This window comes from Watersipora subatra, chromosome 10 (assembly GCF_963576615.1).
Source record: "Watersipora subatra chromosome 10, tzWatSuba1.1, whole genome shotgun sequence".
Taxonomy (NCBI): Eukaryota; Metazoa; Bryozoa; class Gymnolaemata; order Cheilostomatida; family Watersiporidae; genus Watersipora; species Watersipora subatra.
Window position 1 is genome coordinate 41660266 of NC_088717.1, and position 144179 is coordinate 41804444.

A 144179-nucleotide genomic window follows, 5' to 3' on the forward strand; every position below is an offset into this window, starting at 1 on the left:
CGCGAGATCTTTAAGCTCACCACTAGGTTCTGTTAGTTTTTTAGTTTCACACGATTCGGATTCTCATTTTCCTTTTATTGATGCTTTATTTTGCAACTTTTGATAGTCTACATGAGTAGCCGTATTCAAAGCCAATGTAAGAGGCGCTAAAATACTCCCCATTTAATGTACAACAGAAAGAATGTTTCTTTTATGGCTATATTATAAACGCGTCTTCGTTCAGAGAGTCTTCCAGACTAGTTTTATCCGTTATTGGAAGCACTTTTGAAACAAAATTTGTGTACTTTTTGAAATTAATCTAGTCCACTGTCTAGACATACTATCTATAATACTTTGTTTGTGCTTGAGATAGAGCTTTTAAATTTCTTGATCTCTCATCTTGTTTAGATCGTCTTCAGTCTTTATTCGAGCGACTACCAGTCGTTCTTTGTACATGTCTATGCTCGATGTAGTATCTACAGTTTCTTCAGGGGTAATGTTACATTCATCATCTGCCATTTTATTATACAAAAAAGTACGAGTCTGTAGCCTTTGAATAAAATGTAACTTGATGTTAAAAGGAAGATTATTCTGAACAGATGAAATATTACATCGATCATTTATTTAGCCACCGATACTCTCTGGAATTGACATTGATAAACAACATGATGTCGTTGACCAAACCTTGTTTTATTTAGTTTTGCAATTCTCGATGTATCACTTCTTTGTCGCTCATTATCAATTCAATAAATTGTTTGCAAGTATTTTTAGTCACCAGAATCCAATGTACTGTATATTTTCTCTAAAATCTTTGGGCGCTGATATGTAACGCTACGTTATAAACCAGGTTGTCAGATTGGCATGTCAACCAGAAAATGCAATCTTGCTGAGTAATGTATGATATTTGTTTAAATCTTTTTCGGCGCTAATATCAATAATATTTAAAGACTTTTTGCCACTGAGATTTCCGCCTCTCAAATGTCCTTTGATCAAGTTTTCTAGGTTTTGGAGAAGACTACCATCAGTGATGACCCTACATGTGCTCAACCAAGGATGGCGATTAGAGTCATAAGTTTTGTTGTCTTTAAAGGTGGGACAGATGATTTATATGTATTCTAAATTGAATAAATAAAGTTATTTTACAATGTTAAGAACGTGGTACGTTTTGCCAGTATTTTTTTCTACTGCATATTACTGCGTTGTGAAAATGATTTGGTAGCAGTTGATTCATTTATTAAATTTGGGAATTTAATAAATTTATTGATCGATTTGACTTAGTTGATTGTTGACGAATGTTATTCTTTTGTCGCGAACCAAAAACACAAAGGTTTTGCAATCAGCGGTCATGACCTTTTGGCTAGTCTTTACCTTGATGTAATCTTTAATTTCACGGCCGACCCTGCTGGATCGTTTGTCATCGATAGTTCTTAGGTCTATTAATAAACAATATTTGCCATCGTAAAAGGACTCTTGGTTTATTTGACTCTCAACACGACTGTCAGTGATCTTAAAATACTTGTTGGCATACTGATACGAATAAAGAGCTAGAAAATTGGAAGTAAACAGCTGATTAGTCGCGCCGTCAATATCTATTTTGAATTGCTTTATATTCGGATACTGATAATTGACGCTAGGAATGTTACCGGCTTCAAAAAACACAAGTATCGCTCTCAGATTCTCAAATGTAGCGACTACATGAATCTCAAATTCTGACTTTTCTTTCCCGACATCTTTAGTCGTATGCGCTTCATAGTCGTTTATAATATGCCAGTAGTTTATATATTTTTGCGTGATACTCACGGTTATACTAGACTCAAAAGTGTAGTCATATTCTAATCAAATGTATTTAAGCTTGTATTTTTCACTAGCAAGCTTGAGGTGAAACTCTACCGTTATGAATAGCTTATGGAGTAAAAGCCGTATTAGTCAAGAAAGATCGAGTTGACACGCGTACCTCTCACCATGAATTGATCCAAGATTATCAGCACCAGCCCCGGTAATACTATGTATGTCTCTTCTTTTTACTGGCTACCGATTGGATACCTTTAATAGTCAACTCTTTGCTGTACTCGTTTTTAGGGTACCAAAACTTACGATCTATAATATATCCAAACTATTATATTTACCAGTGCCCGTAATAGTGGTTTCATTTATGATCATTTTATAGTTTTCTATTATAGCTGATGTAAGATGATTGAGGACGCTAGTTCCATCTTCACCATCATCAAAATTGAAATTATAAGTCAGGCTTAGCGATTGGGAATAAATGATGCTGTTCTGCGTTAGTTTTGGCATTTTAACAACCAGCTTATCACCGAGACTCGCTTCTGATGGATTATGGTTTACTCTCCCGTGTACTTTATGCTCTTTTATACCTTGTCTATTTCTCATAGACACTTTGTGTTTTAATTCTCCTTCATACATTTATTATATAATAAATATAAAAGTTGAAGGCAGAGATTTTGATAAGGAAGACATACCGATACGGGTGTCACAGAACAGAAGTTTAATAAACCGGCATTCGAACGGCACGTAAACTTAGTAAACGATCCGAAAAATAATACCAATTTTATTTTAAAACAAGCCAGATTGCCAGAAATAGACACAATTATTCAAGCAAAATCTAATAGAAAAGTGAGCTCAGAATTTAAGCATTTGCTTTCGAATATAATCGTCGATGAAAAACCCAAAACAGAGGATAAATTAAATCAAGCCATACAGCGAGCCGTTTTTGATGCGAGATTAGAACTCTCATCTCTTTTTAGATACAATCCTGCCAAAGATATGACTGAAAATCAGAGACTAGATTTAACGGTATAAGATTATTATAAATCGCAAGGATTTGATCGTGTACCGTGTGAGGTTAGTTACAAAAAATGGAAGATGGTCATCTAAAATACTTGAACAGCAATGGCAACTGGAAAGATCTAACCAACAAGCATGACCTTTAAAAGTTTGTTACACGTAACACGTCTAAACTTAAGACTCAAGACAAACGCGATTTAGGATTGTTTAAACCAGTGACTAGTCAAACAGAGAGCATTGAAATAGCCATTCTAAAAGGAGATTCTCTGCAATAACTGCCTCTAATCACGGAAACAAATGTTGATGATCTTACAACGAGATTAGACGATCAATCTAATACCATAGCAAACCTCCACCAATCAGGAATTTAGGAGCGTGAAATACGAGGACTAGATCGAGCGGCGCAAACTCTCTGTGGAAACATCGTGATTCAGGCGTCAAAACTCCTAACGGTAGAGCTAGGCACTGAAGTGGAAAAACAATAACTCGAACAAGATCCTGCAAATTGTGACACTCAAGCTACGATCGAAAGGTTGTAGGGAGAAAAAACAGCAATTTTAGATAGTTCAAATTCCCTACAAGAGCAGGCCAATTGTCAAATCAAATCCGTCAAAGAAACTACTAATAAACTCAAAGATGATAGATTAGATTGTTTTCAGAGCAAGAACTAACTATTGGCATGTTACTATCAGCTATAGGTTTATTGATTAGATTAATAGTTAAATGTGGAGGCAGTTTTGGTAGTGGTGGAGATAGTGGTGGAAATAGTGGTGGTAGAAATGACAACGTAGTAAAAGATAATTTTAATAAACTGGCATCTTTCTTAAAGGGGTTGGAGGAAAAAGTGGCAGCAGCGTTACCTGGTATGATAGGGTCATCAGTATCAACTTTACTAAAAAGTTGAGCGGAGTTAGTCTCATTCTTTGCTAAACACCTTTGGGCTCTGAGAATGGGTATAGGATTAATAGCTTATCAAACATATATTAACCAGTCTTAAGTATGTAAAAATGTATTTACATATAATTTAAAACTAGCAATTGCGCCAGCAACGCTAGCCATTGTTCCCACTCCAATAAAAGTCGCTTCATATTTTTGCTGTTCATCGTTAGGTGTATAGTCTAATGTCGGCTCTTTTAAATTCAGATGCGGAAGTTCTGTAGGTTTTCGTCCTTATAATTTTTGATATAGATCAAAATCCGAGTTTACCGAATATATCTCATTGTTAGCCTTTTGCTTTCTAGATATTTGGGTATTTAACCAATCCTGATTTTTACTTCTTTTGATGTTGTAATCGGCTTGTTCTTCATTAAGCTTTTCTATAAAAGCGTTGTGCCTTTTTGCTTCTTTTTGGGCACCCTTACTATCAATCTGGGAAAATGAGTAGTTGCCACCTGTAAAAGCCACAACATTTATAATCGCTTCACCTATCATCATAACTACAGTTGCCATTTATATTATTGCATAAAATATAATGAGTTTAGACAAATATGAACTCCCCACATAGCAAGGCGTCATCCCTGAAACCATTAACACGATAGAGTGTAGCTTGTTTGTCATTAATCCAGTTCGCTTGAGCATAAGATTAGAATCTGAATAAAAAAAACAATTCCAAGGCTTTAAACCTTTTGATACGATCTATAAAATATCACATATTTTATCAGGGTGTTTTTGGGAAAAACGGGAATAAACAAACTTTTACCAGATTGAACTCTATACCTATTGGTCTCCATTTTATACAAAAGTTTGTCGTTACAATCGTGATGTCCATCTATTTATAATATCGGAGTAGTTGCAATACTGAGAATAAATGTAGGGTCTTTTTTATAAGGCTGACCAATTATACCAAGTTCAATTTTTATTACATCATTAGGGCGTATTATTATAGGCCAAAATCCGTAAGTCAGATTATCTATAACGTACAATATTAAGGGCTCTGTGGCTCCTATAGTAACTTTTATATCAGACCCCAACAAAGGATTAGTCTGTACATTTCTTTTTTAATCTTTCCAACAATGTGGCATGTGCCACAATGGACTTTACATATTTGATTGTTCCCGCTATGGTACCGGAATTATCCACAAAGATACCATCAGTTTCAATAATATTGAATGTTTTTAGATCTTTTTTAAAAGTTTCCGTTATCGCTGCTAGCTTACTGTCTCAATTAGAATCATGATGTCCATCCATTTATTTGAAAAAAATTTCCGCTACAAACCTTCCGAGATAATCATGATAATAAATATATCTATTCATCTTTTATAGAGATATTTAGATGAGTTATTGCATCGTTGTACATAATTTTGGTAGTGCTAACAGGTTGGTATTTGAATATTTTAGCCGAAATCGTTTTGCCTACGGGAATTATCGATAACAAATTACTCTGCTTTTCATCCAGTAGGTTTTTTGAAGTATCGATTCTATCTACGTACATATTTAAAGTCAATTGAGTTGGATAAATAAAGCCATTTTTGATCAAGTTGGTCAACCCACCAGTCAGGGCTCCCTCATACGTAACCTTCAAAGTGTTTGGATCAATTTTAAATTTACCGGCCATAAGTCCTCTGCAATTTTAATAAGGATAATATCCAGGTAGTATCGTAATTTTGTTTCCGCGAACAGGTTCAAATTCTGCAGTCTTCATAATATTGTAGACATTTTGAAACAAGGTAATGCATCTTAAACTTATTTCACGCGCATTCATAGGGACATCAAACTCTAGTAAACCAGTTTTATGTAAGTTTAGTGTAGTCATTTATTAAATAAATGAGACAGCTATCTAGCAATTATCCTATTCATGTGTACAATTTAAATATTGTCAAAGTGGTTGATAAAACAATAAAATATCTTAAAGCTTTAAAAGAAAATTTGTAGACATTACTCCGAGGCCTATGAAAAGTTTGATGATGTTGATAGATGGTACAGCGATAACATGTTATACTACTTTCAACAATACAAGTTTGCATTATAATGCACTACAGCTTTGTGTGGAGTGAGCAAAGATCAATTAACTAGAAGTTTAGATATAACCAAAGCTTTCATGAACTTTTACGTCGCGTATCAGACTAAATAAATAATCACTCAGATGGAAGCTAGAGAACCCGGTGACAATGATTTTGATCCTTATAACAATCCTTATAATAAAACGGAATATCAAAAGTTATTAAACGAGTTTAATGTTAGAACTCAAGATATTCCCGAGATTAATCAACCCGCCAGAGGTCTCAGATTTATCTTTTTAGATAGTGGTATTAAACTAGGTTCGCTACAAAAGCAGTGGGCTGATCTAGGCCGGAGCCACAAACCGTATCCAAAATATCTATCAAGCAGTAAAGATAAGACAGATATGGATGCGCAGTGAAGTGGGGGTGCATGGGGGCAATTTTATCAGTTTATAGAGTGGAATTCGAGTGTGGGTACTAAAATGGTTTTGGTAACTCAACACCCGTTTGACTGCAAGAGGGTAGTGCCCGACCATAGTAAGTCATTCACATCACCCGAAATAGTTAGACTATATAATAGTATTAGAGCTTACGTTTGTTGTTTATTAGGCGGGCAGGTACAAGCTAGACTAGCCAGTTCAGATCTGGAATCATAGAAAGAATTTTTAACATTAGTCAACAATCTCATTTACAAAAAGCAGTCATTGAAAGATTCAATAAAAAACTTTGAAGACGCGTTGAGTAAAACGAGAGAAAAAATTAATTACGGATATGGATTTAAATGCGCTTGGCAACAGCGTAGCGGGTTTTAGTGATAAATTAAAATAGCCAAAGATTTTGATGGTATTAGTAGTAAACCTGATCCTCCGGCTCCAAAAATGTAAGTTGTGGCTCCAAAACCTCAAGTTGTGGCTCCAAAATTCTAAGTTGTAGCTCCAAAACCCTAAGTTATAGCTCCAAAACCTCAAGTTGTAGCTCCTCAAATAATAGCTGTACCACATGTCCATAAAAATAAAAAGTTATTACTCACTAGAGAAATTATGGCGACTGGTATCGCCTACTCGATGTTAGCATAGTTTTATAATTAAAATTATGAAACTACATTTCACTTACAGCTCTTAAAAGTTCTTCCTTTTTTTCTTTGAAATATCCAGTTTCTTGAGGTAATGCATTTGTTATAGCTTCTCTAATTAACTGCTGTACCGGATCTATATCTTTCATAATCTCCGTAAATTCTTTTTCACCTATAACACCATCATTTATAGCGCTAGAAACCCTAGAAAACACTGAGTTATATATAACACTCGTTCCTTGATAGATGGCTGAGTGTTTGTCTCGTTTTTTTTCTAACCTCCTTTTTGGGACTATGTCTGCTGTTCCAGCCAGACATATAGCCGCTACAATACCTAAGGGTATAGCGGACAACATCCCTATACCTGTACTGGCTAAAACAACACCAGCTGTTGAACTACCTCCAGATATTATACTAGATACAGCTGTAATTCCTTTACACGTGTTAACCGGTTTGGTATATTTTTTGTATAAAGACCTTCTCTCACTCACTATAGTTTTTCATTCTCTTCAAAATTCTCTTCGACTATTTCATCCAGTCTAAAGACAAGTGAATCCGGAGGAGCCGTTCCTTTAAGAGTAGGATATAATATATTTATTGCTTCTGCCATTTATTTATACACAAATGTCATTCATTTATTATACGTTTGCATCCACTCGCAACGCACTCGCAAGGTTCGTCCCAAGTTTCTTCTTTACGCATTATCAGATGCATTGTTATTAGCGTGAGTATCATCATTTATTATATTCTGCAATGTCGTTGAGCCCAATTCTTTATCGAGTCTGTATAATATATTTTATCATCAAAGACTGACACAGTCTTTTTCGTTATAGTTTTGGTAGCAATAGAATGTAGTTTTTGTTGTATTAAAGTTATTCGACAGGGGCTACCAGGTGTTCCAAAAACTAGGCAGTATTTATATTTGTTAAAATTCCAATTTTTGGCAGTGTACTTTTGTACTCCTTTATGCATTTTTATGTCTTGATCCTCATATTTTAAAGATGTAGTTGCGTCAAAATTTAAGTTGATCTTAAAAGAAAGCATTTTTTTTTCTCTATCAGTTGATATGTTGTTTGTTGTGTTACGCGAACGCATTGCCAAGATATTTGAAGATTAAAACCGAAAAAATCTGATCACCGTAAAAACGCTCAGGCCACAAAAACATGTCCAGCCTCGCAAAAAATGATGTCACGCGTTTGGCAACCTCTCTCTATCTCTCGTATTCACATCGGCTATTTGCGATAAAAGTCTAGTCTTACGCGGCTCTATTGGCATATATCTTATTTTGTATTTGCTCGTGTTGGCTAGAATAAAATTTTAAATCCTGCTACAGATGCATTTTTATGAATGTTTAAAAGGCCTCAAATAACGAAAATTGAAAGTTTGTTCTACTCACTTTCTCCAAATGTTGTGTAAACATTTGGGTACCGACTACCAATTCTACCGGTCTACGGTAATTCTGTCTAGTCACTTTATGTAGAACGCGGTCTTTGTATCAGCACAGTTCTGCAGCTACCCATATAAACGATATACAGCCTCCCATAAGCCCCGCCCACATTATGTCGCCTTTTACCTATTGCCTATGTACTAGTTTCTTACTACTAGCAAGCCACCTCTTTGAAAAGAATATAGACAGGGATAGAGTTTTAAGGATGAGAAGTCTGCTGCAAACTGGATTTGAACTCACATTCTCCAGTTCTGCAGACACCCATATACCATATCCAATTCACTACAATATTCTGCAAATCATGTTTTGCATTATCTTCAACAATATTATTTTATTATATAATTTTTACAAGCAAAAATATTTTCATCTCGGCATAAAGCTTTTATTAAAAATATTCATCAAGTCGTGGCCACTCACATAGTATTAGCTGATACAATAAGACAAATTCATCTACTGCAACAAACTCAAACAAAACATCATCCAGCATGCATTCAAGTCTTGCTTTCTCCTTTATAGCAGTTTCCACACTGACAAAGCTTCTTCGGCTGGTGGGACGACATAAACATTCTGTAATCAGTAAAACAAGTAAATGTAAACAAAGTAGATGCAATAAATATGTCATTCATAGATATGTCATTCTAAAGCGTATCTATTGACAGCTTCCAAATTGGGAGTTAAATAGATTGCGAGTGTAATTTTAAAAACGAATAAACATTTAATAAAGGCACAAGTACGCCAAGCCAACGATTCGAAGCTTTGGTTCTGGAAATTAAAGATTTGCAATGATCAATCGATTTTATCCACTTCCTACGTGTGAAAATAATTTGTAATCATGACTCTAATTTACCAAAGAAAATTCGAAAAAAAATATTATAGCTAGGTAAAACGGCAGATAAGCTATGAAACGATGATTGGAGATAGCAAAGAATTATCATTTTATTAATTAGTATATGTATTTATGACTATAAAAAATATTACATTTACTAAGGTATAGAAGACTATGTTAATTTACCTCCATTCTGTCTTCTTCTGCAGCAAAACGCTGCTGACGCCTGTCAGCTTTGGCCATAGGCTGTCTACTCTAATCTTTTACTAAACGTTGCTCAGATAACTCTGAGTAGCGGTCGCTCGAACTTGAAGCCATTTTAAAACTATGTATAACTTAGTAATTGTTGAAACGCGTTGAATCAGTAACGATGAGCATGAATTCTCTAGCGATGAGAATCTTCGAGATCACAGACAACGCGTTTTACGAGTGATAACATTTATTACGGTCTATATAAAAATTTCGCGATCGTGATTGGCTAACGAAGCGACCTCATATTTATCGCTCGTGGTTTCGTTTCAGAAAACAAGCTAGTTACGTCACGAAATTGGCACCCGCTGGAACGTGAGCTTTTTAAAAGAGGGCCTCATTCAAACGCATATATCTCTGGACAGGGTTGGTCTACAAAGACAAAAATAGCATCAAATTGTAGCTGATGTTTTAGCCTTTTATGGGTCCTAATTTCATTTTTGACGCAACTACATCTTTAACCAATACGATTTAGACCTTAAAGCTACAAACTCTGAAGTTGGTTTACCACCTCCCTCGTTTTTTGGCAGACCTATCACCTTTTTATTTTTCAAACTATATTGAGGGTGATCGCTCGGATAATTGCTCGTATCGTATTCAGTCAAGTTTAGTTTCTGATAAAAGTCTTTTGTCTGTACGAATATTACAAAACTATCGGTATCCGTACACAACAAGCTCGCTTTTGAATATTACTTTCGAATATTGTTTTAAAAATAATCGTACATTAGCATTTTTGAAATGTCTAAGATTGCCTGACCAACGTATACGAGCTTGTGTAATACTACAACAGACTTGTTGAGTAGTACAGATGATAGTTTTTTATTAAACTCTTTGGTGCATTTGAACGGAGGGTTTTTAATCCACTTTTCTTTTTGTTTCGTATCAGTCTCCAACTTTACCTCTATTCTATTTCTAATATTTTCCATAGATTTGCCAAATACCGAATTATTCATCAAAGGTCGAGTTTATAATTGTCTAATGCTAGCTTTCAAAAGCTTTCAAACACATCCGTTGGCAACAACACATCAGTTTTTAAATACAAATCGTGATACTCACCCAAATCTTTAACATTTAATTGTTGCCATACTTTTTGAGCATGTATACAATCGAATTGCTTAACCTCAGCATATCTGTTGAGAGAAGATTTAAAAGCTTTTTCGGGAGGTTGAGATGTTTCTTTAAATCTATCAAAAGAGTTCATAATCATACTTGTATGGATAAACAACTTTTCTAGATGAAAGCTCATGATCATCGAGATAAATTGCTCTCAAATGGGGCAAGTCTTTGAGATTAGCTACCAATATTTCGAGACTATTGTTTAAAAATTGTAACGAGTCGATAAACCTAAACCTCTTGGCAATGGTCATAAACATACTTTTCATCCATATTGGCTATGACATCTACAGCCGCTGTTCCATTATAAACTTTGGTTATGAGATGAAAATCATAGCCTCTAAAATTGTGAAATACAACTACAATTTTATCTAAAACTCTAAGTTTCAGATAACATATGAAGTGAGCCGATCCTCGGTACAGAACAGACACACGATCATGGTCTCTAACTTTATCATCGAATAAAGATGTTCTACATATCCAACAATGAGCAGCTTTTTTGAAATTCTTATTCTTGCTGCAGAGTTATTATAATATGGTTTTTTTGGTATGAGTTTTCTTTGACGATCAATTTCATTTAGTTCTTTATAAAATTGTTTTATACAGTCTTTTCCTATGTAATTTTGAAATCTCAAAAAATTACCTTGTGAGTTTACCCAGTGAGTCGCAAACCGTAAGGTACTTGAGCATTATCTTGTATAATAAACTGAAAATCTGAATATTCTACATAGAGAACTTTTCCATGTTTGTAAAATTTGAAAATTTTAATACGGAACCTATTGGTGGCAATTTATTTTTGCATTTACCGTCGTGTAACTTTAAATATTTCGTTATATGACCTTGTAATGTTCTGCCACAAGTAAACTGGTTCAAACATCTCAAACTGTAATATTGTTTTGCTTTGCGATTAGCTTGTTTATAAAACAATGCTGATACACTTTTAATCTACATGTAATGCTCTCTATGCCATAAAAGATTTACCACTGGTAATTCTACTTTATAAAGCTATCACTATGCAAAACATTCAGTTCATTATTTTCAGTCCACTCGAAGACATTTATAACTAAACCATTTTCGTCTGCAAATTTTTGTATTTTATTAATTTTCACTGGATATTCCAACTCTGAGAGATTTAAACTAGTTTCACAAGGTTTATATTTACTCACCCGCTGAGGATTGTCTTGCATTTTATCGTGATACAAAAAGGATATTACAGCCCGCACAAAATCACTTATTATCATCATTTTGTGCATTAAATATCGCCTTTTTATTACCTAATGCTTAGGGTGTCGGAACATACGAAGCACCTTTGAGATGTTGATAATTATAAAATTCCATATGGATTCTCAAAATCTTTACGATAGTCCAACCAGAGCCATTATTATCATAATCGAGTCTAATTGATGATTTATAAGTATATCAATATCTACAGACTTTGGTAAGATTACTTTGGAGCCTCCATTTATACCCCAAAAGTTACTAACCGCTATATGAACATTTTATCAAATAAATTTGATTTCTATACTCATTATAAACTTTTTGCCTATACCTATCCGATCTATAATAGTCGTGATTAGTTGTCTGCGTATCGATTGTATTAATACCTCAATGTCACTCGTAAGAAAAGATCTCACATCTACATGTAGTTTTAAAGAATAGAGAAAGCATAATATTATTATGCTTTATTATTCATCTTGAGGTGTTGACTGATGTTCTAAAAAAAGAATCAAGGAGATTGACCAACCAGAAGCTGAGATATAGCCAGCCAAACACAGGTCTACCAAAAAACAAAAGTGTTTTGGTAATCATCAATATATGACGTATAAAATCGACTTGTGTGCCATTGGTCAATTAAGCCAACTAATGTGCTCTCCTATAACAATCACGGCGTTTTAATTGGTTTAATCCCTGGGAGTATAGAACAATCAAATTGGGCCTAACAATCATCGCTCCTAGAATTCCGAACCAGTCCCTCCGACGTGTAGATTAGTTTTAGCATAAAATAATTACACGCATCTATTATTTCGCAACATTTCGCTATCTTGCTAGTTCAGCTCAGTTTTGTTGTTCTCCTACTTAGCTTCCCTATTCAGACTCATCTTTAGCGTTGTTCAGATTTTTTTAATTATAGCTAATAAATGGAATCAATTAAATCAATCATCAATCTCGGTTATCATTTGGAATTTTCTACAAATTATATTAGTTACATCATTTACTCTATACGCAGTTATATTATTATTTTGTATAATATGCATTATGAATATTATATAAATCATAAAAAAATAATCATAGATAAGATAATAGATCAATAGAAAAATCAAAGCAAAAGTTATCGTTTTCTTTTCTTATAGCAAGAGCAGCACGGTCGTTAGTCTTTTTAAGATTATGGCTGTAGTGAACTTCTAGTCTGTTAATAGTGACGATAATCATGAAAATCAACTGAATGCTGCAGTAGATACACAGTAGAAACATGATGAAGGAACAAAAAGTCCCATTCCTATTTCTTATTCTAAACAAACTGCAACTCGCGGATATCGCATATAGACTATACACGCGCCGTTCGTTGAACAGATGATCTTCGGAGCATATCCGTGGAGATCGAGTTAAAATTTGAAGCTCAATAGTCAAAATATGCTCTTCTGTTTTGAAAAATCATGGCGAGGGGTTGTGGGCAAATGCCTTTACCACACAATGTTTGGTTGATTTTTCTGAGAACCCAGAGCTAGTATGTAAATTATTTACTATCGCGAGAAGCGTTTCACGTCTCGTAGCCAAAACAATCATTATACATAACGGCGGTAAGGGTGCGCAACTCCGGCACATGACCATTAAGTCGATTTTATACGTCACAGTTTTCGGGATTTTCGAAGGGTTTTCCTCTGATTCTTTATTAGGTAGACCTGTGTTTGGCTGGCTATATCTCAGCTTCTAGAGGGTCAATCTCCTTGATTTTTTTTTTAGAACATCATTCAACACCTCAAGATAACTAATAAAGCATAATAATATTATGCTTTCTCTATTCTTTAACTTTGTACCGATATCTAATAACGTTTCATTAATAACTACTCACTGTGGGCCTTGATAAAAACTATCAGTTGCTTGTATAATAGCGTTTATGAACTACGAGGTTTGATATCAAAATCGCTAGCTACCAATTTTAATTCATGGACTGTTTTCCTTTCTGAGGTCAGAGGTAGCGTTGCAAAACTATTGTTTACAATATGTTGTAGTTCAGCTTTTGTTAAACTACTGTATTCGCCAATGCCCAAACTTTTCACCCTTTGTAGTAAATCTCTTTTGTACCTTTAGATTGGATGCTACCATTTATATAAAATTTATTTTAGACATTGTAAATATGTACCTCATTTCGAAGATTTGCGGTGAGAAAGGTAGCTAGTTTACGAGTGAGTAACAAAAACATTAATCACAACACTCTAAACTGACCATCTCAGTTCACCACTCTATCAAGTCATCACCAGAGTTTGTAAAACCATTTTAAAAAGTCATTACAAAATCTCGTTTGCATTAAGTCTAAATCTCGTTTTGCGAGATTTTCAACAAATCTAAATCTTATTTCGCAAGATTTCTAACATAAATATAACGTATCTATGTTATATCTATGGTTTACAACCAAGAAAACTCCGGTTATAGCCTATCTATATTTAGTAACATTATTTAAAAATGACATATTTAATTACAAAAGTTACCCAACAATCGATATCGAGTATTTAGCTAGCAATAATGATAAAATAGACAACGATACAACATAACCTCAATTTAAAAAACAATCGCAGGTGTTCTATCTCATGAAGCTTTAGCTACATCAACATCATCCAGACTTTCCATTCACCTGAGTCCATTGATATAAATTCAGGCATTGATGAAATCTTTATCATCTACTGTAACATATTCATCTTGAGCTCACAATACCGAGTAACAAGTGTGTCCGCTGGTATCACATTTTTGTTGCAAGCCGTTGTATACAAATCTCTTGCCAGGCGTAGCATTATCAGCTATATACTTTGGCATAAAAACTTTTAGTTTTTCAATAGTCTCTTCATTACAAATTGTGACTATATACAAGTTGTATTTGGTTGGCTCGGGGTTGACTGATACGATGGTATAAGAAGTTGTTTGATTTAATGTAGCTAGTTTGCTTATTGACTCGGTGGTTGCTTTAAATTCTGTAACATTTACAGTCTTGTTATCCATGCTTATATGTTACAGGTTTTGTTTAATATAAAATTGGCTAGAGTAGTATGCTAGAGGAGGTTGGCTTACATCACGATTAGACCTACATCTCGATATGCTATATTTTATTTTTTTAAACTTGAGATAAAAATTGGGGTAATTGAGTGCAAAGGTCATTGAGGGCTAAGTGAGCCAGAACCCCCTTGTAGCATACTACTGTCTGCTATTAGCCATGCAATCAACAATTGAAAGAGTTTGAAATTACATCTGAATGCGACAAAGGCAGAAATACACTTTCATGTGCTAACTACAATGATAGAGTTATCTGCTCTTGCAGAGAATTACTAATATTCAAAGTTTATTAGTAAGTTAGTGATCGAGCTATATGATGTGAAAAATAAATCGCTTGTACTTGCAGTCACATTTTATTACAACATAGAGTGAAATATAATGTGTATTTATATGTATAATTCTATATTTATGTGTATGAATTAGGTATTTAAGTGATTGTCCAAAATGTATTATAATTTCATTTTTTGTAGTGGGAACATTTTGTTAGGTTTCTACTGTAATTGTCATGTGGAGCATCCTTAGTAGAATAACTCAATTTTGTTCGAATATTAAACTGATAGATCAATTCTCTTTACGCATGACTTGTATATTTTCCAATAAGATACACGATAATGTACAGATTAATCTTCTGACAACAAAAACACGTCGGAGAGTATGTCCTTGCGTATTCGATATTTCTAGAGTCCCAGGAGACGGCTCCCAGTGAGCGTAGATACTACCAATCTCACCAATCCAAACATTTACTAATGTTAATTTTTTTGCATTAATTCATTATTTCTTGTTTCAGGTGATCAAAATACCAATTGAACACACCCATTGACCCTGATAGAATTCTGGCAATTACAAAGGATAACGCGGAGGAGATAGCCAACTACGGAGTTGAGATTATTGTTGAGTTGAAGTAGATTGCAGACTGTTCGCTTGACTGCTTTTGAAATATAATAGACCCTGGTGAGGCCTTTAACATTTTATTTACAAGTACCCTACAACCTAACATCGTTAAATATAGACAGTCAATTATGACAGATTTCTGTTTTGTTGCGGAGTGTTTTAAATGTCGCAGCCAAAACTTGTTTTTGGATTCTTTATTGTAGTAAGCAACTGTTATCTTTTACAATATGTTTTCCACAAGTTACCACAGCAAGTAAGCTAATTAAAAGTCAGTCTACAAAATGAAAAAAACTAATGAAAGGTCTAATTATTATAACAACGTTGAAACTGAAAGCATAAAATATGTAAAAAACAAGTTTGAGGATTAATATGAGTATTGTTTAAACAAAAAGTAGGCAAATAAAAGCTGTGTGAAAATAGTTATGCGTATCTATGACAACTAATTTCTAGTTATGAAAATAACGTATAATGTAGAAATTTTAAAATAGGTGAGGCTAGATGGTGAATGGTATTATTAGTCAAATCATAGTAGGTGTAGCTTGAATTTTGTTTTAATAAATTGCAGAATAAAATAGGTAAGGCTACTCAATCCATATATAATTAAAACTTATCAGAAAATTTCACCAGACAAATTCTTGCAAGCTTCGATAAATTTCCTGTTTTTTTTCAGTTTATATATATTTGGAATCATAACTGGTTCTTTATATAACCTCCGTTCATTGTAAGGCCTTCAGGTTATGTTCCATCATAACCTGATAGCCTTTTATACATATAAGTTTTTTTTACATATAGATTTTAAACATATAAGTTATGGTAAGTTGAAATTCCTTTTTTAGGAAAAAAGTTTAGGGTTATAGCCCAATTAGGAAACATTCACTTATTGTTCTCACAATGATATAAAGTGTATTTTCAGCACTGCGGAGTGACCAGAGATGGGAGATGTTTTAATTTCAAATGCAAATTATGCCAGTGAGCGTCATCGACTCAAGACATTTGTCAATTCTGGTCGTGATTCTGAAATACCAGCCATACGATATAGCAGTGCAGGATTTGCTCTAGCAGCCATCGATGGATCACAGAAGTACCACTGCCATTTTTGCAAACTGGAAGTGACGAATTTGCACTCTACCCATGATCCTTTGGCTTGGCACCGAGTATATTCAAAAACCTGCCCATTTTTAAAAAATCACTCGCAGACAAACCGACAAGATATTGGTATTCCATTTCCTGATAACTCGCTGTCTACTGTCGAGTTTGGTCCAGTGATTCTTCGAGCTCCTCAAAATGAAAGCCAAATGGATGAAGGTGAAGCGCAGCTATTCTCAAATGAACATCATAGCGATCAACACATCACCCTTGTAATGGGTGCTGGGGAGAATACAGATGCTGAGGAGGTTCCTATCAGTCCAGAAGAGTTGAATAAATTGTATCGCACACAATGTCAGCTCAGGTATTTTTTAATCTCTAAATTTGTGTAATTTCATTACATTTATAGAATCTGCCTGTTAGTATCTATAGCTTCCCATGAGAATTTTTGCTGTCAATCAAGTACCACTAATCATAATGTAGACAGCACAAGTATAATTTATGAAGATCAAGTAAGTGTGCAGCAGCTCATTATAAAAATAATGATCATATTTCTGCTGGAAGCAATAAAAAGTATTTTCTATGTAGTATTCACTAAAGACAGATTTTGCCACATGACTTTGTAAGTCATTTGTGTGATTATAAAGTTTACAATTAGCATTACTTCTAGTCACTACTCAAGGATGGTTGCCACACTCAGTTGTCAACAACTTTTCACGTATCGCTCATGATCAATAGAAAAAGTTTGCTTTAAAACACAAAAAAGCGCAAACAGTAAATAAAAACTATGAATGGCATGTCTGCTAACCTTTGGCATTGGCAGTATATATGTGTCTAAAAATACCCTAGAAGTTGGAAGATGGGGTCAGAAGGCGGGATGTTGTGATGTTGTTTTGTTTTTGTTTTGCTCAGAATAAATTTTCTCAAAAACGCAAATGGAAACATTTATTTACATTGGCTATGTGAAAAACTGTCACAATACGGGAAAGACAGAACTTTCATTGTTAGAATTGAAGGTTATCTTCTCCTGCACATGATAGATGATAACTCTAAATTGAAAAACCGCATGCTCTTTAGCGACTTATGTTAGCAAAGCAAACTGAGTAAGGTGCATCCTTATTCAGCCCATCGGGAAGCAAATGGACCAAAGTACGAAAGCCTTTTAACTTCCGCATCTAGAAGTGTCTACCCAAAGATATTCCGTAACTTGAAAATTTTGTATGTAGAGTCTTTCATAAATAGAGCTTCCGCTGTATATATATGAGTGCGTTTAACACCAAATTAACCATTACTTATCAGGTCAATCCTACCCAAGCAGTCCATAGAAGTCATCAGGAAGCCTTTTCCAAATATTGAGCAAATTCTCTCCACATTCAATTATGAAACACAAAGAAGAAAGACATTCAATGTTTGGCCCAAATCAACAATTGTATCACCAAGAGAACTGGCAGCCTCAGGGTTCACATATATTCATGGTAAGTACTTACTTTCACCAAGTCAAAGGCTAATTAATGGCTGACAGTAGTTTTGCTTAAGATTTCACATCTACTCATACTTAGTAATTGTTGCGTGTAGTTATGAGTGCAAAGTGCAGGACAGTGCAAAGCAGAGTTAATTACTAGTCAAGTAATGTGAACTAAACTTATATTAATCAAACGACATTAATAGTCACACTTACCCGAGTGCCTGATAGTACCTTGTTCGTCTTCAGTTGTGGTAAAAAGTCTCTTTAGTTTAGCCAGGATGTGACTAGACTTGCAGATGAATCAGTTAGAATTCTAAACACATTACTACATGTGCTCTCCTCACAATGCACACGGTACAAGTGAACATACCAGACCAAATAATAATGTTATAATCAATCATTACGATTGGGTATTTCCAAGTTGTGTTGGATATTTCTAGATCGCATTGGAAAATATAGGCTAATTGCTAACTGCGTCTTGTCATATGATAACTTGTTGGAGACTTGTTAATAATGATTATGATAACTTGTTGAATTGCTAGACTCCCTTTAACTTCTGTGAATAACTATGCAGCCAGCATTTCAATTAATTTATATGATGACTCATCAGTGTCTGATAAACTGATCATTCTGAGTATGTGTAACCTTTATTGGCGGTTCATGAACTGTTATATCCTCTTGTTTTAAAAGGGTTCAGCCGCTGCAATTTATAGTTTGCAGTCACACAGAGAGAAGAGTTCATATCTATAACCTTGTTGAATGCAATAAGACTTGATTGAACAAAGTGTAACATATAATGTTAGAAACTTTTTGTGAAGGATTATCATATACGATGTTACCACAACTTGCTGGAAGTGACATATACTGCTTTTTAACTCGGGAAAGTTAACTTTTATCATAAAGACATCACACTTCAAATTTTCTGTTTTTATTTAAGCGGGTTTCACCAGTTCAATCAACCAATGTGATTATGATGCATATCTCACTCAGAATGAGGTGTCTTGCCACACAACTCGAAATGTGGTATCCTTATCAATTTCAGATAAGCAATGGAAGTGTGTAGGAAAGCGTTGCTGCATTTTCCATCCAACTTTGTAAATGCTTGATTTAATATTTATGTGCATATTTGAATTTAATGGACATGTTTATTTGGAATGCTTTGACTTGGAAACAAGCCAGAGCATTTTAAATAGTCAGACCTCGACTTACAATCAACACCGACCTACTTGTCTATTTTTGGTGAAGTGTGAATTTTGTTTTCATTGCCAAGCTATGCCAGCCTCTATGAGTTCAGTGTCTCGACTAGCCGCAGTGCCACTGCGCATGTGGGTCTCATCATGCCTTACTACACTGTATGTATAAATTTGGCTTTCATTTATTTTTTCTCATTTAATCGATATTGTAGCTATGTTTCTTTTTGCTTAATGGTGTATTTTTGCTAATTGATGAAATAAAATGCGCACACTCACCTCCACATTGAAATTGCTTGAAATGTTCAATTAAATGTGTACAAATAATTGCCTCAACACATGAAGCCATATTCAACATATGACTTCTGAAATCTTGGAAGCGTCAGAATTTTTATAAGTAAAAGTAGAGAAAATGAGTAAAAAAATTGTAAATCAAGTTAATTTAAATGATATGTCGTGTAAGTTAGATTAAGTTATATCATGTCTTTCTATCACTCACCCTACCATCTGACGCAAACACTGCTTGAGCTCGCATTTCATTTCACGTGTCTCTCCGTTTAAATAAAAATGATAACCTTTAAAGATTATCATTTTGGTAATTTGTTTTTAGCATATCATTTAAATTTTAGCTCTGAATTTTTGCACAGTATTACATAATCCATTTCTTTTAGTGCTCCATGTGATTATCGTAAATATTTGTTTTGTAGTTTTTAGTTTTGGGTCAAACTAAACAAGTTTTTATAAGAACATTTGGTCTTACATTGGTTTTAACATATAAACCAAATATGGAAACTAGTTAATACGCTGAGGTTTAACTGTATGGTGTTTTTTATTTTACTATTTAATTTGTGGATATATAATAGTTCATTGTCACAATTGATGGTAAACCATAACTTTACAAGTGCTGTACAGCCACTTTAAAGTAGTTTTAATGATTGTAATTTCAATTCAATTTATAGAAAGATGATTTCAAAAATGTGTTTTCATTCAATCATAGCTGTGAAGGCACTAGCTTTGTGCTATGTAAATCTATTAAAAAACTTCAATGCGGCAAAAACATTCTCTGCAACCTTTATAATTCAGAGATGTGGATGAAGCTTGTGTATGCTTGGGCAAGTATAAAAAGATTCATCAGTTTTTTTACGTGTTAGCTGTAGCTTTAGAAATATATTTTTAACGATTTCGATATGTTAGCCTATAGAAGGGCTTTTGCACCAGCAAGACGGCTAAAAAAGTTAGTAAATGTACATTTTCATAATAAAATATTATAAATCTTTTGAATTTTATCATTTTATTCACTTTCTAACTAGTATTAGGTATTTGTGATAACAAAATATACCACAATGAACAATACAAACTTTTATCAGCAGCTAAACTGCAAACGTAATGCCTGTCTTTATGTCAAGGTCATCTGTTACAAATATAAAGTGATCTATAAAAAGAGTTTACTCGTGTTACTGAGGCATGAGCTGTTAATTACCAATGAGCTGACAATGTAAAACTCACTTCCTGTTCTTATCACTTATATCAGAGTTTTTTATGACTTTTTTCTTTCTTATAAAACTGAACTCTAGTTTTGACTTGATTTCAGAACGCAACCTACTAAACCTATCAGGTAGCAGTGTGATCAATCATTAATGTCTCTTACTACTTTATCAATTGCTACTGGTCTGTAGTCACTAGTTAATCTGAAATTGTATTTGTTACTTGACTGGTTTTAGCGCTGAAAGGTGAGAGTCATAACATGAGCTGAAATACCATGATATATTGTATCTTTTTAATTCCGCTAAACAAAGCTCCAAAGTTGTTCCTTGCTCTTCCATACTGCTACGCATTAATATTTCTTTCTAAGTCCTCTAAAAATGTTACAGTTTGAGAGTTCCGTTGACAGTTGAGTTAAAGAGTTTAATTAAATGGAAAAGACCAGAAGCAAACAAGCTTTCACAAGATGCTAAAAGCTTCCAATCTTAAATATGTGATATATTCCTGATTTTGTGACTACAAGTCTTTTGTTTATCTGTTATAAATCTAACATTGTAGCATTGTTTATTTTATTTGTTACAAATCTGCTGTCCTTATTATGTTTTCAATTTTCATGGCATAGTTGAGTCATCCTTGGTGAGGCAAGTAAATAGCACAACCGTATTCCCAATTGTATTTTTGTATGAATTAATTCGGATGAGTAAATTTATTTTAACATCGCTGCTGCCCCTGATCATTGCCTGTAAGCACACATTACAGAGTTGTCTTGTCTTGTAGGTACCGATGATACAGTGGAGTGTTTCTACTGCAAACTGCGAATCAGTGACTGGACTAACAGCATGGTACCTGATGTGGTTCATCGTAAGAAATCAATGAACTGTCAGTTTATGCAAGGTGGGTTATCAAAGCTTCATAGTTTGTCTTATGGTGTTTTCATTAGTATAATCATTTATGTCTATCACTACATTTAACCAATACATTGCCCTTTGTTCCTCAGATATTCAAATGCATTTTTACAGAGTTTTCTTGTTGTTATCTTCTCCTGGCACTGATTTGTACTTGAAAAATGGTGAGTTACTGTTTTCACAATAACTTCATTTTTAGAATTACAATTTTTGTTTTAAATCGGAACCTAAATTCACGTTGTGTAGATTACGGTTGCACCCACATAACAGCTGCATGGACATGATTATACAATATATGATGACAAGGACAAGTTTTTTGCGTACATCTGTGATATCTACATGAGTATTTTTGTATCAGAAGCACCATCTTTTTTGAAGTATTTGGGCTTGAAGCTGTTTTCTTATTCTGTTGAGTCTGAGCATGATATAAAATATAAGAAAAATGAACTATAAATATATTTCAAATGTTGGAATTCATTGCAACTGGTAAATACAATATAGCTTTATCAGCAGATAGAGCTTATTCAGTATCATTTTGTGATGGTTTACATTGGTTAAAGAGGCGGAAAAACTTTTTTTTCTGAAGAAGCAGCTCTTCTTTTGAAACCAATTAACTTGGTTTGGAAAATGTTTGGTTTTTGAAACCAAACATTTTCATATCTACTGTCGATCAATTAAACTAATGCTCACAACAAATTTGGGTCAATTTTCATTCAAATCACACTCAGTGTGCACCAGTGTTAGGGGACTGCGAATACTTGATCCGTTACATTGCATTACAGTGTCTGAAAGAGTGGCAAAACGTGTTAGATATCATTATAATAGCACAGCATGTTGTCTCATGCAGGCGTGAAAACTGTGAGAAATACACCTGATGTACTTGCTGACATCTTCAATGATGATGCACTTCCTTTACCATCAACTGAGACAGAATTGGGAATTATCACCGAGTCTACGAAACACCCTGAGTTTGTTGTTGATTCGAGACGTAAAGATACATTCCTCACATGGCCTTCTGGTAATAGCAAGCTGGCTTCTGAGATGATTGAGCATCAACTTTTCTACACAGGTACTTGGTCAAAGGATCCTCAAGGATTTATCATTCACCATGCTCACTCTCTCATATGATGGGCTTTCAACTAGGTTATATGGGTGAATGTGTTGTACTAGGTGAATACTAGGTTATATGTGTAAATTGTTTAAAACTTGTGAAAAATGTTCAGAATTGCCTCTGCATTTTTTTACCAACTTTAATTTAGAGAATTAAAACTGAAACCAAACCATAAAAAAACAAAAAAGGAAAGAAATTACAATTGGATCAGCTAAAATAGTTGAAGGTTTGTGACCTTTACACTAATTTAAGTTTGAGTAGGTGTCGCTGTACATCTCTATATCTATCTAGACTATGGGTGGGAAACCTTTTTGGGCATAAGGCCAATTTCAGATGGTAATTTGATAAAAGGCTACCATCACCTATGTTCCATAACTTTTAACTACCCATGCAGGCAATATAATGTTCACCCCCATATCACCGTTTTTCAAAATGTCGATGTTCATAGCATGAATCTTCAGATAGTAATTGAGCATTATAAAATTTTAGAAGTTTATGGAAATTGGAAGAAACTCAACTTCGTCCAGTTATTGCAATGACTGTATTATTATTATTTGCTTTCATTTTATAAAATCTTTGCTGCACTTGCCATTGCTGCACCTGAACTCACTGCCGCAGAGTCGTTGAATATTTTGTTGTGAAAAGGAACTGTTAGAGGGGATTCTCCATGCAAAATAACTTTTTTATTCTTCTGCAGGACCAGCACATTGATAACTCATTATGACTGCGTTATTCCATCAATAAGAGAAGCAAATTCTTTATGATGCCACACTGACAATCTAATTTTGCAGTATTCAGATTGAAAAAATACATTTAATTTTGTTCTCTTTAGCCAGCAACAAAACGGTCACATTGAAGCGGGAAAAGGCCGCAGTGACCTGAAGGCTGCACGTTGCCCATGTCTGATCTAGACACTGTTCTATCTTTTGCAACATCAAGGTCCAACTTGAGTTCACTTGTTTTTAAACAGTAAAAAAACCGTTTTCTAATTATTTTTAATGAAATTTATACTTTTGTCTCTTCTGTGGAATATGCGCTCTATTGCGGTTTGTAATTGTGAAGAGTATTTGTTAATAAATTAATGTATACCACTTTGGCTGCAAAACTATTTAAAGGAATTATGATGTATTCTTATGGGAATTGTATGTAGAGGTTTTGCTGTATGTTTTTATAACCTATATAATCTAATACTTACACAAGCTGATCTTACGATGAAGAAGTGTTCTACATACACTCAGTTTGTTTATATCAACTTGGTGCCACCTGCCATCTGCATGTCAGTGTTTTACATGTTTATGGTACAGAACTAATTAGTTAAACTAGAGGAAGTTACCTCTATGAAATATCTAGATTTATGGTAATCATATTTGTGTTTAATTTTTATGACTTCTGGTTAAAAGTTTGGCTAAGTAGAGGGAGCATTATATAATACATTTACCTTTGTGATCATCTTTAAAGAGTCTAAACATTTATATATTGATCAGCACCAAATGTCAGGCTGAATAGTTCTTCTACATTGCTCTGACTAGTAAAAATGGCCATATTCATTGATAAATTACAAATTTTTATGTTGTGCCTGTTTTTGATGTCACCTGTTTAATAGCATTGATTGTGGAGTTGTGTCCCTTGGGCCGAGTTGCTTTTTGACTAGTTTCTGAAAAAAGCGTAATTATACTGTTGCATTTATACAGATTGAGCAGTAATTGATTTTAAGTGTGTCTTACTCTGGAAATGCATACATTTACATTTGTGATCATCTTCAAGAAGTTTAAATATTTATATATTGATCAGCACCATAAATCACGTTGAATAGTTTTCCGCCATTGCTTTGTGTAGTTAGATTAGCAATATTCACCTATAGTTTTAAGCCATTTATTAAAAGGCTGTTGCAAATGATGGTTGCTCAATAACTGTGATTGTGAAGTTGTCACCCTCGAGTCTAAGCGCTCACCGACTCTAGTTGCTGAACAAAGCATATTCTATAACATTTTTTTTGCAAACTTGGCAATCAATTATTCCAAGTGTGACTTCTCTTGAATATCAATGTTATCCTATTCATTCATTCCTACTTGTCACTATATTTTAACTTATTCAGGACGAGAGGATGTGGTCTGCTGCTTCTCTTGTGGTGTTGAAATGGCTGGCTGGGCACCAACAGACAATGTTTGGAGGAGACATGCTAGGCAGTCACCAGAATGTCAGTTGGTTATACAAGAGAAGGGAGCAGAGTGGGTAGCAGCCACATTACAAGAGCACGGTAGATACGTAGAGCCAGCGAAGGAGCCAGTCATTTATGTGAGTAATTCACTCTGTTGTTCCGGTCTTATTAAGTGCATTAAAGTCTGTAACAGTTTTTTTATCACTATTATTACCTGGCTATCCACTGCTGTTATGTTTTTTAAACTGCAAAGAGTCAAAGTTCATCTATCAGCTAGCTAGTCAGAAGTAAACTACATCCTGCCAATGCTGTTCAAGCTTCTGGCATTTGCATGTGATTTTCTCAATGTTTTTGCTTTTTGGCCTTCTGGCTGCAAATATTTATAAATATATATACATGTATTTGTTTTAAATATATATATATATATATTTGTTTATACTTATATAATTATATAGGTATATACATGTATATATATTTATAAATATATATATAAATATCGGTATTTTATATTGATATATATACATATATATATATATATATATATATATATATATATATATATATATATATATATATATATATATATATATATATATACTTCAACACTTTCTTTTGTGGTTCAAACGTGCATCAAAGTCTGCTGCAATGACTATGATGTCATCTAACTAGAGTAACAGCGTTTACCAATGCAGGGCATGCAACATTTGCCCCATCACCCTCTGCAAAACGGCTGGCACAGAAGTTAGTCTACATGGCTGAAACTTCTACTACAACAAACCGGAGCAGGTTGCAAATGCTTGCTTTTTCAGGGCCCCGGAATCTAGCGGGATTTGCCAGTAGCCACTGACCAGATCCAGAGTGCTAAAACATTTGCCCCTAGAGAGCATCAAGGCTGATATCGATTCAAGGAAGGGTCATCCCAGTGATATCTCTGAGCTGTCTCCTCTCACTCCTAAGCATGTCGACCTGCCGCCACATTCATTCATAACCATTGAAATCATCGAAAAATATTTTAGTTCTCTTGAACGCTTAATATTATCTAGTTGGAACTTTTCTTTTAGAGTGTTACAGCAGAAATGCTGCGTTCAATGATGGACAATACAGCCACTCAGAATGTCCTTCAGATGTTCTCTTCAGAGTACTCACTAGAGGAAGTGAAAGCGGTGCTTATTCAGAACATTGAGGTATAGTATTTCAAATTTGTTAGATGAATGTCAGTTAGTCTGTATTTATTAGCCCAATTCTCCTTTGACTTACTGTTTATAAAGACGTGTTCTATATGTAAATCAGACTTCTGTGATCAGAAGCTACTTTACCTTAAACTGACACTTAACTTATTAAATATGAAATATAAAAATACAGTAATGATGCTCATTGCTTGTTTTATTTGTGCACCTCCTGCTTGTGATTCTGAAATGTATCTGCACAAGTTGCATACTCGCTGTCAAAGCTACTTGGCCGCTAGAAATGAACAGCATCTAGACTTACTGAACAGAGGTGTCTTACTCACAATTATGGCAGCGTCATGTCAAGTGACATCGAAAAATGAAACTATAAATTTTGCTACAAAGTTATCAACTAGTAAAATGTGATCAGTTCTCACAACAAACATATATCAGGTCTGTGCTGGAGAACTCAAATTGCATTTCAAGCGGACTAGCTTCTGCTTGCTATCTGCAATATAGAGGTGCATTTACTGTTGGGCAGCATTTGCTTAACTCTGTTACTTGTTTGATGACTTACTGTTTGATGTTACTGATGACTTGTTTGACAAGGTTGAAATTATATTAGTATCAGCCCTATTTAGTTGGATGTCAAAAAGCACAGTTTGCAAAGTTTTTGATTAAAGGGTTCATCTGTTTGCCTCATCATACTTTGTGTTTTTAAAGTACGGTGGACCTGATTTTGTGGATCGAGCATCTATCATACGAGCCATGCTGAAGCGTAGAGAAGATGCGAGGCAGCTTGATGCAGTGCAGACAGCTATAGCCAGCGAGCCTGCACCACCAGAGGTTGTAACTCCACCTCATAGACCTGGAGATCAAGAAGAGGCTGCCACTCGGTCAACAGTCCAACCACCACCAGCAACCACTGAAGATCCCGGCACACCGTATCAGATATCACAACCATTAGAGGAGGAGCATGATGAACTTGCTGAGCCTGAAACTCTTCCATTAGGCTCAAGTAAATAGATTTACTAAAAATAATTCCATCCTGACTTATATTGTTATCTAAACTATTACGAAGCTTTATTACTATTACTAATCTTATACTATTTTCAGCTTTTGCATGCTTTTGTTCAATTTTAGATTCAGCTACACTAGTTGTGAATTCACAGCAGATCCAAGGGTTACAGCTAAGCTGTATAATTTGCAAACACATGCAAAGAGGTGTGGCACTCTTACCATGTGGACATATTGGTAAGACATTATCTTTACTCGCATGAATCTGGTACTGATTGTGCACAGTATGTTGATGTCTTTGAGAGTTTATCATCATGTAACCGTTCATCCATGCCTTGATTACATTTATTCATTCCTTTGTTATATTATCTTTCTAAAAAACATTGAATGTTGAATTTGAACAAGCTTTGGATATTGTTGTCTATGTGCGTATTGGAGACATAACAAAGTCAATGAATTCTATACATTTTGAAGCTAATGTTGCATTACCACAAAAATCTGCTAAATATTTCATTTGTAAAGCCATTGTTGCGTTTAGCATAAACCTTCTGGTTTATTGGATGAAACAAACTTTCAAACACTTTCTAAATAAGACCCTTTTACTACATAACATCACTAAAAAGCTAGTATAATGCACTAAATATTTTGTTAATAACAAAATAGCACATTAATCCTTAAGCTGTAGGCTTTGCTACAAAGTTATATCAATATTTCTCATATTGGATAAAAAGCTGGTAATGCTCCATCTCCCTGCTAGATCGAAAATCTGCATCAGTGATATCTTATGACTGATTTGGATTTTTTTGAGCATATAGGTTTTTTCTCGGGTATAATTCTCTTCAAGGAAAGTTCCTTGATTGTATTGTATCATAAAGAATTGTTTACTCCTGAAACTGTGTGAGGGCAATCTCCTCGAAGATCAAGTATGGCGTCTGCCTAGCTTACTGCAAATAGAGGCTGTGTGTTTTTACTACATTGTTGCTAAGGAAGTATATATATAACTAAATAAGATGAAAGTTTAAGTCAAGTTTAAAACAATTTTATTACTATTATAGTTTCATATTGCAAAGTAGTTATCACCAGATTATATATATATATCTAGTAATTATTACTTTTCAATATGTATGTATATGTATAAAGATATATACGGGACAGATAGTGCAGTTGGTAAGGTATTGGGATAATGATCATTAGGTCCTAGGTTCAAACCCCAACAACTGCACCCTTCCCGCAGGTGCAGTTGGACAAGACCCTTGCTTGTATATTGTCTACAACCTTTAGGATGAGTGCAATAAATAGAGCCATGCTGACTGGAATGTCGCACGGTCAAAAAGGCCTGCGTTGCTTGTAGCTGAACCAGAACAAGGCAGTGAAAAATGCACTACTGGTTCAAAAATGGTTGAGTGCTCAAACTCCTAGCTCTCTGGTAGGAGACCCGAGTTAGGGCAGAAATTACCTCCCATATGGGTTAACCGGGGTAAAAAAACAATTTATATATATAAATATGTATGTATATATAGAAACTTATCTATATTCGCCAGTGATCTATTTTGCTTCGCAGTTTTGCGAACAGATGCCGACTGTCATATATTTCCTGGATAAGACCTTTAGATACCCCATCATACATATCATCACAAAAATGTTTTTATAAAGTACTGAATATTTTGCTAATAACAAAATAGCACATTCATGTTTAAACTGTAAACTTAGCTAAACAGCTTTATCTAACTTTTTAAACTAGATGGAAAGCTAGTTGTGTAACAGCGATAATCTTACAAAACTCTTAAAAAAGGTCAGACAACTCCTATTTTTTTGTTTCATCAATTTTCATCTACATGTAAATTCTAATTCATCATTGCTTTGTTTTAGTCAGCTGTACATATTGTGCTCTAGCCAGAACACAGTGTCCTTCGTGCAGAAAGGATATTTCTGGCACTGTAACGGTCCACTCTGATAATGTGAATGGACCCAGAAACAAAAAGGAGGCTGCCGTTCGGTCTAATAGACAGCCTACCAACCCAGAGACACCCAAAAAGTCCTGCATTATTCAGAAGGACCCAGCAGAAGCTGCCTAATTTTGAACGTGTGCATGTATAGCTAATGAATTAAGCTTTAGTTCTTACTCAGTACGTTGAAGAACACAACTCCTATTGCTACCAACTAGCGTATTTATTTTATCATCAGCTAGTGTACTTTTGTTGTCATCAGTTAGTGTACTTTTGTTGTCATCAGCTAGTTTACTTCTATTGTCATTGCCTAGCGTACTTCTATTGTCATCAGTTAGTGTACTTCTATTGTCATCAGCTAGTGTACTTCTATTTTCATCAGCTAGTGTACTTTTCTTTTTATACCAACATGAAACTATCTCTTAAAGTTGCCAGAATTGATACTAATAACTCTAGCATGATTGGGTCTTTCAATAAGCATATTCCTATCTAGCTTGTTATGTATTCAACGATGGTTGGAGTTGATCTATTTGGAACTTTTCATTCACAAGCTAAAATGTCTTGAATTATACTTACACAACTATTTTTAGTTCTAGTAGTGATAAGTATGCAGTTTATAAATCTTGCAATTTGCTGCCTCTTGGCGCCGTAAATTTGAAATGGTGCCCTCTGTGCAGAGGCGATTTTCGTGCAGTCAGTTTATAGTGATTACCTTTTGCCTAAACCAATATTATAATATACTTGTTGTGTGAAATATTGCAAAGGACTTTGCCAGCCTTTACTTGGCACGATGTAGACTATTTCATGAAGAAATAAAATGTGTGTGATTTCATTCCAGTTTTTATTATAGAAGGAAGTCAAATTAGCCTAGGACCGTACTGCTATCTGCTCTGCTCAACTGAGTAAGCGCGCTCATTTATATAATAATATCACCCGTTCCGGCTAATGGCTATCGGTAAGAATACTGGCTAACAAGGTGAATAAATAGGATCGCTAGTGTGTTGGTATGACAACAATTTAAGTGACAATAAGTGATAGCATAATAAGTAAAACAACAATATAATGAAAAGGACATACAATAAAATAAGACAACAATATGAGTGAGGATAAGTGATAGCATAACGAGTAAAACAGTGATATAATAAAAAGAACAACACAGCATGCAAGATATAACATATAAAAATATATACACGAGTTACAATGTCATGGCCCGGCATCCACCGCAATAATATATTGTGGTGGATGTATTTTAGATGATTCTATAACCCAATTCCTACCCTGATTAGTACTTTGTTCAAGTGTTATGTGTGGTCACTTGTCATACGCTAGTTTTTGTTCTGCTGTTACCTTTGTTTAGCTGTGTCATGTATTACATAACATTTGGTTTACTTATATTTTTAATCACCCATTATGTGTTTAATTTTGATGCCGTGTTTGTGTAAACTTGAGTTAATGTGAGTTTAAGTTTCATAAAATCTAATTGCGCTAAATGCTGTGGAAGTCAACCTTAACTATAGCTGTGTGCTTGTTGTCTTATACCAAATAAGTATACTAGAAATTCCACTGTCATACAGCCCACGACCAAAGAGATGGCCAGAGATATTGGCAAAAAATAAAGGGTACTAATGGTTGAGAAATGCAATATTAGCAATCAAATGGCTCTGCAGTGCAATAGGATAACTGCAATGGTAGCTGTAATGTACTGGGTGTGGGTGTTATTACATACAACAATAAGCAATAATGAATAAAAAAGATGTTTATATTTTCCCCCTGCAACAGGAGAAATGCAATATTGGCCAATATTAGAAGTAAAATGCACTGATATTCTTAGAATAATCAATTTTATTAATATAGTAATAATAGAAAACCAATACACAATTTTGTTTACATTTCAAAACGTCATAGGTAGCAATATCGAGAAGTTGTGGTATTTATATAGGTTTTTAGAAAATTTATTTAAAAAGTGTTTGGTCATGACAAACAACAATGAAAGGAAAATATTACACGTTTATATCTCTCCCTTGCAATAGGAGAAATGCAATGTTGGCCAATATTATAAGTAAAATGCACTGATATTATTAAAATAACCAATATTGTTAATATAGTAATACAGCAATAATAGAAAACCTATGAGCGTTCATGCGTCTCGAAGATTTCTGCAAACTGCAGCAAAATAAAAGCTGTTATAAAAGTGTTATAAAGCTGTAGGCCTAATTTACTGTAATGTATGTAATTCAACAACAATAAAGAAATATGTTTATTATAACTCTGAAATGCAAAATTAGAAGTAAAATGGCAAGCTACTGTGTACTATACACAGTTTGAAAGTTGGTTGCGTTGAATGTAGAATGGTTTTGATAAGCGATCTTTAACAGAAAGCACGTAGGAGCATTCACGCGTATAAAAATGTAGCAAAATAAAAAATGTTCTCGTCATGAAAGGGCGTTGTTCGGCCCTAGCTTGTACATTAGTTGTAAAGAATTTCGGCTAACGTTTCAAATAATGAAACCTTCGGTGATTGGACAAAAAACACAGGCTGATAAACTGTGTACCACAATTCCGTACCTGTAAATCGGTCTACGCCTCAAACGGTCCACGTTTATTACAGAAATCTTCGAATAAATTCGAATACAAGTAAAAATGGCCATAGACTGATGAAATGAGCACGGTTTTCTCGTGAAATGTGCACGGCTAAATAGTTCTACAATCGGTCGCACGGCTTTATTGGCGTTTCAATTTTCGGTCTTAACTTTTATTAAACCGAGCTTTTCAAGCTTTTTGTGGCAATTTTCGTTCAAATTAATCTATCTATTTGTGTGTAATCCGATCAGATGGGTAAGTTTTAAAATAATACCGACGGTTTACAAAGACTTGGTAACATATTTAAATAGGTTTAAATGTGTTTTGTATCGTTATTATACTTTAACGACTTTACATTCCGATGCTTAAATTTTTTGATGAAATTTCTTGACGAGGGTTCGTCTCATTGTTGATGGATAATTTTCGTAAGTTGTGTGCACATGCATTTATCATAAAAACTCCCACACTTCCGCTCCGCTCGTGTGTTCGTGGGAATATACCAAATAGCTCACTTGCACAACTTTGATTGCTGTTAGCAGTGTGACTGGATCATTAATGCGTATTTCAATATTTAAGCTCTGTAAGCATGAAAAGGCCAAAAGCTATCAAGTAAAGTTCAAGGCAATCAACTGTAATGCTGATATAAATTTCCAATAATAAGTATCCAAACAGTTGCACTTGTGAATACAAAAATTTAAATGATGTATTTATAGACCAAGCTGTGCAGAGGTTAATCAATGCTAGTCTTCTGTTCTTTACGATGATGTAAAAAGCCGTTCTTCGCTTTCTAGTTCTTTGCGTTGTCATTCGCTGTTCTTCGTGAATGACAAAGTTCAATAAGAATTTTGTCATTCTTAACGAGTTCTGCTAGTTCCTCAGCTCCACAAGGCTCCTCTCTTTGACCGCATTCTTTTCCCTCCCGTACAGCAGTACGTATTACAGCCGCCTATATTATAAATTGAGTGATAGCTCATTGGTTTTTCATGCTAACTTCCACGCTGATGTCATGTTTTTCCATGCGAACGAACAATGCTAACCAACGCTTGTGCAGAATATGGCATTGCAGACCATCTTTGTGAAAAGTGTGAGAAACAAATGAACAAATAAATAGACAATGGGTAGCTACTGCTGTGTCAAGAAGATGTCAATAGAACAGTAGCAAATCCGATTCCTTATTAGTAGCAGAGCAGACAAACACAAAAACCAAAGTAAGACCTGCATGTAATGTCCTATGGCAGGGAGCTAAATTAATATATTGATCACCATCCTGGATTAGATTCTGAAGTGGGCAAAAGATGCCTGAATAGCATAGGTTAGGTGATAATGCTTCTGTACTAGATTTGAAGATGGCATATCTGCTCAGTTTCTCGCATGTAATTTGTATATTTTATGCCTGTTGGACCTGAAATTGTTCCATTGGGCCCAGTAAGTGAAAAATATTAACTCAGAATAATTCCATACTGACTTATATTTTTTATCTATACTATTACTCATATCTTTCAGCCTTTTCATGTTTTTGTTCAAATTTTAGCTACAACAGAGATAGTTGTGAATTTACAGCAGATCCGAGAGTCTCAGCTGAACTGTATGATCTTTTGTTTGTTTCTTTCTTTCTTTCTTTTCATCTATAATATAACTACACAAAATAATATGAAGAGTGTTTCTCACAGTATAAAAGGACAAGAGAAATAGATAAAAATGTCACGCCAGGGAAGGTGATGATGAGGTCCCTGTGCGCAATAACAAGGCTAATCAAGGGGCGGAACCTGAAATTAGAGTCAGCAGAAGTCTGTCTAGTTGGTTTAGTCTAGTCTGGTTGTCTGAGAGAGCGCTTCAGTTCATTTTTGAAAGAATTAGCATTTACAATTTTACGCAATGTAACCGGTAGTAGATTCCATAGCAATGACTCTAGATAATCCAAACAACATTGACCAGCTTTTGATTTAAACAATGGTATTTTTAGGTTTATGTGTGTTTGACGAGTAGTTAAATGTGTTATCGTCCTGTTTTTGTTTGTTTCATAAAATGTGTTGATGATCTGCAAACATACTTAAGGTGTGGCATTCTGAACATGTAGACATATGTGTATGAGGTTATATTTACTTGCATGAATCTGATAGTGAGTGGATGCAGTATGTTAATGTTTTTGTGAGTTTATTGCACAGAGTATAGTGCACTGAGAGGGTACTCCTTGATAATAAGCTTAAACCTAAAGACTTGGAGAAAGCTGTCAATCAGTTTTTAGACAGCCTACTGAGGTATTTAATTGCCTAAATCAGATGGAAACTGAGCAAGCACTTGTTATAGCTGACCCAATTAGTAAGCTGTATTTAAACAAATATTTTTACGCCTGTCTGTATCACGCTGTATATACTACAAATAGAGACATCTAGTGTTTTGCATGTCTATTTTACAACTTGTAAAGTTACAGCTGATGGGCACAAACTGCATGATATGTGAGAAGGCTGTAGTGACTGCTGAATTCCTAACATATTCGCATATAGGTAAAGAATTAACTTCAGTTTTTGACCTCATTGTATAGAGAACACAACTTCCATTGTCAGCAGCTTGTGTACTTTTACTTTCATCAGCTAGTGTCCGTCTCTTCACATGAAGTTCCCTCATGAAGTTGCTTGAGTTGATACTAATAACTTTACTGCAACCATGACTTTAGATAGGCAGACTCCAATTTAGTTTGTCAGGTATTCAACTATGGCATTGTTATTGTACCTGGAAGTTGTTTATTTGGTGTTGTCTGCTCACAAGCTTAAACATGCTTTATTTAGTTACACAAATGAGTATATTTAGTACTTTTATTGACAAGTATATGGTTCGTTATTGTTAATCATTAGTTGCTGCCTCTCATGTGCTTTTGATATGGTACAGTTTTCTATGTGCAGAATGGGTGTTTATGGTGATCGACATTTCTAAAGAGATAGACATTTGCCTATATTCTCGGGTAAGCTGTTGCAGATTTGCAGCAAGAGTTTGTATGTTTGTGTAACAAGGTTTATTTGTGATAAATACTTTCTTGATTTTACGATGCACTACTGTGGTGTTTGACACTCATATTTTACTGATTGATGAATATCATGCACTACTTTCTACACCCTACGAGAGTTTTGGAAGTTATATTTAGTTTATTAGTTTAAATAAATAAAGGTTTTCTACCAGAGGTCTCAGGTTTTTAGAGAAGTCATAGATACCATAAAAACTGTATATTCACATTAAGATGTTTAAGGTTTTAAGTATGACATTGGTAGTCGTTATGATCATAGGAAAGACAGGAACTTTGCATGTGAAGTAGAATTTAGGATAGTAACTAGTTGTTTTTGTTATCCCTTTTCCAATAAGTGAGCTAGAAGCCATGGCAAGGGTTTACCATGAAAATTTGATGGTAAACTTAATACTATATCAGCATACAGAGCTACAGTGCTTGCAACTAGTTCCTCGTCTAGTAACCTGATGCTCAGTTGAGCTAATCCATCATTCTTGGGAATTCCAAATGCAAGTGAAGTAGAATACTAACAGTATGAAAAAATGAATTAGAAAGTAATCGAAAAGCTAAAACTAAATGAGACAAAAAATAAAAGTTTTGAGTTGCTTTAATTAGAATCTGGTCAATTAGTTTATGTCGAAGCTCACATGATATTAGTTCTGAGGTAATTATTAAAAAGGGAAATCCACCTGAGAAGTATCAGGTACAACTAAATATAAGTAACTTGAGCAGCAATAATAAATTTCTGCTTGTGCTGATGAAAACAGCACAGAAATGGTGTGAAAAATATTTCAAATTAGGAGTTGTTCTCTATCAAAATGCTGTTAGTCAGGAAAAGACGATTTCTTAATTGGTAGAAACTGTGCTTCATAAAAATGGTAGTACATTGTATTGCTGATGATGATATTGTTAATGATGATTTTTACTTCCTGTATAGGATGAATGTATTAGTAATAGAAATGTTACTCCTGAGAATTTCTGTCACGATAATGAGCATATCCGTTTGAACATTTTAATCCAGTTGATAAAAAAGCTACTGTTACAAGGATTATTGAGTAAGCAACCTAACAAGAACGAAAGATATGGTCTATAATCACCCTAGTTTTTAGTTTTAGATATACTGCTAGGCAAGGCACCAGTTAGAAGAGACAATAAAGTTGAAGAAAAAGTACTAGGCAGTTCCGGATAACGCCTGAGTTTATTGTAGCTATAGTTCTACCCTCTCATACAGCTAGTGCTACCTCTTAGGAGCCACGCATAGTCCAAAGTGCATGCAGCATTAGTCTGAGTATCTTGTTTGCAAGGGACATGTATCAAGCCAACGGGAGTGATCCTGAGTAGTCTGATAAAACCCATACCGAGAGTGTGTCTTAATGTAATTGAGTAACTTAATATTTTATGCTGGGTTATCTTACTACCTACTATAGCACATGCTGATGACAGGCCTGAGCAGCAGCTACGTTTTTCTACCCTTGCAGAGGTTAGAATAACAAATAAAAACATAAAATATCAGGCGCTGATAACTATTGCAGGTTTGAATGTGTAAGTAAAACAGAGAAACTACTGGGATTTTATATGATTTTCCAAGATTTCATCAGATCAATGCAATGTTATAAAATTTCTTGCAAGTGCTTGACTTTATATGTGTTTATATAACCCATGGGATGTGTGTGAAATCTAAGGACATGTGGAGCAACTAGCTATAGTGTTCTTGAAATTTGAAGTGAAATAATTGACTGGTTTGCATATGATTGATGCATGTATACGTCTTTGAAAACCATTCATGTGCACAGTCACCAAATACAACAAATAGATACAACAGCAGCTACAAAATTTACTTAGTATGACTTCTTAATAAAAAGCCAATGTGGGGAGAAGCTCCACTGTTCGACCATTGCAAGTCACACAGCACTAAAGGTATTGCTACTTAGATGTTCTAGTAAACTGGTTAGAGAAGCTGCCCCTCTTAATGTTTGCTATTTTACAAGCATTTATCAGTCAGTGTTAAACTTGCCATATATTTATCAAGGAGCAGAAACTGAGTATGCTACTGGTTTTATGAAATAGAAAATTGGAACATAGCCAACTTTTTAAAACCTTACTAAAATGAAGCATCCATATTGCTAATGTCAACCCTATCAGCATTTATCAACATATTTAAGCAAAATAACAAACTTGATTATACAATGTATACTAATTACTACAGTTATGTTAGTAGTCATAACAACAGGAAATATATACTAATGGCTGCACAATATAACATGGTGTAGAGGCTGAGTGGTATACAGATGTTTAGAGAGGAAACAACCCCAAACATTTGTCTGCGTACAATGTATATCAAATAGGAGGTTTTAGTAAGAAGTAGTAAAATATTCCGTTATGATAAGAGTTGTATTTGAGCAGATGTTTGAACCCATCCTAATAGCCAATTGTTTGCAATTTGTGGCTGTGTAGGTAAGGCTATGTAATTACTTATTGTAACCTTGGTTGGCTCATAAGACTTACATACAATTGTGAATCCTATTATTCCATTGCACAATAGTCAGAAATTCTCTGACTGGCCTTTAGTTTACTAGCACATGCTCTCACAATACAAATAAAATACCAGTTTTTGACATTCAAAGTGAGAGGTTATTTGTATGACATGAGAAGAAATGAAATGTATGCAGTGCATACAGTCTGGCTGCTAGTATACAAGCAAGGTTGCTGTAGATTGTCAACTGATGAACTATGTTTGCAGATTTGTTTCTCGCTGTTGCCACAGGAGTAGAGAGAAAGAACAAAACATCTAAGTTTTCTTCGTCTGTTAAACAGTAACCAGAGGTTCGGACATAATATTTTATGTTTGCATGAATTGGGCTCCTTCTGGAAAGCTCTCCTTTCAGCAGCGCTCGATTAACAGCAGTGTAAAAATCTTGTTGCGGTACGACTCTAGCATTGTTGATTATTGGTGCTCTGTGAAAAATTATTTTGCTTTCTCCATTCTTCTTTTTTACGTAAGTGATGTTTGAGATCCCATCTGATTTTGACTCAAAGCTGTTCAGAATAACTCATTCAAAAACTTTCCTCATATCATAAAAATTTGGAAAGGGCCGGCTTCTAGATGGCTTCTATAATTAAGTCCTCTTTGATGGCTAACTTATCTACAACTTCTTAGTTTGACCTCTTCAAACACCTTCAGTATTGATAGCCTATACATGTGTCCCTGAGCTTCTCTTAAATTCTCCTCGACAAAGCTAAAACAAGTAGAACATACTTGTATACGTCAAGGAGCCCACAGCCCTAGAGTTATGTATATAAACATGACACAATCAATACATGTACATGTATGTTTGAATCTATCTACAATATGATATTGAGGTAAACTGCCAGAGACTGAAGGTGTAGACCTTAACCTTGAGCATTCAATTTGAATACACCAAATTCTGTAAGTTGAATTGATTGTGTCTGACTCACTACTAGTGCAGTGGAGACTGAAAACACTAAATAATATTATTATTACGCAGACTCAGAACAGCCACGCTGTCAAGTGAGATTATTAAACAGGTACTTGATTGATTGAAAGAGGGCCAGCGTGTGCAGACACTATGAAAAACTACAAAAATCAAAATAGTCACCCCCAATGACTTTAAAATTTTACTGCTCATAAGTAATTACCTTATTTCAGCTAAGGTAAATTGTGACAAATCAAAGCATAATATTACAGACATTGCTAAAAAATAGGAGTAAGGGGTAGGGTGTAATGTGTGCAATCCTGAACTGTCAATAAAGCAAATAAGATGTGCTTCACACGTCATTAAACGTCCCATGTAGAGAATAGCTAACAAATGTTTATTACACCCATTAAACAAAGATATTTTTCTCATGCAATATCAAGTATAAAACTCAAAACAATACTATGCAATGCCATACAAATGCGCTATCTTAATACCAACAATGCTGTATATAACAATGCTAAAGGAGCAATTTTGAGTAGTTGATGACTGGTCTACAAGTGTTTATGAGTTGTTGATGGCTTATATATGTGCGTTTAGGTGCAGCATCAATTGATACCAACTTGTTCAGCCCCAGTAGATGTTTTAATGAAATCCGTATTCGCTAAGAACACAGTTTTGTCCCTCTCATTCATTGGCTCATTATGTTTGTGCTGAAAACACATTAGCTTTTTGAAAACTTACCAGAGATGATTAGACTAACACTAAGGTAATTTTATTGCAGCTAATAACAGTTGAAAGAAACCTATGAAGATAGCCTGGAATGCTGAAACTTTACTTAACTAGCCCGTGAGTATTATAAAAAGTAGCAAGAACCCATAAAACATCATAAAGCATTTACATGGTGCTCATGCTACACATACAATTCTGATCCTGCAGTCCTAATGCATGCAATTGTGTCATAACTTTGGCAACACTGTAGTAATAGATTAGTATTAGTCTTAGATACTACATAATAGCGAATTCAAAAACAATGACTCTATTTGAAGCTAGTTTTCAACAGAAGCAAGCTGTGTTTTCTAGGCAGTGGAACAACGCATTAGTTGTGTTTCTGAATAACAATGATATAAAATGCGATAACCATCATAATCTCTGTTTTAGTTAGTGACCATGTACTTATCTCTAGCGTCATAGTCAGCAGAGCAAGTACTTACTCAAACATAAGAGATTAAAATCCTTAGGCTGTAAGTGACATACCAATATAGTGAAGGCTACTTAACTGCACTTAAGGCACTTAACTGATACTTAGTATTGATATATGCAATTCTAGAGACTAAAGTGCTGTAAAGCCAAAAGGTAAGCATAGGCTCTAGACAATATGTATGTATAGGGGACACAGACTTGCTGTACATGTAAGTACTGAACTAAAGACTCACATTCAGATACTGCGTCATATACTTACATGTATATACTGAGTCATATACTTACATGTAGATACTGAGTCATAGACTTTTGTATAAATACAGAGTTATATACTTACATGTAGATACTGAGTCATAGACTTACATGTACGTGTAGATACTGAGTTATATACTTACATGTAGATGCTGAGTCATAGACTTGCATGTAGATACTGAATTATAGACTTACATGTAAATACTGAGTCATATACTTACATGTAGATACTGAATCATATACTTACATGTAGATACTGAATTATAGACTTACATGTAGATACTGAATTATATACTTACATGTAGATACTGAATCATAGACTCACATGTAGATGCTGAATCATATACTTACATGTAGATACTGAATCATAGACTTACATGTAGATACTGAATCGTAAACTTACATGTAGATACTGAATCATAGACTTACATGTAGATACTGAATCATATACTCACATGTAGATACTGAATCATATACTTACATGTAGATACTGAATCATATACTTACATGTAGATACTAAGTCATAGACTTACATTACATACTTACTAACCTCTCATACAACTAGTGGTATCTCTCACGAGCCACGCATATTTCAAAGTGCATGTAGCATTAGTCAGAGTATCTCGTCTGCATGGGACATGTATCAAGCCAACGGGAATGATCCTGAGTGTTCTGATGTAAACCATACCAAGAGTGTGATGTAATTTAATACAGTAATTGGTTCATTCATGTTAAGTGGGAGTGACCCATGATATGTTCTAAACTACAGCCGATTACCTACTATAGTACTTGCTGATGATCTTGCTTGTGCAATAATTCTGCATTACATATTCCTACAGAATTGATTTCTGTTTGCTTATTTACAATTTGGCTTTAATTTTAGAATCTAAATGTAACTGAATAAGGTTATTGTAGGTCACATGTGCCGCTTCTTGTAAAAGCTAAATCCTACCTATATTGATACATTGTAAAGGCCTGACTCTGGTAGCTGAGTCTACTTTACCACACTAACAAGTGGACGTAACCTAAACTCCTGGTACACCTTATCTGAGACCTGCCTGACATGCCCAAAGGGTCAGGCCAGTCCACGACAAGTATCCAGCAGTCAGGCTTACTCAAAACCCAAATTGGCCAGCCCTCTGCATCTCTAGAATCGACTAGTCTAGGTCTACTAGCAGCTCAGTCTAGGGCCTGATCTCTTATGCCATGGCATATCCGATCAGGTCTAGTTGAAGCGTAGACCAATCCCTTGCCTTATAAATCCACCCCGGCAGTTCTGTCTTGTGTTGAATTGAAGCCTGCTTTCTACAACCTCTAAGCCACCCATGCAGGCGTCAACACGATAAGTTCTTTTAAGTATAGTTTGTCTGTTTGTTATGATAATCTTGAGTAGGCCTACCTACATGTGTATAACAGCATAAAATGGTACCAAGCGCGCCAGTGCAAGTCGTGCACTGGCTTATACAGCAGCGTTGACTCCACCCACGGTTCCAGGTATAAACATTGGGTGGATGTTCCATAAAAGGAACATCTATTGATACATGCGTGGCCTAAGTAATGGATAATACACAAAGATTACATAAGTGCATGCAGGCAATTTCTGAAGTCTACAAGAGTCTAACTATTATAATGGATACAATATATGAGTAGTAAATAACGAGTACATAATACACCAGTCCTCCACAATACTTCGGGTGCATGTTTTTTATTTTCACATCTGGTATGCAAGACATACAGAATGTACAAGAAATATAAAACGCCCATATATGAAATATATGAAAAAACTGGGTGTCTTACAAAAGTAAACAAGAGTCGCACTATACATACCTTAAGCTTGTACACAAGTATGTACAAGTATGTACGACTACGTACAAGTATGTACGAGTATGTACCAGTATGTACACTACACGAGTATATAGAGCATACACCTGTTTGTAGAGGAACTCACTACAGAGCTGACTAAAGGACATTATGGCGATGTTATTGTAAGAAGAAATGGCAGTTCATCATATATGTGTCTAAACTTCAATCCTATATGCGCTACTCATCCTTTTGAGAGGAGTGATATACCAGACTCAAGACTTGTTGATAGAGTCTGCTTTAGCCAGGGCTATAAAGTAGGCTATGCCATACCTTGAAGCAGCGAGTTTAGGGACACTCTACCACAGGTGGTGTTCGGTCAGAGCTGCACAGAATCTGGGTAAACAGCATTTAGATTTGTAGAAATTAAAGAACTGCTTATATATGTACATGTACACGCTAAGTTGGGTTAAAAGTAACGGCTCGCTTAAAATTTGTTTAACAAAAACCACTGTGGGAAGCTACAAAGAATTTTCTAGGGAAAATAATTAAATGCTTGTTTCAATTAACACAAGTTGGACAGGCAAACGTTTTACCACAAAGTAAAACTAGTCCGTGGTACCGTAGGAGGTGTGGACGACGTGACAATTATCATTAAACTGTGATCTGCGGTGATCTGTGATCTTTAAAAATAAACTTACACAAAATTTTAGTAGATTTTATTTGAAATTATTGATGTCTTTCCATCTTTTGCAATTGTGTTTGATGTTTGAGGTGATCTGACTGCCAGGATGTTTCAAGGTTTAAATCGAAAAAAGTTGATCGTGGTTAGAATGATCAAAACGAAAGTCTGAGCTCAAATGATATCATTAGTTGCTATGGTTCCTGTAGTTGACATCGGCTATTGCGTTGAAGTTTCAGCGTCTCCCTATTCTGTTGGTTTCTTTGTAGCTATAGATGCCATAATCACACTGTCGCTTGATCTGAGCAGTAGAACCACAATCAAGTTTTGTCAATTTCAATCTTGAAATATCCCGGCAGTCAGATGACCTCAAACATCAAAAATAATTAAAAAAGATCGAAAAACAGCGACAATTTCTTATAAAATCTACTAAAATTTTGTAAGTTCATTTTTAAGCTTATATCAAACCATAATACAATAACCTTAGCTCAGCTAAAGGTCAATTACCATTGTATTAATTGTAAGAGTATCATATTCTCTAATCTAAACAGGTGTATCAGAATGACAGTATTGACACCAGCTATTTGTATTGGCTTTCAATGTATTTCAAAACACTTACTCTAGGAAGCCTGTAGAAGCACACTATGAACCTTTCAGTTATACATAACTAGGGTTTCACTGCAGCTAAATTCTGGTTAAAAGTTCATTAACTTCATGAGCTAAAAGCTAAAAGGGAGTCTGCAGAAGATACTTGAGACTTTTATATCGTTCTTGCACTTGCTTTGTCATTTGCGTGTCCGAATCTCTGTTTTTATGATGCATCAATATGACAGCTTTCTCATCACTATTAGCTCCAGTACACAAATACCTGCTGTTTCCTTTACACAAGTTGTGTGAACGGAGAGAACGTGTATGTGATCTGAACAATGGAGACCACATACTAGGGTAGCTGGATGTTGCTTAGATGCATACGATGCCTGTGACAATGATCAGAACACCTTCTTTTGGAATGTCTGTGCATTGATCTGCCCGTAGGGCAACATAGCTTGAGCCAGTGTCCACCAGGCTATGAGGGAGAGGGACATACATGTACAGGTTAGGGTTTCTTCTACCATTAGTTGCGTATTATTATCAACTGTCCACAGTGCCATACACTTGTATTTTATTTTTTCAGTTGTATGTTAGTTTCTCTATAAAAGACAGTAGATTTTGTATTAGAAACCTGGCATTTACAGATTTGATTGTATATGAATAGCCCAACTGTACTGCAGCATAGAAATTAGAAGTAAGCAAAATGTACTATCAAGTTAGTTTTCTGAATTAGTTAAATATTAGAAAGTCATTTTCATCAGTTGTCATATTTTTTTTATTTCCACTCAAACAAATTGTAACAAACAGCTTTATTTATTAATATTACGTTTTTACCTCGTATTTGAGAATTATTTATGTAAAATGGCGTTCCACAACGGTTCGCATATATAATTATCAGTATTTTAATCAATGCGGTACTTAAACAGCTAGCAACACATCATGACTGCTTCAAACTTACACATCAAAACTGGGAGTCAAATGGAGTAATTTATTGGCATATCTTTTGCTTACTAAACTCTTACATTATTTTCAATAAGGCGTATCAAGGTTAACCTTTAGATTTATACTGTCAAACTTGCAAGAGATTCGTAGCAGAGGTTCTGTTGATCAAGTCTTGACCAAACAATGCTGGTGCTCAGCGGTTTTAAGTTGCCTTACCCTAAAGGATTTGCTAGCCGTCTCTAACAATGTCGTTGGTGTTCTGTTGAAGCTTACACTCACATAAGAAAAGTAGAGATTTTTCCAAAATTCTACCTAGTCTGTTTTCTAAGATAACTGTGATTTGAAGCTTAACCAGCAACTAAATGCAATGTTTGGATGTATGATGCAGCTTTTCCACATTATTTGTAGATATTGATGAATGCGAAGACAATGTCAATCCTTGCGATGACCATGCATCCTGTGTTCCTGCACCAGCACCAAGTAACTTAGCTAAAAGTAGGTCATGTTGTGAACAGAAGATATGTGATATTACCTGATGTAGTTTTTTGAAAATTTTTATGGAGTTTCAAGTTATGAAATGATTGAGTTATACAAGGCATTTAAAAAATTGTAACAAATTCCTTTTACAATGTGTTTGTAGAAATAGATGGATGCTCTGTCAACAGGTGCTATGCCCGTGTTGAGTGTTTTGACATTCCGTGGTTAGAACTACTACCGACACAGCTTGCAGATCATTATAAGTGTGGAGAATGCCCAGGAGAGCTGCAGGGTAATGGAAAGTCATGTACAGGTATGTTAACCAGTTAACCGCATCAGGGTTGCCTTCTCCTGCTTGCATTCGCCTTTAATTCAAATGCTTTAGTTTCAAGCTTCTGTTTTGAATTTTGTTAAATTTTGATTTTTTTTAAACACACCAAGCACTTTTACACCTTTTGTGAGTTCTAAACTTTAATAATCAAAAGATAAAAATACTAAATAAATAAGATAGGTTAAGCATTTGTTTGCTGAACAAGGTGGTTGCGACTTCGACACTGATAGATGTGGTGGAGAGATCACTGGCTCATGGTACCGAGAAGTTGGCTTACTTAGCATGAGGTCTACAGCTGACATTAATAAAAATCCAATGCAGGGAGGTGCTCCACTGTTCGACCATAGCAAGCCATACATCACTAAAGGTATGACTACCTCTATGTTCTATTAAACTGGTTGGAGAAGCTGCTCATCTCAATGTCTGCTATTTTACAAGTGTTTGTCAGTTGCTAAACTTAACGTGTACTTATCAAGGAGCAGAAACTGAGTATGTTACTGGTTTTATGTACTAACAATTGGAATATAGCCAACTTTTTAAAACCTTAACAAATTGAAGCATCCATGTTGCTAATGTCAACCCTATCAGTGTTTACCAGTATACTATAATATTTGAGCAAGAACGCAAGGCTGATTAGATACTAATAACTACAGTCAGGCTATTAATATAAACAAAGGTTAAATATACTAATGGCTGCTGGATATAAACGAAATGGTGTAGAGGCTGAGTGATATAAGGAACTTGAAAAGAGGAAACAACTGCAAACATTAGTCTGGAATGTTTTATTATTGATAGCTGCTACCTCTTGGCTATGAATATATTATATTGTCAGATAGGATGTGGCTTCTTACAGTAGACTGTGTACACTGTAGGCTAAACATCAAATAGGAGGCTTTAATAACAAGTAATAAAATACTTAATTCAGTTGACATAAAAGATCTAATCGATCACATGTCTGAAACCCTGTTAATAGCTGACTGTTTGCATAGGTAAGGCAAACAGTCAGCTTTATTACTTGTTGTAATCTTTGTTGGCACAAATGACGTACATACAATTGAGAATCATGTTCATTCCATTGCACAATAGTCAAAAATTCTCTAACTGGCCTTAATTTACTAGCACATGTTTTTACAATACAAATAAAATACCACTGTTTTTAACATTCCAAGTTAGAAATCATCTGTATGAGTTGAGAGGAAATGAGATGTATAAAATGCATACTGCTTGGCTGGTAGGATATAATCAAAGTTACTGTAGATTGTCAACTGAGTGACTCTGTTTGCAGGTTGGTCTCTCGCCATTGTCACTGGAATAGAGAAGAAGGACAGATCATCTAGATTTTCTTTGCCCGTCATAACAGAAACTGGAGGGTTCAACATAATATTTTATAAGTACATCAATGGTGTTTTTTCTGGAAAGCTCTCCCTTCAGCAGCATGTTATTGATGGCAGTGTAAAAACTCTGTGGCAGCACGACTCCAGCATTGGTGATTATTGGCAGGCTGTGGAGAATGTTTTTGCTTTTTCCATTCTTCCATTTTACGTAAGTTATTTTTGAGATCCTAATTGATTTCAACTGGACGCTGTTTAGAGAGACTCATTAGAAAAACTTTTTAATCTCATAACAGTTAGGAGAGTGTCAGCTCATTAATAGCTTCAATAAGTAAGCCTTCTTTGACAGCTAACTTATATGCAACTAATTAATTTAGTTTGACCTCTACAAACACCTTCAGTATTGATAACATATATGGGTCCATGAGCTTCTCCTAAACTCTCCTCAGCACAGCTAAAACAATGATAACATATTCTTATATGCCAAGGAGCGTACAGCCCTAGGTTTGTTTATATAAAGCATGACACACTCACCAATACCTGTGTTTGAATCTATTTACTAGAAAAATTTGAGGTAAAACTGTTGAAGACTGAACTTGTAGACCTTGACCTTGATGATCCACTCTCAATACATAAGATGCTGAAAACTCTAAATAATATTATTAATAAACAGACTTAAGATAGCTATGCTATCAAGTGACATCATTAAACAGGTACTTGACCGATGGACAAGAAGGCCAGTGTGCAGACACTATGGAGAACTACAACCTGTATCAATATAGTCGTATCCAATAACTTTGAAGTGTTACTATTCATAAGTAACTACCTTAATTGAGTTTAAATAAATTGTGACAAATCAAAGCATGATATGACAAACATTGCTAAAAATAGGTGAAAGGTAAGGTGTAGGATGTTCATTCCAAATCGTCAATAAAGCAAGTACATGTATAATTTGGTTCACACATCATTAAACGTGGCATGTAGAGAATAGCTAATAGAGGTGGGTGTAGCTAACAAATGTTTATCTCTGCCATTATACAATAAGTATTTTTGTCAAGTAGTCTTTCGCAAGAAACTGAAACAGTGCCCACAATTGCTCAGAGATGGCACTATTTCAATACCAACAAGGATATTATCAGCAACCAGCAATTTATTGGTTGGTGTACCAGGTGTTGCACCAATTGATATCAATCCGTTTGTATCTGTTAAGAACACAGTTTTGTCCCTCTTATTGATTGGCTCATTCTGTTTGTGCTGAAAACGCATTTGTTTTATTGGAAACTTACCAGAAATGACAGGACTAACACTAAGGTATTGTTATTGCAACTAACAACATTTGAAACTGACAAGAAAATAGCCGTGAATCTTTACTTCATTGCTTGCACGCAACTAGATTGAGCGTTATAAAACTAGCAAGAGCCCATAAAACATCCTAAAGTAATAACATGGTAGCCTACTCCACACTTTAAGACACCAGAACCTTAATACATTCAGGTGTGCCATAACTTTGGTAATACTGTCTAAAGCCTTATTCTTAGATACGACATATTGACGAATTCAAAATAAATGACAATATTTGAAGCTAGTTTTCAAAAAAGCAAGCTGTTTTCCAAGCGAACAACACATCAGGTGTGTTTCTCAATAACAATGATATGAAACGTGATAATCATGATCTCTGTTCTATTTAGTGACCTTTTACTTATCTCTAGCACCATAGTTAGCAGAGTAAGTACTTACTCAAACATAAAAGATAACCTTACTAAGGTATTAAGTGGTATACCAATGTAGTGAAAGCTTCGTAACTGCACTTAAGGCACTTAAGTGATACCTAGTATTTATATATGTAGTTCTAGCGACTAGAGTGCTGCAAAGCCTAAAAGTAAGAATAGGCTCTGGACAATATGTATGTATAGGAAACACATACTTACTGTACATGTAGCTACTGAGCCATAGACATGCATGTAGGTATTGAGTTATAGATTTACATGTAGGTACTGCCTCGTAGATTTAAGTGCATGTACTGAACCATAGATTTACAGGTAAGTTCTGAACCATAAATTTACAGGTAAGCTCTGAACCATATATTTACATGTAGATACTGAATCATAAACTTACATGTAGATACTAAGTCATAGATGCTAATGTAGGTCCTGAGGTATTCACTTACATAAGAGTACTGAGCGAGAGATTTGCCTGTAGGTGTGTCATTATAGTTTACATATGGTTTTACTAGTCCTTGCACAGCTGAATTTGTTGCCAATCGTCAAACTCCCCAAGTGGCCAATATATGTGAAATATAATCAGCTGTGCGCAAACTAATATATATTGCTAGTACATGTAGTTATGTGTTACTTCAACAGCTTTCAGTAACCTATTAGCAATATCAGTTGTGTTTAGGGTTGCCAAAAGACGGTTGGTGTAGACTAGACAAAGTTTGCTAACTGAAATATGGTCAAATTTTTATAAAAAAAATATTTCCCTCTCTTCCTGTGTTAAAGTATTGAATTCTAAATAGCATCAGAGTCGGCTTTAGTTTCCTTTTTTCTTCTGAACATTTTAGAGACATCAAGTTGAATAACTGAGTAACTTTGGTTCAAACACCATTATGTTAGCTGGGTAGTGATAGATTGCTTGTATAATTTAGATTGATAATATCTAGGATAGTATCTCTCGTGCATATAGATATAGTATAATTCTTATCCCGGTTCAAAATCTATTACTGTAGCTTCACGCTGATGGTTCACATGTATATCTTAATAACTTATTGATTTTGTGATAAAATTATACTGAAGCAAACATCTGAGAAAGTTTTCTGTGTCCCCGAGCAATGAGTTTTATTTAACCAATAGCAGAAGTAACTGCTGGCCATAACAGAAGACATAGTTCTTTTGTTCTTTTTAGATATCATTTGAGTTTACAGAATATATTTCTACAGAATCCAATCTTCCTTTTTACATAGCTATTGATGATATATATATAGACAAACTTGAGGATACGCATTGTGATACCAACCAAGTCTGCTCTACTCATGGTATGAGTTTCATTCCATTCTATTGCTAGACTTCTGATGAGTAATAAAAAATGAGTGTTTCTATCTATGAATATGTTATCTACTAACAGATAAGTTTAGCTTAGCCATAGCTAAGAGCTTAACTCTATAGAAAATCATCTTATCTAAATACTGTCCATATTGACAATGTTCCAGCTTGTCATGTGCCATTTGTCATGTGACCATGTTATCTTTGTCACATAGCAAGGTAACTCTAATGATTGCAGCATCCTTTATTGGTTCTTAGCTACTCCAGGACATTGTAGAGTTATCCTGGCACCCAGTATATTTCTACTGCTATAATCTTCTATTATAGTCAGTCTAATAAAATCCTTGAAATGACTTGGAAATCTGAGAAAGACAGCTCTAAATTAGTCATTGTTTAACATATGCGTTTTATGTACTTTACATACATAATACTGTATGTATCAATTTTTGATATCAATAATATTTCAATATGCATGTGGTAATCAATAACAATTCAATATGCATGTAGTAATAAATAATATTTCAATATGCATATAGTAATAAATAATATTTCAATATGCATGTAGTAATAAATAATATTTCAATATGCATGTAGTAATAAATAATATTTCAATATGCATGTAGTAATAAATAATATTTCAATATGCATGTATTAGTCAATAATATTTCAATATGCATGTAGTAATAAATAATATTTCAATATGCATGTAGTAATCAATAATAATTCAATATGCATGTAGTAATAAATAATATTTCAATATGCAGTTTGTCTAATAAATTATTTTGCAGCTTGTCATTTATGACTTTTCTCACTTCTATAGCCATTGAGTGTATGAAGCACCCCAAAATTACTCTAGCGGAAAAGGTGGCTACACCTGCTTCTGTCCTCCAAGTTATACTGGCAGGTTTTGTGAAAGCTTTGTTGACGTCTGCACTAGTAATCTTTGCAGTGATAGTTCTAGCTGTCTGTCTACTGATGGAGGCTATAAGTGCTCTTGTCTACCAACTCTGACAGGTGAGTCATATTGTATATTTCAGAAATGTGTTAATAAGAGACAAACTGAGCCAAAGGCACTTCTTAACTGATCACAGCCTCACAGCATTCTTCTACTTTCAACATAATAATATTATTGGTTTTGCTAATTGTGAGTTTGATGCTTTAGGGAAGACCTGCAGCTTAGATGTCAACGAGTGTGAGAAAACGCCAGCCGTCTGCACTTATAACTCGACATGTATCAACTCTAATGCTGGCTATCAGTGTATCTGCCAAGAAGGGTTCACCGGCAGCTCATGTCAAACCAATATTAACAACTGTAATTTGGTGGATTGTGGCCATGGAATCTGCTATGATCTACATAACAGTTATAGTTGTGTCTGCGAGGAAGGGTGGACAGGTGAGCTAAGTTTTATGATAAAATAGTCTCAAAGAAACCAATTCAAATCCTAATTAATGTGAGTTGCTAGTATGATAGCTATATGCTATACTTTGATTTTGATTTCAGCATTGTCTAGTCATAATCTATCGATATTCGCTCTATCACTCTGTGAATTCTCAATAAGTCACTGTTAATAGAAAATTGGAAGAAATTATTTATAGATTTAAAGCTTAATAAGAATATAGCTATCAATGCCCATCACACCAATAAGTTTGATAAATAAAATTTCTATAGATTTTAAGGTCAATAAAAATATCCATCAACAGCTATCCACAAAATCAAATAAACAGTTTTGAATATTGATTTTGTTCCAATGATATTGCTCATGGACAAAACCCAACCACAAAATAATATTGACTTAGTGGTGCATTAGATAAAACTGTAACCTTACAGAATAATATGTCTGACAATTTGTGGGCATATGATACTGAGTCATTTGTTGTTGCTACTGATTTGGGCCGGCTGTTTGCGTGATGACATCAGCTAAACCTGTAAGATCAATGAAACGTTGGTTATGCACAGCTCTCTTGTGTTTATGCGCTGATAAGAGGGAAATCAACAGCCTTATTTTTGGTGTACTTTTGTATGTGTTGACTCATCCAAGAATTCAATCCTTTCTCGTTCTATTTTCAAGACCGCGAATTTATCCTTGCTTCTTTTTTAGCCTTTTAACAACCGTATTAGTATTTTAAGCAAAGTTGAACTATCTTCAACTCGATAGTTACTTGGTTTTTTAAGTTAATAGTGGTTGTTAAATGATTTCAGGTACTCTTTTTTATTATACATTATACACTTCATTATATATTACTATAATATTAATGTATTTTACTATTATCAGAGAGTACTTGCACGGTTTTCTCAGTTTGTTTATTGAGTTAAAATAGAAAAAGTAATGGTTCACCTCGCAATGAGTGTTTAGCATATTATTGTTTGTCTATTTTATGTTTAAGTATTGTATTCAATTTTGTGTTTAAGTTAAAGAGCTTAAAAACAAAACTGACTCAAGATCATTGGTAAAAAAACTAAATAAACTACTCATGTGTAAAATAAACCCTTAGCAGGCAGCTCTGAAATCTAAATTGGGCGTGACATGGCGAGCAATATTTACATTAGCCGTGTCAGTTTCAGACTTATCCAAAGTTTTATCAGTTATTCGTATCACAAGCTCAACTTTATTTTTCGTATCAGTTCAGTTGAATCAGCTAAAGTTGATTCAACTTCACTAAAGTATTAGTAACAGTAGGTGGTATAAATAAGCAAAGTTTCCAGAACTTTAAATTATTGATCTCATGCAGTTAGAATATTCTACTACAATATTCTACTACGAAGGTCTTGTTTCTTTTGTTTAATTGTTAAATCCTGCATGTCTCTATACATTGCATTTGTGATAACATATAATTTTCCAACGTTAATTTTAGGTGCTGGCTGTCACACTAAATTGAACATGTGTGACCCTAATCCTTGCTTACACAGTTCAACATGTGTTGATGACCTTGGACCTTTTGTGTGCCTATGTTCAGCTGGTTATGAAGGGCTGACATGTGGAACAGACATAGATGACTGTGAAGGTACTCTCATGGCAAGCTTCGTCTTGCTCTGTTACAAATCACTTAGCTGAGCAACACAATGAAGCTAACTTCAGCGTTTCTTCTTAGTGCACTTAGATAAGACTACCAGAAGTTTTTCTACCATTGCAGCCACAGACTTTAAACAATAACTGCCGCGCACAGCTTTTATCGTTTTCCTAGGTAAATCCGACACGCTGATTCCAACTTTTTATTGTTCACAATGCCAAGTACCAATTACACATCAGCTTTGACTATAGCGATTTGAATATTTTTACCAGTGCTTCAATATGAAGCGTGGTAACTTGTCCCACATCCCCTTACATTTAAGATTTCTTTTGCTCTGATAAAATTTTGTCTAGTTGTCTGTAATAATGGTTGTTTGATATAATTTTCACTTACAAATTTGGCAAAAAGCATTGATGTTTTATTAAATTCGAAAGCCAAGTTTAGGAATATATTATTAGTAGAAATGAGAATGTTTATGCATCAAGTGACTGGTCGAAACCGCAGCTGTGTTTGAGCTGTGGCCAAATAAGCAGTTTAGCAATCACAAAAAAAACTGACCAGAACTTTGGTAATTTTACATAAGACTCCGCCGAACAACGTAGTGTTAACAAACGTTTTTAGCATGCCTCAACTGACAAAGCGAAAACATTTAAAATGAGCTGCATGAATGATATAGAGCTATTTGTATTGTTAACGTTAACTAGTGTGGAATGATTTGTTCCATCATAACAATCTTACGTCTATATGATACCTGCATTTCCAACTCCCCAGCAATTTAGTTCTTTGGTTACAACTGTGAACAAGGACATACAGCAGTCTACAAAACTGCTTTAAAAAGTGTCCTGCACATGAAGCGGGCTACTAGTGATGCACCCACTCTGGGAAAAGCCATTGGCAGCTCGGGTAAAGAGCTGCCAATGGCTTTTTATGGCCATATGGCTTTCTAAATGGCCAGGAGCTCCTCTAAAAAAATGCCCTTCTTACAATGCACACTCAGTGTATTATACCAACCTGGTATTTTTAGTATTATCTTTAGTACGCTAGCCGTCTGCTGGACTGGGAGAGTTTGTTGAGTGTAATAGTTGTCTGCATAATTATTTCTCAAAGGGGCAAGTTGGTAAAGTGGTGCAGTTGTTAGTGTGCCTGGCTTCTAACCAAAATATCCAGGTTTGATTTTTATAACCTTTTAGTATGGGAACGGACATACACAGCTCCTATTATAGTAAAGATTGTTCTTGCATTTGAAAACTGAGCAATGTCTGTTACCGTACTTTCCATGTTTAAACACAATGTAAAGTAATTGCATTTGTTTATGTTTTCTTTTCACTTTCTTATTATTCATTTCAGCCATTGTGTGTAAAAAAGGGGGCAGCTGTTTAGATCTTGTAAATGATTTTGAGTGCCAATGTCCATCTGGCTATGGTGGAAAGCTTTGTGATAAAGATGTTTGGGCCTGCGGCAGCAGCACCTGCAATGGAAATGGGTAAGATGACTGGTTCTTTATTCTTAAAGGGTTTACCCTCGAGGCCTATAACAGCTGGTTACTAATAACTGAATATTATTTGCAAATATTGAACTGAATATCATCTTATTTATGGCCAGATATAACAAAACTCTTTGGCACCTTTACTGACATCAGTTCCTCTTGGCTGAAAAATCTTTTCATCATCTTTAAAACATTTTCATTAGCCTGTCCCATCAGTGTCCCTTGATAACTAGCCTATCCCTTCAGTGTTCCTTGGAAACTTTAAAAAAAATCTTTCAGTGTCTGCCATGAAGGACTCACTGATATAAGCTGTGTTTGTACCGAACCTGGCTGCCAAGGAATATTCGACTGTTTGCCTAGAAGAGATAGGCATGTATGAATGCAGCAAAGGCTACAGAGAGAGTCATTGCGAGATAGAACCCTATCCTTGCTACAGTAACCCTTGCTTTCGAGGTAGCTGTGTAGCGGGAAGTGTCTTCAACTTCCCTTGTTTCTGTGACAAAGGTTACACAGGTCTGTAGAGAGACGCTTCCACTGCTGTTCTAAGTTATTCCAACATCAGCCCATTTAACCACTAGTCAGTTGAGCATGTGTTTCTAATTGTTGTTTTCTAGTAAAATTTTTCCAAGTTTCCACAAAATTTTTTATAATCATAGTTGTGTTCAGCTCATTGAACTATGAGTCATTGGCTCATAGGTCATCAAGTTGTCGAGTCATTTAGTTATTAGTTGGGCGGGTCATTAGGTCATCGGGTTAGCAGGTAGTTAGTTGACCATAAATAATGATGATAGCAACAAGGTTGGAAGCCTTAACATTCACCTGATGGTGTCTGCTATTTACACAAGTTTTAAAGATGTAGTTGCGTCAAAAATGAAATTAGGACCCATAAAAGGCTAAAACATCAGCTACAATTTGATGCCATTTTTGTCTTTGTAGACCAACCCTGTCCAGAGATATATGCGTTTGAATGAGGCCCTCTTTTAAAAAGCTCACGTTCCAGCGGGTGCCCATTTCGTGACGTCACAAGCTTGTTATCTGAAACGAAACCACGAGCGATAAATATGAGGTCGATTCGTTAGCCAATCATGCGTGCGAAATTTTTATATAGGCCGTAATAAATGCTATCACTCGTAAAACGCGTTGTCTGTGATCTCGAAGATTCTCATCATAGAGAATTCATTCCCCTCGTTACTGATTCAATGCGTTTCAACAATTACTAAGTTATACATAGTTTTAAAATGGCTTCAAGTTCGAGCGACCGCTACTCAGAGTTTTCTGAGCAACTTTAAGTAAAATATTAGAGTAGACAGCCTATGGCCAAAGCTGACAGGCGTCAGCAGCGTTTTGCTGCAGAAGAAGACAGAATAGAGGTAAATTAACTTAGAGTCTTCTATACTTTAGTAAATGTAATATTTTTTTATAGTCATAAATACATATACTAATTAATAAAATGATAATTTTTTGCTATCTCCAATCATCGTTTCATAGCTTATCTGCCGTTTTACCTAGCTATAATATTTTTTTCGAATTTTCTTTGGTAAATTAGAGTCATGATTACAAATTATTTTCACTCGTAGGAAGTGGGTAAAATCGATTGATCATTGCAAATCTTTAATTTCCAGAACCAAAGCTTCGAATCGTTGGCTCGGCGTACTTGGGCCTTTATTAAATGTTTATTCGTTTTTAAAATTACACTCGCAATCTATTCAACTCCCAATTTGAAAGCTGTCAATAGATACGCTTTAGAATGACATATCTATGAATGACATATTTATTGCATCTACTTTGTTTACATTTACTTGTTTTACTGATTACAGAATGTTTATGTCGTCCCACCAGCCGAAGAAGCTTTGTCAGTGTGGAAACTGCCATAAAGGAGAAAGCCAGACTTGAATGCGTGCTGGATGATGTTTTGTTTGAGTTTGTTGCAGTAGATGAATTTGTCTTATTGTATCAGCTAATACTATGTGAGTGGCCACGACTTGATGAATATTTTTAATAAAAGCTTTATGCCGAGATGAAAATATTTTTGCTTGTAAAAATTATATAATAAAATAATATTGTTGAAGATAATGCAAAACATGATTTGCAGAATATTGTAGTGAATCGGATATGGTATATGGGTGTCCGCAGAACTGGAGAATGTGAGTTCAAATCCAGTTTGCAGCAGACTTCTCATCCTTAAAACTCTATCCCTGTCTATATTCTTTTCAAAGAGGTGACTTGCTTATTTCCCTTTTTTGTATTCGGTAAGAATACTACTAGCAATGATACACAGCAATGTGTACAGCTGTATATCATTGCTACTAGTAAGAAACTAGTACGTAGGTAATAGGCGACATAATGTGGGCGGGGCTTATGGGAGGCTGTATATCGTTTGCATGGGTAGCTGCAGAACTGCTGATACAAAGACCGCGTTCTACATAAAGTGACTTGACAGAATTACCGTAGACCGGTAGAATTGGTAGTCGGTACCCAAATGTTTACACAACATTTGGAGAAAGTGAGTAGAACAAATTTTCAATTTTCTTTATTTGAGGCCTTTGAAACATTCATAATAATGCATCTGTAGCAGGATTTAAAATTTTATTCTAGCCAACATGAGCAAATACAAAATAAGATATATGCCAATAGAGCCGCGTTAGACTAGACTTTTATCGCAAATAGCCGATGTGAATACGAGAGATAGAGACAGGTTGCCAAACGCGTGACATCATTTTTGGCGAGGCTGGGCACGTTTTTGTGGCCTGAGCGTTTTTACGGCGATCAGATTTTTTCGGTTTTAATCTTCAAATATCTTGGCAATGCGATCGCGTAACACAACAAACAACATATCAACTGATAGAGAAAAAAAAATTCTTTCTTTTAAGATCAACTTAAATTTTGACGCAACTACATCTTTAAAGCACTTGGTAATGAGATATTTCTTCCAACAGGTACACTCTGTGACATGAACCAGAATGACTGCGCCAGCAATCCTTGTTTCAACTCAGGGCAGCGTTTCAACATGGATGGGAAATTCAAGTGCAAATGTCATCTTGGTTAGTATAACTTCTTAGTAAAAGTAACCATTACAGCCAGAGTGTACGATCACTCAGTGGGTCTTTAAGGAAATTATTTGATATCCCAGCACAACTGCCAAGTATACTCACACTCACTTGTTGCCATGGAGATCAAACGTTTTAGAGCAAAAGTATCTGCAACCTAGTCAATCTCATAATAGTAATGAGCATACCAAAAAACTTCAGGAACTAAAACATTTCGGTTAATATGCAAACCATTACAGACTGATGAGGTCGCTGGTTTTTCTTCACATTTGTTATTTTCTCTACACCCTTTTAGTTGCATTGGTAATCCTCATTAGTTCCTGAAAAATAATGCAACAAATATTTTAGTCATCAGTTATTAATTCTTTGCCAAGTAGCCATATTTATAAAACGTGAGTTCTTTTTCAATCTGGTTTTTTATTATGATTTTCGGTGAATCGCACAGATGCATATTCTGTTGTTTAAGTTGAATTAGTAAAAAGTAGGAAGAATGACAGAAGTCAGGATAGACAGCAATAGCTTACACATATGCAGTTACAGTGCACCTCTGAATTATGACGTCCCTGTTTTACTGTTTTTTGCCATATTCTGTTAGTCAAGTTGACCTAGTAAGAAGATGAAATTCGTAGAGAATGACACCAGTCAGGCTGGACAACAATAGGTCAGCCTGCGTAATGTCAGTTCACAACTTGGTGATTGGTTACGCATATGCAGTTATTGCTGTAAACTGGTTGGCTAGCGTATGGTTCATATTTGAACCATACGCATCCATAGCATCCATTACTTTCAGTAATTTTTACACAAACAACTTAGCATCGTAGGTTAGTCCCTGTTCATCTCACTTTTGATGATTGACTACTACTACTACTACTAAGCCATAATAGCATCCATTACTTTCAGTAGTTTCTACACGAAAAACTTAGTAGGCAGCGTAGGTTAGTCCCTCTTCATCTCAACTTTGATGTTGGTCACAATTTTGCATCGTTCAACCAGCTTATATAGTCTATGTACATAATTGTTTAAAATAATATTTAAACAGGTTATGAAGGAGAGACTTGTGCTATAGACATTGATGACTGCCAGCATCTTCGTTGCAAAAATGGTGCTACATGTAAAGATATTGTCAATGGTTTCAAATGTGTTTGTCCAGAAGAGTTTGTCGGAAAACTCTGTAACATCAAAGGTAAGTTATTGGCAGCTACATGGAGTCTGCTAATTTTTACACCTGCACAATTTAGAATCTATTTCAAATATAGAGGCTAATGTGACACTTACTCTCTAAGAATTCACAAACCCAACACTAGGTAATGCTATATTAGAGTAAGTTCTGTAGGATTTGCCTGGTTGGGCTGCACTGTGACAAGCATATCTAAACAATTAATAAAAAAACTGTAGAAATACTGTAAATGTGAGAGCTTTGTATGTATTATCTATAAATATTGATCTACTAACTAGATATGCCTGTACTTCATCACCTGTACATGCGCATTGTGCAATGTACATGTAATTTCTCTCAAAATATTTCTTTTCTAAACTATAACTCCGGGACATAATTTATACTTGTTTTTGCTTTTAACTTTCAGCGTCCAGTTTGGCAGTAGTCAATGTTTCTACTATTGGATCTTTGGTCAGCACTTAAACAGATGGAGAGGCTAAATTTAGAATATTGTGGAGCATGGCTAGATTTAAACCAGAGCTTTAAACTACAGATCATAGGTTATGCTGCTTTGCCTGCTGTCATAATCATGATGTTTCTACTCCTAGTTTTTCTCCGTCAAATGAAATTACTAGATAAACTACAGTAAGTGCTAGTATGTTGCTGTTAGTATTTTAGCTTCAAGTCCTCTCTTGAGATATATAAAATTATAACCTATTACAATCTTGAGTCACAGATGAACCTGAGTAAGCAGTTCTGTAAAAAAAACTGAAAACTTTCATTTTCAAAATTTAATTATTTTTTTAGGTTTGTTTCCAATTTTATTCATATTTAATTTCAGGGATATTTCTGTCGTCAGCTTGTATCTTCATCCTGTCAGCAGCTATTTTGATCCATATGATGTGAGAAGAGAGTTTTATTTTCCATATAAGCAGTTTTTGTCTTTTACTATGAGAAATGAAGATTATGCATCTATTTTAAGGTAGTATTTTATATAAAGTCTATAAGAATATATCATATTTACTAGCTAGTCGGTGAATCTTAACTTTAAATTGACTAGTGTAGTAGAAAGTTATCTAGCGCATCTATAACTTACTGTAACAGGCTGTTTAAAATACTTTGATCAATTTGCAAGTCATTTTAAGTCTCAAGTACAAACTAAAAGGTTGAACTGCTATAAAACTTCTAGCAACTTAAATTATGTATCTCTCTATATTTGATCATGTTTAGTTCTTGCAGTTGTAGAAACAAAAACGCTTACCATACAAAATATCATACCTAATTTATACACAAATTGTAAACTTTACTTTTCCCTAAAGGCTTGCTGTATGATTAACAAGATCGTACTGGATGCATGCATTGTGACTAAAGAATTCCTTATGGTATTATAAAATTACATTTATATATTTTTATTACTCGTTTGTTTATAAGCTTATGCATTTATTACATGAAATGAATTTCAGGTTACATGATAGAAAGAGCCCATTGAAACTACGTGACTCCAGATATTTTGCAACAAACTCTACTTATGCCAGTTAAGCGATCATGCATTGTTTTCCACCTCTGACCCTTTATTGATTATGCGATTTTTTACATGTGTGTTGTACTGTAATTTATAAGCTGTTATTTGTCCATATACTTTCTGTTGTCAATGATTTTTACCAATATATTTTGTAACGCTCCCTTAAATAGTTGGTTAAATTGACTACACCTTTGACAGTTTGTGATAACAGTGATAGCAGTTTAGACGGATAAACAGATGACAGAAGTAATAATATATGCTGAAGTTGCACTTTAATATATAGATAGGATTATGATAAAACACTGAAAAGATCAAACAAGTGCTATCTAATTATTGTCAACACCTAAATAGTCATGTGAGTGACTAAGCTTTAATAAACGTGGAGTTATGCATTGGGATGTAGATTAAGAACAATAACACAAATGCAAATCAAAATTAAGAAAAAAGATTATTCAGGCTTCATTAAAGTGAAAGAACTGGTTTGTCATTAATTATTTCGCCATGAGAGTGAATAGATACTACAATGATAATTAAAGCTTTAATGTTGTTACTTTGTGCAAAGTTTGTGGCTAAATTTAATTTTTAATTTCATTATCAAAGTCTCTATTCATCACTAATGTCTAGTCTTACTTTTATTATAAGCATAGTTAATGTTGTTGTTAAGGTAACTTTAAGGGACCTATTAGTCATGGAAACTCAAATTTCTTTTTTGCCTTATTCTCTTTCCTTGATCTTGCCTTATTCTTTTACTTGTTTAAGCTACGTGTAAGTGTATAGCAACAGGAATAGTACGAGTGAGTGAGCATTGTAACTTCAAAGTGGGAGGAGCTATATAAAATATAAGACTATATATCCAGGTTCTACCAGCTCACACTATATAGAGCCCTGCCAGTCACATGTAACAAACAATATAGGACATCGACCGAGAGTATCCTGTAATAAATAGTAAGTATGCAGTAATATTATCACTAAAGGGTTATCGAGTAATATCTACTGTATCAGTCTGTGTATTGTATGCCTCTCCACTTGTTTAGGGTAAGTACATAGCAACAGGAATAGCATAATTAGCATTGTATGCTAAATGGGAGAAGTAAAACATAAGGTAAGACTCTATATCAAGATAATCTCAGCACATATCATAGACAGCCGTGTAAGTCACATGTAGCAAACAGTGTAGTACCTCAAACTTGAAATAAGACAGTTACATCATATACAGTAAGTATGAAGTAATATTTTCACTAAAATATTATTAATTTTATATCAACATGAATAGCAATGTGATGTTCATGAAAGAAGGATTAGATGAAGCTTCATGTCTGTCATTCTAGTCTGACTGATAATGTGTAACAAACACCTTAATGAATCAACTTTAAACTAAAACTGGTACATATTCTGCTGTATGTGTGTGTATCATCTCTAAAAGATTTTCAACCAATATTTGCTATATCAGTCAATGTAATTTTCTTTTAACACGAGTTACCCAGGCATTTTCATTCATACTTGTTCCCTGAGTTACTGAATCCTTGTAGGAAAATTGTTTCTTACAAAATTTGGCTAAACCTCTCCAACAATTATAAAAAGAAACAATTATCAGCATACATGTAGCTCCATTTATTAATCTGGCTTGCATGGTGTCTGTTTCAGCTTTAATAATTATTATAAAGTCAATCTCTCTTCCTTTGAACATGGAAGTTTTATTAAGTGCTAGCTTTCCTTTGTCTTTATACCTGGAGGTTTATAAGTGAGTCTGCTACAAATTGGATAAATAGGAAGTAGGACAACTAGGAGTGTTTATTGATCTGAAAGATGTAGCTAGTATATATATATATATCTGTTCAATATGAATTGGAAGATGTTTATTGATCTGAAATATGTAGCTAAGATACATAACTGTTCAACAAAGGTGTAAGATGGTTACTGATCTGAAAGATGTAGCTAGGATATATAACTGTTTAACATGAGGTGTAAAATATTTATTGACCTGAAAGATGTAGCTAGTCTATATACCTGTTCAACATGAGTTGTAAGATGGTTATTAATCTGAAATATGTAGCTAGTCTATATACCTGTTCAACATGAGGTGTAAGATGTTTATTAATCTGAAAGATGTAGCTAGTATATATACCTGTTCAACATGAGGTGTAAGATCGTAATCTCAAATAGCCTATTTGAGGTACTACCAGATTCTCAGATGTACTGGGTATGTGACATATTATACATGTAGTGTACAGATTACTATCATATATCCTTCATCATAGTAGATAGTAGATTACTATATCAGCTTTTAGCTTGATTGGAGGATATGAGGAAACACGACAGAGTCAGATTAGGTTCATGCAATGCAGATCTTCATAAACAGTTTGTCTAAAAAGCACAATTATTTATTAGCATAATATTCATGCAATACATGCATGTCAAAGCATCATAACAAAGCCATAGTTAGAGACTTTTTAAGTAATATAGTTACTGTCTATAGTCTATGACAAGCAAAACGGTTACCTTATAGCAACTGTATTCAGTATATACTAACAGTTCTTCGACTGAGTTTGTTCGTGAGCCATCATCTAATTAATAGTCGTTAATTAAAGTTAATACCGATTAATACTGGTAATTTCTGCCAGAGTACAGTCACACTAAACAATAGTTTCATTTGTAGCCAAGCAAGAGACAGGGATAGTACTTTAGCAATATTTTTCTAAATGGTAAAAGCGAATTAATATTGATTAATAGCTTAAACTAGCTGATAAATATGTAAGCACGTAAGATGTGTTAATATTTAAAACAGCAGTAACTCTGATGTACATGTATGTATCTAGTCGGTTGTTCAGTTTATACGTAAGTGAGTGTCAAGGTGAGTCAGCAACCATTACATATCAGTTCTCTAAAACGTGGCAGTTAAAAGATATGGTTCATCTTAGCAATGTTTAACTTAGCACTTAAACCTCAGCCTGTAGAAGAGCATAGGATGAGGTAGATAAGTCTGCTATACTCCCTTTAAGTAAGCTAATGGCACTGATAAAAGATAGTAAATTTGACAGAGTTTTTGTTGATATAAGCAGCGTGACACAGAACCTTCCTATAAACATAGCATAAGAATAAATATAAGCTTATAAATAGCAGTAAACCTCGGCAGATGCTCGGCATTATTTCCTTTTTAATCAGGGAGTCAGCAGGATTTGATTAAGGGGCCATTTTTTAAGAACTAAACGGAGCTTTGAAACCATATATTTTAGCAATTTAGCGGAAGGCTTGGAGCATAAGTGTGTGAAGTTTGCACTAAATCATCTATAAAATGTAGAAACACATCACATTTATGTGGACTTACAGACAGACGCAATAACAAGGTAGGAATTGTTAATATATATAAAGGGTTTGACACAGATTAATTCTATAAAAGTAAAGCTTCAATGTCATAAAAATTAATAATACTTTTATGTGCAAGTCATGTACGTTTATATAGTAGATCTGTAATGTGTACATCAGTTCTATCCAGGTTGCGTATCAGCTCTATTTAGCTGGTCTCATCCGGTACTTTCTCAAACTATTTAAAGAACTTCTCAAATTTTATTTATTCTCTTTTAAATACTAATATAACTAAAATATTTTAAGTATTTTGAAAGCTTCTCTTACTGTTCCCAAGATATAGTTCACCTAAAATGTTTGTATAATTGCTTATTTTGCTTGTATACTAGCAGTAGTGTAGGCCAACAGTAAGTGCAAAATATTATCATTATGTGATTGTCGTCATTATTAGCGTACAAATGGTTTGTGTTAAGCAAGATTTATCACACAAAACCATTGACCGTTAATATGGGTCATGATGACAGAAACCATAGTTAAGTCGGGATTGTAAGATTTGGAGTTATCTACATTAGCAGAAGGAGAAAACTCTCACAGTTATTATGCAAAATTTTGATTCTAGCTTAATTACAGCAGATTTTATGGTCAATAAACTGAATGCACATTTACCATTAGTGAGAAAACATAGTTCTGAAAAAACTGGTGTTAAAGTTTGAGAAACGAAAACCAATGCACAATTTTGTTTACATTTCAAAACGTCATAGCAACCAATATCAAGAAGTTGTGATATTCATCTAGATTTCTGTATTTATATCCAAAATTATGCTGAATTTAAAATTTTAAACATATTTTAGTTGGTTGTCATAGAAATAGCTGTATATTTATAAAAAAAATGTACTACTTAATTTGTTAGGTATTAAAAACGGCTTGGCAGTGTCGCGATATCGGGGACAGCCAAATCATCAATGAAATCTTTAGAAAAATAAAAACAGTAACATATATTGCACACCATCGGTCACTATATACTTTGATCTTGAGAATCCAAATAATTATTCTTATAATTAAACCTGATAATAATCTTATAAAATCGAATAATTATTCTTATAATTAAATATTGTAAGAATTGTTAGGAAAATATTATCGTAATTCCCTTTCCTTTCACTGCTTTTGACATCAGTTGGAATACCAAAGTGTTCATTATAAAGGTCCAAAATGTCAGAGTTATCTTTAAAATTGGCAAAAAAGAAATCGGCAAAATTATATTATAATTAGAGACAATTTGTCATCGAACTCCATTTTCAGATGTATATTATTAGTAAATTTAACATTAAGGTACATTAAGGTTGTAGTAAAGTAAAAACCTGGCTTTAGTTGCTTCTTCTTTTAAAACTAGTGTCTGCCATTTAATTAAGTGCTTCGGTGACATATTTGAATGTTGTCAGCCGCTACAAGGTTAGTTGAGTCTCTGACAGCAAACCAACAGGTTATTCTCTCTCTTAAATAACTATAATTCACAGAGTACTATGTGAGAATCCCTTTTAGTGAAACTTTTCAACTTAGTCCACTGTATTCTTCCACGTCACTTAAATTTTCTGCTTTATATTTTCAATCAATTCATGCTGTTGAAAAAAATTCAAACAAATAAAGTTAAAAATTATTGCAAATACAGTAAAAATGAGAAGGCCAACAAAATTATTCTTAGATAAATAAGACCATTACTTTGTATGTGATTGTATCACAGACTCTAGAAATGACATGAAGGATTGTATATCAGTTCTCTACTAGCTCTAGAAATGGAACTCACAAACATGTTGATTCACTGAGAGAGATCAAGGAAAAAACAAGCTTTATAGGGACTTAAACCTTGCCTCATGGTGTAGTTGTCTACTTTTGCTAATAATACAAAGAAGACAACTTTCATAATTATAGCATCGGTGTAATTGTGCTCTCATGATGTGAGTGCACAACTCCCTTTTAGGTTGACTCAATTGTTTCAATTAAGATTTTTTAGACAGATACAAATAAAGATTGCAATTGCCTCAACACTTCTATTATTAAAGTATGCAACTAAACTCAGCAATTCAAGGATTTACAGACTCGACTAGTTGAGCAGAAAAGTATTTTAAAACTAAAAACTGTTACCAAGTTGACAAAATAATGCTAATGTAATGATATGGGTATTTTAACGTAGAGTGAATAAAAACAAACAGGTAATTAATAAATCAACCATCAATACATAGTTGGTTAGGTGCATATCTGTTTGAGGTTTAAACAGCTCTGCTTACATTATCTTTTCTTCAATAATTCTTAGCTTAAATATGCTCATATTTAAGCTAATTTAATTTCAGCCTAATTATTATTATTAATTATATTATTAATAATAATTATTATTATTATTTCATTTTAATTATTTAAGCTAATTTAAGCTCACCTGTGACCAACGCTACAGGTTTCAATTCATAGGAGTCTGAAAGCTTGCAGCTTTGTCCATATCCTGCTACAATGAAAAATCGAATAGGAATTTGTAAGCCGAGTTGGTCCCATGATTTGTTTATTATTTTATTCACAATTGGTATGACTTGGGTTGTACGTAGTTCATGAAAAGTTTCTGACTTTAGAGATTTGTCAGATCTCCACAAGTAAATTATTGTCAACATGTAGTATTCAAGGACAGCAAGCCACAAATCATTCTTATGGTTGCATAAACAAGATGCATAAAACATTGCATGAAGTTAAATAAAACTCACTACTTCAATGTCAAAATGCTTTTAAGATCAATTTTAAAAAGACAAGGCACTAAAAAAACTGCGCACGTAACTCCTTTCGTTTTGTAAGCATCAGAAGATCAACAACTAATCATACTAGACAAAAGAGTTGAACAACGATATGTTTATAATATAAACATCGCAAGGTATTTCTTGCTAATTAGAGGTTTAAACCAGAACTGGTGATCAATATTACAAACATAGTTTAAAGAAAACAAAGAACGGATTAAATATATGATATTATTCAACTGTTGAATACCTTTATTAGATGTCAACCATCAGCAAGGTAGTGTATGATATCAAATGGTATATTGCTGTTTTTCTCTAATCACTTTGTACATTCAATTGAGCAACTTATTAGTAAAACTAAAGGAGGCTTCATTGAAGTTGATATTTATTCAATAAATTAGTTTTTAAAACATATCCTGATAAAATCCAACGAAACCTCTAATCCAAATGTTTAGTTAGATAAATAATTAATCTTGATATTACTATTGAGTAAACACTTTGTTACCATTGACTCCTCTAAACATTTAAAGTTTTGTTACAACCTGCAAAGTGATAGAATTTGTTGTAAGTGGTAATTGCAGAAAAGTAAGGAAGACTTCAGATATAAAGTTTCAGCATCACTCGTACTGCTACTACATAGTAGGAAACTAGGCAACCGTTATATGGACAACTTGTGAGGATTACTGTAGTATACTCTGTAACAGATTTTTACCTAAGCTAGGTCAAGTGTCTTTTGGTTTTATGCTAGCATTCTATTATGTTTTTTGGTTAGCAGGTTATATAGAACTTAATAATACTTAAAATCATGCATTAGCCATCTATCTATTGTCAACACCTGGACAGTCATGTGAGTGTGTTAGTTTTAATAAAAATAGAGTTATAAATTGGGATGAGATTAAGAACAATAACACAAATGCAAATCAGAATTGTGAGAAAAAAATTATTCAGGCGTCATTAAATTGAAAGAACTGGTTTGTCATTAATCCTTTATCTATGATAGCTACAGAGGAGTGAATAGGTACTGCGGTGATAATTAAAGCTTTAATGTTGCTACTTTGTGCAAATGTCGTGACCAAATTTAATTTTAATTTCATTATCAACGTCTCCATTTATCACAAATGTCTAGTCTTACTTTTATTATAAGCATGGTTATTGTTTTTATGACAACTTCAAGAATACCTATTACTCATGGAAACTCAAAAATAATTTTTGAGTTTCCATGAGTAATTTATGAAACTAAAAATTAGTCATGGAAGCCTGAAATTTGTCTTTGCCTTGTTTTCTTTCTTCAGTCTTCTTGGTATTTCTGATAGAATAACTCCCAAGTTGAACCTCTTTTAACTATTAATACAGTGTATTATACTAGTACTTTTAACCCATCCGTATTAATAATTAGTATCATAATTAAACTTGTTGAAGTGTGAAAGTAGGCAACTGTCTCAACTAATATTGTATCTATAATGCTTTGTAGATCTTATGTAGATTTTAGGTGCTTATGTATTATAGTTCTGCAAATTTCAAGGTAGCTAAACAAGATAACTCTGGCTGCTGGCAGCATAATAAATAACTATGTTAAAATGTTTTATTGATCTGCAAATCTCAAGGCTGCTAAAAAAGGTAACTCTGGCCGCTGGCAGCATAATAAAGTACTGTCCTATTTGTGGTATTTAATAGCACCTTGTCAATAGTAATATCTGTGGAGAATTTGTATCAGTGACCTGATTTGTCTCTGCTATTAGACAGTACAAAGTATTAAAATTACTCATTCCCCTCAATAAAAGTCTTTGTTTGTCTCTTGATTGGTTACCCTGCATGTGAGTGCATAGCAACAGGAATAGTATAGAAAGCAATGTAACTGCTAAGTGGGAGGAGCTATATAAAAGATGAGACTCCATATCTAGGCTCCTCCAGCACACACTATATACAGCCCTGATAGTCACATGTAGCAAACAGTGTAGTGCATCAAACTTGAAGTAAGACAGTCACGTAATTTATGGTAAGTACAGTATGTGATAATATTATCATCAATAGATTCTCATCTAATTTCTACTGCAGCAGTCAATGTAACTTCTTGTTAACACTGGGTTAACTAAACTTTGTTAATTATACCATTTGTGCGAATAACTGAATCCTTTTAGCAAAGATGTTTCCTATAAAGATTGATTAAACCTTTCCAACAAATGTAGACAGGAGATTTCATCAGCATACATGTAGTTCAATTTATTAATCTGACTTACATGGTGTCTATTTTAGCTTTAATAGTTATTGTAACGTGAATCTCTCTTCCTTTGTATATGGCAGTTTTATTAAGTGTTAGCTTTCCTTTGTCTTTATTATTAGAGGTTTGTAAGTGAGTCTGCTACAAATTGGATAAATAGAAAGTAGAACAACTAAGAGTGTTTATTGATCTGAAAGATGTAGCTAGTATAAATAGCTGTTCAACATGAAGTGTAAGATAGTGATCTCAACTAGCTTATTTGAGGTACTACCAGATTCTCACATGCACTGGATGAGTCACGTATTATGCATGTAGTGTACAGATTACAATCATATACCCTTCATCATAGTACACTTACACTAGTTTTTGATTTAATTGAAGGTTATGCAGAACTTGACAGAGTCAGATTATGTTCATACAATGTAAGTCTTAATAAATAGTTGTTGTTTAGGAAACAACAATTTAGTGGCATAAGGTTCATTCAATGCATCCATGAAAATGCATTATAAAAAATTATGCATTGGGATGTAGATTAAGAAGAGCGATGCTGTTTTCATAAGCAACCTCCCATACTCTCATATTGGCCATATTGGCCTCTCATACTCTCCTATTGGCCATATTGAGAACCATCTCGTACGTTCATATTTCAAATTTGTTTCATTTTTCAAGGCAAAGTTTGCTCGCGATTTTCCTCGTATCTCGCTATGCTCAAATGTAAAGACACTCATATCATAAGGTATGGCTGTATCAGAATGATACACTCGCTATGAAGATCGAGGCTTGCTACAGATTAAACAATAGTTGGAAACGCTAGCCTCTGTCCTCAGGCTTGCTTTGTTTGCTCACCAGTCATCATCAATCTCTATCTTCTGTTGAGAAAGTGATTTGATATATTTTTTTCAGTAGAGCCACTTCTTTATCTAATCTCTTTGGTCAATGTCTCACAAACATCTCACAAATGTGGTTTTTTCATTGTTGCCCCTTGGACTGCATATAAATCCTCTTCATCAAGCTGGCCCTAAAGCATGTAGCTTAGGATCTCAAACTAGAGAACGGCATACCAGCTCTATCACAAATAACACAATGGTCAAACTTTAATCTTCAAAGACTAATTTTGGACCAACTCGGCGTGTTAGTAAATTTTTCAGAAATATCAAAAGTAATTTTTGTAAAGCTTTTACTTTCAAGAGAGAGAAGCTGTAAACTACACATTTGTTACCAACTTACTACTGAAAATTTCCTCAACGCTGCTTTATTAAATGTAAATGACATTTGTTTCAAATTATTATCGATATCAAGCACCAACTACACATTATCTTTGACTATAATAGCGGTTGAATACTTTTACCAGTGTTTCAATATAAAACATGGTAACTTGTCTTTTATCCACATAAATTCACAAGATTTCTTTTGTTTTAGTCTGACGTAATTTTCACCTCAAACTGACAAAAAGCATTGAAGTTGTATTAAATATAAAAACTAGGTTTAGTGGTATATTACTAGTAGAGATGAGAAAGACTGATCGAAACCGCAGCTGTGTTTGAGCTGTGACCAAAGAAACAGTTTAACCATTCACAAGAGAGCTGACCAAAAATTTGGTGATTTTACATAAGACTGCACTGAACAACATAGTGTTAACATACCTTTTTAGCATGCCTTAACTGGCAAAACAGAAATATTTGAAAAGAGCTTGTGTGTGTAAAGGTAATGCTATAATACTATACCAGAGGCTGCTTCATGTGTGTCCCACACATGAAGCAGCCTCTGGTGGTGCACCCACTCTGGGAGAAGCCAGATGGCAGCTTGGGCCAAAAGCCCATCTAGAAAAATTCCCCTCCCACAATGCACACTCAGTATATTATACCAACCTGACTTATTTCTAATTAGACTATTCGATAAAAATGTTTTTATTATTTTTATCATTAGTACGCTAGCAGTCTGAACTGGGTGAGCTTGTTGAGTGTAATAGTTGTCTGGTTGATTATTTCTCAAAGGGGCAAGTTGGTAAAGTGGTGCAGTTGTTAGTGTGCCTGGCTGCTAAACGAAGTATCCGTGTTTGATTTTTATAACCTCTCAGCTTGGCGAAGGACTGGCACAGCTCTTATTATAGTAAAGATTATTGGTCTTACGTTCGAAAACTAAGCAATATTTATTACCGTACTTTCTATGTTCAAACACAATGTAAAGTAATCGCATTTGGTGATGTTTTCTTTTCACTTCCTTATTATTCATTTCAGCCATTGTGTGTAAACAAGGGGGCAGCTGTTTAGACCTTGGAAATGACCATCTGGCTACGGTGGAAAGCTTTGTAATAGAGATGTTTGGGCCTGTGACAGCAGCACCTGCAATGGAAATGGGTAAGATGACTGGTTCTTTATTCTTGAGGTGTTTACCCTCGAGGCCTATAACAGCTGGTTACTAATAACTGAATATTCTTTGCAAATATTGATCTGCATTGAACTGAATGTCATCTCATTTATTGTCAGATATAACAAGATTCTTTGGAACGTTTACTGATATTAGTTCTTCTTGGCTGAAAAATCTTTTCATCATCTTTGAAACATTTTCATTAGCCTGTCCCATCAGTATTCCTTGGCAACTAGCCTATCCATTCAGTGTGCCCTAGCAACATTTAAAAAAATATTTTTCACTGTCTGCCATGAAGGACTCACTGATATACGCTGTGTTTGTACCGAGCCTGGCTGCCAAGGAATGTTTGACTGTTTACCCAGAAGAGGTAGGCATGTATGCGAATGCAACGAAGGCTACAGAGGAAGTCATTGCGAGATAGAGCCCAATCCTTGCTACAGTAGCCCTTGCTTTCGAGGCAGCTGTGTAGCAGAAGGTGTTTTCAACTTCTCTTGTCACTGTGACAAAGGTTACACAGGTTTGTAGAGAGAGATGCTCCTACTGCTGTTCTAGGCTATTTCAACATCAACCCATTTAACCACCAGTCAGTTGAACATGTGTTTTTAATTTAGTTGTTTTTCTAAGGAAAATTTTCAAGTTTCCACGAAATTGTTCATATATCATAGTTGTGTTCAGCTCATTGAACCATGAGTCATTGGCTCATAGGTTCCTCGAGTTGTCGAGTTATGGGGTCATTAGGTCATTGGGTTAATAGGTAGTTAGTTGACTATAAATAATGATGATAACAGCAAGGTTAGAAGCCTTAGCGTGCATCTGATGATGTTTACTGTCTACACAAGCTTTATAGCAGATGGTAATAGAATATTTCATCCAACAGGTACACTCTGTGACATGAACCAAAATGACTGCGCTAGCAATCCTTGTCTCAACTCTGGGCAGTGTTTCAGCATGGATGGGCAATTCAAGTGCAAATGTCAACCTGGTTAGTATAACTTCTTAGCAAAAGTAACCATTACAGCCAGAATGGATGATCAATCACTGTGATTTTAAGGAAGTTATTTGATATCCCAGCACATCTGCCAAGTATGCTTTCATCCACTTTTTACAACAGAGATAAGAAGTTTTAGAGCAAGGTATCTACAAACTAGTCATAGTGGTAATGAGTACATTATAAAAACTTCAGGAACTAAAACATTTCGGTTAATACCCAAACCATCACAGGCTGATGAGGAGGCTGATTTTCCTTGTAATTTTTTCTACACCCTCTCGTTGGTGATTCTCATTAGTTACTGAAAAATTATGCAAAAAAAAATTCAGTCATCAGTTATTAATTCTTTGCCAAGTAGCCATATTTATAAAACATGAGTTCTTTTTCAATCTGGTTTGTTTATTATGATTTTCAGTAAATCACCCAGGTTCATATTTTGTTGGTTAAGTTGAGATTAGTGAGAAGTAGGAAGAATGACAGAAGTCAAGATAGACAGCAATAGCTTACACCTATGCAGTTACAGTCCACCCCTGAATTATGACGTCCCTGTTATACTGTTTTTTGCCATATTCTGCTAGTCAAGTTGGCCTAGTAAGAAGTTGAAATTCATAGATAAAAAATGTGGAAAGTTGAGAGAATGATACCTATCAGCTGGACAACAATAGGTCAGCTGAACAACAATAGGTCAGCTGGACAACAATAGGTCAGCTTGCGTAATGTCAGTTAACTACTTGGTGATCGGTTACGCCTATGCAGTTATTGCTGTAAACTGGTTGACCAGCAAAATGGTTCATATTTGAACTTTCTTACTCGGCTGTCATTTGAGATTGACTACTACTACTACTACTAAGCCATAATAGCATCCATTACTTTCAGTAGTTTCTACACGAAAAACTTAGTAGGCAGCGTAGGTTAGTCCCTCTTCATCTCAACTTTGATGTTGGTCACAATTTTGCATCGTTCAACCAGCTTATATAGTTTATGTACATAATTGTTTAAAATAATATTTAAACAGGTTACGAAGGGGACACTTGTGCTATAGACACCGATGACTGCCAGCATCTTCGTTGCAAAAATGGTGCTACATGTATAGACATTGTCAATGGTTTCAAATGTGTTTGTCCAGAAGAGTTTGTCGAAAAACTCTGTAACATCAAAGGTAAGTTATTGGCAGCTACATGAGTCTGCCAATTTTTACATCTGCACAATTCATTCTATTCTATGCAGCATCTATTTCAAATATATAGGCTGATTTGACACTTACTCTCTAAGAATTCACAAACCCAACACTAGTTAGTTAAGGCAATATTAGAGTATATTCTGTAGGATTTGCCTGGTTGGGCTGCACTGTGACAAGCATATCTAAACAATTAATAAAAAACTGTAGAAATACTGTAAATGTGAGAGCTTTGTATGTATTATCTATAAATATTGATCTACTAACTAGGTATGCCTGTACTTCATCACCTGCACATGCGCATTGTGCAATGTACATGTAATTTCTCTCAAAATCTTTCTTTTCTAAACTATAACTCCGGGACATACTTTGTACTTGTTTCTGCTTTTAACTTTCAGCATTCAGCCTGGCAGTAGTCAATGTTTCTACTGTTGAATCTCCGTCAGCACTTGAACATTTGGAAAGGTTAAACTCGGAATATTGTGGAACCTGGCTAGCTTTAAACCAGAGCCTTAAACTACAAATCATAGGCTATGCTGCTTTGCCAACTGTCATAATCCTGTTGTTTCTACTCCTTGTTTCTCTCCTCCGAATGAAACCACTAGATAAACTACAGTAAGTGGTTTTATGTTCTGGTTGGTATCTAGCAGTAAGTCATCTCTAGAGATATCAAATTATAACTTGCTACAATTCTGAGTCACAGATAAACCTGAGTAGGTAGTCCTGTAAAAGAACTTAAATATCTCTTTAGATTTACTTTCAATTTTATTCGTGTCTCGTTTCAGGGAGACTTCTGTTGTCAGCTCGTATCCTCACCCTGTCAGCCGCTACTTTGATCCATATGACGTGAGAAAGAGTTTTATTCTCCTTATAACCAGTTCTGGTCTTCTACTATGAGGAATGAAGATTATGCATATATGTTAAGGTAATATTTGATATAAAAAGTCTATAAGAATATATCATATTTACTAGCTAGTCAGTGAAGTTTAACTTTAAATTAAGTAGTAAATGTAGTAGGATATTATCTAGTGTGTCTAAAACTTACTGTAACAGGCTATTTAAAATACTTTGATCAATTTGTAAGTCCTTTTTAAGTCTCAAGTACAAACTAAGAGGTTGACCTGCTTTAAAAATTCTAGCAACTAAAACTATGTACAGTCAAACATGGATAACTCGTCCACGGATAGCTCGAACACATGGTTAATTCAAACATTTCCTTTGGTCCGTTCCCACGTAATGATAAATTGCTATAGATAACTCGAACTCAACACTGTTAATCCGAACTGTTTTTTGCCCAACGGCTACCGAAACGGTTGTTATCGCTTTAGAAAATCACTTTATTCAAAGCCATAGAGGTAAACTTCATCTTTTCGTAATTCATAAGCGTCGTTATTACCACCATCGGCAAAATATTTTTGTCAACGACTTTTCTAAAAGTTTGGTGAAAATTGATTTATACTGCGATACGATGAATAGCACGGGCTAGCCGGGTCACGCGCGCCAGGATTTTCGCCACGCACATACAAAACAAAAATCGCATGTTGTTTTGTATGTGCGTGGCGAAAATCCTTGAGTGCGTGACCCGGCTAGCCCGTGATGAATAGTTTTCTGACGTTGATTCCGTGTTGAATCAACGTCGGAATGTTGAATGTTTAAAACGTCTTAAAATTGGTGTAATTAAACGTATACGTTGTCTGAGCTACAAAAAACTATTCATCGTTTGACCTAAACACAGAATACGTGTGTACATTCAATAAGTATCTATTAAAAAAGCGTGAGTGATATAGAATGTACCATAAAACCTCGTAAAACTTCTAATTGAACTGCCTCGGAGTGTTGCTCTTAACGAATCCCAGGTAAAGTAAGGTAATCTGCATAAACTTCAAGAAAAAATGGCAAAATTGATCGTGGGTAAAACCCCAAAAGAAAAAAATGTCTTTTCTTTTGAGCATTTCAACAACGATCAAGTTCTGCCTATGTCAATCTGAAAAACGTCCTGGCAATAACATCACCTCAAACAACAAACCAATCGCAAGTGATAGAAAAATCTCTATATTTTTCATGAAAACGTTTTAAACTTTACATTAGAAGCATTTAATTTGAAACAAGCCATTTGTGCTTTTGATTTATATTATAGTTTGTATATGTACATGTATCTACTAATAAATAAGTAAATATATGGACTTGTGACAGTGCTCTGATAACTTGAACGCTCTGATAATTCGAACACTTTTGCTCGGTCCCTTTAAGTTCGACTTATCCATGTTTGACTGTATATATCTGTATTTGATCATGTTTAAGACTTGCAGTTGTAGAAACAAAAACTTGTACCATACAAAATATCATACCTAACTTATACACAAACCGTAAGCTCTACTTTTTCCCTAAAAGCATGATGTATGATTACCAAATTAGTACTTGATGTGTGACTAAAGAATTCCTTATGGTATTATAAAATCACATTTATAGATTTTTATTACTTGTTTGTTTATGAGCTTATGCATTTAATATCCATGAACTGAATTTTAGGTCACATGATAGAAAGTGTCCATTGAAACGACGAGACCCCAGATATTTTACAACAAACTCTACTTATGCCAGTTAACCGATCATGCATTGTTTTCCACCTTTGACCATTTAAAGATGTTTTCTGACATGGTCCTGTACTGTGATTTATAGGTTGTTATTTGTCTTTATAGTTTCTGTTGTCAATGTTTTTGAACAATTTATTTTGTAATGTTACTTTAACTAGTTGTTGAATTGGCTACACATCTGACAGTTTCTAATAACATATCAGTTTAGACGGTTAAACAAATGTCAGAAGTAGTAATATATGCTGAAGTTGCACTTTAAACCATAGATGGGTAATGGTAAGCACAGGAAAGATCTGATAAGTGCTATCTATCTATTGTCAACACCTGGACAGTCATGTGAGTGTCTTAGTTTTAATAAAAATAGAGTTATAAATTGGGATGAGATTAAGAACAATAACACAAATGCAAATCAGAAATGTGAGAAAAAAATTATTCAGGCGTCATTAAATTGAAAGAACTGGTTTGTCATTAATCGTTTTGTCATGATATCTACAGAGGAAGCACTGCAATGATAGTTAAAGGTTTAATGTTGCTACTTTGTGCCAATGTCATGGCTAAATTTAACTATTAATTTCATTATCAACGTTTCCATTTATCACAAATATCTAGTCTTACTTTTATTATAGGCACGGTTAATGTTGTTGTTATGGTAACCTCAAGAGTACCTATTACTCATGGAAACTCAAAAATAATTTTTGTTTTGTTCTCTTCCCTTGATCTTCTTGGTGTTTCTGATAGAACAGCTTGCAAGCTAAACCTCTCTTAACTATTTATAGAGAGCATTATACTATTTTTTCTAACAAGGTAACTCTGGCTGCCGGCAGCATAATAAAGTACTATCCTATTTGTGGTATTTAATAGCATCTTGTCAATAGTAATATCTGTGGAGAACTTGTATCAGTGACCTGTGTTGTCTTTGCTATTAGACAGTACAAAGTATTAAAATGACTTATTCCCCTCAAAACAAGTCTTTATTGTTTGTCTTTTGATTGGTTACCCTACATGTGAGTGCATAGCAACAGGAATGACATAATCAGCACGGTAACTGCTAAGTGGGAGGAGCTATATAAAAGATAAGAACTCTATATCTAGGCTCTTCTAGCTCACATTATATACAGCCCTGAAAGTCACATGTAGCCATAGATATATATACCTAGATTGGCCAAATTTCAATGTAGCTAAACAAGATAACTCTGGCTGCTGGCAGCATAATAAAGTACTATCCTATTTGTGGTATTTAACAGCATCTTGTCAATAGTAATATCTGTGGAGAAATTGTATCAGTGACCTGTGTTGTCTTTGCTATTAGACAATACGAAGTATTAAAATTACTTATTCCCCTCAATAAAAATCTTTGTTTGTCTCTTGATTGGTTACCTTGCATGTGAGTGCATAGCAACAGGAATAGTATAGAAAGCATTGTAATTTCTAAGTGGGAGGAGCTATATAAAAGATAAGAACTCTATATCTAGGCTCTTCTAGCCCACACTATATACAGCCCTGATAGTCACATGTAGCCATAGATATATATACCTAGATTGGCCAAATTTCAAGGTAGCTAAACAAGATAACTCTGGCTGCTGGCAGCATAATAAAGTACTATCCTATTTGTGGTATTTAATAGCATCTTGTCAATAGTAATATCTGTGGAGAATTTGTATCAGTGACCTGCTTTGTCTTTGCTATTAGACAGTACAAAGTATTAAAATTACTCAATCCCCTCAATAAAAGGTGCTTACAGCTCAAGGCTTGTTTATATAAAACGTGACACGCCCATCAATACTTATGTCCTAATATATCTACTATGAGAATTGAGGTGAAGCTGTTAGACTGAGAGTGTTTGCCATGGCCTACACTCTCAGTTTTTTAAGCCTAAGCTGTTTTAATACCCGTGCAACATCGGTCATCCTGCTAATATTAATAATAAACAGACCATGATGAGCCATGTTGTCAAGTGACTTTATTTAACAGGCACTTGATGGGTTGCAAAAAGGCCAGTGTGTGCAGTTACTACCCTACAGGATGAAAATATTCGTTGGTCATAAAAATTCGCGATTTCGCGAACAGTCAATCCCGCGAATTATTAAATTCAGTGAATAATTAGTTCTATTTTTAATCACAAGAGAGAATAACTACTGCATCAAATTAAAAACTAGTCGCTAGCCTAGTTTTTAATGTAAATACTAAACGTAATTGAGTTCCAAAACATTTTTAAAATCATTGCCTGAGCTTTGAGCTAACACTATTGGCAATGCATCACATTTATTTACAAAATTATTCGTGGTTGTCACAAGATATGCAGAATGGCGTCATCGCGAAAATAGCAGCGAGGCAGAAGTACTAAACGTAGCCGAGTTCGAAAGCTTCTTTAAAATCATCGCCAGGCTTCGAGCTTTATTGCCATTGCGTCAAACTTTACAAAATTAGTCAAAGTTTTTACAAGTTATTCGGCATGGCTTCAGCATAGCAAAAAAGCTCTCCCAGTCTTTCTACATTAGAATCAACTTCATCAATCTCTAATACTAGGACGATCATGATGCTGATCTGGACATTATGGTATGTATTTGATTTGCAGTGCAGATACGTTTTTCCATAATCAACTGCATTAGTTAATTCTTTTGTTTAAAAACTGATCGCTTTCATCAAATACTTCAGCTTTTGTTTTTGTACTTCCTCAACACTCGTTAATATTTTTCTTTTTGTGTTTACTGCAGATTGAGAATGAAACAACCTACTACGATTACGAAAACTAGAGACAAGTAGTAATATTCATCAAGGCAGGAATATTGGCAGAGAGGCAACCAGTCAACATAGACCCCTTCATCGACAACAACTCCTTGATATCGCTGTAGCAAACATGATTAAATTATATATTTTATTTCATGTATAGATATATTATAATTTATTACAAACTTGAGTGTACAAATAAAATATTTCAAATACAAATAAAATTTTACAAACGATGAATGGAGTAAATATAAACAGTTTAGTCCATATGGCGGTTGTCTAGCAATAAAATCAAACTGGTGTTCTTGATATGTGAATACTAGCGTGTAATGGTGCTTTCTGACTAGTTATTTTACTAATAGCAGATCTGTCGCTGTCACTGTCTTGGGTAGGTGTTGAAGGCGATTCTCTCGCTACTACATGGCTGGTAAGGAAGTTATCATCAGAACTCTCCTCGTGGCTTACTATTGCAAAGTTCTGCCGATTGGCCAAAGATTTGTGCTCGTAAAGGCGTTTTTGTTCATTTTTTAAAAACATATATATTCTTCTCGTAAGTAGCTGCAGTCACTTCAACCTCAATTTCCAGACCTCCCCGAATGATTGGTGATCTTCTAAGAATGACATCTACCACCCTTGCAATCATTGTTCTTCGGTGTATGATGAAAAATCTCTCTCTCACACTAAAACAAATAATGAAGCAGTAGGGATGGAAAAAATACGGTAGTATTGCGTTTTACCGAAGAACCAAGGTAAAATTCAACTAATTTAGTAGATGTAAAAACTCATTACTTACCGCAAGTTGTTGGCTTATCAAAGGCCTCCAAAGCGATGAATATTCGTGAAAACCTCTGGACGCAGCAAAAATTGTTTACCGCATGATCGCCTCGCAGTTGTAAGCTAAATATAAACCAGAACACGCGGTGGGCGCATGCGCAGTAATAACTATTACTAGCCGCAATAGAGATAACTTTTCCTAGAGAGCGGCAGTTTTTATCCGCGAATAAATTCATCCGCGAATATGCATGAAAAGACAATTTTCGCGAAATATAACTCCGCGAATAAATTCATCCTGTAGGGTATGCCTGTACTTCATCACCTGTACATGCGCATTGTGCAATGTACATGTAATTTCTCTCAAAATCTTTCTTTTTCTAAACTATAACTCCGGGACATACTTTGTACTTGTTTCTGCTTTTAACTTTCAGCATTCAGCCTGGCAGTAGTCAATGTTTCTACTGTTGAATCTCCGTCAGCAATTGAACATTTGGAAAGGTTAAACTCGGAATATTGTGAAACCTGGCTAGCTTTAAACCAGAGCCTTAAACTACAGATCATAGGCTATGCTGCTTTGCCTGCTGTCATAATCATGTTGTTTCTACTCCTAGTTTCTCTCCTCCGAATGAAACCACTAGATAAACTACAGTAAGTGCTTTTATGTTCTGGTTGATATTTAGCAGTAAGTCATCTCTAGAGATATCAAATTATAACTTGCTACAATTCTGAGTCACAGATAAACCTGAGTAGGTATAATTAGTTATAGTCCTGTAAAATAACTTAAATATCTCTTTAGATTTACTTTCAATTTTATTCGTGTCTCGTTTCAGGGAGACTTCTGTTGTCAGCTCGTATCCTCACCCTGTCAGCCGCTACTTTGATCCATATGATGTGAGAAGAGAGTTTTATTCTCCTTATAACCAGTTCTTGTCTTCTACTATGAGGAATGAAGATTATGCATCTATGTTAAGGTAATATTTTATATATAAAGTCTATAAGAATATATCATATTTACTAGCTAGTTCGTGAATTTTGACTTTAAATTAACTAGCGTAGTAGGAAATTATCTAGTGCGTGTATAACTTACTGTAACAGGCTGTTTAAAATACTTTGATCAATTTGTAAGTCCTTTTTAAGTCTCAATTACAAACTAAGAGGTTGAAATGCTATAGAACTTCTAGCAACTAAAACTATGTATATATCTATATTTGATCATGTTTAATTTTTGCAGTTGTAAAAACAAAAACTTGTACCATACAAAATATCATACCTAATTTATACACAAATCGTAAGCTTTACTTTTCCCTAAAGGCTTGCTGTATGATTAACAAGTTACTACTTGATGCATGCATTGTGACTAAAGAATTCTTTACGGTATTATAAAATTATATGTATAGATTTTTATTACTTGTTTGTTTATAAGCTTATGCGTTTAATACATGAACTGAATTTCAGGTCACATGATAGAAAAAGCCCATTGAAACGACGTGACCCCAGATATTTTACAACAAACTCTACTTATGCCAGTTAACCGATCATGCATTGTTTTTCACCTTTGACCATTTATAGATTATGTGTTTTCTTACATGGTTCTGTACTGTAATTTGTAAGCTGTTATTTGTCTTTATATTTTCTGTTGTCAATGATTTTGAACAATATATTTTGTAACTTTCCATTAATTAATTGGTTGAATTGGCTACACATCTGACAGTTTGTGATAACATAACAGTTTAGGGGAATAAACAAATATCAGAGGTAGTAATATATGTATGCTGAAGTTGCACTTTAAACCATAGATAGGGTAATGATAAAACACTGAAAAGATCAAATAAGTGCTATCTATCTATTGCCAACACCTGGATAGTCATGTGAGTGACTTAGCTTTAATAAACATTGAGTTATGCATTGGGATGTAGATTAAGAACAATAACACAAATGCAAATCAAAATTGTGAAAAAACATTATTCAGGCGTCATTAAATTGAAAGAACTGGTTTGTCATTAATCTTTTCATCATGATATCTACAGAGGAGTGAATAGACACTGCAATGATAGTTAAAGCTTTAGTGTTGCTACTTTTTGCCAATATTGTAGCCAAATTTAATTTTTAATTTTGTTATCAAAGTCTCCATTTATCACAAATGTCTAATCTTACTGTTATTATAACCATGGTTAATATTGTTGTTATGCCTACCTCAAGGGTACCTATTAGTTGTGGAAGACCAAAATTTTCCTTTGTCTTATTCTCTTTCCTTGATCTTCTTGGTACGTATGATAGAATAAATTTTAAGCTGAACCTCTCTTAACTATTAATACAGTGTATTACGCTATTACTTCTAACTCATCTGTAGTAATAATTAACAAGTGCAAATGTCAACAGCAAGACTGTATGATCACTCATTGTAACTTTAAGGAAATTATTTGATACGCCAGCACATCTTTTAAGTGTGTTCACACCCACTTGTTACCATGGTGATCAGCAGTTTTAGAGCACGGTATATACAAACTAGTCATAATGGTAGTGAGTGTATTACAAAAACTTAAAGAATAAAGACTGAATATTACGCTGTAACTCTTCTCCAGAAATAGAAAGTTACAAGTTGCTACAATTATGAGTCACAGAAGAGCCTGGGTAAGAAATGATTTTAAAAGTCTCAAATTTAAAGGTGAACTGAATATTTTAACAAAAATGGAAATATTCTTTTAGATTTATGTTTTCAATTTTATTCATGTCTAATTTCAGGGAGATTTATGTTGTCAGTTTGTATCTTCACCCTGTCAGCTGCTATTTTGATACAAATGATGTGAGAAGGGAGTTTTATTCTCCTTATAACCAGTTCTTGTCTTCTACTGTGAGAAATGAAGATCATGCATCGATGTTATGATAGTATTTTATATAAAGTCTATAAGAATATATCATATTTACTAGCTAGTCAGTGCATGAAGCCAACATTAAGCTAACCGGTTTACTAAGCAGTTATCTAGTGTGTCTAACTTATCGTAACATGCTGTTTAAAATACCCAAATAAGTTTTATATACTTATTGTCAACACCTGGACAGTCATGTGAGTATCTTAGTTTTGGTAAGCATAGATTTGTGCATTGGGATGTAGATTAATAAAAAATAACAAAAAATGCTAATCAAAGCAGTAAAAAAAATTAATTCAGCCTCGATTTTATTGAGAGCATTCTCGTTTTGTCAATCTTTCATCTATCATGTCTACAAAAAAGTGAATTGAAGCAGTGATGATAATTATAGCATTAATGTTGTTATTTTGAGCAGAAGCTGTAGCCGAAAACAATAACTGTAGTAAATAATAAAATGGCCACTTATTTTATTAGACATTTTTTATGCAAATGCTTCAAGACTAAGCCAAACTTTTAACTTCAACACCAAAATCTCCAGCTTTCTCTCAATATTTATTTCAGTCTCCATTTATCAAAACTGTCTAATCTTGCTTTTATTATAACCATGATTAATATTGTTGTTATGCCAATCTCAAGGGTACCTATTGGTTGTGGAAACCCATAATTCTCCTTTTTCTTGTTCCGTTCCCTCATTCTTCTTGGTATTTCTGGTTGAATAACTTCCAAGCTGAACCTCTCCTAACTATTTATATAGTATATTATACTACTACTTCTACGTCATCCATAATAATAATTAATATCATATTTATACTTGCGGAAGTATGGAAGTAGGCAGCAGTGTCAACTAATATAACATCTAGTATAGTAGTAATATAATAGCTAGTATAGTATCTATTATGCTTTGTAATGTTATAATGTTTTATAGATCTGCAAATTTCAAGGTAGCTAAACAAGGTAGCTCTGGCTGCCGGCAGCATAATAAAGAACCATTCTAGTTATGGTATTTAATAGATTCTTTTCAATGGTTATACCGGCAGAGAATTTTCTATCAGTGACTGGTACTGCGCTTGCTATTGGTCTACACAGTTTAAAATGACTCATTGCCGTCAATACAAATCTTTGTTTGTGTCTCTATTTGTTTAAGCTAATAGCATGCCAACAGAAATAGCATATTCAGCATTGCACCTGCTAATTCGTAATGCTGACTGAACTACTGAACTGCTAAACTAAACAGATTAAATGGGAGGAGCTAGATAAAAAATAAGACTCTGTATCCAGGTAATCGCAGCGCACGCCATATACAGTCCTGGTAGTCACATGTAGCAAACAGTGTAGTACCTCAAACCTGAACTGAGACAATTACATAATATACAGTAAGTATTATAGGTACTGTGGTGATAATTAAAGCTTTAATGTTGCTACTTTGTGCAAATGGTGTGGCCAATCAAAATCTTTAGTTTCATTATCAAAGTTTCCATTTATCACAGCTGTCTAATCTTACTTTTATTATAACCATGGTTAATATTGCTTTTATTCCAACCTCATGGGTACCTACATGTATTAGTGAGAGAAACCCAAAATTCCTTTATCTTATCTTTTTCTTTCATTTTCCGATTTCTTGCATTTCTGATTAAATAGCTTCCAAGCTGAACCTCTCCTAACTATTTATATAGTATATTATACTACTACTATGTCATCCATAATAATCCAATCCATAACGTCATATATAAACTTGCGGAAGTATGGAAGTAGGCAGCAGTGTCAACTAATATAACATCTAGTATAGCAGTAATATAATAGCTAGTATAGTATCTATAATGCTTTGTAATGTTGCAATGTTTCAATGATTTGCAAGTTTCAAGGCTGCTAAACAAGGTAACTCTGGCAGCATAATAAAGTACTATCCTATTTGTGGTATTTAATAGCATCTTGTCAATAGTAATATCTGTGGAGAACTTGTATCAGTGACCTGCGTTGTCTTTGCTATTAGACAGTACAAAGTATTAAAATGACTTATTCTCCTCAATACAAGCCTCTATTGTTTGTCTCTTGATTGGTTACCCTACATGTGAGCGTATAGCAACAGGAATGACATAATCAGCACGGTAACTGCTAAGTGGGAGGAGCTATATAAAAGATAAGACTCCATATCCAGGCTCTTCTAGCTCACACTATATAGAGCCCTGATAGTCACATGTAGTGAACAGTGCAGTACAGTACATCAAACTTAAAATAAGACAGTCACGTAATATACAGTAAGTATGCAGTAATATTATCACTAAAGGGTTATCAGCTTTATATTAAAACGTATAGTAACATAATTTTTAGAAAGAAGAAGCTAGATGAATTTTAATATCTGTCATTCTATATTGACTAATCATATGCTACAAACACTTTAGTGCATCAATCTCAAACTAAAACTGGTACATAATCTGCTGCATGTATTCATTTTCACTAAAGGATTCTCAGCCAATATCTACTTTACCAGTCAATGTAACTTCCTGCTTACACTGAGTTAACCACGGGCTAGCCGGGTCACGCACTCAAGGATTTTCGCCACGCACACGCAAAACACAAACAACAGGGTAGACTCACTAATCGTGGTCTTCCGCGTGAAGATTAAAAAATACCAAAATATGTCAATTCTATCGGCCAAACACAACCTACTAATGAATTAGCAACCTATTAATGTATCCGATTATCTCATATAAAATAAGCCAACCAAGTTACATAATGGTTAATACCCATTTTTTCTCTGGAAATATACCTGCCCGCTGTTTTTGGCCGAGAATAACCAGGGTTCATCATACACCAAAATGTCTCTCACGGGTTCCAGAGGTAGCCCGTTATTGGCATTATCGTTGCTGTTAAGTTGCTGTTTTCCTTTGTCATCATTGTTAAAGATTTATAAGTGAGTCTGCTACAAATTGGATAAGTAGAAAGTAGGTAAACTAAATTTTTTTATATATCTGAAAGATGTAGCTAGTCTATATACCTGTTCAACATGAGCTGTAAGATGTTTATTAATCTGTAAGATGTAGCTAGTATATATACCTGTTCAACATGAGGTGTAAGATGTTTATTAATCTGAAAGATGTAGCTAGTATATATACCTGTCTAACATGAGGTGTAAGATGTTTATTGATCTGAAAGATGTAGCTAGTCTATACACCTGTTCAACATGAGTTGTAATTTGGTTATTGATCTGAAAGTTGTAACTAGTATATATACCTGTTCAACTTGAATTGTAAGATGTTTATTGATCTGAAAGATGTAGCTAGTCTATATACCTGTTCAACATGAAGTGTAAGATGTTTATTTATCTGAAATATGTAGCTAGTCTATATACCTGTTCAACATGAGTTGTAAGATGTTTATTAATCTGTAAGATGTAGCTAGTCTATATACCTGTTCAACATGAGGTGTAAGATGTTTATTAATCTGTAAGATGTAGCTAGTATATATACCTGTTCAACATGAGGTGTAAGATGTTTATTAATCTGAAAGATGTAGCTAGTATATATACCTGTCTAACATGAGGTGTAAGATGTTTATTGATCTGAAAGATGTAGTTAGTATATATGCCTGTTTAACATGAGTTGTAAGATGTTTATTAGTCTGAAAGATGTAGCTAGTTTATATACCTGTTTAACATGAGTTGTAAGATGTTTATTGATCTGAAAGATGTAGCTAGTCTATACACCTGTTCAACATGAGTTGTAATTTGGTTATTGATCTGAAAGATGTAGTTAGTATATATGCCTGTTTAACATGAGGTGTAAGATGTTTATTGATCTGAAAGATGTAGTTAGTATATATACCTGTTTAACATGAGGTGTAAGATGTTTATTAATCTGAAAGATGTAGCTAGTATATATACCTGTTCAACATGAGTTGTAATTTGGTTATTGATCTGAAAGTTGTAACTAGTATATATACCTGTTCAACTTGAATTGTAAGATGTTTATTGATCTGAAAGATGTAGCTAGTCTATATACCTGTTCAACATGAAGTGTAAGATGTTTATTGATCTGAAAGATGTAGCTAGTCTATACACCTGTTCAACATGAGTTGTAATTTGGTTATTGATCTGAAAGATGTAGTTAGTATATATGCCTGTTTAACATGAGGTGTAAGATGTTTATTGATCTGAAAGATGTAGTTAGTATATATACCTGTTTAACATAAGGTGTAAGATGTTTATTAATCTGAAAGATGTAGTTAGTATATATTATAATACCTGTTTAACATGAGGTGTAAGATGTTTATTGATCTGAAAGATGTAGTTAGTATATATACCTGTTCAACATGAGGTGTAAGATGTTTATTATTCTGAAAGATGTAGCTAGTATATATACCTGTCTAACATGAGGTGTAAGATGTTTATTGATCTGAAAGATGTAGCTAGTCTATACACCTGTTCAACATGAGTTGTAATTTGGTTATTGATCTGAAAGTTGTAACTAGTATATATACCTGTTCAACTTGAATTGTAAGATGTTTATTGATCTGAAAGATGTAGCTAGTCTATATACCTGTTCAACATGAAGTGTAAGATGTTTATTGATCTGAAAGATGTAGTTAGTATATATGCCTGTTTAACATGAGTTGTAAGATGTTTATTAGTCTGAAAGATGTAGCTAGTTTATATACCTGTTTAACATGAGTTGTAAGATGTTTATTGATCTGAAAGATGTAGCTAGTCTATACACCTGTTCAACATGAGTTGTAATTTGGTTATTGATCTGAAAGATGTAGTTAGTATATATGCCTGTTTAACATGAGGTGTAAGATGTTTATTGATCTGAAAGATGTAGTTAGTATATATACCTGTTTAACATGAGGTGTAAGATGTTTATTAATCTGAAAGATGTAGCTAGTATATATACCTGTTTAACATCAGGTGTAAGATGTTTATTAATCTGAAAGATGTAGTTAGTATATATTATAATACCTGTTTAACATGAGGTGTAAGATGTTTATTAATCTGAAAGATGTAGCTAGTCTATATACCTGTTTAAAATGAGTTGTAAGATGTTTATTAATCTGAAAGATGTAGCTAGTCTATATACCTGTTCAACATGAGTTGTAAGATGTTTATTGATCTGAAAGATGTAGTTAATATATATAACTGTTTAACATGAGGTGTAAGATGTTTATTAATCTGAAAGATGTAGCTAGTCTATATACCTGTTTAACATGAGTTGTAAGATGTTTATTGATCTGAAAGATGTAGCTAGTCTATATACCTGTACAACAAGAGGTGTAAGATGTTTATTAATCTGAAAGATGTAGCTAGTATATATACCTGTGCAATATGAGGTGTAAGATGTTTATTGATCTGAAAGTTGTAACTAGTATATATACCTGTTCAACATGAGTTGTAAGATGTTTATTGATCTGAAAGATGTAGCTAGTATATATACCTGTTCAACATGAGGTGTAAGATGTTTATTGATCTGAAAGATGGAGCTAGTATATATACCTGTTTAACATGAGGTGTAAGATGTTTATCGATCTGAAAGATGGAGCTCGTCTATATACCTGTTTAACATGAGGTGTACGATATTAATCTCAACTAGCCTATTTAAGGTGCTTCCAGAACCTCACATGTACTGGGTGATGTAATATACATGTATCATACAGATTACAATCATATACCCTTCATAGTAGAATACTTACATTAGTTTTTGACTTAATTAGAGGTTTGTGAAGAAACACAACGAGGTCGGATTAGGTCCATGCAATGCAAATATTTATAAATAGTTAGTGTTTAGGGAACATACTACACTAGTGGCGTAAGGTTTGTGCCAAGCATGCATGACGATGCATCATAAAAAGCCATAGCCTAAGTTCTTTATAAATGATTACTGTTTATAGTCTATGACAAGCGAAATGCTTACCTTATAGCAACTGTGTTCAGTATATGCTGACTGCTTTTGTTTTTTTGCACTGAGTTTGTTCGTGAGCCATCATCTAATTGATAGAGTCATTACAATGGAAGTTAAATACTGTTAAAATCAGTGAGTAGATAAAATTTCGAGTTTATAGGCTAGCACAGACCTAAACAAATGCTTATTTCAAAACCTTCTGATGTATGGTAAAGAAATTAACAGCACTCCTAGTCGTTTGTATTACTTTTTAATATTTTTTACTAGCCCTGGTTTTGATTAGCAAAGTCAAGTTGATTGCTATAAATGTGGTTATTGAGTGCTTTATGGCTGATTAGTTTTTCATGACATAGTAATATGATTAGTTGATTATAAGTTAATTCTTTAGTTGACTGCTGCCTGAGAACAGCCACACTAAAACTGGTTTCATTTGTAGCCAAGCAAGAGACGTACATTATATAGTATTTTAGCAATATTTATCTAAATAGTAATAGCTAATAAAATATCGAGTAATAGCTAATACTAGCTAATAATAGCTAGAAAATGCGTAAAATGTATGAGTGTAATAATAAGACAGCAGTAATGCTAAGGTAAGTCTCCTGTTGGTTGCTCCTTTAATACGTAAGTGGGTGTCAAGCTGATCCAGCAAGCATTACATATCTTAAACGTAAACATGTAGCAGAGCATATGGTAAGGTAGATAAGTTTGCTATACCCCCTTAAGTAAACTGAGGATGCTGATCAGCCATAATAAATAGTGATAATAAGATTGACTGAGTTTTAGTTGCTGTAAGAGACATGACAAAATCCTTCTTATAAAAATAAACATAGCATAAAAATTAACATAAATAAATATAATCTTATGAATAGCAGAAATTCCAGATATGTCAGGGATTGTTTCATTTTTAATCGGAGGGTCAGCAGGGTTAGTTCAAGAAGCCGGCTTTAAGAACTAAACAGAGCTTTGAAACCAAATATTTTAGCAATTTAGCGGAAGGCTTGGAGCATAAGTGTGTGAAGTTTGCACTAAATAAAATGTAGAAATGCATCACATTTATGTGGACTTACAGACACGCATGATGACAAAGTGAGACTTATTAATATATATAATGGGTGTGACACAGATTACTTCTATAAAAATAAAGCTTCAATTTAATAAAAATTAATAATACTTTTATGTGAAAGTCATGTTTGTTTCTAGACAAGATTTGTAATTTATACATAAACTCTATCCAAGTTGCTGATCAGCTCTTTTAGCTGGTAATAACTGAAATATTCTAAGAATTTTTAAAGCTTCACTGTTACTCAGATATATGTAGTTCACCTAAAAAGTATGTATAATTGTTTATTTTGCATGGGTTCTAGAAGAGGTGTAGGCCAACGGCAAATGAAAAATATTGTCACAATGTGGTTGTTGCCATTATTACCATAAAAATGGTTTGTGCTAAGCAAGATTTATCACAAAAAAATCATTGACCGTTAGCATAATTACAGATAGTTTGCCATCAAACTTTATTTTCTGGTGTATACTATCAAGAAATTTAAATTTAAGATAGTAAAGTAAAAACTTTGCTTTAGTTGATTTTTTTAACTATAGTGTTCGTCATTTAATTACCTGCTTTTTTGACATTTTTCAACTCTCTCCATCGTATTCTTCCACATGGCTTAAATGATCTGCTTTATATTTTTCATTAATTCGTGTTGTTGCAAAATGTTCAAACAACAAAAATCAAAATTATTGCAAATACAGTCAAAATGAGGCCAACATAATTATTCTTATATAGATAGAATCATTACTTTGTATGTGATTGTATCACAGACTGTAGAATGACATGAAGGATTATGTATATCAGCTCACTACTAGCTTTAGAAATTGAACTCACAAACATGTTGATTCACTGAGAGAGATTGAGGGTAAAAACAAGCTTTATAAGGATTTAAAACTGTGTCTTTTGATGTAGTTGCCTACTTTTGCTGATAATATAAAGAAGACAACTTTCATGATTATAGCATTGGTGTAGTTGTGCTGTCATAATAACGTGAGTGCACAACTCCCCTTTGGGTTGCCACAATTTGGCTTCAATAGTAAGCTTTTTTAGACCGATACAAATAAAGATTGCAACTGCCTCAACACTTGTATTATTAAAGTATGCAACTAAACTCAGCAATTCAGGAATTTACAGACATGACTTGGAATTGGAAATTTACATTTTTGTCAGGCTTTTGTAAAGTCTTCACAATAAGCTAATTAGCTTAACTTGAGCATTTCTAGCGAGTTTTGTTGAAATTGGAAATTTACATATTTCGTTTTTGTCAGACTGGTAAAGTCTTCACAATAAGTTAATGAGCTTAATTTGAGCGTATCTAGCGAGTTTGGTTGAAATTGGAAATTTACATACTTCGTTTTTTATCAGACTTTTGTAAAATCTTCACAATAAGCTAATTAGCTTAATTTGAGCATTTCTAGCGAGTTTGGTTAAAATTGGAAATTTACATTTTTCATTTTTGCTAAACTGAGCAGTATTTTAGCACTGTAAAAACTTTTACAAAGATAACAGAATAATGCTAATGTAATGATATGGATATTTCTTACTTGAGCAAATAAAAAACTATTTGGTAATTAATAAATTAAATTATAAAACGTAGTTGATTTAGGCTTGTCTGTTTAAGATTTGAACAGCCTTGCTTGTATTATCCTTTCTTTGATATTTCTTAGTTTACATGTGCTCATATGATACCAATGACCAGTGCTACAGGTTTCAATTCATAGGAGTCTGAAAGCTTCCAGCTTTGTCCATATCCTGCTAAAACTAAAACTCAAATCAGAGCTTGTAAGTCGGGTCGGACATATGGTTTATCTGTTATTCTATCCACAATTGTGATGACTTTGGTTGTACTTCGTGAAGAATCTTTGACTTTAGAGAAACGTCAGACCTTGAAAAGTTATGTACTGTCAACATAGAACATTAAAACTCGGCAGACTTAGTCTACTAATCCTTCCTAAGGAATGACTGCATAAAACATTGTTAAAAGTAAAAACTTCTTGCATTACTGTCAAAATGCTTTTTATGATGAATTTTATATAAGTATATAATAGTCTATAGAAACATCACTTACTAAATCCTTACACAAATGTTATTTTTAAAGTCTATAATAGTCTATAGTCACATCACTAAGTCCTTATATCAATGTTAATATTAAAGTCTATAATAGTCTATAGTCACATCACTTACTAAGTCTTTATATAAATGTTATTATTAAAGTCTATAATAGTCTATAGACACATCACTTACTAAGTCTTCATATAAATGTTATTATTAAAGTCTATAATAGTTTATAGTCACATCACTTACTAAGTCCTTACATCAATGTTATTATTGAAGTCTATAATATCTATAGTCACATTACTTACTAAGTCCTTATATCAATGTTATAGTTGAAGTCTATAATAGTCAATAGTCACACCACCTACTAACTCCTTATATTCATGTTATTATTAAAGTCTATAATAGTCTATAATCCCATCACTTACTAACTCCTTATACCAATGCTATTATTAAAGTATATAATAACCTATAATTACATCACTTACTAAATCCTTACACAAATGTTATTTTTAAAGTCTATAATAGTCTATAGTCCCATCACTTACTAAGTCTTTATATAAATGTTATTATTAATGTCTATAATAGTCTATAGTTACCTGACTTACTAAGTCCTTATATCAATGCTATTATTAAAGTATATAATAATCTATAATCACATCACTTACTAAATTCTTATATCAATGTTATTATTAAAGTCTATAATAGTCTATAGTCACATCACTTACTAAGTCCTCATATCAATGTTATTATTAAAGTCTATAATAGTCTATAGTCACATCACTTAGTAAGTCATTATATAAATGTTATTGTTAATGTCTATAACAGTCTATACTCACATCATTTACTAAGTCTGGATACAAAGCTATGTGAATGCCGGAATTCCGGCCGATGGAGATTCTGACACTCCCTATGCAATGCCTGAAAACTGACAGTTGGGGTTCAAACTTCAAAGGGTTAAGGCTGCGAGCATGAATGTCGGTCATTAGAAAATAGTAAAAATTAACAAATAATTTGGATAGAATTATAATTGTATTGTAAACTTTAGAATATTTCCGATGTTTGGAAATTTTAGACATAAATTCCGTATCAACAAACCTGATACCCGAAAAAAACCCGTTGGCCAAAAAGTACTCGTGCCAAGCTTTACCATCTACCTGATACTCAAAAGGTTTGAATGTAAGAGGCCGAGTCTAAACTCATTTGCCAAGAAATACTCGTGCCCAGCACTAGTCTATAGTCACATCACTTACTAAGTCCTTATATCAATGTTATTTTTGAAAACTGAGATGCATTAGTTATGAGATGTTTTGAAAAGGTATACTGAGGAATGACATTGTCTGAAAACCTTGTTCATAAAGCAATAGCGGTATCATGGCTGTAAGGCTCATACTGTTTCAATGCTCATTAATAATCTAATATAATAGCTCCTTTTGTACTGATATTATTGACATATTTAGCCTGAATTCATCAGTCTTTTGTAATTTATTAAATGTTAATAGTTTGGCAGAACATTGATTAAGTTTGACTGAAGAATGATATCAACTGTAAACTATCTCACCGATACATATTCGTTAGGATAATAGCATTTATTGTGCTATTGTTATTCACATGATTGATTTATGTAGTTTTTGATTCTTTTGTTATTGTGCACGAAACAATAACATGTGTTTTAGCCATTCAAAATCAAAAATTTGTATACCGAAATTAAATTTTAGCAGTTGGTGTAAAATCATTACCGCAAAATAGTGAAAATGCCGATACGCTATTTGTCAAAATCCCTTTCACAATGCCTAAAAGAAATATGATGCTAGCTCACTACCTAAGTTTTAAGTTATAGTGAAAACGAAACTGAAAACAGATATATGATAAAATTTTAGTCAATGACAAACGTAAAGTTTAGTAAACTACATACTACAACTTAGTTTTAAGGATGTGTTTAGTAAGTTAAATTCATTGAAATTAGACTCAATTTTTATGTTGTACGTCTGTCTCAAAAGCAAGAGCCCTTACGATACATACTGCACATAGTGCATTGTAGTGTTACATTCTATTGCCAATCATAGCCATTAAATACACTAAAGTTACTGTAGGTAGCTATAGTTACAAAGGTTAACATACTATTTTTTTACTAGTTTTTACATGCACGGTATGTATATGAAATTTTGATGATTTTTACAATGGGTTGTGTGCATTAGATAATTACAATGTGTTTTTATACCACTCTATGCAACATTTTTGCCTTATGATGCTAACAGTGAACCCAATTAAAATCATATCATTGTATACCAAATAGTTTTTCATTGTAGTCGTAGCAAAATAGACTTTATTTAGCCATTACTAGCTAATTATTCATATACTCCTTAATCAAGATGATCTCTCACGGAGGGTGGGACTGTCTAGCTTACCAGTATTGTACAACAGTAAATCACTAGAATTGACGAAAACAAATAGAGTACATAGCTATAAAATGCTCACAACAAAGGTTGTAATGTTAGTTTCAATCGAAGCAAGTCTAGAGAGAGGTAAGAGAAAGTTGTACTGACAAGGTGTGTTTTTCGTAACAGTGACTAATGATAGCTAATCAACAACATATTAACATCATATTATCTAGGTCAGGTAACTTTACCTCAAGCAGTAGTCTAATTTACCATGTATATAAACTCTACTGTATATAGTCTAGCAAAACTGTATAGATATGAACTTTATTATCAAAGGTCAATGTTTATTATTAAAGGTCAATTTTTTTATCAGAGGTCAATGTTTATTATTGGAGGTCAATGTTTATTATCAGAGGTCATTGTTTATTATCAGAGGTCAATGTTTTTATCAGAAGTCATTGCTTATTATCAGAGATCAATGTTTATTATCAGAGGTCAATGTCTATTATCAGAGGTCAATGTTTATTATAATTAGTCAATGTTTATTATCTGAGTTCAATTTTTATTATCAGAGGTCAGTGTTTATTATCAGAGGTCAAAATTTTTATCAGAGGACAATTTTTTTTATCAGAGGGCAATGTTTTTTATCAGACGGCAATGCTTATTATCAGAGGTCAATTTTTATTATCAGAGGTCAATGTTTATTATCAGAGGTCAATGTTTATTATCAGAGGTCAATACGGTTTAGGGTAAATTAGTCCATGAGACAAAGAATAAGGGATAATAAAGTAAATTACGTGTATTGAAAGAAAAAGCTTTTATTGCATAACTTGGATGTATACAGTGTATACAGTAAGAGCAACGAATTGTAGGAGCTTTTGTAGACTTGTGGTTAGATAATTGAATTACAAACCTGCAGTTGGTAACTTTGAGAGTTCAAGTCCAGCAGAATGAGAAATTTTAATTCCAAGATTTTAGTAGCTGTAGCTGAACATATTGAACTACACACAAACTTTGAAATTTATATATATAGTTTATAATTTTTTATCTTTCACATGTTTTTATTCAGGTTTTAGCTTCAACAGAGATAGTTGTGAATTCACAGCAGATTCGAGGGTCACAGAAGAACTGTACGATCTACAAAGATGCTCGTATAGGTGTGGCATTCTTACCATGTAGACATACTGGTAAGAGATTATCTTTACTTGTATGAGTCTGGTACTGAATGTGCACTGTATGTTAAAGTCTTTGTGAGTTTGTCATCATAAAACAGTCCATCCATGCCTTAACTTAATTCCTTTATTCCTTTGTTATATTATCATCCTAGCAAACATAATGAGAATTGAATATTATAGTATATGAGCATATTGGAGACATAGCGCAATCAATGTCACTGTTTTCATTTGTAAGCTGATATGATGAGACCTGCCAGTCATTATATCTGAGACGAAACTTTGTCTCGCTATCAACCGGTTTAGTTAAACCATCATGGCATGTGCATAGTGGTATGGGGGCAGCTGTGGTTTAACAAGCTGGCATATAATCAGTAGGTCAGCAGTTCAAATCCCAGAAGGATCATTGGTTGTGTTACCAAGGGCATTCAGCCACAATGGCTCCTTTTTAAAATCTCACGAACAATTGGGCAACAATATAATCGGTACCAGAATATACCATTCCCAGTGGCGTGCTTTTCCAGGAAGGAGTGGTATGAGCGCCTTTTCTAGTATAGTAATAGCGGTTTTTGTGTTGGAGGATGGAATAAAAAAATGCTTTTAACAAACCTTCAAATTACAACACTCAACTCATTAGACCAATGAGCTAACACTTGCACAAGTTGGCTGCCTACCAACATTGCAGAATATTTGTATGAATAGTTATTCTCTGTGCTAATAAAGCACAGAGTATCTGATGATCTCTCACAGTTCACTAGACTGCCAGGGTACTAGGTTTTTATTATCACTACTCTGCTTTTATTCTAATTGCTTTTGTGGAAGTTCTTTGAGATAACTTATTATTAGTTATGCCAATAGTTCCTACCACTTTTATTATTGTTGTTATTATTGTTGGTACGACTCTTTATCAATCTTGATTTCTTCAAGTTCTAAAGAACTTAAGTTAATCATTTTCTGCTGTCAATCATTGCAGGTACTTCCATTTATCCTACAAACCTTTAATAGTGTCTACCAAACTTTTCAAAATATCTTATAGACAACAATTGTAAGTCTTATTTATGAAGGTGCTAAAAATACTAACATGGTATAATTTTTTTTAATGCTTTTCGTATAATCTTACAAATAGTATTTCGCAGACAGCAGTCAAAATCAAAAGTCGGTATGATGAGACAAAAAAAGCAAATCTAAATTTGGGTTTTATATTAATCAAGTCATAAAACAAAAGCAAGTACAATGGCAGTCTACTGCGCTGTTAGAGATCATCAGGTGTGCAGATGAATACCTATCAGATAATAAGTAGTTGTATAACGTATAGAGATATCTCTATTATATATACTAGTACCCTGGTAGTCTAGTGTGCTGTGAGGGATTGTGATGAGTGCTGATAAAGTACAGAGCATAAGTAGCTGTATAACATATAGAGGTATCTCTATTATATATACTAGTACCCTGGTAGTCTAGTGTGCTGTGAGAGATTGTCAGGTGTGCTGATAAAGTACAGAGAATAAGTAGCTGTATAACATATAGAGGTATCTCTATTATATATACATGTACTAGTACCCTGATAGTCTAGTGTGCTGTGAGAGATTGTCATGTGTGTTGATAAAGTACAGATAATAAGTAGTTGTATAACATATAGAGGTATCTCTATTATATACATACTAGTACCCTGGTAGTCTAGTGTGCTGTGAGAGATTGTCATGTGTGTTGATAAAGTACAGATAATAAGTGGTTGTATAACATATAGAGGTATCTCTATTATATATATACTAGTGCCCTGGTAGTCTAGTGTGCTGTGAGAGATTGTCATATGTGTTGATAAAGTACAGATAATAAGTGGTTGTATAACATATAGAGATATCTCTATTATATATACTAGTACCCTGGTAGTCTAGTGTGCTGTGAGAGATTGTCATGTGTGTTGATAAAGTACAGATAATAAGTAGTTGTATAACATATAGGGGTATCTTTATTATATATACTAGTACCCTGGTAGTCTAGTGTGCTGTGAGAGATTGTCATGTGTGTTGATAATGTACAGAGAATAAGTAGCTGTATAACATATAGAGGTATCTCTATTATATATACTAGTACCCTGGTAGTCTAGTGTGCTGTGAGAGATTGTCATGTGTGTTGATAAAGTACAGATAATAAGTAGTTGTATAACATATAGAGGTATCTCTATTATATATACTAGTACCCTGGTAGTCTAGTGTGCTGTGAGAGATTGTCATGTGTGTTGATAAAGTACAGATAATAAGTAGTTGTATAACATATAGGGGTATCTTTATTATATATACTAGTACCCTGGTAGTCTAGTGTGCTGTGAGAGATTGTCATGTGTGTTGATAATGTACAGAGAATAAGTAGTTGTATAACATATAGAGGTATCTCTATTATATATACTAGTACCCTGGTAGTCTAGTGTGCTGTGAGAGATTGTCATGTGTGTTGATAATGTACAGAGAATAAGTAGTTGTATAACATATAGAGTACCTCTATTATACATATTAGTACCCTGGTAGTCTAGTCTGTTGTGAGAGACTGTTATGTGTCCTTATAAAGAACAGAGAATAAGTAGCTGTATAACATATAGAGGTATCTCTGTTATATATACTAGTACCCTGGTAGTCTAGTGTGCTGTGAGAGACTGTCATGTGTGCTTTTAAAGAACAGAAGATAAGTAGTTGTAAAACATATAAAGGTATCTCTATTATATATATTAGTACCCTGGTAGTCTAGTGTGCTGTGAAAGATTGTCATGTGTGCTAATAAAGTACAGAGAACAAGTAGTTGTATAACATATAGAGTATCTCTATTATATATATTAGTACCCTGGTAGTCTAGTGTGCAGCGATAGATTGTCATGTGTGCTGATAAAGTACAGAGCATAAGTAGCTGTATAACATATAGAGGTATCTCTATTATATATACTAGTACCTGGTAGTCTAGTGTGCTGTGAGAGATTGTCATGTCTGCTGATAAAGTACAGAGAATAAGTAGCTGTATAACGTATAGAGGTATCTTTTTTATATATACTAGTACCCTGGTAGTCTAGTGTGCTGTGAGAGATTGTGATGAGTGCTGATAAAGTACAGATAATAAGTAGCTGTATGACGTATAGAGGTATCTCTATTATATATACTAGTACCCTGATAGTTTAGTGTGCTGTGAGATATTGTCATGTGGGCTGATGACATGCAGACAACAGGTAGCTGCACAATACTTTAAAAACAGGAAGGAGTATGATTAGCCAAGGCAATAGAGGCAGGATGGCTATAATGAATTTCATTAGTTCAAACCCTGCACGTAACAATCTTTAATCCTGACATCTAAATATGGCTCAGATGAACAGAAATGGTTGGCTCTTGTTGAATTTTGATGTTAAACACCATTGTAATCTTTGTGTACTAGTCGCTTTCATGAAGATACTAAAATATTTCTTTTTAAACCTAGAGGAAGCAACTCTAAATTTCCAGTCTTTAAAAATTAAGAAGGTAACTTTAATAAAATTTGTTCATTATGCATTCAATGAGTTTTAATGTAGCGTGAGTCTTGATTGTGTTGAGTGTTGCTTCTATAGATACCATAAATGCTATTAGACATTAATTACAGTGCAGACATTATTAGCTTTAAAAATAAACATGTTCACACTGTGTGTAGCTGGTGATTTTCATAATATACAATGCACTGTAAAAATTATTATCCAGCATTGCGTATAAAGGCAACCATATTTCTTAACATTATAAGACTCAAGCTATTATATACAAAAATGACCTCTTTCCAAATAAACACATAAACTAACATATTTTGATCAATTCTTTAAATATCTAAGAAGTGATCTAGTAAATACTGTGAGGAAAGAAGTGAGTGACGTGAAAAACAGTGAATAAAGCTTGAAAATTGCATAGTTAGCAGTGAAGTTCAAAATAAAATGGACCTTTCTGTTGGAAAAATAAAATTCTCATTGATCACACTGTTACTCATTTTGGCTTCAGTCAATAGCCATAAATTATATATTAAACTAATCCTTATTTCGTCCTTATTTCAAATATGCAAGCCAAACAGCTATAAAAAAAAACTTTTTTGCATGACTTTGAAAAATTGTTTAAAAATTAATTTTTATTTGTTTGTTTCAAAGTGTACACATGTATATGACATGAAATAAACTAATATAAATGTATGTGGTTTGATCATATCTGTACATATTGTTATCCTCCATCATTAAAAATGAAATGTTAAGAATTTAGGCTACATTAAATCATTCACAAAAATAATTTTATAGCTGTTTGGATTGCATATTTTACATTAAGAAAAAATGACGATTAATGTTTTACATAATTTATGGCTATTGACTGAATACACCGTGAGGAAAATGTTGTGAATGAGAATTTGAGTTATCCAGCTAAGGGGTTCAGCTTATTACGCACACCACTGTAAGTTAGTCTAAATCTATATATTTATCTCCATATTTACCCACGCACCATCGATTTCCTTCTTTGAGAAAAGTACTCCTCCATTTACATGTTTTTAGTGTAATGGTAATGATGTGACCATAAAAACCTTTTTATTCATTAATTTATTACTTTTACATTTAGCTTTTACATAACATTTTACAAATTTTTAATAACTGGACATACAACCACAGACAAACACTTCATTTTGTGTATAAAGATACAAAATCTTCATATAGGTTTACCATTAGCATGGATCAAAGTTTTTGCAGATTTTTATGGCTTGAGGTTCACAGTCATAACTGACCCATGATGACCTCAGATAAAATCATACAGATATAATAAAGTTACTGTTCTAGGAAAAAGTTTTAGGAATATAGCCCGTTAGCTAGTATTCATTTAATGTTCTTACAATGATATAATGTGTATTTTCATTACTGTAGAGTGATCAGCGATGGGAGATGTTTTAATTTCAAATGCGAGTTATGCCAGTGAGCGTCAGCGGCTGAAAACTTTTGCCAATTCTGGTCGTGATTCTGAAATACCAGCCATACGATATAGCAGTGCAGGATTTGCTCTAGCAGCCATCGAGGGATCACAGATATACCACTGCCATTTTTGCCATCTGGAAGTGAAGAATCTGCACTCTACCCATGATCCTTTGGCTTGGCATCGACTGTATTCAAAAAGCTGCCCATTTATAAAAAATCACTCGCAGACAAACCGACAAGATATTGGAATTCCATTTCCTGAAAATTCATTGTCTACTGTTGGGTCTGGGAAAGGCACAGATGCTGAGGAGTTTCCTACCAGTTCAGAAGAATTGAATAAAATGTATCGCACACAATACCAGCTCAGGTACATTTATCTCACTTGTGTAACTTCATGACATCAAGGCTGTCTGCTAGTTTCTGCAGCAGTCTGCTAGTTTCTGCAGCAGTCTGCAGGGATTTCTACTGTCAATCACGTTTCACTAATTATAATGTAGACAGCACAAGTAGGTTCTGTGCAACAGTCTACCTTAGAAATACTGATCTTATTTAAGGAAAAAGCAATAAAAATGGTTCCATGTGTTGTATTTACTGAATAATCATTTTGCCACATGACTCTGTAAACATGTTGATTATAGTTTGCAATCAGCATTGATAATGGTCACTACTCAAGGAGTTTATTATGCCAAGTTGTCAATAACATTTCACAAACTAGTCCAACATTGCTCGACTTTTAAGTTCACGATTACTAAGAACAGCCATTTATTTTATGTTCTTAAATGTGATGATGCAATATTCATATCTATATCAAGGCCCACGTTATCTTCTAATATTTTATAATGTGTTATATTGATTTAGTAAAGACCAATCTACCACATGGCAATTTAGAGTTAAGTAACATCTGTATAATTAAAGACTTGGAAATTAGCCATATTATTGTGAACTCTGATGATGTACCTGAGTGTTTAGCATCAAGACAATCCTTACTTACCAGGTCAAGCCTACCCAAGCAATCCATAGAAGACATCAGGAAGCCTTCTCCTAATATTGAGCAAACTCTCTCTGCATTCAATTATGAAACAGACAGAAGAAAGACATTCAATGTTTGGCTAAAATCAACAATTGTATCACCAAGAGAACTGGCAGCATCAGGGTTTATATACATCCATGGTAAGTACTTACTTTCACCTAGTCAAAGACTAATGACTGACTCATCAGGTTGTTTTGCTATTTGATATATGCTCATCTTTAATAATTAGTCAATAGAGTACTCAGGGTGTAAAAAGATAGAGATGATACATATAGAAAGTAAGTATTATACTTTAAGATTACCCTAGGACACTTTTATTTTGCTAGTATTTAGTTTTGTGAGTAGCACACAAAATAAAATTTTGCTGCAACCTAATTTCGCAGCTCTGATGAGTGCAAAAATATAGTGATGTGAAAATAAATGCAGTGGAACAAACAGATTAGATTCCTCAGATCCAGTTCGCTTGTAAGAAAAACTTTTCAATTTGGGAACAGTTTGTATTTGTAAACCGCAGGTAGAAATGTGTGGGTGAGATCGATAATTAAATTTGATGGCTTGCTGCCATTTGTTTCTTGGACTATCAATGATGTCTAGGTCCCTCCCACCGTGGCTTTCACATGTCTTTCACACACGAGTTCCAAGAAGAAAAATAGATAACAACCAACTTCACAACCAGAACTGTATAACATGGTTGGACCTAGTGAGGGTTTTTATTGTTTTGGTTGGTAATAAAATCCATCACTACAATAATTATTATTCAATTTTATGACTTTACCTACCAGACTTTCATCCTCATCGGTTACAAATTCAGTGACTATAATGATAACATCATCTTCTTGATTTGTCTTGGCCTTTCCATAAAAACTCGTTATCTCAATTTGCTTTGCCATGCTGTTCATTCGGTGTATTAGCTATGACGAATTTACCAGAAATTTCTCAATGAGACCAACCACACTCGAAAATTACCTGCATTTCTAATATGACGATTTTATTGTGGACATCAATGAACAAAGCTATTTAATTTCCCGTTTCCGTTCGTTCATGATGATAGTTTAGTTTCGCTCATGAAATATTCGCTAGAGGATGACTCCGCGAAAATGCGAAAGTTAGATGACGCAAATACTTAAGTGTCCTAGGGTAGCTATGACTGTTACCTAAGCTGCGGACAAAGATCACACAAGTCCAATGAAATTTATATTATAAATAATTTGCTATAAGCCATTATCCTTTTTAAGGGAACATTTCTAATGTTAGTTCTATCACTGTTAATTACATTTGTTCTAGAGAGTTGTCTCATCTTGTAGGCACTGATGATACTGTTGAGTGTTTCTACTGCAAACTGAAAATCAGTGACTGGACTAACAGCATGGTACCCGATGTGGTTCATCGCAAGAGATCAATGCACTGTCAGTTTATCAAGGGTGGGTTATCGAACCTTCGTATGCTGCCTTGAGCTTTTCTATTTTTTTAACTAAATAGATGTTCAACTATCGCTAGATGTGAACTGAAATATTGAAAGCTTGTTAGAGATGATAACACATAAAACCTTTAAGGTGTTCTAAGTTGAATCCTTAATCAGGCTGATCAGTAAAAAAGTGGTTAGATATATCTTTATTATATTGCTAGGCTGTCCAATGCTCCTTAATGTAAAAGAGAGAAATTATTTGATCATTTTATAGGAAGATACATTGACACAACACACTTTTTTCATGCAGGTGGGAAAACTGTGAGAAATATACCTGATGTACTTGCTGATATCTTCAATGATGATGCACTTCCTTTACCATCAACTGAGACAGAATTGGGATTCATCACCGAGTCTACGAAACACCCTGAGTTTGCTGTTGATTTGAGACGTAAAGATACGTTCCTCATGTGGCCTTCTGGTAATAGCAAGCTGGCTTCTGAGATGATTGAGCACCAACTGTTCTACCCAGGTACTTGGTCGAAGGGTTCTCAAGGATTTCGAGTTATTATGTACATTCTCACTCTTTCACATGATGTGCTTTTTAGCAAGTTGCGTGTGTAAATTGTTTAGAATTGCTTTCGCATTTATGCACCAACTCAAATTTTGAAAATTAAAGCGCAAAATGCAAGGAAAACAAATATGAAAACACAAAGCATAAAAATGGATCAGTTAAGTTAGTTAATAGTGAGTGATTTTCAAACTAGTTGAAGTAGGTGACACTGTATATTATAACTATCTGACAATGTCCTAGCTTCTGCATCTTCAAAGCTACCCTTGGTTTTATTTGTCTTTAGAAACATATATCCTTTTCTTTAATTACTTATTTTTTAATTTATATTGTTATATATTTTAGACAATGTGCTATTTAGTGTTACCCATAACTATCTGCAGTAATTATTATTTAGTCATCGTGCACTGCTTTGGGCTGTAGAACTATTCGAATGGAAAGGAATTGAAATGCATCCATAGGGTAATTGTATGTAGAGGTTTTGCTGTATGTTTTAATAACCTACTGTATATCATCAAATACTTACACAAGCTGATCCTAGGATAGAGAATTGTTCTACATACACTCAGTTTGTTTATATCAACCTGGTGACACCTGCCATCTACATGTCAGTCTTTTACATGTAGTTAGTACTAACTAGTAAGTAAAACTAGAGGAAATTACATCTATAAAATGCTTAGATTCATAGATACCATGTTTGTGTCTAACACGGATGACGCTTGTTTAAATTCTGCTAAGGAGAGAAAGCATTTTATAATACACTAAAATTTGTGGACATCTTCAAAGAGTCTAAACATTTCTATATTGATCAGTACCAGAAATAAGGCTAAATAATTTTTCTACATTACTTTGAGTGATAACTGCGACAATATTCATTGATAGCATACAACAATTTATAAAGTGTCTGTTGCTAATGGTGCTTGCCCGATAGTGTTGATTTTGGAGTTGTCATCCTGGGGTCTAGAGTCTCGCCAATTCTACTCCATGCAAGTTTGGGAGTAAATGATTCCAAGTGTGACTTCCCTTAGAAATTAATGTTATCCTCTCTCTATTATTGATTTTTGTCACTATATTTTAACCTATTCAGGACGAGGGGATGTTGTCTGCTGTTTCTCTTGTGGTGTTGAAATGGCTGACTGGGCACCAGCAGACAATGTTTGGAGGAGACACGCTAGGCAGTCACCAGAATGTCAGTCGGTTATACAAGAGAAAGGAGCGGATTGGATAGCAGCAACATTACAGGAGCATGGTCGATACGTGGAGCCAGAGAAGAAGACTGTCATCCATGTGAGTAGTTCCTTCTGTTGTTCAATCTTCTGAGACTCACACTTAAAATATTTTAGTATGTTTGTGACAGGCATGTCTTACATGTTCAGTAGATGAATATTTCTATTGTTATCTGGAACCATACTTCAAGTACTCATACTATTTACTAGCTAGTCTTTTCTAGAGTGCACTTATGTCTGTGCTATGATGATTGGATTCTAGAGTTTCTATGTAACACTTACATAGAACTCTTACAACCCTTACTCCTACTCATTCATAGAGTAAACTTATGTCTGTTTGGTGAGGGTTGCAATTTACAGTTTTTATATATCTGTTACTGACCAGCTACCTGCTGTTGCTGTGTAGATGTATACTGCAAAGAGTCAAAGTTCATCCATCGGCTAGTTTTAGTTAAATCTTGATCTAGACTGTGTAGCTTTTCATTTTGCGGGTGCATTCTCACCAGTTGACTATATATCTGCATAAGATCAGAAAGTTGGGAAAATCTTAACTATCAGAAACCTTGATGCTCCTAATGTCTATTTTTAGTCTTTGCATGTCTTCCAATGAACTTTAGCATCACTAATATAGTTATGTGTGTTCTTTATTTTTGTTCAAATATCTGGGTACACATTGCTAAGGAAGTGTAATCTATTATGTATTGCTAATGTTAGCAATATTCTATTATCATTGCATTAACTTGAAAGTCATCAAAGTTTAATGTTTATTAATTTTTTATTGTTGCTTTTTATAACGTTTACTTAAATACTACCAAACCAGCACATGCGCAAACATAAAGTTATGAAACATTCTAACTTTTCATTATTTTCACCTAAACTATATTATAGTCATTATCATTTCTACAGCGTATTGCATAAAATACAACAATGGAGAAAAATCATGTTTTTAGTTTTGACACAAATTTAACCATAAATAAGTTCCTGCTAATTATTATATAAAATTGTTAAAATTCTTGTCTAATCTTTTCCTACTCATAATTAGTAGTCATCAAATAATGGCAGATAAGGGGGATGCAAATCCAACTTTAGTTTACTGCTTACTGTTTTTCCTTTCTATATTGACCAAATAAATTATGCTAGACAAATTAATGTTGATTTACGATCGCCTTTACATACAAGCTTCTTAACGTATAACATAAAATGTGAGCAAATGTCGGTCTTAACAAATGTAGTAAGTTTTAAATAGGCCAAACAAATTTTCTGTAAATACTGGTAAATATTAACAACTTTAATATAAAATACAGAGAAACCTCGGTTCTCGAATGTTTCAGTTCTCGACCAACTCGGTTTTTAACCAAAAAGTTTAAGATTCGTTCGTCTCAGATTTCAAAAATTAACTTGGTTGTTGACCAAACCGGAGCATGCGCATTGGAATTGAATGTTCGGAATAGCTCTGGAAATAGCATGTTTATACGTTTAATGACATTGTTATAAGCCACTTTCGCAAAGTTCTCAAACAAAGAGAAAAGTTTTGCTTTATAAATTCTTTAAAAAAAGAAAACTGCCATTTAGGAGGCTGTCGCCTCTACCAAAAAGATTTTTTAGGGAGACAACTCCTCCAGTCGAGTTACCCTAAAATGTTTTGGAGGAAGATTGTCCTTTAAAGATGTGAAGTAAATGTACCCTTGCTGTTTTTATTTTCTTTTTCACTCGATTTTTGATGTAACTGATCTTTTGCGTTCAGTGCTGTTTCATTATCAATATTTGTGATTTTTGGTATTGTATCTTAACCTTTAATGTTTTCGATGTTTTAAGCGCAAAACATACTAAATGTTAATTTTTTCTTTTCTTTTTCATCATCATAGATGAAAAATCTTTTATTACAATTAAATATGATCTATACCTACCTGTTTTTATTCATGGTATGCAGTATACAGTACAGTTTCGGGTGTAAAATGTTAAACAAATACTTTACTGAGTTTGTTATTTTGACTTGAAACGGATTAAAATTTACATACATTAATTTTAATGGTAAAAATTGTTTCGGATCTCTAACAACTCGGTTTTGGATTTGCCTTCTGGAACGGAATATGTTCGAGAAACCATTTTCAACTGTATTCAAAAACAATGTATCAGTCAAGTGAATTTATACTCTATCTAGCACAAGTTGAAGTAAGTCACTCTGTGTTATTTATCACTTAACCTCAAATCCTACAGGAAAGTAAAAATAGAATTTCTTTCTTATCACTCCTTTATTAGTTTTTGCTCTTACAAATAATTTATATTTTTAGGTTTATTTTTAGATTTAGATTATGAAGCATATATCAGAAAAGCTCAACTTAGTATATCAATGTTGAATTGTATACTCATGTCAACTGTAAACGGTTAATATTTATTTAAACTAGATGTGTGCATACTATTGTCTTAACTATAATATTCTTTTGTGAAGTACTATTTGTAATTATGTTTACTTATTATGTTTACTTGAATGGACACCATTTGATAAACATAAATCTCTCATACTGTGGTTCTATTAGAATATTCTAGAATGGTTCACTGATTACTTCACCGATTAACCAATGACAACTACATGTATTCTGTCATTGCTATCATACACATTCAACGATTTTTCACTTTGTGAAATATCTGGCATCCATTTGGATCTCTTCTTTTCAGAGTGTTACAACAAGGATGCTACGTCCGAGAATGGACAATACAGCCACTCAGAATGTCCTTCAAATGATATCTCCAGACTATCCACGAGAGGAAGTGAGAAGTGCACTTATTCAAAACATTAAGGTACGATATGCCAAAGTCTTAAGGTGGATGGAATTTAGACCGTATTTATTAGCCCTTTTCTTATTTGACTTAGCTTTTATGAAGGACAATTATTCTAAACCTGCCCTGACTAAACTATGATTTAACTAAATGTGATTTTTCCTATAAAAGTAGTTTTGTAGTTTAGGGTAATATGCAAATAGCAAGTTGTGTGTAACTCTGGTTGCACATACAATAATCACTATTAACCTGCTTTTGCCGCATTGAAGCGGTTTATTATTGCCAATTGATCAATACCAAGTCATGATTGATTCTTGGGTATGTCATTTTTTTGTGGTATTCTTGCACGGTCGTTTGTTTAATATTTCAATGAAACCGATTTGCTGAGCATTAATGTGTGGCTATTACCGTAAAACCTCTAATTGAACGCCATGGCGCTCTATTTTGTAACCCTTTCTCTATAGTGGCTGTCAATTGGAGGGGGCAGTCAAATAAAGGCTAGCGGTGTATTTTTCGAATGGTTGCTCAGACTTTTCCGAAAAAGAATTTAGTCCTATCACAAGTGAAGCGAATTTACCTATATTTTGCTCTCTTTTTTGTGGAGCGATAATAAACCTTTACGATGCAAAAAATCTGCTAACTTACCTCCAACTCGCCAAAGGTCTCTAACTAAATATGTGTTAAAAAACCGAGAAATATCTCTACCAGTTGATATATAGTGCATGGAATTGACCTGCATTGATATTACAGCCTGTGTCTTTCTTTGCAGTTTGTGGGCGCTTTCAATTTTTAATTCATTCTAAACTTGAAAACATATTTTTATTTTATATTCATATTTACCAATGTTGCATATGAGCTCAATGTTGTATATTAATGCAATGAGTGCAAACTCATTGCACCCATTGCACCATTTGCATTGATATATTGGCAAGAGTTTGAAAGAGTAGTTACGAGCATCGATCCGTAATAATGCTATCAAAGAATATGCTATAAATTTGCAAATTTATGAATTATATAATGACAATCTTTCAAATGCTACAAATATATATTCATGAGCAAGTAGCATGTCTACTGTGTATTTTTGAAGTATGGTAGACCTGATTTCATGGATCGGGCATCAATCGTACGAGCCATGCTGAAGCGTAGAGAAGATACAAGGCAACTCGATGCAGTGCAGAGAGCTATGGCCAGTGAGCCTGCACCACCAGAGGTTGTAACTCCACCTCAGGGACCTGGAGATCAAGAGGAGGCGGCCACTCAGTCAACAGTCCAACCACCAGCAGCAACCGCTGAAGAACCAAGCACACCGCATGCCATGTCACCATTACCAGATGATGAGCCAATGAAGTCTGCTGAAGCTGAGGCACCTAGTGGTCCAGGAATGTCCGATAATGAACCAGAAACCCCTCAGGCTAGCACAATGGGTAAGGATTACAAAGATAGTTTTGTGCTACGATTAAACTTAATTCAGTTGTCTATTGTATTTCTTAAGTCTTTTTAATGTTGCAGATTTGGCAAGGACTTTGAAATCACAACTGACATGCAAAATCTGCATGGATGCTCCAGTTGGTACCATGTTCTTACCATGTGTGCATATGGGTAAGAATTCGCAACCATATTCAATTCTATTGTATGCAATTATTTGTGGGCTGGTGCATGTTACCCCTTGATCGTCATGAAGCAATCAAGTTTTACTTTGAGCTGGTAGTTCAATTTGTTCTTAGGTTGTTTTCTTATCGGATATACTCACACGTGAATATTGCTGTCTATTTGCATATTCTAGGCAACAGGATGAATATTTTGATTTCGATTAAAGGCTGACATAACATGACCACAAAAAACTGCTAAAATGTTGACCTTGCTGAGGTATTTTGTTAAAAATTAAGAGTTGTGTGCACCTGTGACATGACGACTTTTCCGTTAATTTCAATTGTTGGAATCATGATAAAAACAAAATCGAAATTAAGCATAATGTAAACATTATGTTTATTTTAATTAGCAGATAATTTGTTTTGTTTCAGTCTGCTGCCCATCCTGTGCTTCAGTCATGTTACAGTGCCCCCTATGCAGACAAGATGTTCGTGGATTTGCTAGGGTGTACCTGGATAAACCTTAACACTTACAATGGCTTTGCTGCTTCAGAGTGCCCTCAAACATGCTTTTTACTAATTATATCAATAAATAGTGTGTATCCTTGTTGTTATAGACTCAGTTTTGTAATTAGGATCGTTCACTGGAGGTGATTTTTAACTGTCATGTAATAATCAAGCTGGTTTATTATAATACCTATACACTCTATATCATCAGTACTGAGCCCTACAAATATGCCCTTACATTGAAGGAAACTTACAACTTTAAACTATTTTTAAGGGCTTTAGTTAGTAAAGGCAGCTTTGAATACCTTATCTGGTTTTCAATGAGTTACTGGCTGATATATGTCATTATTTTGGTTAAATCATTTCGCCTCATGGTTGATGCAAATCAATACACAGTTGATGTCTATTTGGGCATTATTTTATACAATAACTTGGCCTTGAGCTAGAACCTTGGCGCTGTGGCAGGGCTTGGTAGAGTTAGCTTACAAGTAACGCATGTAAACTAAGTCTAAAGTAGACTTAAGTCACATGTGTTGCATGTAGTCTGAGGCTATAACTAAGCTTAGCTAAAATTTCTGTGTGAACTTTTTATTTTGATCAAAGGCTAAATTTATAGGAAATGATATGATTGCAGTATTGCGGAAGTAGTGCAGTCAACATTTGAAACCTGATACTGTATTGCAAGCTGAATAATCCTTGGCAAGAACTAACTTGTGGCTAAGAGGCTGTATAATAGCTATGATTACACTTCCTGTGACGGAACATATTACTTATTCACCTCTTTATATTTCATATTGATACATCTATTGATACAGATAGTAGCACAACTGTATTTCTAATATGGTATTCACGTTGTCATTGACTACCCTTCAACTTCCTGCATGATAGGAACAAGCTAGTATTTATGATGCATACATATTGAACAGCTTCAGTGGGAGTATATAGTAACATGATGTCTGCTATTTAATACTATACATGTATTTTCAATAGCGAAACAAAAATAGCCATGTTGGTTTTTATAATAGGGTAGCTTTGTGTGTTTAGCAAACTCTCTTAGTATCAAAACTTGTAAACTTTGAATTTCTTTGTTCTACTCTGAGGCTCATTCAGTGTTTACTAAATTATATTAATTGTATCATCAGAGATACCTGTATTGCAGTCTATTTTATCTACTTTGTGATTTGTCTAACACGGTTTCATTGTAATTAATCATTGCTAATCAATTCAAAATCAATGCTAATTTGGACTTTTGTGTGAATAAACACTCAAATAAATACCATAAGTTCCATGCTGATTTATATCTAAAGTACTGTAGTATGCTCCAGTCAACTCACCTTACAAAATTGCTTCAGTCGACAATGGCCACAAGAGATGTATACTGTGTATATAATCCATGATAGTCGACCATAAAGCACTATCGCAGTTATACTCTAGATCTTTCCGTTATAAAATAAAGTGCATCTTATAAGATCTGACATCTTTATTTAAAACTGGATAAAATTTAGTTGTCATCTTTTTGAAGCTGATATAACTAACAAGTAGTACACCTACATGTGCTGGAAAGCCTAATGTGTATCCACTTACTTACTTTCGGTAGGAAGTTGGTTGCTCATGACATTCATTGATTTAGTTTCAACGCAAAACTTATAGAGGTATTTTCACTTCCTGTAGCTCTTTCAAAAACCAAAGTTGTCAATAAAAAAACTTGCTTCGCATCGACCTTGTTATATCGGCTCTCCTAGGGACTATCTTGGCGACACTGAAAAGATTAATAAATACAAAACAAGGCTGTCAGAGGATAAGGTTCGATTATAATATCATAATAATTGGTGGTTTAAGAACGTTGCTCTTAGCACAAAAGGCAATGACCGAATTGTCGTCAACTAAATTTTGTTACGCACACCTGAAATAAGACAACGGAAGACTTTTTTCTGTGATTAAAACTTGCGTAAAAACAAAGTCACTTTGAAAACTATTTTTTGCCCATTAGTTTTGTTAATACATAACTAATAGACAATAAACGTTTATTATTTTTAAAGCCTAACTGGACCTGTTGGCCTCCGTCAGTATTAATAATTACCTTGGTAAATTGGAGAACATTTGAAGAGCAGGACTCGTATGGTAGATTTATGACACAGCACGTTAATATTTGATGTAATAGCTGGCTCATATCTGGGCAGTGTACTGTAACTCCCAGGTAGGATTCACATAAATGTGAAGTTTAGACAAGTATACAAAAACTCAACTAGAAAGTCAAAATAGATTTTGCTATGTCCACGAGTCTAAATGCTTTTATTTAAACAGTTTTTTTGCGGTTGATGATGGAAGGAGTTTGTCTATTGGCTCTGAGTCTCAGTCCCTTGAAGAAAGTCAAAAGAGCTTAGAAATAACAGAGGCAAGTTTAGAAAACTTGTGCAAGACATTGACACGAGTAAATGTTGCACTATGGTGTACCTGGATGAACTCTGCTTTTTATCATTGCTGCTTCAGAGTGCAAACAAGAGTATATGTTGATAGATACATTGATACATTTTGTTTATATTTATTACACATTTTTGTAATTTCGACTGCTCAAAGAAGGTGTTTTTTAGCTATTATCAAGTCATGACAGTGTCATTTATCTGCGATCACATCAACCAGCAAAATTTAATCAGTATTTATCACAAACATCTGCATATTAAGTCTTTGCTGGGAAATCAATGAATTAAATCGTCAAAAAGTCTGTTTTTCTAAATTGTTGATTTATAACGATTATAATATTTATTTACATGTAATATGCTTCTATGCCATGTTCTAGCTAATGTGCATTATCCACAATGTTGCTCCGTGGATGCTGGAATCATACCATGTACACATTTAGGTAAAGAATTAGCTCCATCTGTTGGAAATCAATACATGGAGAACACAACTTCTATTTATTCATCATCTGTTAGTGTACTTTTGTTACCATTAGCTGCCCTGAGAGCTAATTTAGTTGCCGTATGCTTAGAGGAAAGGATTGGAGAAAAAACGGATAAAATGATAGATACATTGACCTCTATAATGCTTTGTATAAAATATATACACTATATAATACTTGAATATAGGCCTTGGAATGATTAGTGAATGGCAAGGTTGAGTCAATACTACATGGAAAACTGATACTATTGCATGTACATCAGATACTACTACATATCCAACAGATGCCCCTACATGTACAACAGATACCATTACATGTCCAACAGATACCACTACATGTACCACAGATACTACTACATGTACAACAGATACCACTACATGTACGAAAGCTACTACTAAATGTTCAACAGATGCCATTACATCGACAACAGATACCACTACATGTACAACAGATACTACTTCATGTCCAAAAAATAACACTACATGCACAAAAGATACCACTACGAACAACTTACTAGTCAGGTTCACTCCTTTACAACACCTTGCAATCTCAAAAGTTGCCAAAGTGTCTAGAGGTATTTTAGGGCCTCGATGTCTTTGAATAAACGAACTACTATCTATGTCAACATGGAGACAACTAAGGCATGGTCATTGGATTTGGCATGGAACTGATATTCACTAGTTCAAACATCATTTAGTGTGTTAGCTTTTAATTTAGTTACACAACAGAGTATAATCGGTTCTTATATTGACAAGTATATGTTTAGCTATTCGTAACTTTGCAGTATGCTGTCCCTCGTGTCTTCTGGAAATGGTAAACTGTTGTGTGTTCAGATTGGATATTCATAGTGTTTGACTGGTCTAGAGGGGTAAACCCTTGGCAATCTTTATTATTATAAGCATGATAATAATAGCTGATATTCCTTACTCTATGGCATTATAAATATAATAATAAGAGCTGATATTCCTCACTCTATGATATTCTAAATATAATAATCAGAACTGATACTCCACATCCTATGATATTATAAATATAATAATAAGAGCTGATATTCCTCACTCTATGCTATTCTAAATATAATAATCAGAACTGATACTCCACATCCTATGATATTATAAATATAATAATAAGAGCTGATATTCCTCACTCTATGCTATTCTAAATATAGTAATAAGAGCTGATATTCCTCACTCTATGATACTATAAACATAATAATAAGAGCTGATATTCCTCACTCTATGATATTCTAAATATAATAATAAGAGCTGATATTCCTTACTCTATGGCATTATAAATATAATAATAAGAGCTGATATTCCTCACTCTATGATATTCTAAATATAATAATCAGAACTGATACTTCACATCCTATGATATTATAAATATAATAATAAGAGCTGATATTCCTCACTCTATGCTATTCTAAATATAGTAATAAGAGCTGATATTCCTCACTCTATGATATTATAAATATAATAAAAAGATCTGATATTCCTCACTCTGTGGTATTATAAATATAATAATAAGAGCTGATATTCCTCACTCTATGATATTATAAACATAATAATAAGAGCTGATACTCCTCACTTTATGATATTATAAACATAATGATAAGAGCTGATATTCCTCACTCTATGATATTATAAATATAATAAAAAGATCTGATATTCCTCACTCTATGATACTATAAACATAATAATAAGAGCTGATATTCCTAACTCTATGATATTATAAACACAAAAATAAGAGCTGATATTCATTCATAACTTTATGATTTTATAAATATAATAATAATAACTGATATTCCACACCCTATGATATTATAAACATAATAATAAGAGCTGATTTTCTTCACTCTATGCTATTCTAAATATAATAATATAATATTCTAATATAATAATATAATAATAATATGATTTTATAAATATAATAATAACTGATATTCCTCACTCTATGATATTATAAATATAATAGTAAGAGCTGATATTCCTCACTATATGATATTATAAACACTAGCTTAATGTCCGGTGTTGCCAAGGTTAAAAAAAATCATCGCACAGAAATTTTATTTCTATTTAACGTATAACAACAGTTACCATTTTAACTTTTAAACTTAATATCATGAAAAAGGAGAGAATAAATTTAAAAAAAAGATAAAATAATTGTAAAGGTGTTTAAATGTAAATGTGAAATAATTAGCAATGGCCAAATAAAGTATGTTTTGTTATGGTTACAATAAAAAATTATTTGGTATATAATCCTAATTCATTTCAATTTTGGCATCATAATGCAAAAATTTTGTATCGAGTGGTATCGAAATTTAAAGTGATTATTTAATACAAACACCATGGTGAAAATCATCAAAATTTTATATATTTGTTGGAAATATTAAAAATTACTAAAGAAAAATATATTAACTTAAGTAACTATATAGTTACATACAGTAACTTTAGTGTATGCAGTAGTCATGACCTGCAAGGAAAAGTAATATTACAATCTAGTATGTGCAGTATATACCGTGGAGAGTTCCTACCTTTGAGACAGACATACATTATACTAGAAATTCCCCTGTCATACAGCCCATGACCAAAGTGATTATAGAAAAAAGAAAGGGTACTGCTGGTTGTTGAAAAAAGTAGTTGTCAGCGGGAATTGACAGAGTATAGTGCAAATAAGAGTTTTTCGAGATGATATAAAATAAATTTGAGGGGGAAAGACTCAAAAAAGGTGCAAATAACAATTTATTTTGGAGGTAAAGTTGGTTTGAAACCAGGTATATGAGTAATTGGTTAATTGTTGATATTACAGTTGTATTCGGTAGTGTAATATAAATAGATATATAAAAGTGAAAAAGTTCTATTTTAGAAGTGCAAGTATAGACAAATGTTAGGAATGTTGTGAATGGAAAGTATATGAGGAATGTAAAGTTGTATAAATTATAAGGTAATAGAAATGGAATAATGGTATATGATATAGAATAATGTTGTAATTAGATTTATATGTAGGCCCTATATAAGTATATGTAAAGTATTTTGTATACGAACTACTAACAAAAAAATATATAATAAGATAAATATAGAAAAGGAGACATATAAAGTGTTTAGAAAACATTCATATTGAAAATAATAGAAATATTTTGTTAGATAAGTGCAGTGATCTGTTAAAGGTCGCGCAGTCTAGTCTCCTCTCTTTTACGTTGTAGGATTTTACTAAAGGTGCGCAAAGTTTTCAGTTTCCCTAATAATAGGGAAAAGTATAGTTCAGTAAAATCTAATCTCAAGATCTTAAAGTTACTATTCTCAATATTTTACCGTTGTAACAAAAAACAAACACTTTCCAATATGGCCTATATTGTTCTGAGAGAGACCAACCAATATTTCAGCAGTAATTTTGGACATAGACTGGTGAAATGTGCACATTTTTCTTGTGAAATGCGCCCGACTTTATGGTTCTACTATCGGTCGCACGGCTTTATGGGCATTTTGTTGGCCAGTCTTAATTTTGATTCAAAAGGCTTGTCAGGTTTTAATAGCAACTTTAGGCCAAAATAATCTTCCTAGTTATGTATAATCCGATCAAATGGGTAAGTTTTAGGATATTGTCTCAACTTTTCAAAGACTTGGTAACATATTTAAATAGGTTTATATGTGTTTTGTGTCATTATTATACTTCAACGACTCCGCAGAAAAATGGTTAAATTTTTTGATGAGATTTCGGGACAAGGATTTAGGTATGGCCGATGGTCGATACTTTTCAGGAGTTGTGTGCACATATGCATTTATCATAAAGCTCCCAAACACTTGCTTCGCTCGTGTTTAGTCGTAAAACATAAACATTGAATTTAACTTAATGAATTTACACTAGCTTACTAAACGCATACATGAAGCTAAGTTTTAATATCTATTTTACTAAACTAAACGTCAACCTTGTAATAGGCTAAAATTTTAACACTTACCCGTTTTCGAATTCATTTTTACTATAACTTATAATGATTAACACTGAACTGAGATAGCGAGCATTGTATATTTCTTTCAGGCATTGTGAGAGGGATTTCAGCACAGAGCAAATCAGTATTTTCATTATTTTGTCGTCATCGGTGCACTGACCGCCAAATTTTAATTTGTTTGTTTGTTACTTATCATCAATGCTAACATTAAAACGTTAGCCAATAACTGTTCACAACTAATAGGCCGACAGAGGCTATTTCAAGTTGGGAGAGCTAACTAGTCCTAAACAGCACTGAGTGGAGAGTTCTGTCAGTTTGACAAACCAGAAATCTCTTGAGAGAAGAATAAATTTTCATTTTACTTTATATTTTTTGATATTGCCACACAAAAAACTTTATTAAAAAGATAAATTATATACTATTATATAAAATTTAAAAAAATTAAATATGATTGTATAACAATAATATTACTACAATTCAAATTAAAAAGGGAAAGGCCATTCTTTCGTGAAATTATACACGTAGCTTTGTCCCACGAGGGAATTTGTTATGAGCAATAAGATAAACAATTATATAAATCAAGCTTAAACTAAATTAAACAAAAATGAAAATTTATTAAATAATTCTGTTATAAAGCATTCTTGACCAAGACCCATACTGGATGTTTCGAACTGGCAAAGTGGCTCTCTGTCAGGAAACAATGTTCTCTACAATAATCAACTGTCAATTCAGTCCAGCAATTTTGTATGTGATCTGCTATATTTGTGTACTGGCAACATGATTTGTCCTTTATGAATATATGTATACTTGGAGGTCAATCCACAAATTATCTTGCCTCTCTCAGTCACTGACATGGTCTCTTTGCAATTACAACTGTATAGCCTCTCTTTATGCAATCTTCAAATGTTAGAGTAGTTGTCTGATCAGCAGGGGACTGGCCTAGAATCTGAATCTCTCCTAGTCCAGCAGAGCGGTGAAAATTCTTCATCTGTTTGGCCTCCTCAGTGTGCTCTTGCTCTGATTTAATCACTTGCAGAGGCTCAGTTTATACACCGTGTATAATTGATTTTAATTGGTTTTTGTCATCATTTTGCAAGCTATTCGCAAATGCCTAATTAGGTGTAGCGCTTCTCATTTGCTGTGGTTGAGACCATTAACTCACTTTTTGGGCAGCCTATAAAGCCTAAAAATTCTAGACATTCATAATAAAATTTATAAAAGTGTCTTTAACTCTTTTGTGGTTAACTTTCAAAATCTGAAAAAACTTTAGAGTTTATATTTTGCTTTATTTTTTTCATTTTCAAATTTCATATTTTTAAAGCATTTCTTTTAGCCAGTAATATTTATTAAAGCTTATTTTTAGATGCTCTGCTTACTGCTCAAAGCCAGCCTCTTGTGATTAAATTTAATCCGGTAAAAGCTTTGTCAAGACTGATGAGTTTATGAGTTTGTTAGTCACTGAAAACCATCTTGACATTGCTAATGTAAACAAAAACAAAAAAAATAAAATACAAAAATCAAAATAAACATAGAGTGAAAAGTAAACCTTAGCATAAAGCACGAGTATTGAAAATGTAAAAATAAGCAATGCCAACCTTGTTTATGTGATGTACTCATTATTTCATTGTAGTTTGGGGATGTATGCATGAAGGATCTCTTCTGCTTCATATAAGCTCTTACTGTACTCACTACTGTAACAAAGCTAAGAATTGAGTTTTTGGCAACTCAAAAACATATGAACAAAGTAAATGGAATGGTGCCGAGACACTGAATAAGTTATATGTGAAAATCCAATCACAGATAAAATATCACAACCAAAATCAGGACGAGACAACTGGCCAACGTAAGAAGTATGTGGAATGTAACAATTGCAGGCGACGACTTGGAAAAGTCCATTACCACTAAAGAAGAATGCAAGCGGTTAGGTAGAACATAGCTGGCACATAGTGGTGTGACACTAATTATATGCAATAGATCATTGATTCTCTGTCTTGAAAACTAGACTTGCAGTTTGAGGGACCACCAGATGCTGTTGAACCTAATGTAGCCAATCCCAGGGAGCACAGATGCTCCTCATTGGAGTTTGTGACACATGCTTCAAACATGGTTTGCTTCATATCAATGCTGAAGTGAAAGCTGTCAGCCAGATGGTAGATCAAAGTTGGATGCAAGAGAACTATAAAGATGCGTCGAAAGCATTTTCATGATTGGACAAGAAGCCTGGAGAATGTGAGATAAAAATCATTGATAGTATACCTCCAGTTCAGCATCGACCCAAAAGAATGCTAGTTAGCTGAAGTCTGACTGCATAGCTAAGAAAGAGTGCTTGAAATGGCTGGTGTGGTAAGCAGAGTGGATGAACCTACAGACTGAATTTCCTTATGTGTGGCAATCAGGAAACCAAACGGAAAAATATAACTATGCCTTGCCCTTAACGGATCTCAATAGAGCAATTATAAAGATTCATTAGTTAATTTCAACGCTGGAAGATGTTATACCCAAACTCACAAAGGTCCAGTCTTTTTTACTATTATATGCAAAGGATACGGTTTCTTGCAAATGAAACTGGCTGAGAGGTACCGCACCACCAACGCTTGCTTTGTCCAAGATAATTTTTGAAACACATACTCGCATACAAATGAACCAAAAACCTATAAAATGATTTAACTTAACTGACCAATCAGAAGATACTTGAATTTCTTTGATAGAACAGCCCTTTAGTGTATGGTAAAATAATGTGTAGCTTTTTAGCTGCAATAACAAGGAACCTGAATTATAGTTTGAAAGTTTTATAGGTGAGAGCTTAGAAACTTCATACATATTTTATGAATGTGGATATGCTATAATATGATTGTGAATTCCTGGTAACAATTGTTAGATATTTTCTTGTAGATAGGCATTCTTGTTATTCCCAAGTTAAGCTCAATGTGCAAGTACCATTTCTTAATACCTAAAGTTGTTTTAGATTTCCTCTCACAAATGAGTCTTGTCTTAATAACTGGTTCAAGGCATTCTTCAGACAAGACTGACTTTCATATACCCCAGAACCGTTTGTGAACATTTTCAATTTGACCACTGACAAGTACACCGCATCAGGTGGTAAATGGATGTTTTGTCAGAAAGGCCGTCAGGCTACTAGTTGAATTCCCAGATTTAATCAAAGTTGAAGGCTACAATGTATCCACTTCGCAAGAATCCTTTCTGCTGACAAAAACTACCAATCTTGGTTTTCTATTTTTGTCACTAGTGATGTCTCTATTTCATGTCCTTTAAAATATTATTCAAATTTCAGATCATGACAATTACAAAGTATAATTTTCATATGCTATACTGAATTTTGTGTGAGTTATTTGAGCATTTATAACGATATGTATACGTGATGAAATTGTAAGTTGTTGCGAAATTAACAAATTACCAGTACAAACTCTAGTGGAACTCTAATTGGCATATTTTTGTTCATACATCTTACTATTGAAATATAAATTAGTCTGCCTTGGATAAATAAAAATGAATCATCATAGTGTTGAAAGGCCTTGAACGATATATGAATAGATTTCCACAATACGTTATCTAACTTTTCTAACTTATCTAACATTGAAAGCAATTTTGATGTGAGTGTGCTTTATACTGAATGCAAATGATTCTTTTTACTTGAGTGTTTTAAACTTCACAATAGAGGTAGCATCTAAAATACAAATGTATGTAGTAAATGGATGTCTATACGATACTAGAACAAGTGATATGCAAGATGTGGAAGATATATGCGAGATATATGGGAGATATGATTTATCGGTGATCAGCATCATCAGTTATCAGCAGTGGTAATACAATAGTTTTTAAATGAAAACCTAAAACAGGTTTTACTAAAAGTTGTCTTTTTTGGAAAAACAACCCCTTAAAAAGATCTGAGAGCTAATTCTTTTTGGAGAAACAGCTCTGTAAAAATTTGTGCAAAAAACCGGGCAGCGTGCACTAGTAGAACCATTGAACCTAAAACTTCTGAAATGGCAATCGCGTGACCTTTACACTGATAGCGACACGTACTGCGTGCGCCATATTGGAGAGTTAATCGTGTGCTAGTTACAAATGTAAACAAACAGTGAAAAATGACAGAAATGTACATGTTGAATAGTTATTTTCCACTTGGGTGTTAATGGCAACTTCTCCTACATAAAAATTAGAGTACCTGATCAAAGAAAACCAATTTATAAGACATGGAGTAAGATATACATGTACTAAAGGATAAGTGGATGTAAAATAGAATTTAGTAGACCATATTAATCATAAAAACTGTTGTATCACAAATGCATATACATAACAAATGATGTATTCAGGCAAATAACATCTGTTCCATTATATTACAGGTGCATAAACCACAAAGAAAAAAACATAGCGCAAAGTATTTCGATAAAAACAACACATATGCTGCAAAAACAGAAACTGTTTTCAAGATTATGTGATAATAGCTCATGAATGTATGATGTGTATAATACAGTATCTGTAAAATATAGGATAAACTACTGCAACAACTAAACAGAAATTAAAAACAAAGTAATAGTGGGAAATAAAAATAATACAAACAAGGAAATGCAGGAAGTTGTGTAATCAGATGATTATATCTATACATAGACGTTACAGAAACTGTGTAAAAGGAGATTTGTATATCACTGGATATTGAGCCAAGGTGCATCAGAGTTTATTTGGAATAAATCCAATTAGAAATAGTGGTACAACAACAGCTACAAATGAATATTACAGTGATTACATTATTACAGGCCTTTAAAAGTACTGTTTTAGTATTCTTGTGCTGCAAAGGTGCACTTTGCAGTTTTAATGTACAATTTTTAGCATAATGATGCTATCGGAGATCATAAAACGACTGAATGAGATTTTTCTTTAATGAAGCACAGTGAATGGATAAGTCATCTGCTGTGTTGGTAAAGTTTCCCAAGGCATAGCACATTACCAGATCCTACACTACTGATAATATACACCACACAATGGAGTGGATCTGGCTTTGCATTCATACAAATGTAACGATTTGCAGCTAGCAGGATCCTGATGACACCGTCTGATGGACGCACCAATCCTCCATTGTTTTGTAGCTCAAGTAGAACATAAAGATGTCGACAGTGGATACTTGACTTAGTGTAACCAGCGACTGACGGCAAATTTCACATGACAGTACTTTAGTTAGCTTTCGTACAATGTAGCCAGCTATATAGACTAAACTGTTACCTATAATATAAATTTTGACAACTGAAATCATTGTGGGCTCCACAAACTTATCCACTTCTGGAGTAGCCCGTATCATGAGAATCTTGTCGGTAGCAGTAACATTACCTGTCTTGCTTGCGTCTGATTCGGCACCACATCTGCTGATAAGTTTGCAAAAGGTAGCCTTAAACCATAACTGTCACGAACAACTTTTATCGTTGTTCCTAGGTAAATCAGACACGCTAATTCCGATTTTGTACTCAAAATAAAGATCAGTCCACTAACCTTTAAAGTCATCTAGGCTTTTTTAAAGCATTTCAATATCCATTTCGAAAACAACACAATCGGCATTACAAGCTCCGCCCATAAATGTGTGACGAAACCTAGCTTTTTCAGGAACGGAAGTTGGGAATGTTTAGTCCGAATTAGAATAATAGAGATTGGTGTCTTAAAACCCATTATTATCTAAATCCAGCCTGTAAAATAATTTCAGATTTTTATGAAAGGTATATGAACTATTTAAAATTGCTCGTAGCTTGTTACATGACGTTTAAATGGGCTGGACGCCGAGGAAAATGAGCTCAAAAAGCGCGGTTTTATCACAAGCTAGCATTGTTATTGCGCTTTTTTAAATACGCAATGTTAAATGGCTCATCTTCCTTTCAGAAAAGACTGATATTATTTTTAAGGCTGAATTTAGATATTAATGGATTTTAAAACACCCATATCTATTATTCTAAATCGGTCTAAACATCCCTACGTAACTTCTGTTACTAAAAAGCTAGGTTACATCACGTTATGGGCGGAGCTTGTTATGCCGATTGTGTTGTTTTCAAGTCCGATATTAAAACGCTGTAAAAAGCCTTCATTACTCTGAAAGTTAGTGGACTAATCTTTATTTTGAGTACAAAATTGGAATCAGCGTGTCTGATTCACCTAGTAAATACAATAAAAGTTGTTCGTGACAGTTATGGTTTAAAGTTTGATTTGCAACAAAATTCACATTACAGTTATTTGGTATCAAAAGAGCCACCATGTCTTACTCTGTGGTGTTGTAGGTGCAAGTTATGTAAAAATGTGACTACAAGCTCCTAAAAGCTCAAAAACAAACAGTTAATCGCAACCATCACGAAAACACCGTAGTTTGGAATTGCTTTCCAAAATGGCTCAAATGGGACGTAGTTGAACACGATGGCTTCTGTTTACACTTTCAGGCAACCTCATTCGTCGAAATGTTTTCATAAATATACTTCATGCATTCAATAAAACTTTGTCTATTGTCCTTACGTGTCTATTTCATCATCATTGTAATGCTGTCACTTTGAGCAATGACATCTCAAAACGTCCCGTAAAAATTTGTTTAATTTTTCAACCTTAGCTCGAAGGAGCGCATATCATCCTTTGATAAACATGACAAGCCTGTTGGTCACCTGTGATGGTCGAAAAAGACTGCAAAGATTTTTCGCGCTATATGGCAGGAAGTATGGGTCACATGATCAGATGACGACTAAACGATTAGACCAAACTGAAGCAAAACTCTAAAGTAGCGAGCATCTATATTTGATAAGGGCTTTCCGGTAAAACCGTAAGTGTTCATCATAAACTAGTGCTACAAAACGTTTTTTTGAGCTTTTTCTCAGCCTTTCAATTCAAGTGACAACATCACATGTCAACAAAAATCAGGTGGAGTTGTGTACGTCATCGAAATAAAGGTATTCCAAACTACGGCGTATTTGTGATGGTTGCGATTAACAGATCGTTTTTTAGCTTTTATAAGAGCTTGTAATCACATTTCCATATATTTTGAACCTACAACACAGCAGAGTAAGACATGGTGAATCTTTTTGATACCAAATAATTGTAATGTGAATTTTGTTGCAAGTCAATCTTGAAACCACCACTCAAAACATTCAACTCACTCTAACCAGCGCATTGTCAGGGCAACCAAGCATTGTAACCTAAGGTTACAACGGGGTTGTCAACATTAGAGCTGGATCGCTAATCCATCTTTTATCGACGCTTGTGAGCCAATATTACAATTATCATGTGACTACTATTGACCACTGACCTTTGTATGTGTTTTATGTGTTTTACTGTTTTACTTGTAATTAATAAATAGAGAAGACAATCTGTTAAATAAAATACGTTTATAGCAGAATAGCTATCAACAGATGTAATGATATTTAATGTTAACACTCACTTTCACCTGCTAAAAAGCATTAAGTTAATTTTACGACTACGTTGAAGTTTCATGTCTAAAAGTGTAACTGGAAGTATGACAAACCACTGCAGAGAAACAGTAATATATTGCGCAATTATTCGACCTTGCGCAAACAGTCTAACTAGAAATGCATGTCTGACTGTGATGCGGAGAGTAAGCTAAACTAACCCAAATATGTAAGATACACCATTTCTTTCAAAACTACGGAACATCAAGAAGCAAGGAATGTCAGTCAGGTATGTCAATGTTTATATTCCATTTGTCTTACTCAACATATATCTATGGTTTTATAAAATATTGAAAATCCAGCCTTCCCTCAAGAAGTAACAAAATGTGCTCAAAGTTTGAAATATTCAAATATAAATTTCCTTTTCATCTTCATAATTTATAAAACGTTTTCACTGTAATACAAAAAGTAGAGTTTCATTTCTCACATTGTAAAAAGTAAAACAATGTGAATACTAAACCGATAATTATCTTTAAACTGTTTAATGATTTTTTTTTAAATTTCATTATTATTTTTAATTTTTATAATAATTTATATTAAAAGTTCTGAACTTTTGACAAATATATATTATATTCTTTAGATTTACAAATACAAGATAGACAAATACACTCTATCATTTGGTTGGTAATATGTTGTACATTCCTTGTGTTTGGCAAACATCCAGATTTCCTCAATCACTAGAAACTAAACTCGTTAGAATATACACTGATAGCTGAAACTTATGATTAGTTGACTTTATTAAAAATTAGAAATCAAACTGCTACTAGTGTAACTGCTAGCAAACTAAACTCTAATATTCTGTGATTATCTAGTAAAGTGTGGGGCTTACAAGTTCTTTCTCTTTTTAAGTCAACATTTATTTACTATTATTTCACTGAGATTACCTTTGAAGAAATATGGTTATAGTTACATGTATTTAAATTACTAATTACTTGATTCAATAATCTTTAGTCTTAACATTAGACATTCCCCTGTCATACAGCCCATGACCAAATTGATAATGGAAAAAGAAAGGGTACTGCCGGTTGAGAAATGCCATATTAGCAGTCAAATGGCACTGCAGTGCAATAGGAGAACTGCAATGGTAGCTGCAATGGTAGCTGTAATGTACTGGATGTTATTATGTATAACAAACAGCAATAATGAAAGGAAAAGATTATATGTTTATATCTCTCCCCTGCAATAGGAGAAATGCAATATTAGAAGTAAAATGGCAAGCTGTTGTGTAATATACAGACTGGGAGGGGGGCTGTATATCATTGGTCATAGAAACCAATATCAAAAAGTTGTGATATTTATCTAGATTTCTGTATTTATATCTAAAATCTATGCTGAATTTAAAAATCTAAACATATTTTAGCTGGTTGCCATAGAAACAGATGTATATCTATATGAAAATGTAAGCCTATTACTTAATTTTGCAGATATTAAAAGTGGCTAGCAGTACCCCAATATGGGGCACAGCCGCAGTATCATCAACAAAATCTTTAGAAAAATAATAACAGTAACATATTGCACACCACCAGTCACCATATACGTTGATCTGGTAAATTAGAATGATTATTCTTATAACTATATTTTATATTAATCTTATAAAATCGAATTATTATTTTTACAGTTAAATATTGTAATAATCTTATAAGAATATTTAAAAAATATCGTCGTCATTTCCTTTACTTTCACTGCTTTGTACATCAGTTGGAATACCAAAGTACTCATAAGTGTCCAAAATGTCAGAGTCCAGTAGAATCGGCAAAAAAAAACGATTATTTTTCAGTACTTTTATGTTAATTACAGAAACCTTCGGCAATTGGGCAATATCATACATTGGTAAAACGTTTTTCTCGTGAAATGCGCCTGGCTTAATGGTTCTACTCTCTGCCGCACGACCTTATTGACGTTTCGTTGGCCGGTCTTAATTCTGATTAGAAAAAGCTTGTCAAGTTTTTATCATGATTTTAGGCCAAATTAATCTGTCTATTTATGTATAATCTGATCAGATGGGTTAGTTTTAGGATAATGTTTCAACTTTCCAAAGACTTAGTAACATATTTTAATAGGTTTATATGTGTTTTGTATCATTATTATACTTAAATGACTCTACACAAAAATGGTTAAATTGTTAGATGGGATTTCGGTACAAGGGTTTGGTCACTGCCGTTGACGGATAATTTTTTGAGAGTTGTGTGCACATATGTATTTATCATAAAGCTCTCAAACAATCGCTTTGCTCGTGTTTGGTCGTGAGATTAGATAGTTATGTCAATAACAACTCAAAGCCACAGTTAAGCGTAACACTAAAAAAAGTTCAGTAGGTGTTTGTTTGAATTTAAATACATAAGTACTAAGCTATCAGTATTATTATTATTACTCTAATATAGGTATAAGTAGATCATTGTTTCTACTATTGACATATTGTATATTTCTGAGGATTAAAATAATTCTTAAACTCAGTTTGTAATTGGTTACTTTTATCTATAATGAAATGGAAAAAATTAGCAACCTTCAATCATTATTACCATAAATCTCGACCATTAATGAGTCTAGCTCTTTACCTGGCTTATAGTTTGTATAGTTCGCCTTTTTTTTTACTTCTGGCTTAACAAATTTCTGATACGGTTATGGACTTTATTGTAATTTTAAGTTTTACTGTCTATAATTCTTTTATTTTTTCAGTTCTTAAACATTTGATCAAGCTTGTCTTCTCAAACTGACTCAAAATTTGAGCTCTTTGACACTCTGTTTATTCTGAACAACTTTTCTACTTTAATTACTTGCTGTAATCAAACAATAGTTTAAATCATTTAAAATTTTGACTGCATACTGTTGTCTCTATGTAAGCCTACATCTATGGTAAACCTCAACTAAAGTGTATACTTGATGGTTTAAAAAGTTTCTATTTTTATCTTCATCTCAGTAGCTTGGCTCAAATTTAGAATTCGATGTTGTAAAACAGACATTTGTATGAATTAATTTAAAGAGTTCTCAGATTGCTGTGAAAAACCACATAATTTATCATAAATAATGTCTGTAATGAATTGGAAAGAACTTTCTTAAGAGTCAGTAAGGTGATGAAATTTATTTACAATTTTTAATAAAGATAACTCAACTTTAAACCACTTACTACACACAGCATAAAAGTTTAACGAAAAGTCTCTAAAATATGAAATAAATATTCAAGTATTTTTGCAGAGACTCAATGAGTGAAACTAATTTTCAAGGTTTCTAATTTGTGACCTTGAAAAAATGATGTCTGTTTTCAAATATTAAAAATCTTAAATTTTTTAGAGTAAAGAAAATGAAAACAAAGACCATTTTTAGCAGAATTTAAAAGAAAATCTCAAACTATTTGTTCCAACAAAATGACACTATTAAGACTTATTTCTGTTTGTATTTGGAATATATTTTAGTAAATTCAATAATGAAAATCAAATTTTTGTGTGTTTAATGTCTGCCGACCAACAATTTTGTGCCAGACAAGTAAGTTGAGCGTTTACAGTACAGAACGCTAGTTAATAAGAATACGTATTAAAAAAAAGTATGCAAAAATTATATTTTAAAACCTTTTAAAATTTTACGACGTCGTTAAGGTATTAAAAATGTTGTGAAGTTTAAACAAAATAAAAATGATTTCATTAAGAGAATAAATCTAGAATCCAACCACTATTGACTTTTCTTCTGAAATCTGGTACACAGAGTTGTGAAATTATTCTTCTTCTTGCTTATGTTCATCAATTTTTCTCTAGCGACATCGTACGCTTAATGTAAAAAACAACATGATTTTATTAAAATCTAACATTAACGAAACAATTTTGATCTACCGCACTAATTATTTATACATTTCCCACTTGCTAATACAAATGATGGCTTTATTTGGTGTGTTGTGGAACTTTCCTGAAAACAGACATTTCTGTTTAGGTTTTCCGAAGCTAAAATTGAAATTAAAAGTGGAAGCTAGGGGAAGAAATTGAAAGCTAAATCGAGCGGCACAAAAATAATTAAATAAGATTGCTGTGAAAACTGATAATGAAATCAATCTAAAAAGAAAACATATGTACAAGGAGTTGTCTACTCTACAATTATTGATGTTGAATTTTTGCATGTTCTGATGTATGCGTGTCTTAAATCCGAATTAAAATATTTTCTTGAAGTGCACAATCACAAGTCTAATGTATATCTACCGGAATAAGACACTATTGCTATGATATTTCAGCTAATACAAATGGCTGTATCAGTCAACCTATCTATAGGAGATGTTTATTTGGTCTTGGTTAGATAAAGTGTGTAACTTTTTCTATTATCAACCCGACTTGATGATCTTAACTTTTAAAAATAGAAATTGAAAGCGCATTATTTTCTAGTTGAAATTGATTATAAACAAGAAAAGATACTTTCAGTGCATTTAGATATTGAATAATTTTCTTAGTTTTTTGCTAACTCACAAGTACTCACTTATTATATTTTTATAGAACAATTTTAATATAAATTTACCGAGCTTTTCTAACCTCGGCAACAAAACCATCTGTCACAAGACAATAATGTTCTACTTATTCAATTCAGTAGGTTCATGTTATATCAGCTGATCAAGACTTTCGCAAAATCTGCCAATTATCTGGCTGCCTTTAATCACTTATAGCAGACTTATTTTACAATTCAGTTAAGGAAACCCAGATTTTAACTATTCAATCCAGTTTGAGCAAAATCTCTTTTAGGATAGTGTAAGTTTCAGTGTGCATTTTTATCTTTTAACCATCATCAGCCAACTTATTCATTAGCAAGTTGGCGCTTCACGTGTCTCTTACGTAAATTAACAATGAAAAACTCTTTTTAATGATTATTATTTGATTAATTTAGTTTTTACGTATAGTCCCAATGTTAACAGATTATTAATTATAAAATGCATTTATTGCATTTTTTGTTCTTACCATTGTTTTTGATTTCTAGAATAAAACAACCAAAACACAACATATTCTTCTAAAAATATGTGTTCCAATATTGAAACAGTTTTGACATTTGAAGCATACATTGGCTATTTCCAGCACTCAATACTAATATCATTAGTGATTCATTAACTGATTAATTAATTAACTAATTAACAAATCAATTAATTAATCGAAATTCATACTCAATCCATACTGATTGCTCGCATTGAAAACTGCAGTAATTTATTAATTGTCATAATTTATTTGTAGCAACAGAAGAAACAGCGATACACGTAAGTAAAACATGCTCTGTGTTTGTGTATTGATGGAATTGCATAAAATTTGATTAACAAATCACCGCTTTAAAGTGGCAAGAAGTCTCTACTAACAAGTGGCTTCATATGATTTTCTCTTTTTGCTTGTCAGCTCTACGCTAATTATGAATACGTACTTGTAGGACTAACATACTCTGTTAAGTATAGTGTTCATCTTCACATACTACTACGATGAAAATACACTGGTTATGTTTAAACCTGCTAATTTGCTAGATGTAATAATTTTTCAGTTAAAGGTCCTGCTGGGACGTTTTTACATAAAAAAATCTGTTAACACAATGTGATTAGGCCAGCCTTTTTTGTAGAATCACCAAAAAATCAGTTTCTGGTAATTGGTCGACATGTTCGTGGATATTTGGCAGAGTTGGAAAAACTGCTACGGCTTTGACCAACCATTTGATGACGTTTAAAGAGATTGTGTGTTAGCATAGGACAGCTGACCAATGAGTTAATTGCATTCAGACTACGCAGAACAATTATGCTGAAACTGATAGCTGAATTTCTCACTTATCCTATTGAATACAGCTAAATCATGGTCACAGCTGGTACCGAACTACCTTCCCGTGTATCGTCTTTGATCAATTTTAATAATATCACTCTTTTAAAGAGTGTGAAGAACCCTAAAAATATAAAATTTTAGCGATGTCTGGCTGAAGTTGGTTTTTCAATATCAATTTGTGCAGTAGTTCTACTAGACATTATGGAGCTTGGAGAACAGGGTTAATAATTATGTTTCTATGTGTTAGAACTCGTGTTTCTTTGGCACCAAAAACTTCTCTCTGCGGTAGTTTGACAGGTTTCATTTCCTTTTTGGAAACTGATCAAAAGGGGAGATATGCTGGTAAATGTTAGCTCTCAGCTATTTACCAGCGTTTCGCAATTCTCGAGAAAGTGTTATTACCCAAATACGAAGAAACGCTCAAATTAGACTTAATTCAATGAAGTTCATTTTAACACTTCTCTTCCAAAATTAAAACTTTGTTGTTGACTATAGTAGGTATGCCATCGGTGAGACAGCGCAATGCAATATTCACCATATAAAAGAAACTAACCAGCTAATCAATATGTTGGATGTCTTAATAACAAGTCAAGGTCGTTGTATTAGAAGGATTGCGAATGCAAAACACTATATATTATTGCCAGAAGAAATGTATAAGCGGGTTGTGTAATAAAAGAATTAAACATTTGACCCTGTTTGGGTTAAGCATCTGACCATTCGGACATACTGTTAGTGCGGTGTCACATTTTTCACACTCCTTATCGTTGTCACATAATTACGAGGCTTAAACATGACGCTATTCCAGCCTATAGTACAAAATATTAACAACCAATCGCTTTATCCAAATATCCAGGGGCAATATGCTAAACCTACATCAATCCAAAGACTAGATGTTATTAGAATGTTCTGGCACATTTCACCCATATGAAAACAGTTACAACCAAAACCTATTAAAAGAAATCTAATTGGGCCTAACTCAATAAAATCTTATTTTTCCGGAGCACTCTAGCATGCTTGCTAATCATATCTTAGCACCCTTATTAAGTAGATGTTATTCAATAGCATATAGTTAACGGTTTACGAGTAACTATTTGGTGCTAAATATTTTATGTATGCATTTATTTGCACATTTATAAATGCATTATGTAGCCCGTATATATTTACATAATAGTATATATATCAATATATACTGGTGCGTATATACATGTATATACATACATAACAAAAACATTATAAATGAAATACACGTATATAATATGCACATGTATAAATATATTCAAGTTAAACACATAATATATACATGTATATTATATATACCATACCTATAAATTTCTCAAAGTATGTCCGTATGTATGCATTCCGGCTATAGCTATTAAAAACTTGGAATAAAGAATCAGTGCCGAAGAAGAATTGATCTCAGACCCTACCATTCACCAGTCTGACACCCTACCCAATAGGCCACAGAGAATGAGTTGAGAGCGGGCTGATATAATTTGCTATATGGTAGTACATACCCAATGGCTATGCAAGCCACGCATGGTGACTGCATAAGTAAGTTATTGTCATTAGTTAGCTTACTAAAATTTTCCATTGGCAATCTGCCAAGCTAACAACAAGTGGCAGGCAACTCTCATTACTTCTCATTGTTTATAAGCTGATTTTAATGCTCGGTCAACGCCGGGTAGCACAGTTAGTACATGTATATATATATATATATATATATATATATATATATACTAGCTGTGCCACCCGGCGTTGCCCGTGTAATAGAGGAGTCTTTGGACAGAAAATTGATTTGTATTTAACATATAACAACATTTGCTATTCTAACTTTCAAACTACATATCATGAGAGAAGTGTGTCCGTGTAGTTGAACTAAATTAAGAGAGAAATAAAAACAACTGTAAAGGTTCTAAAACTTTGTCAAACAAATGTACCTTTCCAGCTAGTGGCCTGGCATATTGCCAATGGAAACTCCACTAAGCGAGTTAATAAGGTTAGGCTTCCAATGACAGTAAGAATTCCATGAATTTCCATGAAATTCCATAAATTTGAGTCTTCATTGTTGTCAAGCTCAGCTGTTCTAATAATAGCTATAGCCGGATTTCCAACAGACAGACATACAGACATACAGACTTTGAGAAATATATATATATAGATACTAGCTGCATTACCCATCTACAGGAATAGATTCACGTGCAGCATAAGATTTATTGAGAGTTGGCTTTCATACTGTAAAACAACTCCAAATATGCAGTTACATCTCCCTCTCTCCATCTCTCCCTCTTTCCCCTCTCTCCGTCTCTCCCCTCTCTCTCCCTCCCTCTACCCCCTCTCCCTCTCTCTCTCCCTCTCTCTCCCTCTCTCTCTCCCCCCCCCTCTCCTCCTCGCTCTCCCTCTCTCTCCCCTTCTCTCCCTCTCTCTCTCTTCCTCTCCCCCCTCTCTCTCTCCCTCTCTCCCCCCTCTCCTCCTCCCTCTCCCTTTCTCTCCCTCTCTCCCCTCTCTCTCCCTCCCTCTCTCCACTCTATCTCCCTCCCTCTTCCCCCTCTCCCTCTCTCTCCCCCTCTTTCTCCCTCTCTCTCTCTCTCCCTCTCTCTCTCCTCCTCGCTCTCCCTCTCTCTCCCCTTCTCTCCCTCTCTCCCTCTTTCCCCTCTCTCCCCTCTTTCTCCCCTCTCTCCCCTCTCTCTCTCTCCCTCCCTTTTCCCCCTCTCCCTCTCTCTCTCCCCCTCTCTCTCTCCCTCTCTCTCCCCCCTCTCCTCCTCGCTCTCCCTCTCTCTCCCCTTCTCTCTCTCTCTCTCTCTCTCTCTCTCTCTCTCTCTTCCTCTCCCCCATCTCTCTCTCCCTCTCTCCCCCCTTCTCCTCCTCTCTCTCCCTTTCTCTCCCCTCTCTCTCCCTCCCTCTTCCCCTCTCCCTCTCTCTTCCCCCTCTCCTCCTCGCTCTCCCTCTCTTTCCCCTTCTCTCCCTCTCTCTCCCTCTCTCTTTCTTCCTCTCTCTCCCCCTCGCTCTCCCTCTCTCTTTCCCTTAGTTCAACGCAACACATGCGGATAGACAACAATTTTTGTTTTTCTGTCGGGCGTATGAAGAAACAGTTTTCGGCGTGTGCCTACTTTTGAGCAGGCGACGTATAGCTGGTCATGGCTGATGCAGGGTGACAGTAAGTCGATAGCAGCTGCTCTCTTTCTTTTCACAATAGCGTATCGCAACCCTCGGAGTACTCGTGAAAGTTCTGTAATGGTAAGTTACAGTAGGCCTACTCGTAGCTGGAAAAAAATTAGTAACTCGGCTGCTGAAGGAAATGAACATGTCCCACTATCACGAACAGCGGCAAATCCAACGTTATTAAGTAGTGGAGATGTGACAATTCATAGACAATACAACAATGTATAAGAAACACTTACCTTTTTGATGTGGAAATTTAGTAGGTGAGAAATACGTTTTTTCCAGTGGCTCCAAGAAACAAACGTTTACGTGACCTTCTCGGTACACGTTGGCAGTAAATATTAATTGCATGTAAATAATGTAACTACTCGTTAATCAATTTTATTTAATGAATAGTACATTTGTATAGCTGTATAGACACCTTTGTATAGGCCGCAGAACTCAGGACAGGTGCTTTTTAACACGGCAGAAAATTTGCAGTTTAAAAAGCGTGCTAACCAGGGATTTCGGTTTATGCGCCCGAGCGGTGAAAGAAAAACAACAGAATCGCCACACCTTTATATAAGCCGCTTGGCTCAAATCGTCAGAGAAAAGTGGCGGCTAATAGTCCATATTACGAAATTACGATATTACGATAATTAGTCTTCATATTAATTCGGTTGGCTTCGTTCGACCGAATGGAAAAAGAAAGACCGCTCTATAATTTATTTACCGTTACTACACATATTAATTCAGTTCGCTTCGTACGACCGAAGTTCGTACGACGATAAAAGAAAAGACCGCTCTATAAGGCGGACAGGTACACAGACAACGATTGCCGTTTATATAGTAGATATATATATATATATATATATACATGAATATTCCTGTTTATAAATATACAGGAATATATATATATATATATATACATATATATATATACAGGTGGATATATATATATATACCTATATATATATATATATATATATATACAGTGAAACATGGATAACTCGCCCTCGGATATAGCGAACACATGGTTAACTCGACTGGATTTGCTTGGTCCGTTCCCACGCAATGATAAATGGCTCTATATAACTCGAACTCGACACTGTTAATTCGAACTGTTTTTTGCCCAACGGCTACCAAAACGGTTGCTATCGCTTTAGAAAATCACTTTATTCCAAGCCATAGAGGTAAACCTCAACTTTTCGTAATTCATAAGCGTCGTTACTATCTCCATCGGCAAAATATTTTTGTCAACGACTGTTCTAAAGGTTTGGTGAAATTTGATTTATACTGCTATACGATGAATAGCACGGGCTAGCCGGGTCACGGGCGCAAGGATTTTCGCCACGCACATACAAAACAAAAACAGCATGTTGTTTTTGTTTTGTATTTGCGTGGCGAAAATCCTTGAGTGCGTGACCCGGCTGTTGTATTTGTGTGTCTATTTTATATATCTTTATTAGTAAATATCGAATATGCTGCGATAACACAAGTACGAGTATTTAATATAAGCACGTGTACTCTGTAACTGCCGGAAAACGATCCGTGCACATGCGTCAACCACAAGTATAAAAGATAAGATAACCGCTAAGCATATACGGTAAGATAACTATGAAATGTAGACGAATGTATAGTGTGAGAGAAGATGACTCTTAATTATATACAACATCTCCTTCCCAAGCTAGCTCTCACAGTTTGACTTGACATCTAATCCTAAAAATGCAAAATAATTAATATGACTAACATTCCTCAATCAGTCTGCGTGGCTTATGAATTACACGACATGATTTTCTCATTGGAGAATCTGATGGCCTGGGTGCGGGTGAGATGGCTGACGGGGACCGAGTTGGTGATGCCTCTGGCAGGCCACCTTTCTGAGCAGGTGGAGGAGTATACACTAATGCTGACCGATTACGTCTTAGAATGTTGCCATTAGAATTAACTGTGTAGCTGCGGGTGCCTGGATGTCCTTGTTGTACAATTCCTTGGCGATGCATGTCACGTATAAATACTTGGTCTCCTGGAGCCAATGTTGAAAGCTCTTTAACTCTGTGCCTTGCATCATGGTTCTGCTTCATTTGTTGTTTGTACATCTGATTTCTAATGTAGTGCTGTTGATGGTTAGTTACATTGAACTCAACATTTGCTGACGGTATTGTTGACCTAAGTGTCCTGTTCATCATGAGTTCAGCTGGAGAAAAGCCTGTGGGCAGTGGAGAAGTTCTGTATGCCAATAAGCCTAGAAATGGGTCTGCCGACTTATCCAGAATGTTTTTCATTGTCTGTACCATCCTCTCAGCTGCCCCGTTAGCTCTTGGGTACCGTGGGGATGAAGTCACTGAGCGAAACTGGTATTTGTGGGTAAATTCGCGAAACTCTTCCGAGGTATATTTACCAGCATTGTCTGAAATTAGCAACTCCGGTATTCCATGTCGAGCAAAAAAGCTTTTAAGGTGTTTAACTATTTCCTTTGATGTGGTGGATTGCAGGGCAGTTATTTCCGGATATCTGGAGTACAAATCTACTACTAAAAGATAATCTCGTCCGTTGTGATGGAACAAATCTGAAGCCAATACTTGCCATGGATGTCTTGGGGTGTCTAGAGGCCTCAAAGGTTCTCTCACTTCGGGTGCTCTGTTTCTGCAGACAGAGCAGTGGCTAATCATTTCTTCTATAGCTTTGTTTAGTGAGGGCCACCACACTGCTCTTTTTGCTCTCTGGGTACATTTAGAAACTCTTAAATGCCCTTCATAAATCCTTTCCAGGATCTCCATTCTTTCTAGTTGTGGAATGATGATTCTATCTTGGTATAAAAGAAGGTCGTGTGCGGGGTGGAGTGTACTAAGGCCTCTCTTTTCGAAGTATGGCTTTATGACTGAATCGGTGTTTGATAAGTATGCAGGCCATCCTTTCTCGACATATTCTCGTATGATCTGTAGCACTTCATCTGACTTTTGAGCTGCTGACAACTTTTTCAGCCTAATATCTGTAGCTGGGAGACTATATGACCTGGAAAATGCTTCTATTTCATCTGTTGCAAGCATCTCACGAACTGTTGGCTTTTCTGACGGATACCTTGATAATGCATCTGCTGAGCTGTTTTGCTTTCCTGGAACGTATACTATGTGGAACTTGTACCGCATAAGTTTGAGCTTGAATCGTAATATCCTGGGTGGTAGCTTGTGTATAGGTTTAGATCCCAACAGTGACACTAATGGTTTATGATCCGTGTGTACTTCAAAGTCTTGTAGCCCTAGTAGATATCTAGAAAACTTATCTAACCCCCATGTAACACCTAACGCTTCCTTTTCAATTGTAGCATATCCTTCTTCTGCTGACATCAGCGACCTGCTAGCTGCTGCTACTAGACGCTCGGAGTTGTCCTCTTGTATTTGCGTCATTACAACTCCCAGGCCTTTATTAGACGCATCTGTTGAAGTAATAGTCCTTTTTTTGAGGTCATAAGGAACCAACACAGGTGGTTTGGCGAACTCCTGCTTGAGTGCTTGTAGAGCATCTTTTTGTGGTTTGTCCCAGATCCATGGTGCATCTTTTTTCAATAGCTCTCTAAGTGGCTCGCTAAGCTTAGCAATGTTCGGGCTAAATTTTGCTGATTGGTTTACCAATCCTAAAAAACTCTGAATGTCGCGTGTTGAGGTCGGCGTATGGAAATTGAGTATGCTTTGAATTCGCTCCTCACTAGCGTGAATGCCGTCTGAGTCTACTCTGTGGCCTAAGAACGTAACGCTAGCTTTCCCAAATTCACACTTACTGCGGTTAAGTGTCATTCCAGCACTTTTGATCTTCTGCAGTACATCGTTTAGTCTCTTGTCGTGTTCACATTTATTCTTCCCATAGACTAATATGTCATCCATGTGGATGATTACACCTTCCGTGTTTTCCAGTATACGTAACATCTCTCTGTAGAATATTTCTGGAGATGAACACAATCCAAATGGTAGTTTTTTGTACATGAATCTCCCGAAAGGAGTGAGAAAGGTGGTTAGTTCACAGGATGCTGGAGTCAAAGGGATCTGCCAAAAGCCACTATTGGCATCCAGTTTTGAGAATACTTTCCCACGCATTTGTGATAAGCTGTCATCTACCGTGGCCATTGGATACACTTCGCGTTTGACATATCTATTTAATTGATTTACATCTGAACATATTCTTACTCGACCGTTGCTCTTGGGGATCACTACCATCGGCGAGCACCACTCGGTCGGCCCAGTGACCCTCTCAACCACACCCAGGTTCACCATCCTCTCCACTTCGAGCCTAGTTTCATCCAACAATGGTATTGGTACTGGTCTAGAAACAGTTATAGCATATGGTACAGCATTGTCAACAAGTTTGATATCGTAAAATGCATCCTTCATTTGGCCCAGGCCCTCAAAAACTGGCAAGAATTTGTCTAACTTCAACTCAGACCTATTCACATCAGTTTCATCTACTGAACATGAAAGCAAAGACAAAGCTGCACAGACATGTTTACTCAATAGATTGACTCTCTGGTTGTTGACCACAAAAATGTCCTCTTTTACAGAAAAAATTTTATGACACAGGACAGCATTTACAAATCCTAAATATGGTATCTCTGCATTTCCAGGACCTACTAAACGTTTGTCACTTTTCAACATTGTTACATCAGAGGGTATTTCCTTGGGTGAACAGACAGTGACTGCAGCCCCACTGTCTAGTTTAAATGTAATGTCAACTGGCTTAGTATCTGGTAGCTTAGTGGTTACCTGTGCTGTCCATGGCTTTGAAGATGCCTCGTTTACCTCAATAACGCCTAGAAATAAATCGGTGAGCTCTTCCTGCTCTACCTCTGCTACTGGCTTATGCGCTGTTATGCTTCTACATTTTTGAGCAAAATGTCCCATAATGCCACATTTCAGGCAATTCTTGCTGATAGCTGGACATTTACTTCTAGGATGCCCAGGCCTACTACCACATCTGGCGCATTCGTCGCTACTGCTATAGCTATTGTTATTCTCTGATTTAGCTACCATTGATGCCGAATGTTGCCTTTGTCACTCTGATATTTGGTTTGTCTCCGTATCGAGTCTACTTCACCGCTACGGTTTCCTCTTACTATTGTTTGAGCTTGCTTTGCAGCCTCATATTGTCTCACTGTGAGTGTAGCGACGTCTAGAGTCAGATCGGGCATAGCCTGGAGTTTCTCCGACAACTCATCATCTTGTACTCCTACTACTAAGCGGTCTCTGATCAGTTCTTGCTTAAGTGCCTTATAGTCACAATATTCTGCTTGTCGATGGAGTTTATTAATAAACACGTCCACAGAGTCACTCCCTTGGCTGAGATGATTGAACTTTGCCCTCTCGGCAATCAAATTTCTCCTCAGTCCAAAATATGTATCAAATGCTCCTAGTACATTGTTATGAGTGTCTTCTGTAATGTTCCTGCTCAGCACTATATCTTCAGCTTGATCACCAAGGACATAAAGCAAAGAGTTTATTTGGTCGGTCTCTGGCTGATTTTTGAGGCCACTCGCCTCCCTATAGCGCTTCCACCGAGCTGACCATCGTGCCCAACTGCCTGGATCATCAAAGTCAAAATTTTCTGGCATACTCAGCGGAGCAGGTCGATATCTGATGGCCGATGCCGCTACATCTTGAGTTTCTTCTGCCATCGTAGATATCTCTTTCTATTATTCTCGTATGAACGTCCGTAAGCATCCACATTGGTGACGAAATAACTATTTATTTTACAGTATCACTATTCAATGTAAACGTTTAACAAAATGTCAACCGAATATTGTAGGCTCCACTGCTGCTACCATGCTGTATTTGTGTGTCTATTTTATATATCTTTATTAGTAAATATCGAATATGCTGCGATAACACAAGTACGAGTATTTAATATAAGCGCGTGTACTCTGTAACTGCCGGAAAACGATCCGTGCACATGCGTCAACCACAAGTATAAAAGATAAGATAACCGCTAAGCATATACGGTAAGATAACTATGAAATGTAGACGAATGTATAGTGTGAGAGAAGATGACTCTTAATTATATACAACACCGGCTAGCCCGTGATGAATAGTTTTCCGACGTTGATTCCGAGTTGAATCAACGTCGGAATGTTGAATGTTTAAAACGTCTTAAAAATTGTTGTAATTAAACGTATACGTTGTCTTAGCTAAAAAAACTATTCATCGTTTGACCTAAACACAGAATACGTGTGTACATTCGATAAGTATCCATTCAAAAAACGTTAGTGATATACAATGTACCGTAAAACCTCGTAAAACTTTTAATTTAACTGCCTCGGAGTGTTGCTCTTACCGAATGCCAGATAAAGTAAGGTAATCTTTGCATAAACTTCAAGAAAAATCGGCAAAATTGATCGTGGGTAAAACGCTCAAAAGAAAAAAATGTCTTTTCTTTTCAGCATTTCAGCAACGATCAAGTTTTGCCAATGTCAATCTAAAAAACGTCCTGGCAAAAACATCACCTCAAACAACAAACCAATCTCAAGTGATAGAAAAATATCTATACTTTTTGATAAAAACGTTTTAAACTTTACATTAGAAGCATTTAATTTGAAACAAGCCATTTGTGCTTTTGATTTATATTATAGTTTGTGTATGTTCATGTATCTACTAATAAATAAGTAAATACATGGACTTGTGACAGTGCTCTGATAACTTGAACACTCTGATAATTCGAACACTTTTGCTCGGTCCCTTGAAGTTTGAGATATCCGAGTTTCACTGTATATATATTTAAATACATGTATGTATATATACATACAAATCTTTAATTGAAAGCCTGGTACTCTATTTTCAACCTTACCTCTATTATAGTAGCAGCTAACTGGAGGTGGCATTCAAATGGAGGCTTGCGTTGTATTTTTCAAATGGCTCGTCAGAATTTTGGGAACATAAATTTAGCCCTTTTACAGGCGAAGCAAATGTCACCTACTTGTACCCTCCTTTTTTGGTGGAATGATATTAAACCTTTTGATTAAACCTTAAACCTTATTAAACCTTAAATCTGCTAACATACCTCTAACTTGTCAAAGATATCTTAATAAATATGCATCGAGAAATATCTCTACCAGTTGATATCTATTGCTTGCAATTAACTAGCGATGATATTGTAGCCTGTGCCCTGCTATGCAATCTGTAGGAGCTTTCATTTTTTTTTCTTCATTTAAAGGCGTATTATTATTTTATTACTATATTTGACAATGTTGCATAAAAGCTCATTGCACTCATTGATATGTTCGCTACAGTTTGCAGGCAAAACTAGCTTTTTATGCGCATTAGAAGTGGAGTTATGAGAATCGATCTATTAAAAGACACGATAACATAGCCGCATTATGCTAGTAAATAACATGATATAAAGCTAGATATTTATAAGTTATATAATGATCATCTATCAAATGATACAAATACATACTCATGAACAAGTGACATAAACAAACCTTACTTATATTATGAGGGCGATTCGATAAATAAAGATAATTTCTTTATAAGTTAGAATATTATTGTGATACATGCATAATTTTTTGGAATTATGCTCTTTTAGGTGTTGTCTTCACGCTGTAATTTTTTTTCAACAACTTTGAGGCTATAAATTTTTTTGAAAACTATTTCAAAATGGCTGCCCCTCTTAAAATTTGCTCACATGTTGAACAGAGAGCTGTAATAAGATTTTTGTCAAGTGAAGGAGTCAGACCAAGTGACATTTATAAGAGAACGAAAGCTCAATATGGTGACAGCTGTTTAAACCAAAACAGAGTTTTCAAATGGGCTAGCAGCTTTAAGGAAGGAAGGACCTCTATTGAGTATTAACCAAGGTTAGGCAGGCCAAAAGAGGCAGCCACACCATCCAATTTGGAGGCTGTGGACAAGCTTGTCAGAGCAGACAGGAGGATAAAGGTAGAGGAAATCGCTGCATCATTGAGCATCTCCATTGGAACAGTGCATTCCATTCTTCATGAATATCTTGGGTACTCAAAGGTGTGCTGCAGGTGGGTACCCAAAGTGCTCAGTGATGTAAACAAAGCTAACCAATTGGAAATGTCTAGGAAGAATCTGGACAGGGTTCAAAAAGAAGGTGATTCCTTTTTAAACAGACTTGTGATGAGACCAGGGTGACACACTATGAGCCAGAGTCAAAGCGGCAGTCATTGAGGTTGAAACTCCCATCATCTCCTGTCACAAAGAAGTTCAGAGCACAGAGAAGTGTCAAGAAAGTGATGTTGACAGTGTTTTGGGATGTGAGAGGCCCCATTGCAGTAAGCTTTCTTGAGCAGGGCACCACAGTAAATAGTGAAAACTACAACAAGTCAATAAGGACATTAGGAACAAGAGAAGAGGCATGCAATCTCGGGGCGTCGTTCCCCACCAAGACAATGCAAGGCCCCACACTGCCACTCGAACCATTGAGACCATAAACCAACTAGGTTGGGAACTGTTGGACCACCCACCTTACAGCCCTGATCTTGCACCTTCTGACTATCATCTCTTTGGTGCTCTAAAGTCCTATACCAGAGGGATTCATATGGAGACTCACGACGAGGTCTACGCTACTGTGAGCGAATGGTTACGAAGGCAATATGCAGAATTTTATGCAGATGGGATCAAAAAACTGGTACCAAGATGGCAGAAATGTGTTGACTTGTTTGGCAATTATGTTGAAAAATAATAAAAAAATAAAGTATCTAGCTCAACTACAACTTGACTTATTGTTAAATTATCTTTACTTATCGAATCGCCCTTGTATATGCAGAAACCAAAATTAACGTTTTAAAAACAAAAACATTTCCATCGCTTGCTCAGATAGCTGCCTTCTGATTGTTGCTTTCAATAGAACAAACATTCCTTGAGTGGTGACTTTTTTATCTCCATCACTCTATACTAATCTCATTAGTAATTCGTTAACTAATTAATTAATTGATTAATTAATTAATTAATCGAAATTAATCAACCTAATCCATACTGTTTGCGCGCATTAAAACTTTGCAGTAATCTATTAATTCTCATAATTTACTTGTAGCAACAGAAGAAACAGCCATACATGTAAGTAAAACATGCTCTGGGTTTGTGTATTGATAGAATTGCATAAAATTTGATTAACAAATCACCACTTTAGAATGGCTGGAAGTTTCTACTAACAAGGGGCTTCATATGATTTTGTCTTTTTGCTTGTCAGCTCTACGCTAATTATGAATACGTACTTGTAGGACTAACACACTCTGTTACGTATAATGTTCATCTTCACATACTACTATGATGAAAATACCCTGGCTATGTTTAAGCCTGCTAATTTGCTAAATGTAACATTTATTCAGTTAAAGGTCCTGCTGGGACGTTTTTACATGAAGAAAATCTGTTAGCACAATGTGATTAGGCCCAGCCTTTTTTGTAGAATCACCAAAAAATCAGTTTCTGGTAATTGGTCGACATGTTCGTGGATATTTGGCAGAGTTGGAAAAACTGCTACGGTTTTGACCAACCATTTGATGACGTTTAAAGAGATTGTGTGTTAGCATAGGACAGCTGACCAATGAGTTAATTGCATTCAAACCACGGGAACAATTATGCTGAAACTGATAGCTGAATTTCTCACTTATCCTATTGAATACAGCTAAGTCATGGTCACAGCTGGTACAGGACTACTTTCTCCGTGTATCGTCTTTGATCAATTTTAAATATCACTCTTTTAAAGAGTGTGAATATCCCTAAAAATATAAAATTTTAGTGATGTCTGGCTGAAGTTGGTCTTTCAATATCAAATCTTGCAGTAGTTCTACTAGACATTATGGAGCTTGGAGAACAGGGTTAATAATTATGTTTCTATGTGTTAGAACTCGTGTTTCTTTGGCACCAAAAACTTCTCTCTGCGGTAGTTTGACAGGTTTCATTTCCTTTTTGGAAACTGATCAAAAGGGGAGATATGCTGGTAAATGTTAGCTCTCAGCTATTTACCAGCGTTTCGCAATTCTCGAGAAAGTGTTATTACCCAAATATGAAGAAATGCTCAAATTAGACTTAATTCAATGAAGTTCATTTTAGCACTTCTCTTCCAAAATTAAAACTTCGTTGTTGACTATAGTAGGTATGTCATCGGTGAGACAGCACAATGCAATATTCACTATGCAAAAGAAACTAACCAGCTAATCAATATGTTGGATGTCTTAATAACAAGTCGAGGTCATCGTATTAGAAGGACTGTGAAAGCAAAACACTATATATTATTGCCAGAAGAAATGTATAAGCGGGTTGTGTGATAAAAGATTTAAACATTTGACTATGTTTGGGGTAAGCATTTGACCACTTGGACATACTGTTAGTGCAGTGTCACACTTATCACACTCTTTGTCATTGTCACATGATTACGAGGCTCAAACATGACGCTATTCCAGCCTATGGTACCAAATATCAACAACCGATTGCTTTATCCAGATATCCAGGTGCAATATGCTAAACCTACATCAATCCAAAACTAAATGTCATTGGAATGTTTTGACACCTTTCACCCATATGAAAACAGTTACAACTCGAACTTGTTACAACCCGAAAATAAATCTAATTGGGCCTAACTCAATAAAATTTGATCTTTTCGGAGCACTTTGGCATGCTTGCTAATCATATCTTTGCACCCTTATAAAATAGATGTTATTCTATAGCATGTAGTTAATGATTTACGAGTAACTATTTGGTGCTAAATATTTTACTATTAGCCGGTACTAGATATCTAGGGTGCATTAACGAGATTCTCCAGTTAGTGCGCCTCTATACATAACCTATTCATCGTTTGCCGTTTTTACACAAAAATGATGTAATAATTACAACTCATGTACTTTCTTTTGGCTTCATGACATGCGATGCTTTTTTGTCCTCAACGTATTAGGGCTGATTCGTTTTCGGCAAAACGATATCGACAATAGACTCTCTCGACATTAGAATTAGGCGATTAAATTTTTTTAACTCTATGAAACACGATGCCGCTTTTGTGAACCTTTATTTTTGGGTTTTCTTAAGGTTCAATTGCTAAATCGCTGTTAAGGTCACTACTTTTCACGCGGATGATTGTATTGTCACGAGTAGGAATAACATCTAGATTATCTCACCTTTGATAAGACAAAGAGACTACAATATTTTATTCTTACATAACATATCGCCATACCAGTATCGTCGTATTCAGAGTTTTGATGGATAGCTGTTAGTGGAACAGTAACTTTTTTTATACACACACTTATATGCAAGAATTGTTATTATTAATTCAACATATTCACAAATTTTATTTTGTTTTCTCAGTTCGTATTAATTGTATCATTACCGAATCATCTCATATTGTAATCGTAGCAAAACAGACTCAATTTAGCTATTACTTGCTAATTATTTCACTGTTACATCTAAACTCGTTATAGTCGTTTTATTTTTAAAATTTATTTGACCTGCACGAAACATTTTTCTCATGATATGAAGTTTAAAAGTTGTTTGACAAAGTAAGTTTGAAAACCTTTCGAGTTGTTTTATGTAGAATGGCAAATGTTGTTATATGTTAAATACAAATCAATTTTCTGTTCAGTTTGTTTTATTACACGGGTAGCGCTGGGTTGTACAACTAGATGTATTAGCTTACACATATTTCTTGTTAAACCTAATCAGTTAGTTTTTCGTAATTAATTTCTCATTCTTTTTACAACAAACATTTGTAAGATTACTGTAAGATTTATCGTGTAAGATTGCAAGTATCAGTTATTCTCCACTCTCTTATATTTACATACATTTACATACTTTGAGAAATATATATATACAGTGTACATATATATATTTAAATTCTCTTATTACATTTATAAACTTCTTATGACTTTTGAAGTTTAAAATATAAGTTTTTTAAAGTTTGTTTCATCAATGTTATTATTTCAACTTGCATTATTTTAAACATAAATTGATTATCGTGTTTGAAGTTTAAACATTATTCATTTTCCTATCACTGTTATTATTACTTGATTAGTTTCCAATCTTTATTATTAATATTATTCTTTTATTCAGCCATTTGTGGCAGACATTGTTCTAATAAAATTTCAACTACAAAATATTATGATATTCTGTCATATTTTTTAGTATCGTCGTATTCAAAGAATTGATGGATAGTTTCTGGTGGGACAGTAACCTTTTTATATCCACACATTTTTATGCAAGAATTGCTACTATTAATTCAACATATTTATGACTTTTATTTTGTTTTCTCAGTTTGTATTAGTTGTATCATTACCGTATCATCTCTTATCATAATTGTTGCAAAACCGACCTAATTTAGCTATTACTTGCTAATTATTTTAAATTTACATCTAATCCCTTTTACAATTGTTTTATTTTTTTTAATTTATTAGACTGGCAAAAAACCTTATCCTCATGATATGGAGTTTGAAAGTTACAGTTGTTTGACAGAATTTGATAAACTTTACAGTTGTTTTTATTTTCTCTAAAATTATTTATTTATTCTATTATTATTTATCACAAAACACCTTTCTCATGATAGGTTACCTATCATGTTTTCTCATGTTACCTATGTAGTTTGAATGTTAGAATGGCAAATGTTGTTATATATGTTAAATACAAATAGATTTTCTGTGCAAAGACTTTTTTTACCACCCGGGCAACGCCGGGTAGCACAGCTAAGCTTGAGGCCATGGCGTCACTCAGAAGACTTTTTTTGCCCCGAGTACAGCGAGAGTCTCCAGGCATGGCTTTCCGGATAAATGAATTGGCGAGTGCGAGGCGATTGAGTGGTAGGCAATTGATTGCGAGTGGGAGGCGATTGGTTGCGAGTGCAAGGTGATTAATTGCAAGACGAGTGCGAGGCGATTGATTGCAAGGCGATTGATTGCGAGGAGAGTGCAAGGCGATTGATTGCGAGGAGAGTGCAAGGCGATTGATTGCAAGGGGGGTGCAGGCCGATTGATTGCAAGGCGATTGATTGCGAAGCGATTGATTGTGAGTGCAAAACAATTGATTGTGAGGCGAGTGCAAGAGCGCGATTGTCAACTGCTCGGCGGGTAAAGACTGGTCAGCTGAGGCGGGAGCTCAGCGCCAGAAGTGTGCGAATGTCAACTGCAAGTATAGACGGGTATGAACGGATGCATAAATCTAGAATATTTGCTAGATTTTACACACATCTAGCTGTAAGACACACTGCAGATTTCCATTGTTCTCCCCAACATTGACATGTATATGTGCATGTATTCTCTGATCAGGACAACGATTTCAGTAGACTGCATATTGGGAGTTGTTTATTAGTATGAAAAACAACTCTCAATAAACTTTATGCTGCACATAAATCTGTTCCTGTAGGCGGGTAATGCAGCTAGTACATATATACAGCTAGTACTATATATATGTATATATATGTATATATATGTATATACATGTATATATATATATATAAATACATCAAAATCTCTAATGGAAAGCCATGACACTCTATTTTCAACCCATCCACTATTATAGTGGCAGCCAATTGGAGGTGGATTTCAAATAGAGGCTGACGCTGTATTTTTCAAATGACTCGGCAGAATTTCGGGAAGAAAAATTTAGTCCTTTTACAGGCGAAGCAATTGTCGCCTA

The 144179-nt window shown here is 34.3% G+C and overlaps 2 protein-coding genes across 2 annotated transcripts; both read left to right on the forward strand.

The window, feature by feature from the left end:
- The first annotated feature begins 16516 nt into the window (after positions 1 to 16516).
- Positions 16517 to 107396, forward strand: LOC137406128 (baculoviral IAP repeat-containing protein 7-like). Its single transcript, XM_068092659.1, has 9 exons — positions 16517 to 17034; positions 17970 to 18145; positions 21585 to 21701; positions 22560 to 22781; positions 102364 to 102563; positions 105179 to 105301; positions 106368 to 106704; positions 106790 to 106879; positions 107302 to 107396. Exons 1-9 carry the CDS (start codon positions 16517 to 16519, stop codon positions 107394 to 107396), a joined length of 1878 nt encoding a protein of 625 aa, XP_067948760.1.
- LOC137406129 (fibropellin-1-like) lies at positions 50119 to 72713 on the forward strand. Its single transcript, XM_068092660.1, has 11 exons — positions 50119 to 50162; positions 51623 to 51772; positions 53126 to 53261; positions 53650 to 53777; positions 56201 to 56305; positions 57351 to 57494; positions 69519 to 69638; positions 70529 to 70633; positions 71655 to 71798; positions 72215 to 72431; positions 72602 to 72713. Exons 2-11 carry the CDS (start codon positions 51649 to 51651, stop codon positions 72711 to 72713), a joined length of 1335 nt encoding a protein of 444 aa, XP_067948761.1. The 5' UTR covers positions 50119 to 50162; positions 51623 to 51648.
- Positions 107397 to 144179: the final 36783 nt, after the last annotated feature.

Bases quoted from the DNA above. Each gene is read 5' to 3' on its own strand.
- LOC137406128 (XM_068092659.1), top strand. From the start codon at position 16,517: ATGGGAGATGTTTTAATTTCAAATGCAAATTATGCCAGTGAGCGTCAT. The intron at 17,035-17,969 runs GTATTTTTTAAT...ATTACTTATCAG, and splicing joins CGCACACAATGTCAGCTCAG to GTCAATCCTACCCAAGCAGT. The intron at 105,302-106,367 runs GTACGATATGCC...GTATTTTTGAAG, and splicing joins CACTTATTCAAAACATTAAG to TATGGTAGACCTGATTTCAT.
- LOC137406129 (XM_068092660.1), top strand. From the start codon at position 51,649: ATGTGTGACCCTAATCCTTGCTTACACAGTTCAACATGTGTTGATGAC. The intron at 51,773-53,125 runs GTACTCTCATGG...TATTCATTTCAG, and splicing joins AGACATAGATGACTGTGAAG to CCATTGTGTGTAAAAAAGGG. The intron at 57,495-69,518 runs GTAAGTTATTGG...TATTCATTTCAG, and splicing joins AAAACTCTGTAACATCAAAG to CCATTGTGTGTAAACAAGGG.